The 144,179-nt window shown below is 45.2% G+C and overlaps 4 protein-coding genes across 6 annotated transcripts in view; 3 read left to right on the top strand and 1 right to left on the bottom strand.

Annotated features, from left to right (window-relative positions):
- The window catches only part of LOC141046770 (deoxyribonuclease-1-like), a 20,465-nt gene extending 1,768 nt beyond the window's left edge, over nucleotides 1-18,697 (bottom strand). The window contains exons 1-9 of the mRNA XM_073541406.1: nucleotides 18,576-18,697; nucleotides 17,845-17,987; nucleotides 16,373-16,461; nucleotides 13,868-13,951; nucleotides 13,355-13,470; nucleotides 8,264-8,376; nucleotides 4,642-4,799; nucleotides 1,582-1,678; nucleotides 1,428-1,479 (exon numbers count right to left, since the gene is read on the bottom strand). Of these exons, the coding sequence (XP_073397507.1) occupies nucleotides 1,428-1,479; nucleotides 1,582-1,678; nucleotides 4,642-4,799; nucleotides 8,264-8,376; nucleotides 13,355-13,470; nucleotides 13,868-13,951; nucleotides 16,373-16,461; nucleotides 17,845-17,982 (847 nt within the window). The 5' untranslated portion in view covers nucleotides 17,983-17,987; nucleotides 18,576-18,697. The remainder of the gene's footprint in view (nucleotides 1-1,427; nucleotides 1,480-1,581; nucleotides 1,679-4,641; nucleotides 4,800-8,263; nucleotides 8,377-13,354; nucleotides 13,471-13,867; nucleotides 13,952-16,372; nucleotides 16,462-17,844; nucleotides 17,988-18,575) is intronic.
- A 4,837-nt stretch (nucleotides 18,698-23,534) lies between these two features.
- HAUS7 (HAUS augmin like complex subunit 7) lies at nucleotides 23,535-54,477 on the top strand. The gene is made up of 10 exons (XM_073590898.1): nucleotides 23,535-23,690; nucleotides 27,084-27,199; nucleotides 27,579-27,646; nucleotides 29,353-29,414; nucleotides 40,557-40,630; nucleotides 40,799-40,954; nucleotides 44,002-44,092; nucleotides 44,508-44,717; nucleotides 48,715-48,826; nucleotides 54,146-54,477. The coding sequence occupies exons 1-10, from the start codon at nucleotides 23,586-23,588 to the stop codon at nucleotides 54,187-54,189; spliced, it is 1,038 nt and encodes a 345-aa protein (XP_073446999.1). The 5' UTR covers nucleotides 23,535-23,585; the 3' UTR covers nucleotides 54,190-54,477.
- TREX2 (three prime repair exonuclease 2) lies at nucleotides 54,260-82,734 on the top strand. 2 transcript variants are annotated; one of them, XM_073590902.1, is made up of 2 exons: nucleotides 54,260-54,399; nucleotides 81,902-82,734. In XM_073590902.1, the coding sequence occupies exon 2, from the start codon at nucleotides 81,926-81,928 to the stop codon at nucleotides 82,583-82,585; it is 660 nt and encodes a 219-aa protein (XP_073447003.1). In that variant the 5' UTR covers nucleotides 54,260-54,399; nucleotides 81,902-81,925; the 3' UTR covers nucleotides 82,586-82,734. The 2 variants fall into 2 exon arrangements, with proteins under 2 accessions (XP_073447003.1, XP_073447002.1); XM_073590901.1 differs by lacking the exon at nucleotides 54,260-54,399 and adding an exon at nucleotides 68,521-68,626.
- Nucleotides 68,582-127,504, top strand: LOC141101665 (5-aminolevulinate synthase, erythroid-specific, mitochondrial-like). 2 transcript variants are annotated; one of them, XM_073590896.1, is made up of 12 exons: nucleotides 68,612-68,626; nucleotides 109,942-110,055; nucleotides 117,697-117,892; nucleotides 118,041-118,208; nucleotides 118,928-119,062; nucleotides 119,142-119,364; nucleotides 119,589-119,773; nucleotides 122,392-122,571; nucleotides 123,026-123,190; nucleotides 125,142-125,410; nucleotides 125,497-125,659; nucleotides 126,624-127,504. In XM_073590896.1, exons 3-12 carry the CDS (start codon nucleotides 117,715-117,717, stop codon nucleotides 126,785-126,787), a joined length of 1,830 nt encoding a protein of 609 aa, XP_073446997.1. In that variant the 5' UTR covers nucleotides 68,612-68,626; nucleotides 109,942-110,055; nucleotides 117,697-117,714; the 3' UTR covers nucleotides 126,788-127,504. The 2 variants fall into 2 exon arrangements, with proteins under 2 accessions (XP_073446998.1, XP_073446997.1); XM_073590897.1 differs by lacking the exon at nucleotides 109,942-110,055 and having other exon boundaries at nucleotides 68,582-68,626.
- Nucleotides 127,505-144,179: the final 16,675 nt, after the last annotated feature.

Raw genomic sequence — 144,179 nt, 5'->3', positions numbered from 1 at the left:
TGTTTTGATGTGATTTAGATTTTTCTTTTGTTCATTCACATTGCATTTTCTTAATTACAAAAAATAAACTATTAAAGAGGTTTTCCTGTATTGGAGTTCAAGTCTGCAGTCACTGTATGTGACTGCAGACTTGTGATTCCTCACAGCGCGCACAGTGCAAGCTGTCAGGGCTCTGGAGCTAGCATCAGGAGTAGGCAATCGCGTGACAGAAGGTATGTGATTTGCAAACATGTAGTCACATGCCAACTAGACGTGGACCATCTAGTCAGAATGTGGCAGGAAGTATGCAAATAACATACTTGTTGTCAAATGATCACCCGCTCCCAGAGTTGTGAGGATCCACATGTCTGCAGTTACATAGAGTGACTGCAGACTTGAACCCCAAGCCTGGATAACCCCTTTAACATTTATATTCTTTTAAAGCATTCTGACTTTTGCAGCATTTTTACCACACCTGCCTAAAACATCTGCACAGTTGTTGACTGTGTAAAAAAAGTATGGGACCAAGAAAATTGAGTACTTATATGGAGGAGGCTATAAGTCTTGACACCACTATTTATAAGTCTTGAGGGAATGCAAATTAGCTCTCATCCAGGAGAGAGAAATCTGTTGGAGGTATCTAACCTATAACTACTTAGGACATTTTGCCGGATCAAAATTTTCTCCAAAAGCAAAATGCACCCATCAGAAAAGAGCAGGAAACTGGTTGACTGGGTGAGAGATCTAGATCTGACAAAGGTCTATTACCGCTTCTCCTTCTGGAGACCGCCAACTGGTCAGGCAATGCTCCCTGGCATTAGGATTAGGATAGCCTCACCTATTGGAAGTCATGATCCTGACAAAAAAAGGTTAGAATAACCTCATATGCACAGCAGATTGTGGGACAAGTTGTAGGGCTTCCACTATATTTTGGCTTTCTTGGTAATCAGGATATAAGGTTTACTTTGCATAGAAGGTCTCATAATTGGATCCAGCTCAAAGTATTGGCAAAACTCCTTCCAGGGGACATCTAAGGCAAGGGCAAAGATCTTTGGTTTGGTGTTGACATAAGGTTAAAGGGGGTGCATAGGGCTGCAATATTGATGGCTCATCAAATCCAGGTCAGTTGGGGTCCGACAGCCAGCATCCCCAGCTCTTAGGATATCTCATGGTTCCCAGATGTACACATTGTAATGGCAGGAAAATCAGAGCTCTGTACACCATGTAGTGGTCGTTCTTGCTTACTGCAGCTCAGCTCCTAATAAAGTAAATAGGACTGAGCTGCAATACCACAATCAACCTATGGACAGGTGTGGCGCTGTTATTTTTACTATTGCTGGACAACTTGGAATATGATGCCAGTGCCCTGATCGTCATCTTCACTTCTTTTCTACAATGTGCGGGAATTCTAAATGGAACCCTAAAAGCTTCCATGATTTGCTACTCACGGTCATCGCGTAACTCCATCTCCAACGGGTAGTGATCTGAGACGGCTTTAGCCTAAATTGTAAAGATGAGAAATAGTGCAACCAATTTAGTAGATATTTGTAGATTACACATCTAAACTAAGCAATGCCAGACATCATTGGGTGAAAGCCTCACCATCTCATATGTGAGATCATAAGCGACGTGGTAGTTGAACGCCTTTGCCGTGTCTGGTACAACCGCATTATGGAAGCGGGCTCCGCCAATCACAAACCTGGAACCAAAAATATACACTGGGTGAAACCCAAATGTTCACCTCATCACTGCCGGACAGTGTCTATAAATATGGCTGCAAACCTTTTAACAGCAGCTTGTAAAAAAAAGGGTCCTATCATTTCATGCAGGCAGCTCCTATGCAGATCTATGTGTCTCTAAAGTGACAGACTGTGAAGGACAAAGTACAATTCTCTCCACTCTTGAAATGTGCCCCCACCTTGGCATCCCCCAAGGCCATAAAAAGCCATGCAGTGTTTATCTTTAATTAAAAAGCTAGGAACAAGACCTTTGAAGCTTTTGACACAATGGTGTGAAATCTTCTGCAGCTGCAAGCCAACTGGCCCCTTTGTGTGATTAAGCACATGGAACAACAAGTCGCAGCAGACTCTGAGGTATTGAATCTGGAAAATGACCTATAATAACAGAATGCAATATCTCTGAGCCTAGCCGAGCACATCATCCGAATCGGCGTTCCTTCCCCCACAACCAGTGCCTGGCAGCCAATGGTAGCACTCTGCGCTAGGGAGTTATAAAGCTTAGCCACCCGGAATTACATACGGGATGCATATTTGGACTTTATGCCCAGATAAAATCCAGCCAAATCCAGTGGCACTGCTGCCATTCCATTCAGAGCTTCGAGATGAAATTTGTGGGCCATTCACGGTTCTGGACTGGAAATCATACTCTCAGAGATGGGAGGAGAGAGGCTGCACAAGCCCAGGGATGGGCACAGAGTGTGGGAGGAGCAGCCAAGGAGATCAGTGTCGGCTCCTTATTTGGTGCCCAGTTTTCTTTTGGTTGGAGGACCCATTATCAGACAGAGCCTGGAAAGCATGTAACTTAAGGCCCCGTTACACATAACGATGTCCCAGCAATCCCACTAACGATACCATCGTGCGCTGATATCTAGGGTAAACAGCGGGTATCCAAGAGCCGCGAGGCTCTTAGTTACTCGATATTTACGTTGGAAACCTGCGTCCAGCGTCGCTGATCGCTGGTCTCTTGCTGCCACATGCAGCAATGCGTGCTGGCCAGCGGGAGACCAATGATCAAAAAATGGCCCAGGACGATCCTGCACGATCAGCGATACCCGACAGGGGGGCCAGTCGCTGATCCGTCACACACAGCGATATCGCTGGAGAGATCGCTGATGCATCACAAAATCAGCGATCTCGCTAGCGATCTCGTTGTGTGTGACGGGCCCTAAGATTTGGACCTGTGATCCATCAACAGCTCCCTGTGGTCACATGCTACATAACACAGTAATTGCAACTTATCTATACCTTATCCTTTGTACTACACCCCTGACTGCATACTTGTATATTGTTCTGTAAATATATGCTTGTATATTCCTAGTGCGCCTTTCATGTGATTAAATAGAAAATTAATCTTGGACTGATCTTTTATCTCGATCCACGAATCCCCACGTCCGCATGCTCTCCTGGTTATTTGATACGTTACAGGGTTGGTTCCTGGCCCGATATAAGCCTGTTGTCGGACGGGGCTTATTTCAAATGAGGAACTGGTGGCAGAATACTGTATTGTTTTAGTGAGGAACTCTGGGAGCGTCTCATTAACTCGTACCTATAAGGGAAGCCTTTCCGGCGACTATTTGCCCTCGGTGCAGTTCCCTGATTGACCTGGGGCAAGTGGTGGCGCCAGAGACCCGACCCCTGCTAGGTCCTTCTCTCCTCTCCCCCCGAAGTGAGCAAAGTCAACACCCCCTTCCCCTGTGAGATCCCTCACACAGACTACAAAAAAATCCTTGGTAAACTGCCCCCACGGTAATGTTATACCTTCTATCCTCTATTCCTGCTAAGCTACACAGTAGATGGAAGCGCATATCACTTATAAGGGGTTGTCCGGTGAAATCAAGGTATCACCCATTCATGGGTCATGTGCTAATTTGCTGATGGGTGGCTCTCCCACCACTAGGACCCTCACTGATCCATAGAATGGGGAACTTTTATCCTTGATGGGGAACTTTTATCCCCATTAAAAGATGGCAAACCTTAGCTCCAGAGGCTGTAGGGAGTCATTCACCCAGGTAGGCATTAGGTAGCGTTCACAAAGGGAATGCAATTTGGTCCCAACAGGTGCAGTTTTCATTGCTTTCATATAACTCCAAGGGATTCAAAAAACAAAACAGCCTCTTCTTTGTACAAAGGTATCACAGCAAATAAACAGTTCCTTTAGTGGTCCCATATATGTCAGTACGGGCTCATCCTAACAGATTACAGTCCTTTCTCTCCTGGAGCAAACTTCTTACACAGAAGCGTTATGGTCCCGCCAGTCTCGGTATAACCTGCAGCCTGAACTCCACTGGCTTCCAGGCCAAACAGAACTGTTCAACTCTGTGTACACTTCACACTGCAGCTTCCACATATTACTCTGCAGCTCCAACACACAGACTGCTCATCTTTCCAAGCTGACCTGTGCAGTCTCCATTCGGAGAGAAACTGTGGCTTGTCTCTCTCCCAGCTACAGCTCACATTTTGGCTGGTCACTCACCAACAGCCCACTTGACTCTGCTCCATCCAGCAAACTGACACACCTAGTGAACACAGGCCTTGGTTCTAGTAAAAAGCTAGGCAGGTGCATCAAATCAAATACTGCAGAGCTATGATTTAACCCTGTTCTTTGTGGATTTGCTACAGTGGGTAACTACAATAGGAGCAAGGAGTGCAATCGAATCTGGGCCCTGGAGCCTAAGTGGCCAAAAAGTAACTTTGTCCTATATGAAAAGATGAATACTATTAAAGACTTGAAATAACTGGGGGCCCCGCTGAGCACTTGGCACCCCCATAGGGAGTCAATGAAGTGCATGCTATATGGGATAAAAATGTCCCATTCTGGCACCAAGAGTTGGACCGTCATTGATCAACAAGTCCAGGGGATAGGTGATAACTTGCATAAACTAGGCTCCTCCTTTAACTAGTTGGCACACCTTCGACCCCTCACCTATCGTATGGACAGTGTGTGTTGGTGCTCACAGTGGTGTCCTCAGAATCTCCAATCAACCACCGGAGGCTGGCGTCCTGGCGGAGTCGAATATTAGGCCAATGGGAAGTCTTCACATAACTGCAGCCTGCGTTGTAATCTCCCAAGATCAGGATATCCTGCGGAAGAAGAACACTCAGAACATCTTTGCTGAAAATGCAAAACTTTTATTCAGGATGATGATGGCGATACCAGACTTTTGCAGTTTTTATATTTAGTACTTATTAAAAAAAATAGTTTCACCAGATTTTTTTACATTTTTTTTTCATGGATGGAGCTTGGTTTTTGCAAGGTGAACTTATCTATTTATTCTTATTATTTATTATTATACTTTTTATTAGCATTATTTTAGGTTACATGTTACATTTTGATGGCTTTTTATTGCACTTGTTCAGTGAATTACGGTGCCTGAAAAACTGCAATTCTGGTATTTTGATTAATTTTGTTCTTCCTATCTATTGTTTATACAGTTGTGGCCTAAAGTATTGACACCCCTTCAATTTTGTCAGATAATACTCAGTTTCTTCCTGAAAATTATTGCAAACACAAATTCTTTGGTATTATTATCTTCATTTAATTTGTCTTAAATGAAAAAACACAAAAAGAATTGTCCTAAAGCCAAATTGGATATAATTCCACACCAAACATAACAAAGAGGGTGGACAAAAGTATTGGCACTGTTCGAAAAATCATGTGATGCTTCTATAATTTGTGTAATTAACAGCACCTGTAACTTACCTGTGGCACCTAACAGGTGTTGGCAATAACTAAATCACACTTGCAGCCAGTTGACATGGATTAAAGCTGACTCAACCTCTGTCCTGTGTCCTTGTGTGTACCACATTGAGCATGGAGAAAAGAAAGAAGACCAAAGAACTGTCTGAGGACTTGAGAAACCAAATTGTGAGGAAGCATGAGCAATATCAAGGCTACAAGTCCATCTCCAAAGACCTGAATGTTCCTGTGTCTACAGTGCGCAGTGTCATCAAGAAGTTTAAAGCCCATGGCACTGTGGCTAACCTCCCTAGATGTGGACGGAAAAGAAAAATTGACAAGAGATTTCAATGCAAGATTGTGCGGATGTTGGATAAAGAACCTCGGCTAACATCCAAACAAGTTCAAGCTGCCCTGCAGTCCGAGGGTGCAACAGTGTCAACCCGTACTATCCGTCAGCGTCTGAATGAAAAGGGACTGTATGGTAGGAGACCCAGGAAGACCCCACTTCTTACCCCGAGACATAAAAAAGCCAGGCTGGAGTTTGCCAAAACTTACCTGAAAAAGCCTAAAACATTTTGGAAGAATGTTCTCTGGTCAGATGAGACAAATATCGGAGCCATATATACAGGGGAGGGAGAGTGGGAGGGGAGCCATATATACAGGGGAGGGAGGGTGGGAGCGGAGCCATATATACAGGGGAGGGAGGGTGGGAGCGGAGCCATATATACAGGGGAGGGAGAGTGGGAGCGGAGCCATATATACAAGGGAGGGAGAGTAGGAGGGGAGCCATGTATACAGGATGGGAGAGTGGGAGCAGAGCCATGCATACAGGATGGGAGAGTGGGAGCGTAGCCATGTATGCAAGGATGGGACAGGGGAGCCATGCATACAACAGGGGGAGCCACACAGAACTGGACAGGACGGGGGGAACCACACATACATTTTCTGATGATTAGAAAATAATCAGCATGTACAGTACTCCAGTACAATCTTTCTTAAGTGCTCAATGCTCCATTTCCTTGTAGGTTCCAATCATCATTAGCAGTGACGGTCATCAGTAGAAGTAGCCCAGTGCTCCCACTGAAACAGAGAAACAAGCCAGGTGCTCCCACTCATTCAAAACCTATGGTGAGTTGAGTCACATTATAAATGTTATAATTAAATGATAAGTATGCACTGCTAAACTACAACCGCGTCCATAGCCCCGCCCCCTTATGACCAAAGCCCCGCCCCTGTCACACCTCCATCCTCGCCCTGCCGGGCCATGGAAGAATGGTCTTGCTTGAAGCTGGTCCCTGGTGCAAAAAAGGTTGGGGACCACTGGTCTAAAATTCCAGCCGAGCATTGTAAGAAACTCATTGACGGTTACCAGAAGCGGTTGGTCGCAGTTATTTTGGCTAAAGGTTGTGCAACCAAGTATTAGGCTGAGGGTGCCAATACTTTTGTCCGTCCCATTTTTGGAGTTTTGTGTGAAATGATCAATGTTTTGCTTTTTGCTTTTCTCTTTTGTGTTTTTTCATTTAAGACAAATTAAATGAAGATAATAATACCAAAGAATTTGTGTTTGCAATCATTTTCAGGAAGAAACTGAGTATTAGCTGACAAAATTGCAGGGGTGTCAATACTTTTGGCCACAACTGTATTATGGGATAATAGTTTTTATATTTTGACAGATTGGACGTTTACAGATGCAACAATACCCAAGAAGCGTTTTTTTCATCTAGAATAAGGGTGTAATTTAAACTTGTTTTTTTAGAATTTTTTAAAAACATTTGTAACTATTTTTTACAAACATTTTAGTCGCCCTAGCGGACTTGAATCTGTGATTGTTTAATCACGTGGGCTATATAAAGCAATGCTTAATTATTATATCATTAATGGGTTAATGACAACCAGAAAAAGAAGTGGTCATTAAGGACTTAAAGTTTCAGAAAACCCCTGTCCCCCAGTTGCAAACAAGCAAACTTCCCTTTACTCACCCTCCCTGGGTCCGGTGCTTAGTCTCTGCCGCTCCACACAGTGGTTTGTTATTGTCTAAAGTGCTGTCATCACACTAACAGTGCAGCAGCCAATTGCTGAGCTCAGTGCCTTTGCCCGAGTTGACAGCACAAGCCGTTCAGAGCTGCTGAAATCACTGATCGACTGCAGCCAATAACAGACACTGGGAGCATCCGTGGGGACCCAATGCTGGACTCAGGGAGGGTGAGTTGCAGCCGGAGGACAGCTGTTTTCCAAAACCCGGAAAACCCTTTAAAATTCTAGCTACCAATAGCCACCACTAGGGAGAACTCACCGCATTGGTTTTAATATGGAGTCCAATGTATAAGCAGTATGCAGTAAGCTCCTATGCTCCCCCTAGTGGTGGCAGCAAGAATCCAGAATTCTCTTTATGCAGAGGATTTGGAGCTCTGTATTACAAAAAACATAGCACCCTAAAGATATAATAAGAAAAGAAGCAGCACCTAATTTTGCACACTTTGAGATACTATGCGGTTGGACACAGAAGAGTTGCTTTGCACAATTCAGCAGAGTCATAGAAAGACTACAGGAAACATTACAAGGAGGCCCAGAGGTTACTCATGCAGGGCAGCACAGACACAAGAACAAACTCTAAATTAAGTCAAAGGCAGAAACATCCTGATGCACAGTAGCTTGCTCCTTTGTGGCCCTGCTCCCCTGAATAGAAAAAAAAGCAGTAATTTTCTCTTTATCTTCCTCCCCTCTAGCCGGGATGGTTTCCTGATCGTGCAGAGCTATTATGTTCAATGTAACGTGTCTGTCACTGTCAATCATCCCACCCCACTGATGCTGAGATGTGGAGGACGTAGGAGCCTCATAAATAAAAGATAATAATAAATAGAGGAACCTCCAGGAGCAGGCGCTGCTTGGCGTCTTCCCACACGTCATACAGACCGTCCACCTCCCGCACAGCGTAATCTGGGCTGGTGTGAATGGAGGCCAGGGCAAAGTCCTTCAGCTCTAAGGGGGAAACAGGACAAGAAAAAGTTTATGCACAGGCAAGGACATACTGTACATGCCAGAGTTTGTGGAGAGAGGAGGACCACCGTGGTGGGTGCCATCAACTACAGTATGAGGTGGTGAGAACCCGCATTGTTAGCAAACACGGGGGTAAGGAATTGGCCCAAGGGTCCTGATCCAGGGGTGTCACCTGCATACAGCTGACCTAATTAAGATCTATTCCTACACCTCCAAAAATCATTCTTATTCGGAGTCCATGTTGAGAGGATGGTCGGCTTCTTAACCTTCACAATACAATTCCATTCAGCAAAATCTTGGTGTATTGGACAGACTCCAAGTCTCACACGAGCGTTATGCCCCTGTCATGAGCCGATTATCGAACCCACTATAGTTCTGATATGGCTGACTTATCTTAAGAACAGGTCAATGATATCGTGATTCTGAAAAAGCTCTTTAAAGGGAACCTGTCAGCTGTTTTGGCTGCTATAAGATGTGGCCACCACCTTTCAGGGCTTATCTACAGCATTCTATAATGCTGTAGATAAGCTCCTGGTCCAACCTGCAAGATAAGAAAAAATAAGATTTATTATACTCACCCAGGGGGCGGTCCGGTCCGATGGATGTTGCAGGTCCGAGTCCGGCGCCTCCCATCTTCTTATGATCACCGCCCTCCTGCTTGCTTCCTAGCTCCCAGCATCACGCTCCTGCGCAGGCGCACTTATCTGCAAAGTACTGCAGTGCGCAGGCGCCGGGAAAGGTCAGAGAGGCCTAGCGCCTGCGTACTGCAGTACTTTGCTCTGCCCTCAACAGGGCAGATAAGTACGCCTGTGCAGAAGCGCGATGTCGGACAGCGTCGAAGTAAACAGGAGGGTGGCGTCGCAAGAAGATGGGAGGCGCCGGACCTGCGACACCCATCAGACCAAACTGCATCGGACCGCCCCCCCAGTGAGTATAATAAAACTTATATTTCTTATCTTTCAGGTCGGATCGGGGGCTTATCTACAGCATTATAGAATGTTGTAGATAAGCCCTGAAAGGCGGTGTCTGCATTTTATAGCGGCCAAAAGAGGTAACAGGTTCCCTTTAAGTTCTAAGATATTAGGGAAGAAAGTTAAATAATAAACTACTGGACACAGGGGATTATGCCCTCATACACCTTACACGACTATTGGGTGAAAAATGGGGCAGTCAACTATTACTCTCCCTCGCACTCCTCCATTCTCTATGACATTTCTGGTGGCAACTTATCTCTTGAAGAACTAAAAGATAAGAAGTCTGAAATTGGACATGCCTGTTATGCACCTGTCTCGGTTTAGAATGGCTCTGCCTCCTTCCTCTATGGCCGCTGCTCTATGCTGTGCTCCACGTTGGGTTTTAAAAGTGGCCCAACGTGCCTCCATGACATCATCTCCTTAGGCCTTTTTGAGGCCTGTTTGAACACTCCCCTGTGTCTGAATGTTACAAAAGAACTGTGTCCTACAGACTTGTGTTTTCATCTCTGTCTTTATACAAGTCCTCAGTCCCTGTTGTGTCCTCCTGCTTCTGAGGCCTCCATCCAGAGCTCCATTGCCTACCTATTTGTCTGCTGTTTACATTGCCAGTTTTTCAAGTCCTCTTTGTTCCAAGTGCCCGGGATCCACATGTCAACCCTGACCTAAGGCTTAGTGGATCCACCTCACAAGTGAGCCTAGCAATGCCGGATCCTTATGTTCTCCAACAATCAAGTGTCAGGGACCCCATCCACATTAGACTGTTGGCCAAATCCATTGATAGTATGTTTGGCCGACGTTAGTCTAAAGTGTATAATGGGCTTTAGACGCAGACACTAAATCAAGAAAGATCTGAGACATTACGGGCAAGAAGTAGGACAAGAAGAAAACACAGAAGGCAGAGACTTCAAGAACTAAACCAATGGAAATCATGGACTGAGACACAAATGCAATGGACCCAACTTCTGGATATCAGGGACAAGGACTTTAACACAACACCAATGAGCATAAGGGACTGAGGTGCCAAAACTGGTAACTGAAACCCAACCAATGGCCATCAGCAGGTGTGTAACTATAACAGATGCAAGGGTTGGAATTGCACCCGGGCCCTGGAAACTAGAGGGGCCCCAAAAGGTCCCTTTGCGTCATATGGAAAGACTATTACTATTAAAGACCTGCGTTGTGTTATTTGAGAGCCCAGTTGGAGATTTTGCATTGGGGGCTTCAAGTTACGCCACTGTACAGTAGGGAAAAAGACTTTTAGTGCTTTTTCCGGGCTATTAAGGGCTAAAACACAAAACCAATGGAAATTAGAGACTATGACTACAACAAAAAACAATGAAATCAGTGATTAAGACACAAAACCAATGGAGATCAGGGCCTGGAGCACAAACAATGGACATTAGAGGAAGCAGAGTCTCAGGCTCGGACTGGCCCACAGGGAAGCAGGGGAATCTCCCGGTGGGCCCCTCTGCAGGAGTGGGCACCCTTCATGAGCAGTCCTTGGCACAGTATATTTGATGTACTATACACAGACAGTGTGAACATATATCCGTAAAACTGAAGACTCTGGGATCTTCACTTATCAGGAGGATGGGGGGTCCACCAATTTTACCCCACTGCACCCTCAATGGAGATTCTGATGCACGCACACCGCAGCCATATTTCCATTCAAATATATGGAGAATGTGTTGGCTAGAAATGTGCAAATAAGGGTCTTTTTTGCCACATTGTGCATCTGGGGGGGACAATAAAGCAAGAATGAAATAACACATTTTATTAGCCTGGAGAGAGGGGGTCCATATTGTCCGTGATGTTATAGATGTTACATAAACAGTCATTACAGAAGGAAATAATTGCTGATAAGTTGATAGCAATGTGATAAAAAGTAATAAAAATAGATGCGCAGACATTATATTCAACTTTTAACCTTTGTCACACGTCACGAAGCCCCCACTCGCCTCCCACCACATGCGCTTCTTTGCTCCGAGTTCTTCATCACCATAAAATCCCATTATACTGTCACAATCTTGCATTCTCTCTGTGCTGTGATTAAGCAGCGCGACTGTGCAGCAATCTAATGCAATACAGATGGGGGAGCCCCGTCCGTTAGATTAAAGCCCCACCTAGTGGACACTTGTATCACTGCAGCAACGAGACATAACGTCAAAAAACACCTCTTAAAATTCCTGCATGCAAAAAGTACTTAGCAACAAGCGAAATATTTATGTATATAATGATGGACGAGCTATGAGATGCATGTATACTGCAAACATGTGTCAGGATGATGGATTTCTGAGGAAATGTACTATATGTTCATGGACAGTGCACACATCTGTGAAGAGATGACCCCTTTAAGTGGCAGAGAAGACTTAGGGTCCCGTTACACTAAACGACGCACCAGCGATTCCGACAACGATACGACCTGGTCAGGATCGCTGGTGCGTTGCTACTTGATCGCTGGTGAGCTCTCAAACAGGCAGATCTCAGCAGCGATCAGGACCAGCAAGGACGCAGGTAACCAGGGTAAATAGTGGGTAACTAAGCGCGCGCGTCCCTTAGTTACCCGCTGTGTACCCAGGATACCAGCGTGCTCGCGCTGGCATTCAAGGTAAACAGCGGGTAATTAAGCGAGCACGGCGCTCAGTTACCCGCTGTTTACCTTGGATGCCAGCTCCCAGCGCGAGCACGCTGATATCCAGGGTACACAGCGGGTAACTAAGGGACGCGCGCGCTTAGTTACCCACTATTTACCCTGGTTACCAGCTCCCAACGTCTGCTTACAGCGCTGGGAGCTCGCTGATCGTTGCTCTCCCGCTGCCACACGCAGAGATGCATGCTGGCCAGCGGGAGACCAACAATCAAAAAATGTCCTGGACATTAGAGCACGATCAGCGATACCCGACGGGGGTGGGGCGGTCGCTGATGGGTGTCACACACAGCAAGATCTCGTTAGCGATCTCGCTTAGTGTGAAGTACCCCTTAAAGAGGATAATCCAACTTTCATAGACAGGTATTGTTGGATAGGGCTTGTAATTAAGAGCAATTTTGCAATTTAGTGTCAGTTAAAATTTTCTGTCATTCTTGAGATATAATTTTCTTTTGCTTACAGCTGGGCGCCTTGGAGATCGACCACCGCTGCTTGGACCCGTAGAAGCGAGTAATCGCGAAACAGCCATTGTCCGGCACCTCCCTCCCCTAGCATTCCTCTAACGTCCTGCATGTCCACACGTTTGATGGAATTTATGTGAAATAAAGACACACAGTTTTTCAGCTATATCAGTGAGTGCTGCATATTTCTTCTTTTTAGATGGGAAACTATGCAGAATGCTTACAAGCTGTTTTCTATTGAGGTTGTAAGCACTGCTTTGAAGTTGGCCAGGATTGCTGGAGTTCGCTTTTACCTCCTAATCAGAGCACAATGCTTATAAGCAAGACGTCAGCGGTGGTCGGTCTCCTAGGAAACAGGTTGTAAACAAAGGAATATGTTAATATCTCACGAACATCAGTAAATTGCAAAAGTGATTATTTTTACATGCTCTATCCAATGATATATCAATTTAGGAAGGCATGACTAACCACTTAAAGACTTATTTATGGCCATCAATATTAGATTCATTGGAGTCAGACTCCTGGCACTCTCACAGTTTGGGTAACGAGAGCTGCGGCAGTTCCAGGCATTGCGATTCATATTCAGACCTTCATTAATTACCAGGCTCTGCTAATTTTGCAGAGGTTGTGCCTGGGACTGGTTTTGCGTGGGACTGACAATAAGCAAAATCAGGCATTGCCTCTACAAAACACACAGATCTGTGCCCGGTGAAAAATGGAGGGCACACGGAGAGCTGGTGCCAATACGTGGAGAACCCAGGTACGTGCTGGGGCCCATGGAGCCTGGGGGCCCCATTCTGCCCAGATTTCGGCTTACAATGTCGACTATACATCTCATACGGACGATGTATATCTCTCCTTTATGGCACCCCATATACCTGTCGTAGGTGAGGAAAACCGGGCGACAAAGGGTTCGCGAATGAAGACGTCCGTGCCGCAGTTTTCGCAGCCATCGTCGTAATGATACCACTCCGTCGGCTTCAGGATGTCCTCTCTGTGGAGTTAAAAATAAAAGGCGAGCGTGAACCATTAATAGCTCATTAACCCTGCTCCATCTGGCTGGCGGTTTTTAATGGGACCACACAATCTGCCCTTCACTTTTGGGCATCTTTCATATCTATCATGGTCCAAGGTGCTGCCAAGACAGGTGTGCCGATGCCTCCAACCCTGGAGAATTCTGCTGTCACGTGTAACTGCACTCGAAGCAAAATCCGGCTGACTAATTAAGGAGCTAATTTTCTCAATTTGGGTCACACATCTTATGAGCAGGGTGTCTGAAGACTGCTTCTGTACAAAGAGACACCTCCTCCTAATCTGGGTGACAGCATACAGAATAGGCTGCAGTCACCGAGGCCAATATATCAATATATAACATGTCCGTAGTCTCTTACCTGTATACATATACGTATTTCTCCCGGTAGGAACTGCGACCCAGGTGGTCAGAAATCAGCAAATTGTAGTTTAGACCCGTGGCCCTGGTATGAAAGAGACAAAAATATATACCTTAAAGGAGCTTTCCAAATAAAACTGATACCTTGTATTATACCTAGTTCCGGTTCTGCGGGGGCGGGGTATAATAATAGATATTTTCATCTATGTGTCATGCTCTTCACCCTCAAGTATGTATGAACTTGGACTGAAGTACTGTTTGAATTAATTTAGTCTAAAGGTTAATTCACAGTAGGGATGAGCGAGTATACTCATTAGGATTCGGTACTCGGCGAGTAATGCGGTACTCGAATCCTGGCGAGTATTTCACTACTCGCCTCGCAATATTCAGGTGACCGCACAGTCCCTGCACAGCCCAGCACAGTCCCCGCACAGCCAAGCACAGTCCCCGCATAGCCCAGCACAGTCCCGCACAGTACCTGCACAGCCCAGCACAGTCCCACACAGCCCGGCATAGTTCCCGCACACTACCTGCAAAGCCCAGCACAGTCCCGCACAGTACCTGCACAGCCCAGCACAGTCCCGCACAGTCCAGTACAGTCCCACACAAGCCACTGGCATAGTCACCGCACAGTACCTGCACAGTCCCGCACAGTACCTGCAAAGCCCAGCACAGTCCCGCACAGCCCAGCACAGTCCCGCACAGCCCAGCACAGTCCCACACAGCCCGGCATAGTCCCCGCACAGTACCTGCAAAGCCCAGCACAGTCCCGCACAGTACCTGCACAGCCCAGCACAGTCCCACACAGCCCAGCACAGTCCCACACAACCCAGCATAGTCCCCGTACAGTAGCTGCACAGCCCAGCACAGTCCCGTACAGTATCTGCAAAGCCCAGCACAGTCCCGCACAGTACCTGCAAAGCCCAGCACAGTCCCGCACAGCCCAGCACAGTCCCACACAGGCCAGCACAGTCCCACACAGCCCGGCATAGTCCCCGCACAGTACCTGCACAGCCCAACACAGTCCCGCACAGTACCTGCAAAGCCCAGCACAGTCCCGCACAGTACCTGCAAAGCCCAGCACAGTCCCGCACAGCCCAGCACAGTCCCACACAGGCCAGCACAGTCCCACACAGCCCGGCATAGTCCCTGCACAGTACCTGCACAGCCCAGCACAGTCCCGCACAGTACCTGCAAAGCCCAGCACAGTCCCGCACAGCCCAGCACAGTCCCACACAGGCCAGCACAGTCCCGGCATAGTCCCCGCACAGTACCTGCACAGCCCAACATAGTCCCGCACAGTACCTGCAAAGTCCAGCACAGTCCCGCACAGCCCAGCACAGCCCAGCACAGTCCCACACAGTCCGGCATAGTCCCCGCACAGTACATGCAAAGCCCAGCACAGTCCCGCACAGCCCGGCACAGGCTAGCACAATCCCGCACAGCTCGGCACAGTCTTCACACAGGCCAGCACAGTCCCGCACAGTCTTCACACAGGCCATCACAGTCCCGCACAGCCTGGCACAGTCTTCGTACAGTCCCCGCCAAGCCCAGCACACACACACAGCCCATTAATCGCATTTCCCATAGACTTACATTGGACTCGTTACGAGTACCCGAGTATTAGGAGGTACTCGTAATGAGTACAGCGAGTCCGAATACTTCACTACTCGCTCATCCCTAATTCACAGATAATTTCTGGATGTTTTTTATGCTGAAAAATCGAAATAAAAAACGATTCTAAAAAAAAAAAGGCACATGGTTTTTACAGTGTTTTGCTGCAGTTTTTCAGTGTGGCTTTTGATATTTTTTTTTTTTAACTATTGCATAGGGTGTGGCAATAAGGGGTGTTTTTCTTCAATTTCCACAGCAAAAAAATTGTTAAACAAAAATGCATAAAAAACACAATAAAAATGTGCTTTTTGTCACAATTCAAGCGCCAAAGAATGGGAACGATACGTTTTACTCCAAAATGTGGAAAAAAAAACGTAATAGGAAGCAGATTTGCGGCATTTTATTACGAGGATTTTGTTGCAAACTCTGTGCAAAAAAATGTAAAAATATCAAAAACGTCATGTAAAAATACCATATAATTCGCAGCATACTCAATGTTTTGATGATTTTATGAAGATGATTTTGAAATTTTCCCCATTTGTTTCCATGGAGAAGTCCAAAGCCATAATAAGTGCATTGCTCTGCTGCAGAATATCCAGGTTTCCACGGCCAAATCCGCAATTGCAGATTTAAAAATCATTTAGTTATTTTCTTAAAGAGGTTTTCTGAATGTAATTTTTTTTTTAATTGCAGGTCATGTTAGGTATACTCTATACTATTCTTCCAAAATGATGATGTCTTGTTCTTTGGTCACCTGTCATTGGCTGAGGTGATCAGGTGATTATGACTGGATGTCATCAGATGTGCCGTGGATGACCTCCCCCACCAATCACCTGACTAAATCTGCAGCACCTGAGGACAGATCGGACATACATTATGCGGCTTTACTCACGAGTTGAGCTCCTGGACGAGTCTTATAATCGCTGTGTCGTCTTTGCTCATGACTTCCTGAACTGCGATCAGTTCATATCTCCTGAGGATCTGCAATAATGAGGAGAACACAAGGGCCAATCACATGAAGGAACAGGCTGGGTCCATTGGTCATTCTAGATATTGACCTGAGATGATTCCCCCCCCCCCGAGCAAGCCACCATAAGTGGCGAAACGCATGGGTATTCTCCTGCTTCTCCCTGTCTATTCCCATTTTACAGGGTTGTTACTATCATTTTAATTTAGGACGTCTCCTCTTCTGTCTTGTACAACTTTGTAATTTTGCTACTAGGTTCTAGATTTGTATATGCCTAGTGGTCCTTCTGGATATTGGCTTGACTTAATTTTACCTGAGGAAGCCACCATGAATGAAATGTGCATTGAAATACCCCTACTTCCCCCATTCTATCAACATATTACAGAGTTATTGCTATCATACACTACAGGGCTATGGTATCCTCACTGTCTTGGCTGTCTTACTATTTTTGCTATTGTTTTCTAGATTCATATAGGTTCAGTGGTCATTCTGGATATTGCCCTTACTTGATTACCCCTGAAGAAGCCACCATGAGTGGTGAAACGCACGAGAATACTCCTTCTTCTCCCACTCTATCTGCATTTTGCTCTCATCTACTACAAGGACTGTTATGTTCTGTTACATCTGTGTTCTATATAGGTCCATTGGTTATTTGAGGTATTTACCTGTCTTGATGCAGCAATTTGATTGCTGAGCAACTTATTTGCTACATTTGGCTCTTTAACTGCATATTTTATGTTTGATATTACTCATATCTGCTTTTTGCTGCTTGTTTAGGGTTGTCTTTATGTAGCCACCCCCTTCTTTTCAAGACAATGTCCCTTCTACTTTTATTCTCCGCCACTCCACACCTGAATATCCACTTCTCTAAGATGCCAAGGTATAAAAAATTCTTCTGGTACAGCGTAAATCTTCAACATTTTCAGCTGGGTCTAGCAAGTCGTCCTTTTATCTGGGAATCTCCTGGACATTACAGAAGACTTGGCCACCATGGACAACCCAATAGGGACCCTGCGGCTATGGCTACCAGAATCATCTATTTTCTTAGAATGCTACTGGGAGTTAATAAAATTAGAAACCTGATCTTTTTTCAGTTATCGCGCCATTTTTATGCTTTGTTAGTTTCTGGTATTGCAGCTATTCAAGTGAATGAGTTAAAGCTGTTGTACCGTTCACGGCCAAAGCACAGTAAGGGCGCTGTTTTTGGGAATAATAAAAACAGACCTAATTTTGTAAACTAATACATAGCATACCGACAGATCAGGCAGCTTCTATGAGGTCAAGGAAGTAAGTGGAACCACTCCTTATTGATTCCACTCCTTTTGCTACTTACATATATGTTGCAAACTATCCAAAGTTATCAACCCTGTGTACATGATCACTACAGATATTCTTACCTGGATAAGAAGGTTTAGGATGTCGGGGTCTTCAACCTTATTAATCCCAAACCTTTCAATGTTAAAGGAGGCAATTTTAAGAGTAAAGCTGGCCTGTAGGAAGCAGGCCGCCAGCGCCACCAGGAAAGCCCACTTCATTCTTCCTTCAGATGAGGAAAGTAAAATCATTAAAGAAGACTATTGTCAAAGGGAAAAGTAGGCATTAACTAGAGGGTAAGAATGCAGGGGCAGATGCCAGAGGTACTATAGGGTTACAGAGGAGTCGATCTCTGCTGCAGCACAGACCAAACTCTTGGAAACTGGAATCCTGGGATCAGGATTTACCCTAAAAAACTCCATTTCCATAATCGGTTAATAGAGGGGGTTCCATAAGTGACCCATGGTGGTCGCAGCTACAAAGAGCACCTTTGAGTCTGGAGGACCTACGAGCACTGCCATCCATTATACAAAGCACGTATCCAATGTAATGCTTCATTTTGCCTGCGGAGGAGCTGCAGAGAAATTGAACCCTGGATTACAGATGATCACAAGAGGTCAAAGCTGCAGGAGACCCTGAGATAGCCTTATCGTGTACTATCTAGCAAAAAGGGGATCTGAATTGGGTTGGAAAAGGGGGGTAGGTGGCCAATGATACCAATTTTGGGCACAGCATGTCAATGTAGCGAATGTATTTATTAGCACTATATGGCACATGGGGCCAAAAACAACATCAAAATGGAAAAACACTTCACCTGCTCCACTGAGATCCTGTCCGGGCAGTGAAATCCACAGGAACGGCAGCAACTACCTAGGACATATTTTAGTCGGTGCCTTATATACACTATCGATTGTGAGAAAAATAAGGCACCGTCCCAGCTGATGCGTTTTCCTATTTGATATCTGTAAACAAGTATATTAATCAATAGGATGGAGGTCAGAAATGTTTTCAGACATTAGACCTGTAGTCTGCAGCTGGACCTCTGCCAAGATCCAATATTTCCTGCTATCTTTTTAACTTAGGGGGTAATTTCTTATTATACGCCTCTGGATGTTCCCGTCTGCCCCCCCTATGCACCTACCAGGTACAGACAGACCGATCAGGCATTGGATGACATTGCTTATGGTGGCCCTCTGGCTGTCATATTGAGATGTGGCCAATAAGCGCCATGGTGACACATACAGTTGTGTAAAAAAGTGTTTGCCCCCTACAGGGCCCTGTGTGAAAAAGTGATTGCCCCCACCACTTAAACCATAAATTAACTGTGGTTTATCACATCTTTGGGAAGCTGAGTTCACTTTCCTTAGTCACACGCAGGCCTGAATACTGCCACACCTGTTTTCAATCAAGAAATCACTTAAATAGGACCTTTCTGACAAAGTGAAGTCGACCAAAAGATCCTCAAAAGATAGACATCAAGCCGCGATCCAAAGAAATGCTGGAACAAATGAGAAACAAAATAATTGAGATATATCACTCTGGAAAAGATTATAAAGTCATTTCTCAAGCTTTGGGACTCCAACGAACCACGGTGAGAGCCATGATCCACAAATGGCGAAAACATGGAACAGTGGTGAACCTTCCCAGGAGTGACCAGCCAACCAAAATTACCCCAAGACCCCACAACATCCAAAGAACTCCAGGCCTCACTTGCCTCAGTAGCTAAGGTCAGTGTTCATGACTCCGTCATAAGAATCGACTGGACTAAAATGGCCTGCATGGCAGAGTTCCAAGATGAAAACCACTGCTGAGTAATAAGAACATAAAGACTCGTCTCAATGTTGCCAGAAAAAACATCTTGATGATCCTCTAACAACCCTGCTGGCGTCACTGCATGGCCTCCCATCCCCCACACACCAACTTACTCACTGCTCCAGGCCATGCTGTGACTTCTGTCTGCTGCCGGCTCCATGCTGTGTGCCTCTTGCTTCCTGCCTGCTCTCTGCATGCTTCCTGGCTGTATGCATAGAGGGGCGGCGCCAGAACTCTCTGGTTCTTATGCAATCAGGGTGCACCTGTCTAATGTGTCCTTGGTCAATTACCAAGAGGCCTCTTGGATTTAGGGCAGCTCCACCCGGTGGTAGCGGCCTGTGCAATGTCTTAACTCAGTGTCATGATCTGCTTACTTCATGGGATTAGGTAGTTCAGAGGTTAATCTTGATGGCCTCACTCTGAGATTCTGGGAGGCTTTTTATAGCCTCATTGTGGACTCATTCCTCGTCGCTTATACTCAGATCCTTTGCCAAGTGTTTGTGACCCTGGTGTGCTTTGTGACTGTGATACTTTATGCTTGTTTGGTTTTCACCCGGTTCTGTCTCTGTTACGAGTTCTGACTGTTCCTTTTGTACAGCTCTGCTACTCCCGTGTATGACTCTTTTGCCTTGGACCTGACTACTCTCTGACTGCCTCCCTTGTACTGCGTTGCTATCTCTGTGTATGACTCATGGCTTACGTTCTGACTATTCTCTGCTTGCTCCTCTGGTACCACTCTGCCCTCTCTGTGTATGACCCCCCCCGCTTGTCTGACCTGAGTTCCCCTAATCTTCACTCCAGGATTCCTGTAATAGAATCCTACAGTCATCTACTGCAGCAGGACGCTAAGCCACGCCCCCTCTGGTCACATGATCGTAGGTCCTGGTACTCTATACTACCTCTTTAGTGTCGCAGGTCCTGTGCTCAGAATTTTCCCTGCAGTTTTGGACCCCGGGCCCTCCCGTAGTCTGGGTGAGTGACCCTGCTCAGCCGCGGCAGTCCGCCGGCGCTGACAGGATCCTGATATTCAGTTAGTGTCTTGCTGCTGAGTTGCCAGGTCTTGTCCTGTGTTTCGCCTTCTCTGGAGGCTTGATTCCTAGTCCTGTGCCTGTCTTGCTGTCCTCCAGGAGGCAGAATAACCTGGTCTCTGTGTCCTTGTTCCTAGCCTTGCCTTGTACCTGTCTGTCCACCCTCCAGGAGGCAGAATATCCTGGTCCCTGTGCTATTGCTCCTTGCTTTGTCTCATACCTGTCCTCTCAGCCCTCCAGGAGGCACTATATCCGAGTCTCTGTGTCTTTGTCCCAGTACCTTGTCTTGCACCATTACCTTGTCTGAACTCAGTCCTACCTCTGTCTCTCGGTCTCTTTGTCTGTGGCTCCTTTCCCTGCTGTGTCTTTCCTTGTGTCCCCTCCGTCTGCCTGTGCTCCGCACTCTTGCGGCTCTGCCTGTGCTCCGCACTCTTGCGGCTCTGCCTGCTCCGTACTCTTGCGACTCTGCCAGTGTTCCGCATTCTTGCGGCTCTGCCTGTGCTCCGTACTCTTGCGACTCTGCCTGCTCCGCACTCTTGAGGCTCTGCTTATGCTCCGCACTCTTGCGGCTCTGCTTTTGCACCGCACTCTTGCGGCTCTGCTTATGCTCCACACTCTTGCGGCTCTGCCTGTGCTCTGTACTCTTGCGGCTCTGCCTGCTCTGCACTCTTGCGGCTCTGCTTATGCGCCGCACTCTTGAGGCTCTGCTTATGCTCCGCACTCTTGCGGCTCTGCTTTTGCACCGCACTCTTGCGTAGTGCCGATGTCAGTGAGTAGTGCCGATGTCATGGCGTAGTGCCAATGTCCTTGCGTAGTGCTGATATCATTGCGTAGTGCCGATGTCATTGCGTAGTGCTGATGTCATTGCGTAGTGCCGATGTCATTGCGTAGTGCTGATGTCATTGCGTAGTGCCGATGTCATTGCGTAGTGCTGATGTCATTGCGTAGTGCTGATGTCATTGCGTAGTGCTGATGTCATGGCATAGTGCCGATGTCATGGCATAGTGCCGATGTCATTGCGTAGTGCTGATGTCAGTGAGTAGTGCCGATGTCAGTGAGTAGTGCCGATGTCATGGCGTAGTGCCGATGTCATTGCATAGTGCTGATGTCAGTGAGTAGTGCCGATGTCAGTGAGTAGTGCCGATGTCATGGCGTAGTGCCGATGTCATTGCGTAGTGCTGATGTCATTGCGTAGTGCCGATGTCACGGCATAGTACCGATGTCGTTGCGTAGTGCCGATGTCATTGAGTAGTGCCGATGGAATGTTGAAGCCTATTGATCCAAGTCTACTCTCTTTATGCACCTATCAGACCCTGCAATAGGCAGACCCTAATAGGACGATTCTGTCCTGTAGATGAACTGTACGGCTACCAACCTCATAGACAGTCAAGTCGATTAGTTTTTTGTTTGATAAAGTTAAGTAAAATATTTCCAGGGGGAGCAGCCTGGATGCTGATAGTGCAGGCTGCACAGTCAGGGGGCTGTTCTAGTTATTTTCTAAGCAGCAAAAAGCATTAGTGAACATCAGAAGTGTCTTAGACTTCTTACCAGCTCCAAGACCACCCGAGGGAGGTCAAGAAAAAAAATTCCCCGTCTAAGATGTGTGAATTTTTCATCCACAGCGGCCTCTAATACCAACATGGCTCCTTACTCTCCTACTCGGACCCCGGCCTCCTTGAGCTGCAGAACCTCAAACCTCCCTGCATCAAAAGATAGAGGTCAGAAGAGTGAACTCCGGCTCACCAAACCAAGAGTGCAAAAAAACGTTTAATTCTCTCCACGTCACTTATACTGAGCACTTTGTCATCTCAGTTGCTGCCTATGCAGAATGCAATAGTCGAGATAAGTTTATTGGCTGCTGCACACTGCATAGGCAGAAATTGAGTCATTTCAGTCGCTTACTATGCAGAGTGCAGCAGTATTGATGAGCTTATTGCCAGGCAGCAGCTAAGATGACAAAGCTTGCTTTACTTATACTTAGAACTTTGTTATCACACTCTCTGCTTATGCAGAGCACATAAATTCAGATAAGTTTAACATTAGCATTTAGCATCAATAGAGTTAACAAAGTTCACTTAACTAAAAACGTCATCTCAGTCGCTGTGCACAGTGCAGTAGTCAAGATGAGTTTGTTAATGGCTGCTGAGGTCTGAATAGGCAGTGACCAATTTGACAGAGCTCACATTATTTATACTGAGAACTTTGTCAAATCATTTGCAGCCTATGAAGAGCGTAGTAGTATAGATGAGTTTGTTATGGTCTGCTGCGCTCTGCATAGCCAACAATCAAGGTGACAAAGCTCACTTCACTTTTACAAAGAACTTTCTTATCTCAGCTGCTGCCTATGAAGAGCGCAGCAGCAAATAATCTGATCTCGACTGCTGCTCTCTGAATTGGCAAAGCTGGTGCAAGCAACTAACGCGCTGCTCCGGATGGAAGCCGAGCTTGTCATTCGACAGCGGGAGCAGGAGGGGAGACATTTTGCTCCACACTCCCGTGCTATTATTGCATCACCCCCTCTCCCATCGCTTCTTTTCCTCCCTCCAATGAAAAAAAATAAAAAATTATCACTTATGGAACGTGAGGATGAAATAAATGGGTTAAAAATGCTGTGTCCTTAAAGGGTTAAAGGGTGAGTTTTTGTTCCCTGTAATTTATTCCTAACATCTGCTGCAATGTTTAAAATATTACATATGAATAGAAAAAAATGTTCTTAAAATCACTCTCTAAAAAAAAAAAGCCTTTTTCTCTCCTCCTTTTCCTTAAGCGGTGACTCCAACGTTTCATCACAGTGAACTGCAGGGCGCAGAGAGAACAGGTCACAGGAAGACTCTTCTACCAATTGAAAGAGGTCGGGAGGGCGGGGAAATCTTAAACAACCAATCAGCGGCTAATGAAAGAGGCAGGTCAGTTGTAAATATTCCAACAGCCAATAAGAGCAGTTTTCGTTGTATTGTTTTTTTCCCACCAATCAGAGAGCTGCGATGAAGCGCTTTAGCCAATCAGCGCTATTCGTGTGGGAACAGTCAGTGAAGATGGCGGGAGGATTGGAGCTGGAGAAGGCGGCAGAGCTGTACGAGCGGCTCCAGGTGAGCGCAGAGGAAGAGCAGCCTCGGCGGCTGGAGGTCTCGTTATGTTTTGTCTCTGTGGTACTGCTGGGAGTTGTAGTGTTACAGCAGCCTGCGAGTCGCCGACCATCACTATAGACTTTTTTTTTTTTTACCCTTGCACTGCCAGTTTTTTCTAGTTCCCAGACGTCATGCTGTGACTTGTAGTTGTGTGGTGGGGTGCAGTGACAGACAACAATTCAGGCCTTTTTTTGTGTGTGTTGTAAAGAACAAAAGGGGCAATTCCAATATTTTATTTTTTGTTACATTTTTATTAAGCTTTTCTTTATATTTTGCTGCAAGTTCTCAAACAACACACGTGTTTTTTTTTGTTTTTTTTTGTTAAAGCCAAACCCTGCCTTTTTGGCAGTAAAAGCGTTGTGTTTGTGCGCTGTCCGCAGGACGTGTGTAATAATAAAGTTAGTTTTATTCACTAATAAATGCTGTTTGAGGCTTTCGGGTTTGTTGTGTGTGTGTGTGTGTGAATGAGATTGCTGACATTTCTTGGTTTGTGCTGTAAAAAGCAACATTTAATTTGCATTTAAAAAAAAGTTTGCATGTGAACGGAGAATTCCAGATCTCCATAGAACTTTATAAGCACAAACTGTCATCTCTTATCTCAGTAACACCGTTCCGTGCATGGTAAAATTGATAAGGCGGTTTTATTCTTCGGGTCAGTACGATTACAGCAATACCTCATTTATATTGTTTTTTATGTTTCGGCGCTTTTACACAAAACTTTTATATAATTATCCTCACAAGCATAAAGTGATCAGCACTGCCGTTAACACCTCCTGTGTTTAACACAAATGGAATCCACAAGAGACTGCAGGATATCATGCCCCAATCTTCGGGTGCTCACCCAAGAAAAACAGGATTGCATGTCCCTATGTAGAAAATGAAGAGTTAAATCCAACATTTATTCGGCACCTTTTAAGGCTGTGTGCACACGCTGCGGATTAGGTGCGGTTTTGCCCTGCGGTTTTTCATCTCCTCAATGGAGGAGATGGCAAACCGCAGCAGAATCCGCAGAAAGAATTGACATGTCAATTCTTTCTGCGGATTGAAAACCGCACATAATCCGCGCGGAAAATTCCGCACCGTCTGCACTGCGGTTTTTGATTCCCATAGGGAATCATGCTACTGTACACCGCAGTAGAAACTGCTGCAGGTCCGCAGCGGCCAGAACCGCAGCAAAATCCGCAGCGTGTGCACACAGCCTAAAAATCTCTTCAGCAGGACAGTGAACAATGAAGTGTGAGGACTACGGCCGTTTTGCGCTCTTCTAAGGCTGGTTTTACTCTTACCGTATTTTTGCAGGCTGATTTTGCGGCCCCAGTGCATTTCTATGGGGCTGCAAAATCAACCCATAAAAATTCAATGGTGTGCTGTACAGCCGAGAAAAAAATATCGTGCTTGCTCGATATTTCTCACGGCGTACCGGCACAGCTCCCATTTAAATCAACGGGGCCACAAAAACAAAAGGGAAGTTTTTACGGCGCGCTGTCACTTCCAGTTTCGCGGAACGCCGTTTTTTTTTTTTTTACTCCAATATTATTTCCATAGTATTGGGGGCGGGAAAAACGGCGATCCGCAAACCTTTTATACGGCACGTTATTGCGGTACACCACGAAAAATGTGGCGATACGGGCCGCAATAACGGACCACAAAAAATGCGATAAGTGTAAAACCACCCTAAGGCTAAGTGCACACGTACCTGAACTCTCGCGGAAATTACCGCGAGAGTTCCGGAATTCCTGTCCGCGGGAAAATCACATTTTAAATTCCCGCGATTTTCCCTCGGAAAAACTAGCATTTTGCAAGCGTATTTAGCTTGCAGAATGCTAGCGTTTTCCAAGCGGTCTGTAGCATCGCTTGGAGAACTGATTGACAGGTTGGTCACACTCGTCAAACATAGTGTTTGACGAGTGTGACCAACTTTTTACTACTAAGGCCGCCTATGCAGCATCAATAGTAAAAGATAGAATGTAAAAAAAAATAAAGAATGGTGTTATTCTTACCTTCCGACGTCCCGCGCAGCCGTTCCCAGTAATCCTTTGCGAAAATGCCCGCGATGACGTCAGTTCTCGCGGTAATTCGCGATGATGTCGCACGAAAGACCGCGAGACTTCGCGATCCCGCGAGAACGGACTCCATCGCGGGCATTTTCGCAAAGGACTACTTGGAACGGGAGCGTGAAGAGAAGCGGGAAGGCTGCGCGGGACGTCGGAGGGTGAGCATAACAATATTTTTTATTTTAAATTCTATTTTTTTACAGGGATATGGTACCCAAAGCCTGGAGGACAGTCTCCTCTCCTCCGGACCGTGGGTACCATCCGCAATTGTTCTGCTTACTTTCCACATGGTGTGCACAGCCACATGCGGGAAGTAAGCGGAACAATGCATTCCTATGGGTGCGGGATCGCCGCGATTCCGCAAATTAATGAGCATGCTGCGGTTTTTACCGCGAAGCGATTCCGCCGCGGTAAAAACCGCAGCATTAGCACAGCATTGCAGAATCCCATAGGAATGCATGGGATGCTTATTTTTCGCGGCAAAATCGCGCGGTTAAAACCGCCGCGGAAACGCGAAAAAAACGCCACTTGTGAACTCAGCCTAAGGGTCACACACGGGTGACCCATAGATTCACAAGAGCGCAAAACGGCCGTCACTCACACTCCATTGTTCACTGTCCTGCTGAAGATGTTTTAAAAGGTGCCAAATAAATGTTGGATTTCATATAATTATTTTAGCATCGCTTTATCCTGAGAGCTGTAACTTTATTATTTTTCCGCTTATGACGCTGTTTGGCAGCTTGTTTTTTTTTGTGGGACAGGATGATGTTTTCAGTGATCCCATGTGTATTTGTAGCCATCTTTTTTTTTTATCGCGTTTTATTGAATCTTTTGTTCGGCGGTATGATGATAAAGCATTGGTTTTTTTTTACGTTGTTTGCTAAAGGGGTTAACTAATGGGACAGTTTTATAAGGCGTGTCGTTCTGGATGCGGCGATACCAAACGTGTACTTTGTTTTTTCATTAAATTATTTATTGGTGCAATATATTTTTATTTTGTGATTTATTTATTTTTTTATTACTTTGTCCCATTATGGGGCTTTCACTTTTTGCCGTCTGATTGCTTAGAAAGCATAAGAGTGGAGGAGCTCTGCTATGCTTTACAAACTGTCAGAGCTGCACTGACAACACCATGATCTGAACATGGTGTAGCTAGTTTGCAGGCTCTGGTGACACAGTGATGTGGAGTGACAGGCTTGCTGACTGTTTCCAATAGAAACCAAAATCCTTTTGATCCTGACATGCATGTTGATGGTTTCCCCTGCTAATATGTCATTATTGATGCTTTCTTTTCTTACAGAGGTTGAAGTGCCCATGTTTAGAAGGAGTGTATGTGACCGAACCCCAGAGTATCCATGAGCTCTTGTTTACCCCGTCTGTTCATCGGTTGGACATCCTGGAATGGATATGTACAAGGTGACATCCGCCATACATGTCGGGCGCTCGTATACGGAGCGGGCTCCATAGCTGAGACTGCACCATAGACTTCGAGTTCCAGCTGCGTTATACAGCTAGCACCTGCTTCAAACAGAAGCAACTGGAGCTGCCTCCGGTCGCTGTTCTTTAACAACAAAAAGTAGTGCAATCTCAGTGGGGTATCCTTTCGGTCACCCATCTTCCTCGTGACGCAATGACAGCTGAGGGCCTACTGAAGACCCCCCCCCCCACCGTCTGCACCATCTTTGTTGTCCTTTTTCATAAGACATAAACGTAACTCTATACTGTAACTGAGAAATATCACAGTGTATGTGCATGTGCACCATGTGACAGTATTATGTGGTCTCTCCCTCTGCAGGGTCCACCCTCCTCTCCAGGAGCAGTTCTTCACTTTGAAGGAGTCTCAGGCAGAAGTAAAGGTGAAAGGTAATGTCTTCACATTTCGTTCTGAGTACAGTGATATTATATCACTGATTCTGCTTCTCTGCTGGAACTTGTTGTGAAGTTCTACCTTGTAATGAAGGGAATGATATTTTGGGCATTATGGAGCATGCACTGTATGGACCAAATATGGTGGGCATGTAACATATAGGAGCATGTTCACACTGGCCATATAACAGACAAAACTGACGCGCAAAACAAAATGAGCACATACCCTGCAGTCAGTAAATGCAAGGCAACAGTGCCCATAACTAACAATGGGGGTCGCAGATGGAGAAGTGTGATCCGTCACTGCACAGAACTCATCTCCTCTGCTCTGCAGGTCTCCTATTATTACCCCGCTTAGTAGTAGTTTAGACACCTTTTGGCGTCTGATCAACAAACTCCATGACCGGGAGCTAAATATGGTGGACTGGATAAAGTGTGATAATGTTGTGAGAAACGTCGCTTTACCTGCCGCGCTGAAAATAAATATCACCTGCGCTCCTCATATTTGTAGTGAAGTAAAAATAGTTTTTTTCCCATCACCATCTATGTCAGAAGTTCCAGAGGTTTTTTTTTTTCCATCTTCCAAAAGAAAATCAATAAAATTTGTGCAGACAGTGTGGAAATAAGTATTTGATAAACTGCAGATTTTGCAAGTTTTCCACCTAAAAAGAATGGAGAGATCTGTAATTTTTATCATAAATACACTTCAACTGTGATAGACAGAATCTAACAATAAAAAAAGTATAATCACATTGTATGATTTCTACATAATTAATTTGCTTTTTATTGCATGAAATAAGTATTTGATAGAATAGAAAAACAGAGCATAACCCCTTCCTTACCGATGAAGTAATAGTACATCATCGGTAAGGTCCCCCGCTTTGTGGTGGGCTCCGGCGGTGAGCCCACCTCAAAGCCGCGACATGTCAGCTGTTATGAATGGAATCGCCATCCCGCTGTCAAAGCTGACAGTAGGCATTTAAATAGCACTACTGGCCGCCGGGCCGGAAGTGAGCTCATCGCCGACCCCCGTCACGTGATCGGGGGTTGGCGTCACGTTGCCTGGACAACCACAGGTCTCATAGAGACCTCTATGGTTGTTGCAGGCAGATCGCTTTGAGCGCCGCCCGGTGGTCGGCGCTCAAAGTACAGCAGTAAATCTGCTACATATGGGCGATCTGCTCATCGCCCATATGTAGCAGAGCCGATCGGGTTGTGCATGCTTCAAGCCTCCTATGGAGGCTATTGAAGCATGCCAAGAGTAAAAAAAATAAAATGTTTAAAATAAAAAAAAGCCTAAAAGTTCAAGTCGCCCTCCTTTCGCCCCAATCAAAATAAAACAGTAAAAAAAATCCCACATTCACATATTAGGTATCGCCGCGTTCAGAATCACCCGATCTATCAATAAAAAAAAAAGCATTAACCCGATCGCTAAACGGCGTAGCGAGAAAAAAATTCAAAACGCCAGAATTACGTTTTTTTGGTCGCCGCGACATTGCATTAAAATGCAATAACGGGCGATCAAAAGAACGTATCTGCACAAAAGTGGTATCATTAAAAACGACAGCCCGGCACGCAAAAAATAAGCCCTCACCCGACCACAGATCACGAAAAATGGAGACGCTATAGGTCTCGGAAAATTGCGCCAATACATATTTGAATCCATTTGGTTATTGTATTTAATTCCTGCTTATCTTTTACAGAGATGGCAAAACTTGGCTTTGATCTGATGTTGTGTAGCGCAGAAGATGTGGACCTCATAAAGGTATAGGTCTGACACCCTGACTGGCACCCCCTCTCCTGACCACCTCATATAGGGTTCCCTTAGTGCTCTTGAATTTTAGCCTGTTTAATCCTCCAAGTTGAGCGGCATCAGGTGTGTATTGCTGAAACTTCTCCCCTTCCAAAAAATAAATACAGTTTATTCGGACTCCCATGACAGCACCACGAGAGAGGGGATCCGCCCTATAGGAACAGGAAACCTACAGATACAAAAGGGCGGCACCTCTCCCACGCATCAGTTGGTTTCCTGTTCCTGAGGGGACGGGATCCTACAGAAGATTTGGATCCCAGGCCGGCCAGCCGACACCGGTAGCGAGGGGGTCTCCTACCTCGGCCTGGTTCGGATTTCCTGGAAGACGCCACGGTGGCCCAGGATGGGTGTCACGGCGGTGGCGTGGACAGCAGGGAGCGGCGTCCGGAGGATGGCCGTCTCCAGGAAATTAGCCGCCGCCGGTAAGTATACCCCCCCCCGGGGATTTCCGGCTCCGGCGGCGCACATGGGTGGCAGCGCTGTGCAGGGGGCTGGCTGCGACCGGCGCTGCTCCGAAGCTCCCGGGCGTCCCGCGGGGCTTCCGGCGTTTCCGGGGTAGCGGTGACGTCAGGGGGCGGGCGGAGGAGGCGCTTCCGGGTCAGCGCGCCACTGCGCATGCGCGGCAATTCCAAGATGGCGGCGCCCATCGGAAACACCGATGGCGCGAGTTCGGGCGCCAGCTGGGGTAGGGAGCTCCGTTAAGGGGGGGGAGGGGCGCGGCATGGATACTGCTGACCGGAGGAGGGGGTATTTAGGCGGGACCCGGGCAGGGTTCCTTGCCTTGGCCACATTACTACATGCAGCAGTGTGCAGCAGCAGCAGTGGTAATGGAAAGCGATCGAGAGCAGCAGCAGCAGCGGCAGAAGCAAGGGCAGCAGCGGCAAACATCACTGCCGCCCCTGGATGACCTTCGGCAGGTCAAACAGAAAAAGAAAGGGTCCCGTGACAGTAATGCGGGACGAAGTGACCAGTCCACTCGTAAGAGCTCCTCCAGGCAGACAGGAGCATCGACCGAAAGAAATCCCCCTCGTTCTCCGGTACTTGATTGTGGCACTGGTAAGTGATCTTCGTGAAAGTTCACTCAGTGACGGGACCCCCCTTCTGTGTTTTTTCTTTTCTAGGGAAAGAAAGCTACAACTAAAAATAAGCATAGGGAATGCGCACTCTGTGCATGCCCATTACCGGATGCATGCCTCAAAAGATTGTGCCACCCTTGTATTCAGCAGACGGTGGCAGATGAGTCGCCTGCAGTAGCGGCGAGTTTGAGAGACATTGTCAGGGTAGAAATGAGGGAAACCCTAAAGTCCTTGTCTCAGCCGCAAAGTCTAAGGGGCGAGGTCCCGGCGGAATCTGATTCCTCGATAGAGTGGAGAAAAAGCAGAGACTCCCAGGCTTCATCTCCCTCGTCCTCCTCAGGAGAAGAGGACTCGGGGCGATTTTGTCTGCCTCTTGACCGGGTAGATAAGCTGGTCAAAGCAGTCAGAGGGACAATGGAGGTAGAGGAGCCTAAGCCCCATTTATCCATGCAGGATGTCATGTTCGGTGGGCTGGAACAGAGGAAGCGGAGAGTCTTTCCGTTGAATCAAAAAATACAGGATCTGATCCACAGAGAGTGGAAAAAACCGGACAAAAGAGGGTCGCTACCACCCGCCCTCAAAAGGAGATACCCCTTCGACGATCCGGCAGTAAGTTCTTGGGACAGAGCCCCCAAATTAGACGCTGCCATTGCGAAGGCATCAAAAAAATCCTCGCTCCCATTTGAGGACATGGGAGCCCTTAAAGATCCCTTAGATAGGAAAGCTGATACTTTCCTAAAAAACACCTGGGAGATGGCGGCCGGGTCCTTAAGACCAGCAGTGGCTTCAACGTGCACGGCCAGGTCCATGATGGTCTGGTTGGACCAGTTGGAGTCACAACTAAAGCAGGGTACATCAAGACAGACAATTCTTGGGGCCCTACCGACCATCCAAGAGGGAGCAGCCTTCCTGGCAGACGCCTCAGCGGATGCAGTGAAAATGGCCGCCAGAGCAGCAGGTCTTTCTAACGCAGCTCGCAGAGCCCTGTGGCTAAAGTGCTGGCAGGGAGACATCCAGTCCAGAGCAAAGCTCTGTGCGATTCCATGTGAGGGCGAATATTTGTTTGGGACTGTCCTAGACGAGCTGCTTGAAAAGGCGGGGGACGACAAGAAAAAGTTTCCAAACCTTTCATCAGCGTCCTACCGTCGCCCATTTGGTAGAAGGAGATTTGGCCAGGGGAGAAGGCGCAACTCTTCGCCTGTTAGAGATCGACCCAGATGGGAAGACAGAAGGAGACGAGGTACGGGCTATATGTTTACACGCTCGTCGAGAGATCAAAAGAAGCCAAACCAATGACTAGCGGTTCCCGTAGGGGGTAGACTGTCATCCTTCTTCCCGGCATGGTCACAGATTACGAATAGTGACTGGGCGCGTAAGGTAATATCCACCGGGCTTAGGTTGGAGTTTACCCAGATCCCGCGGAACACCTTTAAACTGACCCCCTTAAGATCTTCTCATCTCGAACAAGCGGCTTTAGAAGCGGAAGTCTTGAGCCTATGTCAGAAAAATGTTCTGGTAGAGGTTCCAGAGGCTGAAAGAGGAAGAGGGTTTTACTCTCCCCTGTTTCTAATCCAGAAGCCTGATAACACATTCAGAACGATTATAAACCTTCGTTCCCTTAACGAGTTTTTGATTAATCATAAATTCAAAATGGAGTCCATTAATACAACAATAAAAATATTGTTTAAAGGTTGTTTTATGGCAGTCATAGATTTGAAAGACGCGTACTATCATGTACCTATCCATACAGACTTCCAGCAGTTCCTGAGGGTGGCAGTTTCAGTAGAGGGCACAGTACGTCATTTTCAGTATAGAGCCCTTCCCTTTGGTCTCTCAGCAGCACCCAGGGTTTTTACAAAGTTAGTGGCCGAAGTTATGGCTCACTTACGGGAGGTGGACGTCTTAATCATTCCATATTTAGACGATTTCTTGATTGTAGGAAAATCGGTGGGTCATTGTAAATCCCAGATAGAAAAAGCTAAATCCAGGTTAGAAAACCTGGGATGGATTTTAAACTACGAAAAATCCCGACTCCAACCCTTAAAGATACAGAAATTTTTAGGGTTGATACTAAATTCAGACACTCAGCGGTGCCTGCTACCACTAGATAAAATACAAAAGATACAGGAGCAGGTCCTTCGGGCAATGGATAATCCATCTATGACCCTTAGACAGGCCATGTCCCTGTTAGGTTCTCTAACTTCATGCATCCCAGCAGTAAGGTGGGCACAGTTCCATACCAGAACCCTTCAAAACGACGTCTTGTTTAATAGCAGGGCCCTTGGAGGCTCCTTACAAGGTCGGATGTGTCTAAGCCCCTCAACTGTTACATCACTGAGATGGTGGCTTGAGAGCGAGAACCTAGCGTCAGGGGTGCCCTGGATAACACAGATAACCCGTATTATAACCACAGACGCAAGTTCCTTCGGTTGGGGAGCCCATATGGGGGACATAGTGGTACAGGGCCAGTGGGATTCTAATTCTGAAATCTCATCCAACCAGAGAGAACTATTGGCGATAGAGCGGGCAGTCAAGAAACTCATTATCTACCTGCAGGGCCATCATGTGAGGATACACTCGGACAACCAGGTAGCGGTAGCATATGTCAACCACCAAGGTGGAACCCGCTCCAGCGCTCTGATGCAGATAACAGAACGGCTCCTCCAGATAGCAGAGGAAAATTGTCTATCTTTGACCGCGCTCCACATCAGCGGAAAAGACAATGTAAGAGCAGACTTTTTAAGCCGCAAGGCTCTAAGACAAGGAGAATGGGCCTTGAACAAAAATATTTACCGCCAGATTGTCCGCAGATGGGGCCAGCCAGAGGTAGACCTCTTTGCCACCAGGAAAAACAGAAAAGAAAGATTGTTCTGCTCTCTGAACCCCAGGGAAAATCCCCTGGCGGTGGATGCCCTACTGATAAGATGGGATTTTTCTCTGGCATACGCCTTCCCACCATTGAATCTTCTTCCTCTGGTAGTCAGGAAGATCAGAGAGGATCAGGCAAGAGTCATACTGATTGCCCCCTTTTGGCCCAGGAGGACCTGGTTCGCATGGTTGAGGACCATGTCGATAGGCGATCCCTGGGTATTGCCGAACCTTCCGGATCTCCTCTACCAGGGGCCAGTCAGCCACCCACAAGTAGCGGGACTTCATTTGACGGCGTGGTATTTGAAAGGTCACTGTTAAAAAATAGAGGGTTCTCCAAGAACTTAATTGACACCCTCCTAAGAAGCAGAAAATTAACCACCACTAATATCTATGCTAGGACCTGGAAACGCTTCCTGTCCACCTTTCACTTTGACATCAGAGATGGAATTCCCACGAAACAGATTCTGGAATTTCTCCAGAAAGGTTTCGAATTGGGTCTCTCCACAAGCACGCTAAAAGTACAAGTTTCAGCCTTAGGGGCCCTGTTTGCAGCTGATATTGCAAAAGATTATTGGGTAGCAAGGTTCATCAGAGCAGCGGCCAGATCGAGACCTATACACAAAGACAGATGCGTACCGTGGGACTTAAACTTAGTCCTTACAGCCATGACAGAAAGTCCGTTTGAACCTTTAGATTCCGCCTCACTAAAGATTATATCTCTTAAGACCGCATTCCTGGTAGCAATAACATCCGCACGTAGGGTGAGCGACATACAGGCACTCTCCAGATTGCCTCCTTACACAGAGTTCTTACAGGATAGAGTGATCCTAAGGCCAGATCCAGCATACCTTCCCAAGGTAGCAACACAATTCCACAGGACACAGGAGATAGTTCTGCCTTCCTTCCTCCCTAACCCAACCAACCCTAAAGAGCAGAAACTCCAGACGTTAGATATTAGAAGATGCTTACTGACATATTTAGCAGCCACGGATCCTTGGAAGAAGGAGAACGCATTATTCCTATCCTTCCAAGGTTCCAGGAAAGGATACAGAGTATCAAAACGCACATTAGCAAGGTGGATTAGGGAGGCTATCTCTCTTGCCTACACAGCAGGTGGTGGTCCGGCTCCACAGAACCTGAGGGCACATTCCACTCGGGCCATGGCATCATCCTGGGCGGAGAGATCTGGAGTATCAATTGATCAAATATGTAAGGCGGCCACCTGGTCATCTCCTTCCACCTTTTTTAACCACTATCGGTTAGACATGGGTGCCTCCTCAGACCTCACCTTCGGGCTAAGGGTGCTGCAGGCTGTAGTCCCTCCCTAAGTTAGTTTACATCTCTGTAATTCTCTCGTGGTGCTGTCATGGGAGTCCGAATAAAGTATTAAGTTACGTACCGGTAACGGTATTTTTCGGAAGCCCATGACAGCACCCTTAGTTCCCTCCCTTGTTCACGTATAGAGGTGCACTCCTTTAGAAGATTGTTTATAGAATCACCATAGGTGGGAGATGGTATGAAATAATTCGGTTAAATAGGGTAGATAGGTTGTATATATCATATGTTGTGTACTAACCATGGTAGCCTCTCAAGCTCTGTAATCCAACTGATGCGTGGGAGAGGTGCCGCCCTTTTGTATCTGTAGGTTTCCTGTTCCTATAGGGCGGATCCCCTCTCTCGTGGTGCTGTCATGGGCTTCCGAAAAATACCGTTACCGGTACGTAACTTAATATTTTTTGACGTTTTAAAGCTGGCGGTCAGCTTGCACCCATCTCTCGTCTACGGTCAGATTTAGTTATCCACTTATTGTACCATTGTGGCTACAGCCGCTCCACATGCTCGGACTTTCATATCTTTCATTACACATTGTATTCTGTATAGATGAAAGGTCGCACTCAACGGGATAGTGAAATGCTGCTTTATTATAACATGTTAATACATGTCAGGTCGGAATTATTTAGCGAGTGCGTGAAGTCTGACAACGGCCGTTTCGCGCTATTCAAGAGCTTCTACGGGTCTACAAGCAGGAGGAAATGACGTATTAATATGCTAAACGCATCCTGCCGTCTCTCCTCCTACCACAGCTGTTGTCTAAATGACAAGTGATATAAAAAACATGTGAAGATACATACAATAAAATATTCATGCATAGCACATACATAATTTGCATTACTTTAGCTAGAGAGATTTTTTTTAATTGCCTGGAAAAATTAATATCCATTACTCTATTCACTACCTGTATTTTTAAATACATATATGCCACTGGACTAATTTCTTATCTAACCTTAACGGGTCATCATTAAAGATTTATATTAACCCCTTTCTGACATCAGATGTACAGTGGGGAAAAAAAGTATTTAGTCAGTCAGCAATAGTGCAAGTTCCACCACTTAAAAAGATGAGAGGCGTCTGTAATTTACATCATAGGTAGACCTCAACTATGGGAGACAAACTGAGAAAAAAAAATCCAGAAAATCACATTGTCTGTTTTTTTTCATTTTATTTGCATATTATGGTGGAAAATAAGTATTTGGTCAGAAACAAAATTTCATCTCAATACTTTGTGATATATCCTTTGTTGGCAATGACAGAGGTCAAACGTTTTCTGTAAGTCTTCACAAGGTTGCCACACACTGTTGTTGGTATGTTGGCCCATTCCTCCATGCAGATCTCCTCTAGAGCAGTGATGTTTTTGGCTTTTCGCTTGGCAACACCGACTTTCAACTCCCTCCAAAGGTTTTCTATAGGGTTGAGATCTGGAGACTGGCTAGGCCACTCCAGGACCTTGAAATGCTTCTTACGAAGCCACTCCTTCGTTGCCCTGGTGGTGTGCTTTGGATCATTGTCATGTTGAAAGACCCAGCCACGTTTCATCTTCAATGCCCTTGCTGATGGAAGGAGGTTTGCACTCAAAATCTCACGATACATGGCCCCATTCATTCTTTCATGTACCCGGATCAGTCGTCCTGGCCCCTTTGCAGAGAAACAGCCCCAAAGCATGATGTTTCCACCACCATGCTTTACAGTAGGTATGGTGTTTGATGGATGCAACTCAGTATACTTTTTCCTCCAAACACGACAAGTTGTGTTTCTACCAAACAGTTCCAGTTTGGTTTCATCAGACCATAGGACATTCTCCCAAAACTCCTCTGGATCATCCAAATGCTCTCTAGCAAACTTCAGATGGGCCCGGACATGTACAGGCTTAAGCAGTGGGACACGTCTGGCACTGCAGGATCTGAGTCCATGGTGGCGTAGTGTGTTACTTATGGTAGGCCTTGTTACATTGGTCCCAGCTCTCTGCAGTTCATTCACTAGGTCCCCCCGCGTGGTTCTGGGATTTTTGCTCACCGTTCTTGTGATCATTCTGACCCCACGGGGTGGGATTTTGCGTGGAGCACCAGATCGAGGGAGATTATCAGTGGTCTTGTATGTCTTCCATATTCTAATTATTGCTCCCACAGTTGATTTCTTCACTCCAAGCTGGTTGGCTATTGCAGATTCAGTCTTCCCAGCCTGGTGCAGGGCTACAATTTTGTTTCTGGTGTCCTTTGACAGCTCTTTGGTCTTCACCATAGTGGAGTTTGGAGTCAGACTGTTTGAGGGTGTGCACAGGTGTCTTTTTATACTGATAACAAGTTTAAACAGGTGCCATTACTACAGGTAATGAGTGGAGGAAAGAGGAAACTCTTAAAGAAGAAGTTACAGGTCTGTGAGAGCCAGAAATCTTGATTGCTTGTTTCTGACCAAATACTTATTTTCCACCATAATATGCAAATTAAATGAAAAAAAAACAGACAATGTGATTTTCTGGATTTTTTTTTCTCAGTTTGTCTCCCATAGTTGAGGTCTACCTATGATGTAAATTACAGACGCCTCTCATCTTTTTAAGTGGTGGAACTTGCACTATTGCTGACTGACTAAATACTTTTTTTCCCCACTGTACTATCCCGTCCATGGCACCCTGGCTCCTATGCCCATGGACGGGATAGTACGTCTAGAGCGATCGGCGGCGCCCACGTGGTGAGCACCGCTGATCGCAGCCGGGTGTCAGCTGATTGTCACAGCTGACACCCGGCACAATGTGTTAGGGGCGGTCACGGACCGCCCCCGACACATTAACCCCTTGCACACCGCAATCAAACATGATCGCGGTGTACCAGGGTTAAAGGGAAGCATCGGCAGGGAGGGGGCTCCCTCCGTGCTTCCCTGAGCCCCCCACGGCAGCGCAATGTGCAGCGCTGCTGCGGGGGGCTCCTTCCCTGCAGGCCCCCGAATCCAAGATGGCGACGGGGGCCTGCAGGGAGCTGACTTCCTCAGTGCCTGCAAAGCGCAGGCATGAGGAAGTCTGCAGCAGTGCCTGTGACAGATCGCTGATCTGTCACAGTGATCTGTGATGTTGACAGATCAGCGATCTGTCACAGGACAGTGATGTCCCACCTGGGACTATGTAATAAAGTTTAAAAAAAAAAAAGTGTTAAAATAATTTTTAAAAAAATCGCCAAATAAATTAGAAAAAAAAAATTCCCCCAATAAATCCATTTTTTGGAAATAAAACAAAAACCAATAAAAGTACACATATTTGGTATCGCCGCATCCGTAACGACCCGCCCTATAAAACTGTCCCATTAGTTAACCCTTTTAGCGAACCTCTTAAAAAATAAAAATAAAAAGCGAAGCAAAAAATTATGATTTATTATCATACCGCCAAATAAAAAGTATAATAACGCGCGATCGAAAAGACGCATATAAATATCCATGGTACCGCTGAAAACGTCATCTTGTCCCGCAAAAAACGAGTCGCCATACAGCATCTTCAGCGAAAAAATAAAAAAAATTATAGCTCGCAGAATAAAGCGATGCAAAAATAATTATTTTTATATAAAATAGTTTTCATTGCATAAAACCGACAAAACCTAAAAAAAGACCTAATTGAGGTATCGCTGTAACCGTACTGACCCGAAGAATAAAACCGCTTTATCAATTTTACCGCACGCGGAACGGTGTAAACACACCCCCCAAAAGAAATTCATGAAACGCTGGTTTTTGTTCATTCTGCGTCCCAAAAATCGGAATAAAAAGCGGTCAAAAAATGTCACGTGCCCGAAAATGGTACCAATAAAAACGTCAACTCGTCCCGCAAAAAATAACACCTCACATGACTCGGTGGGTCAAAATATGGAAAAATTATAGCTCTCAATATGTGGTGATGCAAAAACTATTTTTACAATAAAAAGCGTCTTTTAGGCTGTGTGCCCACGATGCGATTTTTAAGCGTTTTTTTGCCGCGATTTTCGGCGCGAAAACGTTTAAAAATCGTGTACAGAACGCCCCCCCAATGCATTCCTATGGCATTCCGCACATGCTGTGCTAATGCTGCGCTTTTTTTCGCAGCATGCTCATTCTTTTGTGCGGAATCGCAAAGAAATGCCGCGATTCCGCACCCATAGGAATGCATGAGAATCGCTTACTTCCCGCATGTGGCTATGCCCACCATGCGGGAAGTTAAGGGTCTCATGTGCGGTTGGTACCCACGGTGTGGAGGAGAGGAGACTGTCCTCCAGGCCCTGGGTACCATACGCCTGTAAAAAAAAATCGGGGTATATTTACCTTCCGACGTCCCGCGCTGCATTCCCGGGCCTCAGCGTTCCCAGTAATGCCTTGCGGCACGGTCCTGTGATGACGTAGTCTCGCGTGACTCTAGCGGTCTCGCGAGATCTCTATAGTAACGCGAGACCAACATCATCACAGGTCTCGCAAGGCATCGCTGGGAACGCTGAGGCCCGGGATGGCAGCGCGGGACGTCGGAAGGTAAATATACCCCGATTTTTTTTTTTTTTTTTTTTTTTTTTTTTTAACATTCTATCTTCCTTGGGGGGGTCTAGTTTCCAAAATGGGGTCACTTGTGGGGGGTTTCCACTGTTTAGGTACATCAGGGGCTCTCCAAACGTGACATGGCGTCCGATCTGAATTCCAGCCAATTTTGCATTGAAAAGTCAAACGGCGCTCCTTCCCTTCTGAGCCCTGCCATGCGCTGAAACAGTGGTTCCCCCCCACATATCAGGTATCAGTGTACTCGGGACAAATTGCACAATAACTTTTGCAGTCCAATTTCTCCTGTTACCCTTGGTAAAATAAAAAAATTGAACCTGAAGTATTTTTTTTTGTGAAAAAGTTAGATGTTCATTATTTTTTTTTTTTTTTTTTTTTTTTTTTAATATTCAAAAAATTCCTGTGAAGCACCTGAAGGGTTAATAAACTTCTTGAATGTGGTTTTGAGCACCCTAAGGGGTGCAGTTTTTAGAATGGTGTCACTTTTGGGTATTTTCTATCATATAGACCCCTCAAAGTGGCTTCAAATGTGATGTGGTCCGTAAAAATAAAATGGTGTTGCAAAAATGAGAAATCTCTGGTCAATTTTTAACCCTTATAACTTCCTAACAAAAAAAAAAATTTTAGTTCCAAAATTGTGCTGATGTAACGTAAACATGTGGGAAATGTTACTTATCAAGTTTTTTGTGTGCCGTATCGCTGTGATTTAAGGGCATAAAAATTCAAAGTTGGAAAATTGCGAAATTTTCCCTAAATTTCCATTTTTTTTTTCACAAATAAACGCAAGTTATTTGAATGAAATTTTACCACTATCATGAAGTACAATATGTCACAAGAAAACAATGTCAGAATCACCGGGATCCATGGAAGTGTTCCAGAGTTATGACCTCATAAAGGGACAGTGGTCAGAATTGTAAAAATTGGCCCGGTCATGAACGTGCAAACCACCCTTGGGGGTTAAGGGGTTAATCTATGAAGACTTTCATCAAAATCACTTACTTCTTTTGAACAATACTTCCTATATTTCTTAACTATTTCTTAATACAATAGTAGGCATAATCACGTTAAGAAATATAGGAAGTATTTATAACTATCTATGGTTTGATTTCTGTGTCTAGCAAACAGACAATCCCTGCATATGTTGCGGCTGTCGAACAGCCGTGGGAACTCGAACATATTTTTCGAGCACGACGAAGACCCTCAGTTAGCACCCGAGCATGCTCAGATAACACCTTATCTAAGAACGTTTGGTCATCACTAGTTATGAATTTCAGGCAAACCTTCCATGATATCATTCCTTTTCTATGCTCTGCAGGGGAATGTCAGTCCGGATCGACAGCTGTCCTTCATGAGCCAGTTACTGGACATCATTCAGACTTGTGATGAAGCGTAAGGCGATGATTTTATCTACACTGATGTCTTTTAAATCTGTGGGGAGGACCCTGTTGCACTCCAGACCCCCGGGAGTTCTGCGCTGAAATACCAGAGACACGTGGACTTGTTCCCAATATCTGTGTAATAATGCCACGTCTCCCTCTTCCCCCCCCCCCATTACAGCGGTGACAAGAACCTCCTAACCTGCGCTCGTGAGAATGAGGATCTTCTAAAGGAACTATTCTCAAGTCCTCACTTCCAAGCAACCCTGACGCCGGAGTGCAATCCCTGGCCGACGGACCTGAAACCTCTCCTAGTCCCAGAGGAACTGCTGAAAAGGTAGTAAATGTGAAATTCCAGCTGCAAACATGACAATCTGTAGGAGCGGTTTTTTTTTTTTTATACCAAGTCTCAACACTGTCAGGAATTAATAAAAAGTCTTTTTAAATTTGTAGTGCCACTATGGTCTACAGGATGTACCTGGTATTGCTGCGTATCTTTTTATGTGGGCTGCAATACCAGACCCTACCTGGGCTAAATGGATCTTTTTTGTTTGCGCAGTTTAGTCAGAGGCGATCTAGGCTTTCTGGCACCCGGGGCAAGAATTTGGTTCGGCGCCCCACCACCACCACCAAGTACATATGCGACTTGCACACTTAGCCATGTACCCATGAGCTGCTCTCCCTAATGCTCTCAATGTTCAGTAAAAAAAACTGAAAGCCGGAAGATAAGCTCGTTGTCACAGGACCATAACTATGAAAATCGCATATGAGTGAAGTGTCCATGTCATGACACTGGAACCTGCAGAGCTGAATCCGGACATTGCAGCTTCTGAATTCTCACAACTAATGCACTGCACACTTTTAGGATTCTCCCTTGCCGATGTACAGTAATGTCAGCACAAGTATGTGATTTATATACTTCTGGCCACATTCCGACTAGACGTGCCCGGCCTCGCTCTGTTCATTTTCATTGAGTGAGGCCACACATGTCTAGTCAGCATGTGACCGCATGTATGTAAATTACCGGCACGAGAGAATCCTAACAGCGTTCAGTGAGCACTGTGAGAATTCAGAAGTCTGCAGTCACATAAAATGACTGCAGACTCAATACAAACCTGGACAACCCCTTTTTGATGTTCCTAACAAATAAAAACATTTGTGATCCTGACTAATTCTCATAACACTTACATCCAGGTACCTTTTTAGATGACGTCTCTGGAGTTGTTCTCCTTATCTTCTTCTTGTCCAGACCCCATGATGAGTTTTCTTCTCCACAGCCGTCTCTGCAGACATCCATCTTCTCCGGTCTTTTGCAACAAATCTCCACACGATCCCCTTAAAGATAGAAGTGTCATTATAATGCCCCTAAATACAAATATCTGCAATATACTGTCGCCTCACACTATTCCCCTCCCTCCTCATACTGTCTCCTCTAACATCCTCCTGTTCACCATACTGTCTCCTCATTTATTTACCCCCTCACTCTCTATACTGTCTGCTCACACATACCCAACTCCCCATACTGTGTCTGCACACATCCCTTCACCCTCACTCCCCATACTGTGTCCACATACATTAACCCGTTCACTCCCCATACTGTCTGCACCCATCCCCCATACTGTTTCCTCATACATACTGTGTCCTCAAATCTCCCCCCACACATTAAATAACCCTCCATCCCCACTCCAAATCCCTCACACACATTAAATAACCCCCATCCACGCTCCAAATCCCTCACACACATTAAATAACCCCCATTCCCGCTCCAAATCCCTCACATTAAATAACCCCCTCACACACATTAAATAACCCCCATCCACACTCCAAATCCCTCACACACATTAAATAACCCCCATTCCCACTCCAAATCCCTCACACACATTAAATAACCCCCCTTCCCTACTCCCAAATCCCCCCTCCACACATTATGTACCCCCACTCGAAATCACCCACACATTAACCCCATCCCCACTCCAAATCCCCCCCCCACACATTAACCCCCACACACATTAATTCCATCCCCACTCATTAACCCCCATCCCCACACATTAACCCCCCCCCCCCACATTAATTCCATCCCCACTCATTAACCCCCATCCCCACTCATTAACACCACCCCATCTTCGGTGGTTCTTCAGCTCCACATTGGAGCGTACTTACCACCAGCGCTGAGCGTTCGCTCTGGGCGCCGGGGAGTGACGTCAGCAGCGTGATCACATGCCCTGATCACGCTGCTGACGTCGCTCTGGCCCGACGGTCAGAGCTGCAATTGTACTGGCGTCTGTATAGACGCCAGTACAATTGCTCCCTGGGAGCCGGCATGTGCGGTACCTTCTCTGCGCCATCTGTCAGCTTGACAGCTGACAGAGAACCGCCGACTCTCAGGCTGTGGGGGGGCGGCAGAACGCAGCCGCCAGGGAGGACACTGCGGACCGCTGCATTAGGCGACCCGGACTGCGCCCCCTGCCGGCTGCCCCCCCCCAGATACGCCCCTGAGTTTAGTAACATGTTGAAAGAGGTGCTTGTTCTCCAGAGGTGCAATCGTAGTCACCCATTTTATATGATCGCTTTAGTCTTTTGGACCCTTTCCTTCTGACAAGTTTAAAAAAAAAAAATATATGGATCTAAAAACTACTACTTTTCTCCTGCTATTGTAGCCAGAGGACATTATCTGTTCTGTGTTCTGGTCATTACCATCGTAGTAGTGGAATTAACCTTTTAGGCTACTTTCACACTTGCGTTTTTTTGCGCTGCGTTTTTGAGCATACATGCGCATACGTTTTGTTTTTTTTTCCTATACTTAACATGGGTGCGCATTGTGATGCGTTTGTACGCGTTTGTACGTGCATGCGTTTTTTTGTAGTGTGCACCCGGGCGCACAAAATGCATCCTGTTGCATTTTTTTGTGCGTCCGACCTGTCTCAAAAAAATGCATGCGCACGCAATGCGCACAAAATTCACCCAAAACCCATTAAAGTCTATGGGAGCGCTGACATGCGCATGGTCATGCGCACGTCATCGCAAAAAAAGCATGCTTTTTTTTTTGCAAAAACCATGCGCAAAAAAACCCCCAAGAAAACACATTAAAAAAACGCATGATGCGTTTTTATGCGCGTTTGCACTGTGCACGCAGTGCAAAAAAACGCAAGTGTGAAAGTAGCCTAAGAATAACATATCTATCTTGGGACTCGTCCATATGTGGCATGAGGTCTCCTGTTTTATCCCCTCTTTGACAATGCTGATGTTTCACATCCAATCAACCAGTTCAGCTCCTTATTTTCCATTTCTTACTTCCGCTTTGTAGCAGCGCTACCATGATCCTTTACATATAGAAGTGTTATCTTTTGGATGTATTTTCCTGTAATTTTCTCATTATTCACCCAGGACGCTGCCAAGCAGAAAGGATGACCTCCTCAGTGACCACGTCCAAGAGCTACAGAAACTCTCATTGAGCTTTGAAGATCTTAAACAAGAGGTATTGTATGTGCACAAAGCGGGCGCTGACTTTACTGATTGTGGGTGGAAGTGGGCACAGTCCTGTTCAGTCGTATAGCTAAAACTATAGGCGTGTCTTGCCATGCTGTAATTTAAGAGATCTGTCTGTCCGAGAGACAGCGCAGATCCACGTACAGATTTCACAATATAAATTGCACATATTAAATAGCTTTAAGCCTGGTGAGGCTGTTGTTTTTATTGTTAAAAAAAAATTGGAATTATTGTGTAATCCTTTTTTTGAAAGTCTGCATCCCTGGTATTCAAATATACATTTTAATGTTAGGTTTGTACAGCTATTCAGCCATGGATATTCACAGTACATACACCAACTCATCAGGTCCAAGAAATCTGGCATGCCATGGTGTATTTTTTTTTTTTTTTTTTTTCTTTCTCAGTGCAAGTTCCTCTGCAGCTCTGTCCCAAGGGAGGACACTGATATCCAGAAGCTGAGCTTGGCCCTGACAGACTTCCACCAGCTCATTACGGCTTTCACTCAGGTGTATGAGAATGAATTTCAAGAGCACTGCGGCCACCCGGCGCCTCAGATTAGCCCCTCGGGCCCACTCTTCCAATTAGCTCACCAGTTGCTGACTACATGCTGCAAGGTACTCCACATCCGTTTCTAATTTATGTTCTTTATGTTCCTTAGTTTAAAGGCAGTTTGTTATCTGAAAATTACTTTTTTTTCCACTTTTATTATAGACTAGCTGAAGAGCCCGGCATCACCCGGGCATAGTAACTAACTGTGGTTAGTTATAACAAGTTATAATGATTATATTGCACATAAAAACATTTCACATCATATATTCAACATTACAGATTTGCAACACAAATTAACTAAATGATTACACAAGTATTGATAGTATTTTATGTTCAACTCATTCAAGAGCCTTTTGATAAACAACATTAATGGTTTTTTTCCTTTTGGTGCAAAGATTAACAGATTTTTCGCAGTTCCAACTCTTGAACGGGCCAAGTAAAGTTGACGATGAGAATAGCATGGAGATTGCAAATCAATCTCTACTACTTTAAAGGACTGTCCCTGCGCATTAATGGACATTGCAAATGCCAGTTGAACTGAAAATTAACGGGCGTTTAAAATCAAAAGGCAAATCAGATGAAATGAGTGGAATTCTTGGAATGAAAGTGTCCTCTCCTTTGGCACATCCTGTTGCTGAGCTGTGTATCTAATCCTATCCTGTGTGATACTGTCTGCTGAGCCATGTATCTAATCCTATCCTGTGTGATACTGGGCTCTCCCTGCAGTCTGTGTCAGAGGGTGGTCTGTGTCAGCACGGTAATAAATTGTGATATTTCCAGCTTTGCAGAAGGACGATAACACCATAGAAATAATAAGAATAATAGGCCTCAGTTACCACAACTGTCTAAAAGGAAAACTGTTGCTCATAGCAACCAATCACAGCTCAGCTTTCATCTTTTAAAGGGAATCTGTCACCCTTTTTTTCCCCTATTAGCTGCCGGCATAGACATCGGGGGCTTAGCTACAGCATTCTGTAATGCTGTAGCTAAGCCTCCGATGTAACCTGAAAGAGAAGAAAAACACGTTATATTATACTCACGGAGGTGGGCGGTCCGGTCCGGCGCCTCCCTTCTTCGTGCGATGACATCCTCTTCTCCCATCCTGAAATGGCTCCGGCGCAGGCGCATTGCTCTGCCCTGTTGAGGGCAGAGCAGAATTCTGCAGTGCGCAGGCGCCAGACCTCTCCCGACAACTGCGCACTGCAGGACTCTGCTCTGCCCTCAACAGGGCAGAGAAGTGCGCCGGAGCCATTACAGGACGGGAGAAGAGGACGTCCTCCCATGAAGAAGGGGAGGCGCTGGATGGGACGGCGACACCCATCGGACCGGACCGCCCACCTCTGTGAGTATAATATATAACGTGTTTTTCTTCTCTTTCAGGTTACATTGGAGGCTTATCTACAGCATTACAGAATGCTGTAGATAAGCCCCCGATGTCTATGCCGGCAGCTGCAAGCCGAAAAAAAGGGTGACAGATTCCCTTTAAACAGCTCTGGTGAAATGAAAGATGCTTAGTGATTGGTTGCTATGTGGAGTGGGCGTGGCTTGATACATGCATACACTCAGATATATATTTAATAAAATTAGAAATCTTGCCATTCTCACACTAAACTCACATCCTATTCTGTACAGATACTTTTCAACAGTCTCATTATGATCGCAGAATAGATTACAATGCCTGATAACCTCTATACACAGCTGATAACACAGGATCCACCATTCACAATAGGTGTTGTCACAGCTCACTTCCTCCCCTTCCTGTACACAATGACCTTTGCCTGGATATGAGCATGCCCAGAAAATACTTCTCTACAAGTTGCAGTCAGTCTATTTATTGATTTTTTTATATACAGTGGGGAAAACAAGGATTTTTGGTACTCACCGTAAAATCTTTCTTGAGCCTTCATTGGGGGGGGGGGACAGGTAACCATGGGTGAAAAAACGCCTTCCTGTGGGGGAGGAAAATTCGATCTTGTAGTCTGAGGTCACCATCTCTGTGACCCAGGCGTTGACGACCACAGATAGCCATGCGTCCCAGAAGAGTAGAAGACAGCCAAAGAAATAAGTATTTGATACACTGTCAGTTTTACAAGTTTTCCCACCTACAAAGAATGGAGAGAAAAAATCTAACAAACAGAAAATCGCATTGTATGATTTCTACACAATTTGCATTTTATTGCATGAAATATGTATTTGATACAATAGAAAAACCGGTTTCTGTTAAGTTCTTTGTTTGCAATTACAGAGGTCGGACGTTTCTTGTAGTTCTGGACCAAGTTTGCACACACTGCAGCAGGGATTTTTCACCCACTCCTCCATACAGATCTTCTCCAGATCTTTGTTTTCGGGGCTGTCGCTGGGCAACATTGAGTTTCAGCCCCTTCCAAAGTTTTTTTTTTTTTTTTTTTATTGGGTTCATGTCTGGTGACATGCTAGGTCACTATAGGACCTTGAAATACTTCTTACGGAGCCACTCCTTAGTTGCCATGGCTGTGTGTTTCGGGTCATTGTCATGCTGGAAAAACCAGCCACGACCCATCTTCACTGCTCTTACTGAGGGAAGGAGGTTGTAGGCCAAAATCTTGTGATACATGATCCCATCCATCTTCCCTTCAATAATGTGCAGTCGTCCTATCCCCCTTTCAGAAAAGCACGCCCAAAGTATGATGTTTCCCCCACCACACTTGACGGTTGGGATGGTGTTCTTTGGATTGTACTCGTCCTTCTTGTTCCTCCAAATACAGCGAGTGGAGTTGATGCCAGAGTTATATTTTGATCTCATCCGACCATATGACCTTCTCCCGTGCTTCCTCTGGATCATTCCGATGGTCATTGGCGAACTTCAAACAGGCCTGGACATGTGCTGGCGTGAGCAGGGGGGACCTTGTCTGCCCTTCAGGATTTTAATCCATGATGGTGTAGTGTGTTACTTATGGTAATGTGTAAGGCTACTTTCACACTTGCGTTTTTTTGCGCTGCGCACCGTGCGCAGTGCAAACGCATCATGTGTTTTTTTTGCGGTTTTGTGTTCTTTTTTTTTTTTTTTAAAAAACATGGTTTTTTTGCGCTGACGTGCGCATTACCATGCGCTCGTCAGCGCACCCATAGACTGTAATGGGTGGTTGGGTGAAAAAAAAACCGCATTGCGTGCACATGCATTTTTTTGGGGCAAGTCGGACGCTCAAAAAATGCAACAGAGTGCATTTTGTGCGCCCGAGCACACACTACAAAAAAACACATGTGCATACAAATGCGTACGAACGCATGTGTATGCGCACCCATGTGGAGAATAGGGGAAAAAAAAGCATGCGTTTTTTTGCTCGAAAAAACAGCGCAAAAAAGCGCAAGTGTGAAACCAGCCTAAGACTGTGGTCCCAGCTCTCTTCAGATCATTGACTAGGTCCTCCCATGTAGTTCTGGGCTGATTCCCCTAACATTTCTCAGAATCGTCCTTGACCCAGGAGGCGAGATCTTGCATGGAGCCCCAGACTGTGGAAGATTGACAGTCATGTTGTGTTTCATCCATGTTCTAATAATTGTGCCAACAGTTGTTTCCTTCTCACCAAGCTGCTTGTCCTGTAGCCTATTCCAGCCTTCTGCAGGTCTTCAATTTTGTCCCTGGTGTCCTTAGACAGCTCTTTGGTCTTGGCCATGGTGGTGAGGTTGGAGTGTGATTGAGTGTGTGGACAGGTGTCTTTTATACAGGTAACGAGTTCAAACAGTGCAGGTAATGAGTGCAGAGTAGGAGGGCTTCTTATAGAAAATCTAACAGGTCTGTGAGAGCCAGAATTTTTGCTGGTTGGTCGGTGATCAAATACTTATGCAATAAAATCCATATTAATTATGTATAAATCATACAATGTGATTTTCTGTTTTATAATTTTTAGTTTCTGTCTCTCACAGTTGGTGTACCTATGATAAAAATTACAGACCTCCGTTCTTTGTAGGTGGGAAAACTTATCAAATACTTATTTTCCCCACTGTAAGTTCCTTTTGCCTGAATTTTCCACTACGATATATTTTATAACATCGTTCGCCTGTTTGTTATTTCCATCTCCTCAGGAGCTAGAAGCGATTGCCCAGTTCACAGAGACTTCCAGTACGATAGAAGAACTGGTGAATTATCAAGAGCAAGCGAGAGAATACTGGGGAGAAGGCAGCATGGTCACCATGAGTAAGTAACTCTAGTAGGGCGATACAAAGAGCACCTAGCCTGGGAAGGTCGTGTGTGCACACACTGCACTATCTTGACACCATTTACATACACTTTTCTCTCCGAAGATTCCTGACCCTTAATAATGGCCCATCACTTGCCATAAACATGTAATTATTTTACCTGGTGTAAATGTCGCCATTCTCCTGAATCCGCAATGTTTTTCTTTTGTTCCTGGAATACATGTATAAATAATGGTGCACTACTAGTAGGCTAAACAAAAGGGTGCTGCATCAAGCATGAAATGTACATTTGGCACAAAGGACAAGAAAAAGAATCCTGTATAATTGATGCACACACCTATATATGTAGTATTAAAAATAACAACTTTATTAGCACCTCCTGACACACCATTAAAAACAAGTTAAAACAACAAAAAAAACACTGAACATTGAAGTACATAACACTCCTGGATAATCCAAACCAGATATGCAATAGTACAATATATTTGAGCTTTGTCAATTCAAACAGAAGTAAACACAGTCAGATAAGTCATGCTGTTATTGTATAGGATTATAAACCATACTGAAAAACAAACACAATAGTTGTCCGTCATAAGTCTGTAAATACATGTATGGATGGGCGTCACCAAGATCCTAAACAAAGAAAACCATGTGACTCAGATGGAAAATGGCATGTTGTGTAGACCACATACAGTGTGTAGGATAGGCAAACCTCCTGAATAGTATATGTGTGTGTGTGGGGATCTACTTTGTACAGCCCATAAGATGGGGCAGAGATAAAGCACCTAAACATGAATCGGATATGAGCAGAAATAGAACAAGATACATAGGACTTAATGCAATACAACTAGTGTGAAGTGCATGCAATGGAATTTAACCCCTTCACGTCCAGTGGCAGGCAGAGTCTGTCATTGGACACCTCCCCCTGCATCGGCGGAGCCCGCACCTTTTTACGGCACATGACAGCTGATCTGATCAGCTGACATGTGCCCTGAACAGCTGCAGGTGAAATCTTGATTCACCCACAGCTGTTAACATGTTAAACGCCGCTGTCAAACTCTGACAGCTGCATTTAACATGCTCGTGCAGGAAGCGCGTCATTACCTCCTCCCATTGTCTCTCATAGCAAGTGAGCATAACTGGTGCATAGAGCAGGGCTGTAGCCCTGCTCTATATAGCACAAGCGATCGGATGATTGCAGCTTCTAGTCACCCATGGAGACTATTGAAGCAAGCAAAAAAAAAAAATAATCCAAAAATAAAAATTCAAATTGCCCCCCTTTTGCTATGTAATATGCACATGGAGTAAAAAAAAAGTGAGCTTTAATGCCCAATGGCGTGGCAACGTTTTGGATGTGAAATCCTTTTTCAAGTATAAATATATATGCTTTCAAGCCGTTTTCTTGATAGAGATATATATATTCACTAGCTGAAGAGCCCAGCGTTGCCTGGGCATAGTAACCAACTGTGGTTAGTTATAACAAATTATAATGATTATATTGCACATAAAAACATTTCACATCATATATTCAACACTACAGGTTTGTAACACATATTACCGTATTTTTCGGACCATAAGACGCACTTTTTTCCCCCAAAATTTTTAACCATGGCAGGTTAGTGTACTTTGTTCCTAACCTACTCTATTTGACCACCGGGTATCACACCAGGAGCGCCCCCTCCTCTCTCCTATTGTGTATCTAACCCTATCCTGTGTGATACTGACTGCTGAGCCGTGTGTCTAATCCTCTCCTGTGTGATACTGACTGCTGAGCTGTGTATCTATTCCTATCCTGTGTGATACTGACTGCTGAGCCATGTATCTAATCCTATCCTGTGTGATACTGGGCTCCCCCTGCAGTCTGTGTCAGAGGGTGGTCTGTGTTGGCACGGTAATAAATTGTGTTATTTCCAGCTTTACAGAAGGACGATAACACCATAGAAATAAGAATAATAGGCAAAATTGTTTGGTGAATTGAAACGCACGGGGTTAAAATTTCGCCTCACAGCACAGCCTATGACGCTCTCGGGGTCCAGACGTGTGACTGTGCAAAATTTTGTGGCTGTAGCTGCGACGGTGCAGATGCCAATCCCAGACATACACACATACATATACACACACATTGAGATAGATATATTCTCTCTCTCTCGAGGGCCACGCCCATTCCGCATAGCCACAGGGAAAGAGCCCCTGGTCCAAGGACACCCGACAACAGTTGTGACATACAGCTTGGCCTCACATACATTGCACACGTAGCTTCGCTGCAGGGACTCTTTGATCCCATGTATACGGGGTTACTATACTTCCCCCAGTGATGTGATATAAGACCCTGCTCTGTGACACAAGCTGACACTTCTACTCCAGCCCAGCCCTGTGTCTGACTCCTCCTCCCAAACACATGTCACATGGTCGTGACATCATCACAGGTCCTTTAGCTGTCCAGGATCTTGCAGCAGACACTGCCTACCACTGTGTGTATTTAAAAGCTGTGCTGCAGAAAAATGCTGTGTATAAAGGAGGAGTGCGAGGTGCAGGAGGAGGCTGTGTAAAAAGGAGCATGAGGTGCAGGAGGAATAAGGCCCCCTAACTGTTGCCATTATATGTTATACTTCACTAACCACAGCTAGTTACTATGCCCGGGAAACGCTGGGCTCTACAGCTAGTTTCGCGCTAAGCATAACTGGGACCGGAAGATGCCGGGAGCGTGGTGAGAGGAGAGAAAGAGTCCGGGGGCCGCCGGGAGGTGAGTATATCACTATTTTTTATTTTAACAGAGACTCTAGAATACCCGATGCGATAGAATAGGACCACCATCTAGTGTGTGTGTGTGTGTGTATGTGTGTATGTATATATATATATATATATATATATATATATATATATATATATATATATATATATATATGTGTGTGTATGTGTATATACATATATTATACAAACTTTGGATTTTTTTTTTCACCACTTAAATAAAAAAGAACCTAGACATATTTGGTGTCTGTGAACTCGTAATGGCAGGTCAGTTTTAAGGGCATTTAGTGAACCTAGTAAAAAATAATCCAAAATACAGTTGTGGAATTGCACTTTTTTTTTTTTTTTTTTGCAATTTCACATTTGGATTTTTTTTTCCTGTTTTCCAGTACATAAGATAAAATCAATGGTGCCATTCAAAAGTGCAACTCGTCCTGCAGAAAAACAGGCCCTCACATGGCCATATTGAAGGAAAAATAAAAAAGTTATGGCTTTTGGAAGAAGGGGAGCAAAAAATGGAAACGCAAAAACGGAAATACCCATGGTCCTTAAGGGGTTAAGGCACCAATAAAAAAGAATCCATGTAATACAAGGTGCTTGGAAAAAGTATCTACCTCCAACAATGAATATTGCAACATGATGGAAAATGCATCTAAGATTTAGATGCTGAAATAATGCACGAAGCTCAAGGTGGAATCGTCTAGAAAGTGCATGGTTACCGAACTAGGGGTAAAGAACCAACACAAAGCGTGTCGCTGCTCATGCAGCTTTGTCAGGGAAAGTGCACCTCTCCATTCCTGAGATATAGCCCCCTGTTCCCTGTGTGTCTACTCTTCTTAGTCAAGTGGGTGTGATCATCAGCTTTTGTGTGAATCTTTTAGAGCACCACACCCAGTTGGCTAAGAAAGACTAGCTTTATACACAGGAAAGAGGAGGCCATACATCAGGAATTGAGAGGCACAGGAACAAAAGGAAAACAACGCCAGATTCAGGAGAATAGCGGCATTTAGACCATGTACAAAATTACCGATTTATGGCAAGTGACAGGAAAAATTGTTAGTCATTAAAGAAAACCAATTATGTTTTGTTTTTTTTCCACATATACCTTTGTAAAAAGTAACCAGAAAATCAGCTGTCATTAAGGAGTTAAAAGGAACTCTTCCCAAACTCCTAGCACATAATACACTATATATGAATTTAAGGGACACTTCTTCCCAGCGGGTGGTGCGCTGCTAATGGTTGAAAGTTTGGGTGGTGTCGGGTTTACAGCACTAGTCTGAATCTTGCACGCTCCCATAATGCTATATGAGACCGCTTTTCATCTGCAGCATCGGAGGAGAATACTACAATTGAAACATAAGGTTTGTTGGCTATGCATTGAAAAGTCTAGAAAGTAAAGCAAAATATAAATAAAATCAGGATACCCGTCCAAGGTGCATCCAAGACCCCTTTGAAGGAGAAGGTGTGAAAAATATAGTGGGAAACTGCACCCGGCCTAGCCGCAGCGGTCCGCACCCTAAATATGCAAGTAGTGCCCCTGCTTAACAATGGCTGGCCCTAATTAAACCCCAATAGGCCCTGTTACTAACCACAAAGAATCCCACCTTGGGCATAACACATGTGGCTTCTATTCCCCTTTTATGTAACAAATCACCACGGATAAATTTGGTTGTGACCAAGAACAACCACAATGGGGTGTTCAGATAACCTCATGTGGTGGGAGAACGTAATAACAAGCGTCTCACATCCTCTTAGGGATATATGTTTATTGCTCAGAATCCCACACTCTCTAGTGGATAGATATTCAATACTGGAAACTGCTATTAACTGCACTTGTCTAACAGATCGGCCACCACTGATGGACTGCAGGGGAGGACGGTAACTTAGGCAATGAGCTGTACACAATATTATTAAAAACCTGCCTGTTCTTGAGAAAAGAGGACTGTTAATAACAAATAAATTGCAAAGTTCTTTGTTTTCTCAAAGCATTTGGTAGCTTTCGCTATACAAGATGGGGAGACAATCCTTTTACCCCAAGGGTGGTTTGCACGTTAATGACCAGGCCAATTTCTGCCCACTGTCCCTTTATGTAGTAATAACTCTGGAACACTTACATGGATCTTTCTACATTTGTATGTGAAAAAAAGAGAGTAGATGGCACTCACTGTCTTAGAATTCCAATGCTTTATTCGGACATCTTAAAATAGTAGAGGCAGGAGAGTTATTGTGCTGGATACAAAATCAGGACGACAGCTGTTTCGCGCGAGTGTGCGCTCCTACAGGTCCTCGACCACTTCTAGACAGCATCGGTGGCCGTTCCCCTGTAGACAATAACATAGTGATAGGGAAACTGGGACACATTTTAATACAAGCACTTTGCGCAAGATGTGAATAAACTTTAAGTGCCTCTTACCGGGAACCCAAAATCTGTTCCATCTACTGATAAAACAAGTGTCGGTAGATGGAACGTGTATGGCACATTTGTTTTTTTTTTATTGTTTTATTATGATGTGAAAGCTAAAGAACGGCGTTTGCTGCTACTAATTTTCCCTTTTATTTTGCTGCCTAGATGAGAAAATCAAGCAACTAAAGAAAAGTTACGAGTTATTTTAAGAGTTTGTTCCAAGTTTGAGAAAACTGGTGACACGTGGTCCTGACACAAGTCAAGGTTCGAGGTGTAGTCATCAGCTTCATGTTAGGACATAGACTTTGCCCATCTTGTTATATTGCCGGCCGTGACAACCTCGTGCAGATCCTGTATGGTGAAGAGTCCAGGCTTTCCTTGGCTTGGAGGGTGCAGTGGTGTCTTCTATCCATACATAGGTAATGTAGCAAGGATACAGACCAGATCCCGTATGCATAAGCCTGGTATATTTGTAATAAAGGGAATGTTTTCATGTATTGATCATTTACTGATTTTTAATATATCTATTCCAAAAGTAGCCTTGCTGCGGAAAATAAACAGTCTACATGCAGCATATTACCTTTGACTGTATCCGCAAACGTCACTGCGGTAAGTCCACACGAGATGGAATCGATCTGGATTCTATGCTCAGATTTGTACAAGTATAATCCACAGAAGAATACAGTATCAGGCAATTACCTGAGATATTACAATTCTCATCCATGCACTGCAGAAGTTTTTTTGGCACGCCTGGAAGTTTTGGCTTGTGAAATCTTCAGCATCGTTTATTCCTGTTTGTAGATTTTCACCGCAGATTTAACTTTGGGAGAAATCCACAGTGATTACCGCAGAAAGCTCTGCCATGTATGGGCCTTTCCTAAGGATGTCCGACGTCAAATAGTAGGAAAGGCCATTAGTTGTGATTGCTGGGGACTCTCCAGTCAGTTGACCTGGGGACATCCACGTCACACGCTGCATAACAATTTCCTACCCGAGTAGGGAGCGATCCATCTTTTATTGACTTAGCTGTGTCATCATTGCCTACACCGCCAGATAAGGGTTCACTTATCTAATCTGACAGGGTCTAAAGGCCCCGTTACACATAACGTTGTCCCAGCGATCCCACCAACGATCCGACATGATGGGATCGCTGGGACATCGTTAGGCTGATCGCTGGTGAGCTGTCACAAGACAGCCCCTCCAGCGATCAGGACCAGCGACTCTGGTTTCTAATGTCAAAATCGGGTATCCAGGAGCCGCGGCTCTTGGATACCCACTGTTTACCTTGGAAACCGGCATACACGCTGGTTTCCAAGGTAAATATCGGGTATTGAAGAGCCGCGCGACTCCTGGATACCCACTGTTTACATTAGAAACCAGCGTCGCTTGTCTCTCGCTGACACACGCGATGCGTGCTGGCCAGCGGGAGACCAGCGATTGAAAAACGGCCCAGGCCGATCGAGCACGATCAGCGATACCTGGCAGGGGGGCCGGTCGCTGATCCCCGTCACAAAATCAGCGATCTCGCTGTGTGTGACGGAGCCTTTACTGTAAATGAACCTGCCATGTGGCATTATAGGGAATGCATGAGAAATACAGAGAGTTTTCACATCCTAATAAAGGTATGGATAAACCTCAAGCTTATATCTAAATATTAATAGAATCCAAGCAAAGAAAAATAAGGATGGCACTCACCGTTCATAAAATCCACCTTTATTGCATATATAAAATCTTCGGCAGGAGAGCAATGTGCATGTCCTCTTACCGTGCACATTGCTCCCCTGCCAAAGATTTTATATATGCAATAAAGGTGGATTTCTCCTACGCCTCATTGGGGGGGGGCACAGAGACAGTGGGTGTTATGCTGCTTTCCACTAGGAGGACACTAAGTAAACACAGAAAAAAGTTAACTCCTCCCCTGCAGTATACACCCTCTTGCTGGCTGGGAATTCCCCAGTTCTTGCTTAGTGTCTGCAGGAGGCACTTGGGTCTGGCTTCAGACCCCACCGTTTTTATTTTATTTTTGGATTTTTGCAATTCGAGAAGAACACTTCTAGTTCGTTGTCTTGCCCTTTGGTCTCGCCACCGCCCCCAGGGCCTATACCAAGGACATGGCGGATGTCATGGCCATTCTCAACGCTCGGGGAGTGGTAGTGCTGCCGTATCTGGACAACCTGTTAATCAAGGGTCCATCCCTTCAAGCCTGCGAGAACTCCGTGGATATCACAGTAAATACACTTTCTCACCTGGGTCTGAAGATAAACTTCGAAAAGTCTTCCCCCAACACCGGTACAGCAGATTTCCCTTTTGAGAATGGTCTTGGACACTTCCCGCGGGTTGGTCATTCTCCCTCCAGAGAAGGCCCGAGCTTTGCAACAGGCAGCGCGGACTCTTTCCCGTCCAGTCTCTCATTCTATTCTTTTCAGCATGAGAGTTCTCGGAAAGGTGGTGGCAGCAATGGAAGCGGTGCCATTCGCACAATTCCATTTTTGCAACAAGCCTTGCTGTTGACTTGGGACAAGAACCCGTCTTCCCTGGACCGTCGGTGCCTTCTGTCCCTGCGGATCAGACAAGCCCTCAAGTGGTGGACATTGAAATCCTCCCTGAGTCAAGGGAGGTCTTTTCTCCAAGTACGACGGTTGGTGGTGTCCACCGACGCAAGTCTTCTGGGGTGCAGTGTTTTGTCACCACACGGCACAGGGTCGTTGGTCAATTCAGGAGGCACGTCTCCCCATCAACGTCTTGGAGCTACGAGCGATCAAATTAGCCCTATTGAGTTTCCACTTTCTCCTCGCGGGTCTCCCCATCAGGATCCAATCCGACAACGCCACAGCTGTAGCGTATATCAACCGTCAAGGGGGTACTCGGAGCAGGATGGCCATGCACGAAGTGAGTCACATCCTCCATTGGGCCTAGACCAACCGTTCGCCCATCTCAGCAATCCTCATCCCGGACATAGAGAATTGGGCGGCAGACTTTCTCAGTCGCCAAGCCCTTGCCTCGGGAGAGTTGTCTCTTCATCCGGGAGGTTTTCAGCAGATTTGCCGTTGTTGGGGCACTCTGGATGTGGATCTCATGGCTACAAGCCTAATCAACAAGATTCCTCGATTCGTTGCCCGATCGCCATCGGAGCGGACGCCCTAGATCTGCCATGGCACCAGTTCCGGCTACCGTACATCTCTCCCCTTGCTCCCGTACATCTCTCCCCTTGCTCCCGAGGGTCATCAAGAAGATCAGAGCAGAGGACGTATCAGTGATCCTAGTCGCGCCAGATTGGCTGGGTATGGTATGCAGAACTAGTAGCCGACATCCCTTGGCGACTTCCAGATCGCATGCATCTACTCTCTCAGGGTCCGATTTACCACTGGAACTCTGGGGCCCTGTCTTTGATGGCGTGGCCGTTGAATCCTGGATTTTAGCACAGGCTGGATTTTATCAAGACGTGATTTCCACCATGATTAGTGCTCGGAAGTTCGAGTCCATGCGCATTTATCACCGCACCTGGAAAACCTTTTCGTGGTGCAAGGATCATGGTCGATCTCCTCTAGTGATTTCCATCCGTGCCATATTGGAATCCCTTCAGTCAGATTTAAGGTCAGGCCTCGCGCTTAGCTCGCTCAAGGGCAAAATTTCAGCCTTGTCAGTGCTATTCCAACGCAAAGTTGCCACAAAACTTCAAGTCAAGACATTCATTCAGGGAGTTGCTTACGTAGCGCCTCCCTATAAAGGGCCATTCGAATCATGGGACCTTAACTTGGTTCTCAGGGCCTACAGGAGGATCCTTTCGAACCGTTGCAGGACGTACCACTACCTATTCTCTCTTGGAAGTGGTCTTTCTAGTGGCAAGTACGTCAATCAGACGAGTTTCAGAATTGGCGGCCCTGTCCTGCCGTCATCAGTTCCTGAAGTTTCATCAGCACAAGGCAGTTCTCAGGATGTCCCTGTCCGTCCTGCCCAAAGTTGTATCCTCTTTCCATCTCTATCTGGAAATTGTTTTGCCCTCCTTTTGTCCGGCACTGGTCTATCGCATTGAGAAGGCCCTCCACACCCTCGATGTGGTTAGGGCTCTGAGACGGTACATCTCGCGGACGGCTCCCTTCCGCAAGTCGGATGCCCTGTTCATACTTCCAGAGGGGCATAGGAAGGGTCTAGCCGCTTCAACAAAAAAAAAAAATGCTAGCCAGGTGGATTTGCTTGGCTATTCAGGAATCCTACCCTGTCTGGGACACACCTGTCCCAGCAAGGATTAAGGCGCATTCTATCCGCTCAGTGGGCGCCTCTTAGGCCATTCGACTCCAGGCGTCGGCAGAACAGGTGTTCAACGCTGCAACTTAGTCCAGCCCACATGCCTTTTCGAAACCTTTCCAAATTCATTCTCAGGCCTGTCCGCAAGGCTGCGATTTGGTCCAGCCTGCATACCTTTACAAACATTGACTAATTTCATTCTCAGGCCTCTGCAGATGCAGCTCTTGGCAGACGCATCCTGCAATCGGCAGTACCACAGTGTTGACTCGGTGGTACATGGGGTATTAGCAGATGTATGCTCTCCACCCAGGGACTGCTTTGGGACGTCCCACTGTCTGTGTCCCCCAATGAGGCGTAGGAGAAGTAGCCATTTTTGTGTACTCACCGTAAAATCCTTTTCTCCGAGCCAATCATTGGGGACACAGCACCTACCCTGTTTGGCCTATTGGCTCGCTGTAGCTTTCTTAGGTTTTGACAGAGTTATGATTATTGTCATTCGTTTAATGCTCCTACTGCTTTTTTTTTCACCGAACTGGGGAATTCCCAGCCAGCGAGAGGGTGTATACTGCAGGGGAGGAGTTAACTTTTTTTCTGTGTTTACTTAGTGTCCTCCTAGTGGCAAGCAGCATAACCCCCACTGTCTGTGTCCCCCAATGATTGGCTCGGAGAAAAGGATTTTACGGTGAGTACACAAAAATGCCTATTTTATGAACGGTGAGTGCCTGCCTATTTTTCTTTGCTTGGATTCTGAAATTGACTGTTTCATGGATAGAGCACCCGTTCTCAGTGTGTTTTTATTGCGAGGAATTAATTGGCGATATAACGGTGCCGGTGCTTTGCTTCTTTCTTTGGGCTAATTATTAATAGTCCAAAACTTGTCATGTAAAATTACTAAATATCTTTATTGATCAAAAATATTACACACACACAAACAAAATAGTGCAGACCATAAACTAAATCCATACTGTGGAAGTCAGTTTATACTGAAAGACAGACAGGCAGCAATGTAACTATGGGTACTATGACCCGCTCGGGTCTTAATGAAAAGATGAGTTTCTCTATAACTTCATTGGGGGACACAGGAAACCATGGGTGTACGCTATGCTGCCACTAGGAGGCTGACACTATGTAGAAAAAAAATGTAGCTGCTCCTCCACAGTGTACACCCCCCTCCAGCAGGAACTAGGATATTCAGTTGAAAGGGCCTTTTACACATAGCGAGATCGCTAGTGATATCGCTAAACCGTCACCGATTTTGTGACGCAACAGCGATATCGCTACATGTGACACCGCCCCCCTCGCTGGATATCAATGATCTCGCTGGAATGTCCTGGGCTATTTTCTCCTCATTGGCGTCCCACTGGCGTCAAGTAGCGACGCATGGACACAGGTGGAAGTCGTCATCATCGCTGCCGTGTGACAGGTAAGAGCGACTGCCGAGCATCGCTGGATCGTTGCTGCGTCGCTGCACCAGCGATCCTGACCAGGTCGTATCATCGGGATCGCCGGTGCATCGCTAAATGTAACGGGACCCTAACTTGGTGTCAGTAGGAGGTGGACATGGGTCTCTGTTTGCCTCTTGGGCAACTTTCAACATCCTGTTCTTAAGTGTCCCATTTAGTCTTTCTACTTTCCCGCTACTTTGGGGATGGTAAGGTGTGTGTAGACCTAAATCTGACCCTATTGCTGACCAGATTTCTCGTGTTAGTTTTGCTGTGAATGCGGGTCCCTGATCATTCTCTATCACTTCTGGAACCCCATATCTGCACACTATTTCTGAAAGCAGTTTCTTTCCAGTAGACTTTGCCGATTGGTTCCTCACTGGGAAAGCTTCTGGCCATCCTGAGAACACATCTACGACCACAAGGGCATATTCAAATCCTTCACTTTTTCGGCATCTGGATGTGGTCTATCTGGATCCTCTGGAAGGGGTACAGTGGCTTGGCCAGATGATGTGGGGGAACTTTCTCCACTCATCCAGGGTTACATTTGCCGCAGGTCAAACAGCTGCTTGTAAATTTGACTGTTGGGGTGGAAATCCCTGGAGCGAACCAGTAAGCACCGATCAGATCATTCATCTTGAACCACCATAGGGTACATAACTGAAATCAGTTGCTTCCTAAAACATCAAGCTTCCCCTGTATCCTTCCCCTGAAAAGCTATGTTGAATAATCTTTGTTTTCAGATCATTTGAGAGTTGCCACTCTTCATAGGAGAATCAAATAGGAGAACTACTTGCAAGTGGCCACCTTAAATACCTTTTCTCATGATTTGATACACCTGGCTATGAAGTTCAAAGATCAATGAGGTTACAAAACCAATTTAGTGCTTCAGGAAGTCAGTAAAAAGTAGATAGGAGTGTTCAAATCAAGAAAATGATAAGGGTGCCCATACTTTTGCACCGGTCAAATTTTGTTAAAAGGCAGATTGCACATTTTCTGTTAGTACAATAAACCTCATTTGAATCCAGAAATATAACTGAGTCCATCAGTTATTAGATATATGAAACTGAAATAGCTGTTGCAAAAACCAAAATTGTTATAAAGAAAAAAGGTTAACATTAATAGGGGTGCCCAAACTTTTACATATGACTGTATATACAAGGATCAGGTAATGATGGCTACAGAGGTCACCTATCAGAAATACATAATGTGCTAAAGTGCCAGAAGTATATGCATACAGGGATAGTATACAATACTCTAATCCAGCAAAGTCATTTGCATGTGCATAAATATATTTATGCACATGCAAATGACTTTGCTGGTTTAGAGTATTGTATACTATCCCTGTATGAGTATACTTCTGGCACTTTATGTGTTTCTGATAGATGACCTCTGTAGCCATCATTACCTGATCCTTGTATATATGTATTGTCATTTACGATATGTTCAATAAATTTATATTTTTATAAATATGGACTTTATACTCCTATGTGGTCTTTTTGTTTTCATAGTTGAAGAGGCAGCAATAAGTCCAGATCTAAATCCCATAGAACACCTGTGGAGAGATCTTAAAATTGCTGTTGGGAGAAGGCACCGTCAGATATGAGAGACCTGGAGCAGTGATAGTTCACGCTGACACTGATGCACCCTGAGCCTGCAGGACAGCTTGAATTTCTTTGGACTTTGATTGGAGCTGCTTATCAACCTTTCATCAATTTTTTTTCTGCTGTGCAGGTCCAGGGAGATTAGTAGCAGTGCCATGGGTTGTAAACTTCTTGATTAGGTTGTGTACCGTGGACAAGGGAACTTCAAAATCTCTGGAGAAGGACTTGAAATCTTGAGATTGTTGGTATTGTTCAACAATTTTGGTTCTCAAGTCCTCAGACTGGTCTCTTGCCCTCTATCTATTATCCTTGCTTGGTGTGGCACATACAGACACACAATGCAAAGATTGAGTCAACTTCTCCCCTTTTTTTTTTATCTTGGTTCAGGTGTGATTTTCATATTACATTATTCATATAACAGGCCCACACCTGTTACTTGTCGCAGGTGATTTTGAACGAGCATCACATGCTTGAAAGAAAGTTGCTTACCCCCAATTTTGTAAAGGTGCCAACAATTTTGTCTGCCCAGTTTGGAGTTTTGAGTGAAATTATGTCCAATTTGCCTTTTTTTTTTTTTTCCAATACACATAAAGGAAATAAGCGTGTGTATAATAAAACAAGTGTAATTGCAGTAATTTTCTGGGAGAAATACTTCATTTTTTGGAACAATTTCAGGGGTGCCAACACTTTAAGCCACGCTGGTATATGTGTCTATTTTCAAATTTGGAAGTTATCTCTTTTCCCTGGGTTAGATGATAATGTCCAGATCGCTGGGGCTCGCAATGATCTTGAGAACCGTGAGAATGGAGCTGTGATCGATCATTTGCACTGCCGCTCAGTTCATTCTAATGTGAGTGCTGAAGATCAGCCGAGTGCAGTCCTCTGCTATCCTTGGCAGTCTCATTAAGAATGAATCGGGCACATGATCAACCACCAGTCCATTCACAAGGTTCTCTGGATCGATGGGAATCCCAGCGATCAGTACGTCATATCCTATCTTATCCGTTTAAGGGACAAGATTATTTAGATTCATTGCCCTATAAAGATTTATGTAACCTAAATACAGAATTAATTACCATATAATTACCGGTATATTATTATTGCTGTCTTCCTCTTTCTCCGGCGGTGCGCCTGTCAATGATTCATGCTTATAGGTGGGTCTGGGAGACGCCCTAATGCCATCATTATACTGATATGTCATGACTGCACATTTTACTACATCAGGTGAGTAAAAACTAATAGCTTTGTCATCGTTATTTCCCACATTTAATCATCTGGCATTGCTGACTCATGGCTGAAGATATGGGGTTTCTGAGGCGAAGTGCATGGATTGCAATCAGGGGTTAAGAGACTAGGCAGGGTCCTGATATCATAGTATAGGATCCTGCTCCGGGGTGAGGCACCATTGCAGTAATAGGTTCCACCGGTTCAGCTGAATATGACTTTGGAGACAATTTGGTCTGTTTTCAATCAAGGTCCTGACAAATAACTTATTAGGCCCAATGGTTATAGTGAAATATAAAAGCAGACAAACATTGTGTTTAGGTGGAGACTGTTTACAAATGGCTATTATTTGGTTTTGTCTCCTTGATTTTTAGGGGTTTTAAAATGTTCACCTGCCACAAGAGTGAATAACAAGTGCAGCTATTGTGTGTGTGTGTGTGTGTGTATACAATGTAATTAAGATTACCTATTTGCAGCCTATCCTTAAGCCCCCGTTACACACAGCGAGATCGCTAGCAATATCGCTGAAACGTCACTGGTTTTGTGACGCAGCAGCGCTATGTCTGATACTTACCTGCGACCGGCTCCCCCGCTGGTTATCGCTGATCGCGCGAGAAGGTCCTGGACCATTTCTCGTCGGGCGCTTCCTGTGGCGCCGACGAGCGACGCGTGGACGCGGGCGGGAGGACGTCGGGATCGCCGCGTCTGACAGGTAAGTAGCGACCCCCGACCACTGCTATGTCGCTGGTGAGATCTGCCTGTGTAGCAGCTCACTAGCGACCACTTAGCGATGCACCAGAGATCCATATCGTTGTCGGGATCGCTGGTGCATCGCTTAGTGTAACGGTACCCCAAGACTTAAAAGTTCAAGATGATCCACATATGACTCTGAAGTGACATTTTACAGCATCATGGCAGCAGTAGGCAGATCTTGGAGCTGCAGGAGCGAAGAGATGTTCAGTCTTCCAAAAGTGAAGGCAGATAAGGTTTATCACCATCTCTGCCTTCCTGATTGCTGTATACACGGCACTGAAAGAGTGCTTTATTTACAGTATAGGAAGCTGTGACGACACAGCGTTATATTCTGGCCACTTGTGTGGGGGTGAATTATTCTTAAAGGGAATCTGTCACCATTTTTATGTCACACCAGCTAACACTATGACCTTACTAAGCGTTTGCTATGCATTCTGTAAATACTTATGCAAACCACTGACTCTACCTGTATAGCCCTGAAAAACCCTTTTTTTATTTCTCCCGCACTGTTTTCTAATCGAGTCCGTCCGGTCTGATGGGTGTGGCTTTGAGCAACTCCACCCCTTCCCCCCAGCAGCTGCTCGGCTTCCTGGATGTTGGTGACGCCTCCTGCATCATCCTCTTCACCATGAGAAATTTTACACCTGTGCAGACAAACTGCAGGCAAAGCCGAAAAGCAGAAATGCGCATGCGCCGACACACATATTCCCAGCTTATGGGAGCCCGTCTTTCTTCTCAAGCCAGGTTGATTCCCGCCCCCTTCCAGAGCATCAACCAATCGGCACTCAAGGACTCCCGCGCACGCTTTCCCTCCTAGGGGGGCACTGCTTTTTTTTTTTTTTTTTATCCGTCCCCTTTGCTCTGACTTCATCGCCAGAGTTGCTTCATCCCCTCCTTTGCCCGCACAACATTGTTACTCCTGCTGGACCGATCTCTATAAAACGGATAGGCTCTGTCCAGGTTTTTTTTTCCTGTCCAAATAGGCTTAGCCCTCCTTAGTATCCCCTCTCAGCTCCAGGGTGTCCCATACTGTATGTTACATATGCATATGTTACATATGCATAGACCCAGGGAGTCTCACTCCTGTCCCTCCCACACTACTATTCACTACGCCTGTGCCCTCTGCAAAAATAAGTGTCCCACAGGTCAGGCCTCGGCCTTCTGCCAAGACTGCAGCCTTTCTACCATGGAAACCTCAGAGGAAGCCTCCCACCGCCCTGGATGAGAGCACACCCCCTCCTCCAGAGTGGGCTGTTACTATGGCTCAAGCAGTATCTGACCTAAGAATGGTATCCCAGTACCTGATACAGGTCCTTGAACATTTACCTAACTTTATTCCACCTCCAGCACTCCGATAATTTCTCAGAGCAAATTGCAAGCTCCCATCTGCCACCCTCAGCATGGTAGTTCAAGGGTAAGGTCCAAGAAGCGGGCACACTCCAGTTCCCCTTCTCCCTCCAAATCCTCCAGGATGCCTTCAGTTTCACGCTTCTCATCCCCAGAGGGGACCCAGGAGACTGATCTCAATTCAAAGTCTGAAAATCTGAATCTGGTCAGTGTCAAGGTCAATCTTCCAAACTCTAGGATATGATACAGTCTTATATTGGTCGTCAATCAGACCCTCAATTAAGGATGAGGAGAGTCCCCCTCTGGATCTCTTAAGCCCCCGTTACACACTGCGATATCGCTAGCAATCTCGCTGTAAAGTCACCGATTTTGTGACATTGCAGCGATATTGCTAGCGATATCACTGCATGTGATACTTACCTCCGACCGGCTCCCCCGCTGCTCATCGTTGGTCGCGCGAGAACGTCCTGGATCATTTCTCGTCGGCCACTTCCTGCTGCGCTTCCTGTGGCGCCGACGAGCGAGGCATGGACGCGGGCGGGAGGACGTCAGGATTGCCGCGTCTGACAGGTAAGTAGCGATCCCCGTCCCCAGCGATGTCGCTGGTGAGATCTGCCTGTGTGGCAGCTCACTAGCGACCACTTAGCGATGCACCAGCGATCCATATCGTCGGGATCGCTGCTGCATCGCTAAGTGTAACGGTACCCTTAGTCTCAAAAAAGGCTAAACCCCCTCCCTGGGTTTTTGCCAATAGCAAGGACTTTGAGGCAATCTTCACCAAACAGTGGGAGCACTCAGAAAAGCACTTCACAGGCAGAAAGTAGTTGGATGTTTTATTTCCCTTCGGTCCCAATTTCCTCAGTAAATGAGCAGACTCCCTGTCTCTGGATCCCCCTAGTCTCTTGCCTGTTTGCTAAGATGGTCTTCTCACTCCCTGCCGGTTCTTCCCTCAAGACTTCATGGACAGACAGATCGAAGCCCTAGCTAGGTCCAACTTTGAGGCTGCTGGCTCTTATCTTTTCCCTGCCTTCGCTTCCACCTGGGTAGCCAAGTTGGTTTCAGCATGTGCAAAACTTCTTCGGCTGGGCATTTTATCAATGGCATCTCCAGATGAGCTAGCCGATCTTACAGAGCAGATCCCTCATGCAGGTAAATATATGCTTGTCGCGTCCATTGACACCACCAGCTGTTCTGTCCGTGTTACCAGCAATATTGTAGCCATACACAGAATTCTCTGGGTCAAAGCCTGGAATGCAGACTCTGTCCAAAAAGTCCCTTACCATTTTTCCTTTTCAGGGCTCACGTCTTTTTGAGTCTAAGCTAGATCAGCTAATTTTGGATGCAGCTGGGGGTAAGAGTACCTCCCTTCCCCAGCCTAAACCCAAACGTCCTTTTACAAGGCGATGTTCTCTTCAGTAGAGATGAGCGATCATCGTTGGCTACCTGCTTATTCGGCAAGCTACAGCGCTTACCGAAAAAGCTGCATCAAGAACCCGGATACCTGGAGCGCTCCTGATGATCAGCTGTTCGGGGCTGCAGCTGCATGTGTCGCGGCTGTGTGACAGTCACAATACATGCATGGAGCGCCTGTGTGTTGTAACTAACCAAATACAGTATTCTGGAGGCTTATAGTGTCAAAGACAGACCACTCCCTCTGGGTCTGAGGGCTCACTCCATTCGGGCGGTGGGGACCTCCTGTTTGCCACCAGGCTTCTGCAACCCAGATTTGCAAGGCCGCTACCTGGTCATGTCTTCATACATTTGCAAGCTTCTATAGGGTACATACTTGTCTCAGCTGATGCTGGCCTAGATAGAAAGAAAGGTGCTGCAAGTGGCAGTCACCCATCGCCTGGCCTGATTAGAGCAAGATATCCTGTTCCCTCTCATGGGACTGCTTTAGGGCGTCCTATGACTGCCTGTGTTCTCCAATTAAGTGATAAAGAAGAATTTTTGGTACTCGCCTTAAAGGGGTTGTCCGGGCTTTTCACATAATCTCAGTACATATCTGGGCTGCAGAATTATGACAATAAGTAATTTACTTTCTGTCACTAGTTTGCACGGTTTTCTAGATATTCTGAACAGAACGTCCAAGGGGGGGTGTTATGGCATTGAAATGAGAACTAGTCATAACCTCCTACTCTACTCCAAACATGCCCTCTATAGCAACAACCCCACCCTCCATAGCTACAGGCCCTCCCCGTCCACATGAAGCAGCCCTCATCACACAGAAACAAATTCTCCCCCTCCAGCAGCCTCAGTGCAGAGAGCTGCTCCTCCCCCAGACACACGCTGAACAGTTATCTATGCAAAGTGAGACTAGTGAGGAGGGAAAATCGTCCTGTATTCTGGGCCACTCCATGATTACAATACATAACTCATTATCAGTAATTCCTTCCCTCACTGTCCCAGGCTGCTGGCAGCAGTGAGAACAGACTGTGTGATGGCCAGTGATGGGGTCTGCAGCTTCTAATCTGCACAGGGGATGGCAGTCACTGATGTAATCTGTTCTGTGACAAAGCCTCTGCTGTGTGAATGAGACAGCTCTGTGTCACTGATGTCTTCACACAGCAGCAGATTTGGTGCAGTGTATGTGTGAGCACTGTGTCTCTAATGACACAAATACTGATGGGAGCAGCCTGTCCCAGAATACAGGACGATTTTCCCTCCTCACTAGTTTCACTTTCCATAGATCACTGTTCAGCGTGTGTCTGGGGGAGGAGCAGCTGGGTGGTCTGCTCTCTGCAGTGAGGCTGCTAGAGGGGGAGCATTTGTTACTGTGTGATGAGGGCTTCTTCATGTGGACGGGGAGGGCCTGTAGCTGTGGAGGGTGGGGTTGTTGTTATAGAGTTCTCATTTCAATGCCATAACACCCCCCCCCCCCCCCTTGGACGTTCTGTTCAGAATATCTAGAAAACCGTGCAAACTAGTGACAGAAAGTAAATTACTTATTGTCATAATTCTGCAGCCCAGATATGTACTGAGATTATGTGAAAAGCCCGGACAACCCCTGGCTCCAAAAAAGAAACTTTACGGTGAGTACCAAAAATCCTTCTTTCCCCTTTTTATTTTTTCCCCAGCTATTCGCAAAATACGACTATAATAATTACATAAAATTAGCCCACCAAGTATCGGGTGGTAGTGAGGGGGAAGACCAAAATTTTTTGAATAGTGAAAGATAAAACATTTTAGAGCTCTTAAAAAGAAACAAAAAAAAACGCATGAACAAAAAAAAAAAAATATTACACAATGATGTCATCTCTGGCAGCGGTGATGTCACAGAAAGTGGACCAATCACACTAAACACAGAGCTGGGTTTCCGAGCATATGCATTATTGTGGGAAATGGTTTGATATGTCCTATTATTGAATTGCTGAATATTTGTCCTGGGGGATATTGGTTAATTTACTGTAAATAATGTACTCCCCGATTCAAATAAATAAGCCTGCAATACCAGACACAACCAATACACAAGGGTGGCGCTATTCCTGGAAGTAAGCAGACATGCCTTTTCTCATACAAGCACGTCAGTGAGGCTTCTCCTTTGCTCTATCAGTGTACAGTATTTGTATACACAGCACATCCTGATGTCAGGACCTGAGGATTATACAGAGATGAGCAGCGCCACATGTCCTGCTCTTCTCTCTTTATGCAATCTGTTGCAGATCACTTGTGGAGAAGCATTCTAATGAATGACAAGCATAACTTTATAGTAAAAAAGAGGTTTTACAGCAGCTGCAGTTTGTGACTAGGAGCCACCCGTCTGTTTGCATTGCACAGCTTCTTCCTCTCTCTGATCGCTTCTCTGAGCGAAAATGAAACTTCAGAAGAAGCTACTAGGAAGTCGACAGTATCCATTCTGACTGGTTCCTCATCACAGTGACACATGCTGGAGGGTGTGTGCACAGAGCTCTATGGGTGACACCCAGTCCTATAGTCCTGGGAGGGGACCACACACTACATAAATCTGCCCGAACTTGTCCTTACAAACACATCAAGCGTAGCAGCGAAACTGGGACTGTCATCGAGATCAGGTAAGATCCCGAATATACCCTGTAGTCGTATACTTGTGACTTATCGGCATCTAGATAAGTTTGGAGCAACTTTAAAAATAGCAGACAATCGCATACATAGACGTTCCCTAATTAAACAGCTGTAGCGGACTATCGCATTCAGTGGGGAAAATAAGTATTTGATACACTGACAATTTTTCAAGATTTCCCACCTACAAGGAATGGAGAGGTCTGTAATTTGTATTGTGGGTACACTTCAACTGTGAGAGACAGACTCTAACAAAATCAAGACAGTCACATTGTATTATTTTTACTTGATTAAACTGCAATTTATTGCATGAAATAAGTATTTGATCATCGACCAACCAGTAAGAATTCTGGCTCTCACAGACCTGTTAGTTTTTTTTTTTTAAAGAACCCTCCTACTCTGCACTCATTACCTGTATTAATTGCACCTGTTTGAACTCCTTACCTATATAAAAGACACCTATCCACACACTCAATCACATTCCAACCTCTCCGCCATGGCGAAGACGAAAGAGCTGTCTAAGGATACCAGGGACAAAATTGATACCCTGCACAAACCTGGGATGGACTACAGGACAATAGACAAGCAGCTTGGTGAGAAGGCAACCACTGTTGGCACAATTATTAGAACATGAAAGAAACACAAGATGACTGTCAATCTTCCTCGATATGGTGCTCCATGCAAGATCTCGCCTCACGGGGAAAGGATGATTCTGAGAAAGGTCAGGAATCCGCTCAGAACTACACGGGAGGACATTGTCAATTACCTGAAGAGAGCTGGGAATACAGTCTCACACATTATCGTTAGTTATTGCAAAAAAAAGGGGGAGACAAAAAAAGCGCAATAGGGTCTTATCCACGTTACAAGAGACAGTATATCATGAAATATGCTCACCTGGTTACGATGAGATAAGAGCGTGTAGGTAGCGGCTGCTGCAGATCCACAGGTCTTCAGCGACCAAAGAAATCATGAATCCAAAGGGAGTTTGTAGCTATATTCCGCGCTGCCGCTTTAGACAAATTCCAGGAGAGTGCTGTATGATTGCAGTGGTTTTATTCTACGCGTTTCAGGGGTGGTATTTCCTGATGAAGGGGGCATGAGACCCCTGAAACGCGTAGAATAAAACCACTGCAATCATACAGCATTCTCCTGGAATTTGTCTAAAGCGGCAGCGCGGAATATAGCTACAAACTCCCTTTGGATTCACATTATCGTTAGTAACACACTACACCGCAATGGATTAAAATCATGCAAGGTCCCCCTGCTCACACCAGCGCATGTCCAGGCTTGTTTGAATCATAAAGTCATTAGTGAATTTCAGAGGAAGTGTGGGAGAAGGTCATGTGGTTAGATAAGACCAAAATAGAACTTTCTGATATCAACTCCACTCACCGTGTGTGGAGGAACAAGAAAGATGAGTACAACCCCAAGAACACCATACCAAATGTGAAGTATAGTGGGGGAAACATCATACACTGCTTAAAAAAATAAAGGGAACACTAAGATACCACATCGTAGATATTACTGAATGAAATATCGCAGCTGCAAATCTTTATTCATTACATAGTGGCTTTCGTTGAGAACAAGAAACCATAAAAACGATCAATGTAAATCAAAATTGATATCCCATGGAGGTCTGGATTTGGGAGGATACTCAAAATCAAAGTGGAAAATCAAATTACAGGCTGATCCAACTTCAGTGGAAATGCCTCAAGACAAGGAAATGATGCTCAGTAGTGTGTGACCTCCACGTGCCTGTTTGACCTCCCTGCGACACCTGGGCATGCTCCTGATGAGTCGGCGGATGTTGTCATGAGGGATCTCCCAGAACTGGACTAAAGCATCCGCCAACTCCTGGACAGTCTGTGGTGCAACGTGACGTTGGTGGATGGAGCGAAACATGATGTCCCAGATGTGTTCTATCGGATTCAGGTTTAGGGAACAGGTGGGCCAGTCCATAGCTTCAATGCCTTCATCTTGCAGGAACTGTTGGCACACTCCAGCCACATGAGGTCTGGCATTGTACTGTATTAGGAGGAACCCAGGGCCAACCACACCTCAGTACCTCATCTCCGTACCTAATGGCAGTCAGGCTACCTCTGGCTAGCACATAGAGGGCTGTGCGGCCCTCCAAAGAAATGCCACCCCACAGCATTACTGACCCACTGCCAAAGCAGTCATGCTGAAGGATGTTGCAGGCAGCAGATCGCTCTCCACGGCGTCTCCAGACTGTCACGTCTGTCACGTGCTCAGTGTGAACCTGCTTTCATCTGTGAAGAGCACACAGTGGTGAATTTGCCAATCCTGGTGTTCTGTGGCAAATGCCAAGCATCCTGCACCATGTTGGGCTGTAAGCACAACCCCCATCTGTGGACGTCGGGCACTCAGACCATCCTCATGGAGTCGGTTTCTAACTGTGCAGACACATGCACATTTGTGGCCTGCTGGAGGTCATTTTGCAGGGCTCTGGCAGTGCTCCTCCTGTTCCTCCTTGCACAAAGGCTGAGGTAGCAGTCCTGCTGCTGAGTTCTTGCCCTCCTACAGCCCCCTCCACGTCTCCTGGTGTACTGGCCTGTCTCCTGGAAGTGCCTCTGGACTCTACGCTGAGGGCTATGGGGTACTCGGTACCGGGCCGGTGTCAGGGGAATGTGTCACAGCAGCGGTGACCCGGTCCGTGGCCCTGGTCACCCAAGTAATGGGGGAATGTAGTTAATGGAATGGAATAGTTCGTGACGCCACCTGTGGTGCTCGGCAAGGGAGATGTTACGCCGACGCTGCAGACAGATCCGCTGGGACTGATGGTATGGTGCAGCAAAGATGTAATAGCTCCCCACAGATGAAGCTATAGTCCCAGGGCAGTGTAGATGTGGTTGGCACGGGGATGTAGCAGTGCCGGAAAGGTAGGAAGCAGACAAGACAGTGGGATGCAATTTCTGTACCTTTACTTGATAACTGCAGTCCAGGGTCCTGATTACAGATGGTAACGGAGCAGGCTAGCCTGGAAGCAACTCAGGGATCCTCTCTCAGCAGATGGACTGTGCAGTCTCCTTCCTAATGCTGGTTTGAATGAAGCACTCCAGTACTAAGTTACTCTGAAGTTCCTCCTGTCAGATGTTCCCAAGAACCGTACTTGCACGGCAGACAGCTGTAGCCTCTCTCGGGGACTCCTATCTCTGAGTCCTGGCTCTCTATCCACGTTGCTGTTGTGCCTCAAGTCTTAGATTGGAGTAGGGCATTTACAGCCTCCTACTCCTCTGGTATCTGTTGTAAGACCGTTAGTATCCGTACAACCGTGGAGACCAGGCTCCAGTTCGTGCGCTCTCAAGCTGAGGGAGCTCTCCTTCCTAGCTCAACCTCCAGATTCTCTCTACGCATCTGCACACTTCACCCTCCGCAGACAAACTAACTAACTAATTCCCCTTCCTCCTGGCCCTCAGAGAGCACTCCTCTCCTTAATCCTGGTTCAGAGTTCCCCCTGCTGGCCTGGAGTGGAACTGTGTTGCATGTATGGATTGACTGCGAGAGAGACCCATCATTGCCTCCAAGCCTGGCATTACCGTCCCCTGGAGGAAGGCAAAGCCACTGTGGCGACCATACTCCTGGGGGCGCCACACTACCATGAGTGTGAAAGCATAACCAACATTCAAAAGTGACCAAAATATCAGCCAGAAAGCATTGGTAGTGAGTTGTGGTCCCCACCTGCAGAACCACTCCTTTATTGAGGGTGTCTTGATAATTGCCAATAATTTCCATCTGTTGTCTATTCCATTTGCACAACAGCATGTGAAATTGATTGTCAATCAGTGTTGCTTCCTAAGTGGACAGTTTGATTTCACAGAAGTTTGATTTACTTGGAGTTATAGTCTGGGAATCTGTCACCTCATTTTTGGCCTATAAGCTGCGGCCACCGCCATCAGGGTCTTATCTACAGCATTCTGTAATGCTGTATATAAGCCCCCGATGTATCCTGAAAGATAAGAAAAACGAGTTGGATTATACTCACCTGGGGGTCCGGTCCGATGGGTGTCGCGGTCCTGTCCGGCGCCTCCCATCTTCTAGTGATGATGTCCTCCTTCTGCCGTGGCTCCTCAGCAGGCGTACTTTATCTGCCCTGTTGAGGGCAGAGTAAAGTACTGCAGTGCACAGGCGCAAGACCTCTCTGACCTTTCCCGGCATCTGCGCACTGCAGTACTTTACTCTGCCCTCAATAGGGCAGATAAAGTACGCCTGCGCAGGAGCCGCAGCAGAAGTAAGAAGGAGGACGTCATCGCTAGAAGATGGGAGGTACCGGACTGCGACGCCCACCGCACCCGACTGCACCCCCCGGTAAGTATAATCTAGCGTGTTTTTCTTATCTTTCAGGTTAGATCGGGGGCTCATCTACAGCATTACAGAATACTGTAGATAAGCCCCTGATAGCTGTGGCCGCAGCTCATAGGCCAAAAATGGGGTGACAGATTCCCTTTAAGTGTTCCCTTTATTTCTTTGAGCAGTGTAATTTGGGGGTGCTTTTCTGCCAAGGGGACAATACGACTGCACCGTATTGAAGGGAGGATGGATGGGGTCATGTATCAAGAGATTTTGGCCTACAACTTCCTTTCCTCAGTAAGCGCATTGAAGATGGGTTTTGGCTGGGTCTTCCAGCATGAGAATGACCCAAAACACACAGCCATGGCAACTAAGCAGTGGCTCCGTAAGAAGCATTCCAAGGTCCTGGAGTGGCCTAGGCAGTCTCCAGACCTTGACCCAATAGAAATTCTTTGGAGGCAACTGAAACTCAATGTTGCCCAGCGACAGCCCCGAAACCTGAAAGATCTGGAGAAGATCTGTATGGAGGAGTGGGCAAAATCCCTGCTGCTGACCTCTGTAATTGCAAACAAAGGTTTCTATACAAATATTAAGTTCTGTTTTTTTATTATATCAATGGATTTGCATTTTATTGCATGAAATATGTAAAAATCATACAATGTGATTTTCTGTTTTTTTTAATTTTAAGATTCTATCTCTTACAGGTGAAGTGTACCTACGATAAAAATTACAAACCTCTCCATTCTCTGTAGGTGGGAAAACTCAGAAAATTGGCAGTGTATCAAATACTTATTTTTCCCACCGTATATATGTAATGCAGGTGTCTGGATGCAACAACAGAGATCATGAAGCAGAAATGATCGAGGATTGATATATACAGCATGAACTTTAACCCCTTAATGACCAGGCCAATCTTTACAATTCTGACCACTGTCACTTTATGTGGTAATAACTCTGGAACGCTTCAATGGATCCCGGTGAATCTGAGAGAGTTTTTTGTGACATACTGTATTTGATATGACTTGCGTTATTTTGTAAAAAAAAAAAAAAATTGTCAAATGTAGCAATTTTCAAGCTTTTCATTTTTATGCCCTTAAATCAGAGTGATATGTTACAAAATAGTTAAGAAATAACATTTCCCACATGTCTACTTTATATCAGCACAACTTTTGAAACATAATTTTTTTTTTTGTTAGGGCATTAACCCCTTCCTGCCATCCGACATACTATCCCGTCCATGGGACCTGGGCCCCTATGCCCATGGACGGGATAGTACGTCTACTGCGATCAGCGGCGCCCACGTGGTGAGCGCCGCTGATCGCGGCCGGGTGTCAGCTGATTATCACAGCTGACACCCGGCACAATGTGTCAGGGGCGGTCACGGACCGCCCCCGACACGTTAACCCGTTGCACACCGCGATCAAACATGATCGCGGTGTACCGGGGGTTAAAGGGAAGCATCGGCAGGGAGGGGGCTCCCTCCGTGCTTCCCTGAGCCCCCCACGGCAGCGCAATGTGCAGCGCTGCTGCGGGAGGCTCCTTTCCTGCAGGCCCCCGAATCCAAGATGGCGACGGGGGCCTTCGGGAGCCTGCAGGAAGCTGGCTTCCTCAGTGCCTGCAAAGCGCAGGCATGAGGAAGCCTTCTGCACTGCCTGTGACAGATCGCTGATCTGTCACAGTGATCTGTGATGTGACAGATCAGCGATCTGTCACAGGACAGTGATGTCCCACCTGGGACTATTTAATAAAGTTAAAAAAAAATAAAAAAAAGTGTTAGAATAATTTTAAAAAAATCGCCAAATAAATTAGAAAAAAATATATATATATATTCCCCCAATAAATCCATTTTTTGGAAATAAAAAAAAACAAACCAATAAAAGTACACATATTAGGTATCGCTTAGGTAGCGCCGCGTCCATAACAACCCGCCCTATAAAACTGTCCCATTAGTTAACCCTTTTAGCGAACCCCTTAAAAAATAAAAATAAAAAAAGAAGCAAAAAATAATGATTTATTATCATACCGCCAAACAAAAAGTGTAATAACGCGCGATCAAAAAGACGCATATAAATATCCATAGTACCGCTGAAAACGTCATCTTGTCCCGCAAAAAACGAGCTGCCATACAGCATCATCAGCGAAAAAATAAAAAAGTTATAGCTCGCAGAATAAAGCGATGCAAAAATAATTATTTTTTATATAAAATAGTTTTCATTGCATAAAACCGACAAAACATAAAAAACGACCTAAATGAGGTATCGCTGTAACCGTACTGACCCGAAGAATAAAACCGCTTTATCAATTTTACCGCACGCGGAACGGTGTAAACGCACCCCCCCAAAAGAAATTCATGAAACGCTGGTTTTTGTTCATTCTGCGTCCCAAAAATCAGAATAAAAAGCGATCAAAAAATGTCACGTGCCCGAAAATGGTACCAATAAAAACATCAACTCGTCCCGCAAAGAATAAGACCTCACATGACTCAGTGGGTCAAAATACGGAAAAATTATAGCTCTCAATATGTGGTGATGCAAAAACTATTTTTACAATAAAAAGCGTCTTTTAGCGTGCGACAGCTGTCAAACATAAAAACCGCCATAAATAGTAAATCAAACCCCCCGTTATCACCCCCTAAGTTAGGGAAAAATAATAAAATAAAAAAAATGTATTTATTTCCATTTTTCCATTAGGGCTAGGGTTAGGGTTAAGGTAGGGTTAGGGTTAGGATTAGGGTTAGGACTGAGATTAGGGTTAGGGGTGTGTTGGGGTTCGGGTTGGAGTTAGAATTGGGGGTTTCCACTGTTTGGACACATCAGGGGCTCTCCAAATGCAACATGGCGTCTGATCTCAATTCCAGCCAATTCTGAGTTGAAAAAGTCAAATGGTGCTCCTTCCCTTCCAAGCTCTGCCATGCGCCCAAACAGTGTTTTACCCCCACATGTAGGGTATCAGCCTACTCAGGACAAATTGCAAAACAATTTTTGGGGTCCAATTTCTCCTGTTACCCTTAGGAAAATAAAAAATTGGGGGCAAAAATATCATTTTTGTGGAAAAAAATGATTTTTTTATTTTCACGTCCGAGTGTTATAAACTTCTGTGAAGCACTTGGGGGTTCAAAGTGCTCACCACACATCTAGATAAGTTCCGTGGGGGGTCTAGTGTCCAAAATGGGGTCACTTGTGGGGAGTTTCAATAGTTTAGGTACATCAGGGGCTCTCCAAACGCACATGACACCCGCAGACCATTCCATCAAAGTCTGCATTCCAAAACGTCACTGCTTCCCTTCCGAGCCCCGACGTGTGTCCATACAGTAGTTTTCTCCCACATATGGGGTGTCAGCGTACTCAGGCCAAATTGGACAACAACTTTTGGGGTCCAATTTCTCCTGTTACCCTTGGGAAAATGAAAAAAATGGGGACTAATTGATCATGTTTGTGGAAAAAATACGATTTTTTTATTTTCATGCCCGGGCATTATAAACTTCTGTGAAGCCCTTGGGGGTTCAAAGTGCTCACCTCACATCTAGATAAGTTCCTTAGGGGGTCTAGTTTTCAAAATGGGGTCATTTGTGGGGGGTTTCCACTGTTTAGGTACATTAGGGGCTCTCCAAAGGCAACATGACACCCGCAGACCATTCCATCAAAGTCTGCATTCCAAAACGTCACTACTTCCCTTCCGAGCCCCGACGTGTGCCCATACAGTAGTTTTCTCCCACATATGGGGTATCAGCATACTCAGGACAAATTGGACAACAACGTTTGGGGTCCAATTTCTCCTGGTACCCTTGGGAAAATAAAAAATGGTGACTAAAAGATCATGTTTGTGGAAAAAATACGAATTTTTTATTTTCACGCCCGGGTGTTATAAACTTCTGTGAAGCACTGGGGGGTTCAAAGTGCTCACCACACATCTAGATAAGTTCCTTGGGGGGTCTAGTTTACAAAATGGTGTCATTTGTGGGGGGGTTCCACTGTTTAGGTACATCAGGGGTTTTCCAGTCGCGACATGGTGTCCGATCTCAATTCCAGCCAAAAACGTCAAATGGCGCTGCTTCCCTTCCAAGCTCTGCCATGCGCCCAAATAGTGGTTTACCCCCACATGTGGGGTATCAGCGTACTCAGGACAAATTGCACAATAACTTTTAGGGTCCTGTTACCCTTGGAAAAATAAGAATTGAGGGTGAAAAGATCATTTTTGTGGAAAAAATATGATTTTTTAATTGTACGGCTGTATGTTATAAACTTCTGTGAAGCCCTTGGGGGTTCAAAGTTCTCACCACACATCTAGATAAGTTCCTTAGGGGGTCTAGTTTCCAAAATGGTGTCATTTGTGGGGGCTTCCCTTCCGAGCTCATAAAATGGTGTTGTAAAAATGAGAAATCGCTGGTCAACTTTTAACCCTTATAACTTCCTAACAAAAAAAAAGTTTGGTTCCAAAATTGTGCTGATGTAAAGTAAACATGTGGGAAATGTTAGTTATCAAGTTTTTTGTGTGCCGTATCTCTGTGATTTAAGGGCATAAAAATTCAAAGTTGGAAAATTGCGAAATTTTCAAAATTTTCGCCAAATTTCCATTTTTCTCACAAATAAACGCAAGTTATTTGAATGAAATTTTACCACTAACATGAAGTACAATATGTCACGAGAAAACAATGTCAGAATCACCAGGATCCATGGAAGCGTTCCAGAGTTATGACCTCATACAGGGACAGTGGTCGGAATTGTAAAAATTGGCCCGGTCATGAACGTGCAAACCACCATTGGGGGTGAAGAGGTTAAAAGTTGACCAGCGATTTCTCATTTTTCCAACAAAATTTACAAAAAACATTTTTTAGAGGCCACATACATTTGAAGTGACTTTAAGTGGTTTATATGACAGAACATACCCAAAAGTGACACCATTCTAAAAATTGCACTCAAGCAGCTCAAAACGAAATTCAAGAAGTTTATTAACCCTTAAGGTGCATCACAGGAATTAATGGGATGTGGATGAAAAAAAATGAACTTTTTAATTTTTTTCACAAAAAATTTACTTTAAGCCCCAAACTTTCTTTCCACAAGGTTAACTGGAAAAAATAGGCTACAAAATTTGTTGCGCAATTTCTCCTGAGCATGTCCATACCCCATATTTGGGGGAAAACTACTCTTTGGGCGCACAGCAGGGCTTGGAAGGGAAGGAGCGCCATTTGACTTTTTCAAAGTAAAATTTTCTTGAATAATTAGCAAATGCTATGTCTCGTTTGGAGAGCCCCTAATGTGCCTAAACAGTGTAAACTCCCCACAAGTGACCCCATTTTGGAAACCACACCCCTCAAGGATTGTATCCAGGAGTATAGTGAGCATTTTGAACCCACAGGTACAACAACGAATTTGATAAAATTAAGTTGTCATAATGAATATGTCATCAATAGTGTAGAGTGCTCACTTCTCCAGTTTCCATCGGGTGCTTGGGTATGCACCAAATATAGCGAATGCTTGAGTCCCTCGACTCACATGCTTTGCTGCTGTTTGCTGACACACAAAAAAATGTGTGGGGGTCCCCGAATCTCTGTGCATACCCAGGCACCCAATGCAAACTCAAGTAGCGAGCACTTGTGCTCAGCACTGGCCGTCATATCGTCATCATTTTTTTTTTTTTTTACTTTTGAAAAAAAAACTCAATTTTAACCCCAACACAACCCTAACTTCAACGAAAGTAAAAAAATATTTGTTTATTTTATAATTTTTATCTAACTAAGGGGGTGACAAAGAGGGTTTTGATTTTCCATTTTTTTTATTTTGATTATAGGGTCTATTACAGTGATCAAAAGGAACTAATAGGAAAAATTTCATATTATTGCTGGGTACCGGCCGGCAGATCTCGACGGGTGCACTGCGCATGCACTCGCCATTTTTTTTCCAGGAAGAGTTGTGGGCCGGGAGTCGGATCAGGAGGACCCGGGGAGGGCAGAGATACCAGGGGGCTTGTGGGGGCACCATTTCTCTCTCTTCCAACATGTATATCATGTCAGAGGAGAGAGAAATCATTGTGACAGAGGGCTCTTTTTTCACTGAATAATGCGATCACGTGATCAAGGACAGGAAAATCCGGTCCTTATCATATTCTCTGGGGTCTCAGCTACCCTCGGTAGGCCGCAAATCTCTTCCTGACATAGTCAATCAATGCTCGTTGAGCCTCCCACGCACCAACCAGCACCTTCCCAACCTGTAATCCTAGTCCCAGCCGACCCCAGTGCCGTAGGTGATGGCTGAAAGCGACAACCCTGCTCTCGCACATTCCCTCCGAATCGCAGGCATGCCTCTCCTGTCAGTCTCCGCATGGCTATTCTCGGCTTGACCATTGGTGGAAGTCTCAGGCTCGGGGCGGAGAGGACTGGGCCTCAGCTCTTCACAGTCATCGTCGGACCTTGAAGGCTTGACTAGCGTACACGGTACTTGGAGATCTCCTCCGGAGAATTCAGACTTTGCCAGGCTTGGATTGTGGCCATGCAGGTCATAGCAGTCTGTAGTTTCCTTTATGCGAGCGTTATGCCATTAAATATCTTATAGGTGCAGGTCTAATATCTGGGACTTTCATTCACGCCGGGTACAGACCACCATATTTCGGCTGTTAATCGGCATGACACCAGTAGTCCCACCCTGTCAATAGGAAGAGAAATTGCTGGTCTGTTGACAAGGAGTAGCTGAATCTGGCAGGACCAGTTACCAATGCTGGGTACAACAGGCAGGTAGTTGCCTCTGTTAGCATCTACATGCCTTTTTTCCTAAAGTCCTGGATTTCATCTTTGAATACGGTCATCTAAACCCAAGCTCAAATAGAGAAATGGGTCTGGTGCCCCCCACCCTCCATACGATTCAATGACAGTATGGCTGGGTTCACACGTAGCTTTTTTTGCGTTTTCGCGGAGATTTTAAACGCACGATTTTGCCGCGAAAACGCAAAAAAACAGCATCCCATGCAATCCTATGGGATTCCGCAATGCTGTGCTAATGTTGCGGATTTTCCCGCGGCGGAATCGCATCGCGGTAAAATACACAGCATGCTCATTAATTTTGCGGAATCGCGGTGATTCCGCCCACATCGGAATGCATTGTTCTGCTTACTTTCCACATGTGGCTGTGCCCACCATGCGAAAAGTAAGCCAAACATTTGCGGATGGTACCCACGGTCCGGAGGAGATGAGACTGTCCCTGTAAAAAATAGAATTAAAATAAAAAATATTGTTATTCTCCCCTTCCGACGGGCAGCGATCTTCTTCCCGCCTCTCTCCACTCTCCCGGCATCTTCCAGTCCCAGTAATCCTTTGCGAGAATGACCGCGATGACGTGGCGGTCTCGCGGGAATGCGACGTTTCGTGGTCATTCGTGATGACGTCACGGGAGCGCGACTTCTCGCAGTCATTCGCGCAAAGGATTACTGGGACCGGAAGATGCCGGGAGCGTGGAGAGAGGCGGGAAGGCTGCGTGGGACGCCGGAAGGTGAGAATAACAATATTTTTTATTATTTTTTACATCCTATCTTTTACTTCTGATGCCGCATAGGCAGCCTCAATAGTAAAAAGTTGGAAAACGCTAGCATTCTGCAAGCTAATTAGGCTTGCAAATCGCTAGTTTTTCCACGGGAAAATCGCGGGAATTTAAATGCGATTTTTCCCACGGAATGGATTTCCGGAATTCTCGCGGTAACTTCCGCGAGAATTCCGCTACGTGTGAACTTAGCCTTACAGAAAAGATCAAGCGGCCACCTCTCTAAGCTATATGGAGAGTTAAGAGAACAGAAGTTGGTGAACAGACGTAAATCAGTCAGGCATTACCATGCAAGTAGCCCTTTAAAGAGGTTGTTTCCACACCAGTATCAGCTTTAATACGAACAGTTGTCACCACAGTATCATAAAGAGGGGTCCTGAGTAGTGCTGAGCAAACATGCTGGGATAAGATGTTATCTGGTCATGCTGGGGCGTTATCCGCGTGTCTTCAACACGCTTGAAAAATATGTTCGAGTCCCCGCAGCTACATGTCTCGTAGCTGTAAGGCAACAAACAGGCAATCCCTGCAGCATGCTCGGATAACACCTTTTCCAAGCATGTTCGCGCATCACTATTCCTGAGTACTGGACCCCTTTTGTGATATCTCAATGCCCCAATAAAGCACAAGGGTGAGGAAAAAACCTTTAAAAAATATCCTCACCTCAGCATTGGCCCTCAGAGAAAGTTTGTAATAATTCATTGGTCTCTATTAGTTACATATTGTTTAATAAGCCCAATAATTTAGTCATAAAGATGTTGAGAAAACTGACATAAACTGATTTTTTTTTTATGGGATGCTCCACTTTAGGTATAAACATTATTCATCATTGTCTTTACGCCTGGCATAAAAATGGTTGTAATAGTGACTTTTCTTTATTTGTGTTTTTTTTTTTTTTTTTACTTGATTCATGCCTTTTTAAGATATTACTTGATTTTTAAAAAAAAAATTTCTGCACTATGGCCACATTTTTGGTAATCCAGAGGTTTCCGCCTAACTTGTTATTTGCAACGCTTCAAAATGTTACCACGTTTTTGCACAATTGTATCATTCATTGCCAGCACCAGTTTGAAGAATTTGGCTTAAAAAAAAGTCAGAAAATTCCACAAGGGAAAAAAAAAAAAGAAAAGTAGCTTTAAAAAATATTGCTTATGGTGGCTGGATATGGACTTTGTTTTTAAAGTTGATAATTTTATACTTAATTTTATGGATTCATATTTTGCTTGTAGTCAATCGTAAATCCCTTCTCTACTTTTCCAGAAACTTTAGCTGTAGTCACTGAAGTGGTCACATGAAGTTCCATCTGCTATACTGTAGACTGCCTCTTCACACTGCACTGACTTGTTTAGCTCTGTTCATCAGGAAGTCAAGGTTTATTAGAAACTGGTCTAGTAACTAGTAATATCAGTGGTGACATACATGTATTATTTTTTTCAGGATCTTCCATTACAGACCTCAGTTATGAGCGGAGAAGTGAAAACCTTTGTCTTTTTGGACCTGGAAGCTACGGGTCTAAATCGAGATCTACCAAAAATAACTGAGATCTGTCTGATTGCCATCCATGTGTCCTCTCTGGAGAACTCCGTAATTGATGAGTCTGGAGAAGTTCAACTTCCACGGGTCATGGACAAGCTTTGTCTTTGTGTGGATCCAGGGAAACCCCTCACTGAAGGAGCTTCCACCATCACTGGACTCAGCAACAAAAACCTCAATGACAGCGAGAAGCAAAAGTTCGACACAAATCTCATCAAGTCAATCAACCAGTTTGTCGATCGTCAGGCTAAACCCGTCTGCCTCGTTGCCCATAATGGATTTTTCTACGACTTTCCCCTTTTGAAGACTGAACTGCAGCAACAAAATGAAGACTTTCCCGGCACCATGTTGTGCCTGGATTCTCTCCAAGCTTTCCGAAACCTTGATGATCCCACTGCCAAATATGTCAAGGGAAGACACACCTTGTCTGAAATATATAAACGAAGTTTTGGAAAGGAACCAAATTATCCTCACTTTGCAGAGGGAGATGTGCTCACACTAATCGCGGTCTTCATTTGCCAAGCAAGGCAACTACTTGACATGTCCAGTTATAAGACCTGGGAGCAGATAAGACCGATGTACACATAAATGTTGTGGTCACACCAGAGACTTCTGGGGAAAGTTTTGGATGGGCACTCCTTCACTTTGTTTCTACCAATTAAATAACTGCTTAAAAATGTTTGCAATGTATTTAACAAGCATTAAATTGTAAGTTAATAAACTATTTAAGTTACTAATGTTTGGATGTTTTTAATATTTTTTTTATAAAAAATAAAACCTCATTTCCCATATTGTAACTTTACAGCGCATCTGCACTGTCAGTTTAGTTTTGTTTTGTTTTTTTTTTTAGAATAATCTTTTATGTGTCTGGCATTTTTCACCAGTTTTCCCTTCTGCAGCCTCTTCTTCTTATTTTCAGTTTTCTCTGAGCTAGTGGATCAAGAATAGCTGCTATGATGTTTTCCCACGCAAAGTTCACACAGACTTCTCCTGTCTCTATGTTGAAGAAAAGGATTCCAGCGTCAGGATCTTCTTAAAATCATCAAATTTATTAGGCAAGTGTAGAAATCTTAATATTGTATAGAGGTCACAACCCCATCTGGGAATTTATATAGCAAATGCGTTTCAGACAGAAAGGTCTATAATCATATGACCAGCAGTAAACCAATAATTGTACCAAGTGGTATAGATACAGTGCATGGAGAAATAAGCCTTAAAAATAAATCCAGTATTTATTGCTACCGATATCGCTACATGTGATACTTACCTCCGACCGGCTCCCCCGCTGCTCATCGCTGATCGCGCGAGAACGTCCTGGACCATTTCTAGCCGGGCGCTTCCTGCTGGGCTTCCTGTGGCGACGTGTGGACGCGGGCGGGAGGACGTCAGGATCGTCGCGTCTGACAGGTAAGTAGCGACCCCCGACCCCTGCATTGTCGCTGGTGAGATCTGCCTGTGTGGCGCTCACTAGCGACTACTTAGCGATGCACCAGCAATCCATATCGTTGTCGGGATCGCTGGTGCATCGCTAAGTGTAACGGTACCCTAAAGAAAAGAAGTCTCTTTTATACCCGAAGCAGGTTGTCCCTAGTGTCTTTCAGTCCACTCTCACAGCCTCTCCCTATCTATCTTCAAAGTCAATGAACTGGTTATAGAATACAATACACAATTAGCCTATGAGCACACAATAAACAAAGATAAGCACACTATGTACAAGTAACTATTACAGACTAAAGGTACTGTCACACTTAGCGATGTACCAGCGATCCCGACCAGCGATATGACGCTGTCAGGAGCGCTAGTACATCGCTAAGTGGTCGCTAGTGAGCTGCCACACAGGCAGATCTCACCAGCGACATCGCTGGGGACGGGGATCGCTACTTACCTGTCAGACGAGGCGATCCTGCGTCCTCCCGCCCGGCTCCACGTGTCGCTCGTCGTCACAGCAGGAAGCCCAGCAGGAAGCAGACGTCGAGAAACGGTCCAGGACTTTCTCGCGCGATCAGCGATATTCAGCGGGGGAGCGGGTTGTAGGTAAGTATCAGACACAGCGATATCGCTAGCAATATCGCTATAACGTCACAAGTTATAGCGATATTGCTAGCGATATCGCTTAGTGTGACAGGCCCTTTAAGTTACTGTCACACTTAGCGATGCTACCAGCGATCCCGACCAGCGATATGACGCGGTCAGGATCGCTGGTACATCGCTAAGTGGTCGCTGGTGAGCTGCCACACAGGCAGATCTCACCAGCGATATCGCTGGGGACGGGGGTCGCCACTTACCTGTCACACTAGGCGATCCTGACGTCCTCCCGCCTGCGTCCACGTGTCGCTCGTCTCTCCACAGGAAGCGCCGCAGGAAGCTGACGAGAAGCGGTCCAGGACGTTCTCGCGCGATCAGCGATAACCAGTGGGGGAGCCGGTCGGAGGTAAGTATCAGACACAGCGATATCGCTAGCAATATCGCTATAACGTCACAAGTTATAGCGATATTGCTAGCGATATCGCTTAGCGTGACAGTACCTTTACACAGAATGTTAATAGATAAACACTTAAATCCACAAGCCAATATACAGCTAAAAAGTCAATTCTTCTTGGTGCAAAAATATTGTTGTCTGGGAAATTAAGATACAATCTGGTTTCTTCACACCAGAGATTTCTCATTTTTCCAACAAAATTTACAAAACCATTGCTTGAGGGACCACCTCACATTTGAAGTGCGTTTATAACAGAAAATACACAAGTGACACCATTCTAAAACTGCACCCCTCAAGGTGCGCAAAACCACATTCAAGAAGTTTATTAACCCTTCAGGTGCTTCACGAGAACTAAAGAAATGTGGAAGGAAAAAAAATGAACATTTTACTTTTTTCACAAAAAAATTACTTTGGAACCAATTTTTTTTATTTTCACAAGGTTATCAGGAGAAAATGAACCACAAAATTTGTTGTGCAATTTCTTTTGAGTATGCTGATAACCCATATGTTGGGGTAAACGACTGTTTGGGCACACTTTTAGGCTTGGAAGGGAGGGAGCACCATTTGACTTTTTGAGCGCAAAATTGGCTGGAATCAATGGTGGCGCCATGTCGCTTTTGGAGACCCCCTGATGTACTTAAACAGTGGAACCCCCCAATTCTAACTCCAACCCTAACCATAAACCTAAGCACAACCCTAACCCCAACACACACCTATCCTAATCCTAACCATAACCCTAACCACAACACACCCCTAACCCTAATCCCAACTCTAACCGTAACCCAACCACAACCCTACCTTTAGCCCCAACCCTAACTTTAGCCCCAACCCTAAATTTAGCCCCAATTTAACTTTAGCCCAACCCTAACCTTACCTTTAGCCCAACTCACTTTAGCCCAACTCTAACCCTAATGGAAAAATGGAAATAAATACTTTTTTTATTGTATTACTTTTACCTAACTAAGGGGGTGATAAATGGGGGTTTGATTTACTTTTTTTTTTTTCTATTTTGATCATTGTGACAGACCTTATCACAGTGATCAAAATGAACCAATAGGAAAAATTTCTTATTGTTTCCGGATGGCAGATCTCGGCGGGCAAACTGCGCATGCGCCCACAATTTTCTCCCGGTAGAAGACGCCGGCGGCCCGAGGGACTTCACGGGGTTGCAGGGACACCAGAGATACCGGGTGGATCAGGGGGCACTATTTCTCTCTCCTCTGATGTGTGATCACATCAGAGGAGAAAGAAATTAAATGGAAAATCTGACTTTTTTTTGCGGTAACATTATACTGTTAATAACAATGATCGCAACACTGGGTTCGGTAAAAACCAACCCGAAACATGTTTTCTGGGGGACACTATACACTTATTTCTCAGCACCGTTAACAAGCAGCGCTGAGGCATAAGTAACCTTAACTGCTGCCGATAAAAGCCATATCGGCTGTCATTAAGGGGTTAAAAAATCCTTTTGTGTGTATCAATTCCCCAATCATATTTCCAAACAAGGGGCCAAAAGGATAAAGCTCATCCAAAAATAAATCATAAATACCCAAAAAAAGCAAGGAAAAATTAGACAAAAGAGCAAGTAATAAATAAATGTTAAAATTTTATTAATAAATATACAAAAAACAACAAATAAAAGTAAGACCTAAAAAGTTCTTATAATGACAAAGGGATAACGACACTTCAGTGCCACGTCCAATGAGGATGGCATACAGATCCATGACCAGGGTCAAAAAAGAATTTTTGTCTCCAAAGAAAGAAATAAAAAAAATTATACTCAACATCATAGAATAATAATAGTGCAAAATGAAATCAAAACCTTTTTCATTATATAAAAAACAGTAATCATGATATATAAAGTGAAAGTGCAGCAGCGTGGTCAAAACAGACCTATAAATAGATAGGAAGCGTATTTATAATTTAGAAAAAGGATTATTAAAGTCAAGTGCAAATCGGAGAAAGTCACATAGTTCTAAATACATATAAGACCCTTTATAAGTACAGTAAGACCATATGGTTAGCTAGGCATACATGTCATTCAAAGAACCAACCTGAGAGAGGACATGAGAAGAGGGACCCGAATGCGCGTTTCGCAATTGTGCTTCTTTGGGGGCATGGTCAGTTCCCCAATCAGCATGTTTTAATGGTTTGTTTTGGGTGACATGAATTTGCTAGTAAGGTAGAGTTAGTTGCTGAACTTTTTCTGTAGGGGATAACAGACACCTGCAGATTAATTACCGTAATGTCCAAGAAATCTATTTGAGTTTCCTGAACATTATATGTGAATTTAAGGTTCATGTTATTGTTTACATATTGTACATAATCAACAGCCATATATCTGGTGAAATCCCATATCAGGAGGAGGTGGTCTATGTAGCGACCATACCATCTGATATGGGAGAAGAAAGGGTTGGTGTCAGGGAATATGAATAATTCTTCCCATCTGGACATACAGATGTTTGCTATTGAAGGGGAGAATCCTGCCCTCATAGAAGCTCCTTGTTTCTGTAAATTAAAATCCCATTAAATGAAAAAATTATTGTGATAAAAAATCAACTACCATCAAAATGAATTCCTGAGTTTCAGGAGAATAACCACTATAAGTATGCAGGTTTCAGTGATGAAACCACCAATTCATGTGATATACATGGATACAGTCCTATAACATCATAAGATAACCATATGCAAGTTTTTGGCCATTGAGTACCTGCTAAGGAGGAAATAACATTTGTTTTTTGCCACGAACATAGCTGGGCAGATTCTTAACCAATGGTTGCAAATATAGATCCACCCAGGAGCTGAGCTTCTCTCCCAAGCCCTAATGGGTCATAATGGGGGAAAGAATTGTGTTGTGTGAATTTTTTGAAGTGAGATATATTTTACTAGGAGATATAGGGAAAGGATAAGATTAGAACATAGGTATAGGAATAAGATAAAGCAATAGATATAGGTTTAGACAGGAATAAGGAAGTGCAAAGGAGGGCACTTTGGAAGCAGGAAATAGATAAGTATAGCATAGGAATAGTTAAAGGGAATTTGTAAGGTCCCCCATGACTTCCAACCCAGCAGCATTCACTTATTTAAGAGTAAATTCCCTTCCTAACCAGTCCTGTATAATTTTTTTCTGTACAAATGAGGTTTAAAAAAAAGCATTTATATTGTCCTTGTTTGCTGTGCCAATGAGAGCTTTGACTAGTCGATGGGGCGTTAGTTTTCCCCAACTTATCAGCCCTTTTTCCATGTTAAAATTTGCACGAGTGGGGTCCTCTCCAGTCATTAAAATCTCACGCATGCAGTAAGCTAATTTCGACAGCATCACTTGATCTCTGAAGCTGGGTGTACCCTTCCCGGCTTCAGAGGCGTGCACTGTGCATGACCGGAAGCCATCTTCTAAACGTACACCTGGCTTTAGAGACGCAGTGATACTGTTGGAATGAGCAGCACGCATGCCCTAGATTTTTAGGGGTTGACAATAACGACACCTGCAAATTATCACACCCACAAGGCATGAAGACAGGGCTGACTAGTCTGGGACAACTATCACTGCATTGACTAGTAAAAACCCTCATTAGCATAGCAAACGGGGACAATATAAATGCTTCTTGTAAATCTCATTTGTACAAAAAAATGTTGTGCAGGGCTGGTTAGGCAGGGAATTTACTCATAATAAATAAGTGCATGCTGCTGGGTTGGAGGGCATGGGGGACCTGACTGGTTCCCTTAAAGTACAACCTCAGGTTGGGAGGGGAAAATGTAGTCATATGGGGAAACACTTCCTGGTTATAGTCAGATAGAGATGAAAAATTATATAGAAAGACTGACTTGGTGGAGTCTAAAGCCAAATGGCCAAAAAGAATAGGAAAGAACGATCTTTTGGGCAGCATGTGGATGACTGCCACCAACTTTAGCAGATTTCTGGGGCTTATGGCCCAAATTAGGTGCAGAATGCCTTATTTACCGTCCATAGGCGGAAGCCAGAAGGTGGAACCGTGTCGAAAAGTGGCGCCAGAACCCATGAAAGCTGCGGAGCTGGACTGAGTATCTCAGGGTCCAGGGATGTCAGACAAGAAAGGGATAAGTCAGGCTGAAAAAGATGTGACTGAAACATCGTATTGTGCTGTAGCTAAGATGGAATTTGCACTGTTCAGTAAAGTTCATTTGTTGAAAAAGGATCAACTGTCTCCTGTTCAATGTGCAGCTGATCCAGGATCCAGAGGTAGCAAACAGCAACAGCTTCTAGCCAAGCCATGAGTGTAATGGAAGTCATGCAATTCACAATGGAGATGGGACATTATCTAATTGTGGGATGCCAGGGTGTGGGAGAAGAACAGCCTCTCGTCCACGACTTCCGCCTTGCCACCTTTCACATGTAACATTCCACTGTTCATAGAGTCCCGCATTGAGTAACACAATAGCACCTCCCATGTCTGCTTGTCTGATAAGCACATCTTTATTATCTTTTAGTTCCATTAATCCTTCTCTTTCAGGTTGGGTGAGATTAGATAGAATATGTTGTGTTTTGCAGGATTTTTTTTATAAATGTAATTCCTCTTCAATCACTTCTTGGAATGAGTCCAGAATGGGAGAATGAGACTGAATGGATAATAAAAAGGGTTCTTTGTAACAAAAAATAACCAAAATCCAAAATATCATATGCACTCTCACTGGGCAATTTTCAACGTCTAAGATTGAACATTGTTCTTGAAACAATGTTTGATAATGAGCAGGGGAAATAGAGGGAAAGTCAGCTCACTGTTCTTTGTTCTTAAAAAGTTCCATCCCTGCTATTCTGTTGGTTACCACTATACACTTGTTATGTTCCGGTCATTTTTGACCGGACCTAATAAAGTCTTGATTTTTAGCTAATTTAAGTGTTTTAATTGAATAATTTTTGCAGTATATGGGTATGTGCACACGCTGCGGATTGGGGTGCAGATTTGGCTGCGCGGATTTTGTAAAATCTGCAGGTCAAAAGACCTGCGGTTTTACCTGCGGATTGGCCTGCGGTTTTGCCCTGCGGTTTTTCATCTCCTCAATGAAGGAGATGGCAAACCGCAGCGGAATCCGCAGAAAGAATTGACATGTCAATTCTTTCTGCGGTTTCAAAACCGCAGAAAAAACACGCGGAATAATCAGCACCGTCTGCACTGCGGTTTTGTATTCCCATAGGGAATAATGGTACTGTACACCGCAGCAAATACTGCTGCGGACCCGCAGTGGCCAAATCCGCTGCGGAACCGCAGCAGAATCCGCTGCATGTGCACACAGCCTTATATTGTATGTGAACCTGGTTGTTTATAAACAAATGAAAAATGGAAAAATTTTATTTTTTTTGTGTCAAAACATTTAACATGGCTTTATTGGAATATTTATGCATATTGCATATTTGCACATACAAAAATAGTTATTTATCCAACTGTAAACTATAACTAATAACAAACTAAATGTAATTATTATTTTCCAACCAAAAAAAACAAAAATGTGTGATGGGTAGTGTTGAGCGATACCATTCGATATTGAGAAATAACGGATCGGATTTGATCGGCCGATACCCAAAAAGTAACGGGTATCGCCGATTCCGATACCGGAAGTCCCATTCAAGTCAATGGGACAGAAATATCGGAATTAAAAAAAACCCTTTCTTTACATGCACATCCTGTTCGGGAGAGGGGAAGAGTGTGGGCAGTGCGTGGGAGGACACTGTGCGTGTCTGTGTGTGCGGGCGGGGTCTGTGCGGGCCTGCCGGGGGTCTGTGCGGGCCTGCCGGGGGTCTGTACGAGCCTGCCGGGGGTCTGTGCAGCCTGCCGGGGGTCTGTACGGGCCTGCCGGGGGTCTGTGCAGCCTGCCGGGGGTCTGTACGGGCCTGCCGGGGGTCTGTGCCGGCTGCCGGGGGTCTGTGCGGGCCTGCCGGGGGTCTGTGCGGGCCTGCCAGGGGTCTGTGCGGGCCTGCCGGGGGTCTGTGCGAGCCTGCCGGGGGTCTGTGCAGGCCTGCCGGGGGTCTGTGCCGGCTGCCGGGGGTCTGTGCGGGCCTGCCGGAGGTTGTGTGTGTGTGCAGGCATCGTCCGATGGGACTACAAGTCCCATCGGGCGATGCCTGCTACAATGACAGTGATTGACACATTAGCCAATGATGGGACAGTAGTAGTCCCATCATCCGGCTAATGTGTTGAATGTAAAAAAAAAACCCATACATACTACATCCATACAACATATATACATACTACATACATAATTCATATATACTACATTCATACAACATACATACATACATACTACATATATACTACATTCATACAGCATACATACTACATATATACAACATTCATACAACATACATGCATACTACATACATACTACATGCATACTACATATATACAACATTCATACAACATACTACATACATACTACATTCATACAGCATACATATATACAACATTCATACAACATACATACATACTACATATATACAACATTCATGCAACATACATATTACATATATACAACATTCATACAACATACATACTACATATATACAACATTCATACAACATGCATACATACTACATACATACTTCATATATACTACATTCCTACAACATACATTCATACAACATACATACATACTACATATATACAACATTCATACAACATACATACTACATACATACTACATTCATATAACATACATACAACATACATACTACATATATACTACATTCATACAACATACATACATACATACTACATACATATTACATATATACTACATTCATACAACATGCATGCATACTACATACTACATATATACTACATTCATACAACATACATACATACATAGTACATACTACATACATACATACAACATGCTACAGACATACAAAATACATACTACATACATACTACAGACATACAACATACATAATACATTCATACATTCATACAATACATATATATAGACATACAGTACATATAACAGAGTACATACTCACCATCACTTGTCACTTTGTTCCCCGAAGCCAGTGTCATCTATGAAAAATATGAAAATAACAAACAAGCTATATACTCCCTGATCCACAGAAATCCACGAGTGTCCCACGACGATCTCCTGCAGTGCATCACTGAGAGGTTACTATAGTTCACTGGTCTCACTTTATGGCAGCAAAGCAACCCCAAAACATCAGGGAACCTCCGCCATGTTTGACTGTAGGGACCGTGTTTTTTTCTTTGAATGCGTCTTTTTTCTCCTGTAAACTCTATGTTGATGCCTTTGCCCAAAAAGCTCTACTTTTGTCTCATCTGACCAGAGAACATTCTTCCAAAACGTTTTAGGCTTTTTCAGGTAAGTTTTGGCAAATTCCAGCCTGGCTTTTTTATGTCTCGGGGTAAGAAGTGGGGTCTTCCTGGGTCTCCTACCATACAGTCCCTTTTCATTCAAACGCTGACGGATAGTACGGGTTGACACTGCTGTACCCTCGAACTGCAGGGCAGCGTGAACTTGTTTTTTCAGTTTTACAATTGATTAATTTAAAGTTTGTTAAAACGACCATTTACATTTCTAGCAGACTGGGTGTTCCTCGCAACTCATTGATGTCACCTCCAGCTATCAAAAGTTGTTCAAACTGAACATTCTTTTTAAGATTCTAATTGTTTGTTCGCCACAGTCGTGTTTTTAATAACATTGTTCTGAAATATTTGTATTAGGCTAAGTGCACACGTAGCAGAAAATTTCTGCTGAAAAACCTGACTCCCTTCCCAGAAACCGCGTGTTTTTTCTGCGCGGTTTTTGCGCAGTAAACGCGCGGTTTGTATGCGTTTTTTTCTGCGCGTTTTCAAAACGCATAGAAATAGCCAGAAACGTGGAAAAATCCACGAAATTAATGAGCATGCTGCGTTTTTTTTTCGCGGTAAAATATGCATCAAAAAGTGCAAAATGCCTAGAAATGAATGGGAAGCTTATTTTTAGCGGTTTTATTGGAAATACCGCTAAAAATACCGCTAAAAAACCGCTGTGTGTGAACACAGCCTAAATCACATTTGTCTGTTATTGTGACCATTGGCACCACGCCCTGGGAGGGTTGCTTCACTTCCTGGAGGGACCGTTTGTTACTACTTGTGGGTTTTTTATGTCCGCAGTGTGCAGACACCAATGATTTATAATATACATTCAAAAACTGTGTAAATTACGTGTAACAAACAGGATTATAAAGAAACAAACATAACAACACAAAGTCTAATCCCATACATAACGATCTCCCATGAAGATTTTTCTGCATTATTATAGCAGTACCAACATGGCAGCTATAAGAGCTAGCTCCGATCACTGCTGTGAGAGGCAGCAACCTGCTTCTCTCCGGAGCTCGCATCATACATCCCCACCTAACATCTAATGTGCATGTGCAAAAGGAGCTACTGTTTCTTTAACCCTGACCAGCGGCAGTTAGTAGCTAATTCTTGACTGGTCGCCCAGCCCTACGGCCAAATTCCAGATGTTGTAATATACCCTATTAGAAAAATATTTTTTTTCTCCTGGACTGATCATTCATTCTCAAAATTGTCTATTCTAGAGTAAAAAATGTGTCTTCAGTGAATACAAATGTTGCCATTACTAAGATAGGAGATGACAGTTGGTGCTCATAAAGTTCTATGGAGAACTGCAACTGTCATTTCAGAACTTGAAGCAAAATGTCTGTGTCTGCCTTTAGCTTCTCCCTTTTCCCTTCTGCATAGAATTTTAAAAGTACTAACTGTCATATCAGTAGTGGGAAAGTCTGTATTCCCTGAATGCAGATTTTACCCTTGAATAGAGAATGAAATATCAGTCCAGGAGGAGAAAGAAACCGATTTCTCTGATGAGATATATCACAAAGTGGCTTATTTTTGCAGGCACTGTTGCTTTTATTAAATAAAACTACAAACGATTAGTGACTCTTTAAAACATTATTTCATGATGATACTTCTCTTTTTCTTCTGCAGCGTCCTTTCCAGAGTGTCTTTGCTGTACCTGAAGTTTTTTTTACGGAGTTTCGAAATTCTTGAAACGCTCAATATTTTCCGCCCTAGGACTTTAGCAATTTCCTGAATCTTCATTTCTGTATTTTCTTTTAAATTAATAATTTCAAAGCGATTTCAGAAAGTGATCTCCAACTTTACTGCAGAAGTAAAAAATAAAAAAAAGTGTAAGATACAAGGACCATCGCAAGGATCATAATATTAAAAGTGTAATTTTATTTTAGACAGATCTGGAAATGCCAAAGATTCCGGCCAATGTTCCAGTTCTGTACGTTATGTTCACGTAGATATTTTTTTTTTAATAGCCAATAGTTCAGATCTACATGTGTAAACGGTATTAAGATGCAACAAAGCGGAACTAAACTATGTATTCTCTTACCGTGGAAATGAAAGGATTCATTTTGCAAGGAGTCAATTATTCAAATACAGGATATTAACTAATTCAACGTTAGCAAAAGTGACTCTAAACTCACTTTAAGGGTCCCGTTACATTTAGCGATGCACCAGCGATCCCGACAACGATATGGATCGCTGGTGCATCGCTAAATGGTCGCTAGTGAGCTGCCACACAGGCAGATCTCACCAGCGACGCAGCAGCGATAAGCGATCTGTCGGGGGTTGCTGTTACCTGTCACACCACAGCGATTCTAGCGACTTCCGCCTGCGTCCATGAGTTCTAGTTGACGCCGAACACAGCTGGCCTGCGGGATGTCGATGATGAAAAAATGGTCCAGGACATTCGAGCATGATCAGCGATATCCAGCGGGGGGGCGGTCGCAGGTATGTGTCACACAAAGCGAGATCGCTGGTGCATCACAAAATCAGTGATGCTTAAGCGATCTCGCTATGTGAGAAAGGCCCTTAACAGTTGCAGTTTGGATTCTCTGTCCTGTCCATTTCCCAAGAGAAGCGACGCCCTAATGTCCCAAGCAGTAGCAAAACAGAAACACGCCATAGATACAGGGATCACCAAATATTGAAAATATCTATAGTGAACCAGACAATAGACAAAGGATAGTTAAAAACAATTATAAAGTAAAAAAATGACATATAGAAAACAATATTAACCCACAAAAGTCTAATTAGCCTATATGAATCTCAACCACCAACCTAAATTATTATACAGATCATAAACTATAAACAGATAGATCACCATGAAGCATTTGCATAAGTTGTCAACAATTTATGTATATAAAGCCAAAAATTGGAGCTTATAAAAATGTAATGAAGAAGATATCAACATCCTGTGCAGCGAATATATGTAAAATTCCCAAGTGTTCATTTGCTGAACCTATCCCACTAAGGGTGTGTGCAGACGCTGCGGAATCCGCTGCGGATTAATCCGCACGGATTTTGCAAAAACCGCAGATAAACCGCAGGTCAAAAGACCTGCGGATTATCTGCGGTTTTGCCTGCGGTTTGGTCCTGCGGATTCACCATCTCCACAATGGTGGAGATAGGAACCCGCAGCGGATTCCGCAGAAAGAATTGACATGTCACTTCTTTCTGCGGTTTCAAAACCGCAGCAAATCCGCGCGGATTTTTCCGCAATGTCTACACAGCGTTTTTTTTTTACCATTCATTTGAATGGTACTGTACACCGCAGCTAAAACTGCTGCGGGTCCGCAGCGGCCAAAACCACTGCGGAAACACAGCGGAATCCGCAGCGTGTGCACATACCCTAATAGTAGGTCTCATTGGGGGAGGGTTTGTGCTTTTGTGAATTTTAGGAGGAACGTGCGTAATTGGTGTAACAGGATCTTTTACATTATAAATAACCAAACTGTTTCTTATTTAATACACCCAGTGCCAAACCCTCCTGACGGAGATTCCTGGTTACATCAGAAAAATGAGTACCCTCTCTATATACGTCTATTCCTCAGATAGTTGCATTGGAGGCACTGCCGTGTCACTTCTCTAGATATAGCCAGTACCCCGCAGCTCTCCAAACATTTTTTATTCAAGTTACATCACATTTGATGAAACATAATTTTTTTTGTTTTTGCTAATAAATATTATCTCCAACACAGAGGAGTTTCCATGGGGGCCAAATTTTCACCGTTGCTGGCAAATCTCATTATGTCATATTGGGAGGAATGTTTTTTTTGTATACATCATGTAATCCTTTTTTTGACTCCATATTTTGGAATTGTACATTTTTGTTGATGATTTGTTTATTTGGAAAGGTGAGGTGACAATTATTCCCCATTGTATAGGTTATCTGAATAATAACAAATTTGATTTGAAATTCACTTTTTTATGCTTCCACCACTATTAATTTTCTGGATCTGCAGTTTACTGGCTTGTCGGGTTCCTATATTTCTTCTCCATGTACAGAAAACCCACAGCTGGAAATACTATCCTCTCTGAACATAGCAGTCACCCTAAGCATGTTATTAAATCAATCCAGGTAGGCGAATTTATCAGAGTGCACAGGAACTGCAGCGTCAATTCTGTTTGTTCCAAAGAATTAGCAGATTTGGAAACTAGACTTGTAGATAGGGGAAATCCAATTTGGGTGTTGTAGGTAGGGGATATTCAAGGTGGGTGTTGTAGGTAGGGGATAGCCAAGGTGGGTGTTGTAGGTAGGGGATAGCCAAGGTGGGTGTAGTAGGTAGGGGATAGCCAAGGTGGATGTTGTAGGTAGGGGATATCCAAGGTGGATGTTGTAGGTAGGGGATATCCAAGGTGGGTGTTGTAGGTAGGTGATATCCAAGGTGGGTGTTGTAGGTAGGGGATATGCAAGGTGGGTGTTGTAGGTAGGGGATATCCAAGGTGGGTGTTGTAGGTAGGGGATATCCAAAGTGGGTGTTGTAGGTAGGGGATATGCAAGGTGGGTGTTGTATTTGGTGATATTCACGGTGGATGTTGTAGTAGGGGATATCTAAGGTGGATGTTGTAGGTGTAGGAGGGAGAGTCCCCACTGTGTAACCGGACCGGAACCAAGTAGACTGTCATCAAGGTTCCTATGGAGACTGCTTCCGGGGGACATAATTAGAGGACGGACCAGAGACAGTTCTAGAAGGAGTGGGGGCAAAGCAGGTATAAAAGGAGCTGAGAATGCCAGCAGGGGGCACTCAACAGAGTGGGAGAGAAGGAACAGGAAGCCTAGGTGGCGCCAGAGAGCCAGAGCCAGAAGGAGTGAGCGACGACCAGAGAGACTGGAGAGAGACTCACCACGGTCAGGGAGGAGACAGTATCGAGCAGCCCAGCAATGGGCCACCGAACGACCGCGCTCCCGCTCCCGTCACTTCAGCCCGCGGTTGCAGCCTGCCTGCCGCCACCCATGGCCGCCACTGCTTGACTCCAGCCCGCAGTTGCGGGTTGCAGCCTGCCTGCCGCCACCCGTGACCGCCACTGCCCGACTCCAGCCCGCGACTGCGGCTTACCCGCTGCCGCCCGCGGCCGCCGCTGCCTGACTCCAGCCCACGGCTGGGACTACACGCCCTGGGCCCCAGCTATCGCCATCTCGCCTCCGCCGGGAGCCACAATGCAGAGGAACTCTTCAGAGGTCTGTTGTTCCCACGCTTCACCTGGGCGTAGGAACGCCAGAGGCTTGTGTCAACTCCTCGTCAGCTGGGCCCAGTGGCTGAGACGCCGACGAGACACCGACCACCACTCTGCCGGACGTTAGAGGAGGATAAGTGACACGTTATAGTTGATCAATCATAGTTCCAGGACCCGTAGCTGGCCATACCATGGCCTCATAGCTACCTGTTCCGACTGGGTAGTTATTGTCATGTTACCTGTGTATTACTGTTCTGATCCCTGCGAGGATAAATGTTGTTAGCTTGCTGGTCACTCAAGATATATTATATATATATATATATATATATATATATATATATATATAGGCTATTACATTCTAAGTTCACTCCGGCTCACGTCTCATCTCGTCACTTCATCCTGCGTACCTGCGATCACTACATTTGTTGTAGTCGGCAGGATGCAGTCTCCGAGCGCAAGCGGAGATGCTGTGGACCAGAACGGCGACGGCGGCACCCGGTCCAGTCTATTCTTGGGGGCTATGCTGAGTAACCTACCCAGGTTCTCCGGCAGCAATACTATGCTGTGGAGCTGGACGGAACAGGGGATGACCCCCCCTGACCTACAGGCAGAAGTGGCCCTAATAGCGTTGGACGGGGAGGCCCGGGATTCCGTGATGTTGAGGCCCCCAGGACAGCGAAACACCTTTATCAGGGTCTTACAGATCTTGGAGGAGAGTCATGGGGACCCGACGGACGTGGGAGAACTGAGATCCCGGTTGTTCAGTCGTATGCAAGGGGAAGGGGAGACGGTCACCCAATACATGAACGTCCTTCAAGAGTTATACAAGGCCATTGAGCGGAAGGACGGTGTAGGCGTAGGACCCATTGACATAATCCTATGAGACCTCTTAGGGTTAGGGGCTCCGAGACCCCCTGACCAAACAAGCATTGATGGAGCGAGTCCGGGTAAACTCGCGGATGGTTTTCTCTGAGGTCGGGACTCAGGCGCGCGCCTGGGAACAAGAACAAGGGTGTCATGATCCATGCTGGATCAGGACTGATAAAAAGCACAGGTAACCTTTGTTTTTCTTAAGCTGTACTTAAGTTTGGTTTTTGCCCCCGGTGGCCATTAGGATTATTGCACTGTGGTGTCATTTGTTCTAGTTTTCTCCCGATGGTGGTGAGCGTCATTGCACTCTGGTTTCTTTAGTTAAGTGCACATGATTATAATGCAGGTGTGATTGCTCTGGCTCTGCTATAATAGAGTCACAGGTGTTGCAATCAGTGTTGGTGATAGTGTTCATTTCAACCATCTTTGGTGGAAGAAGGAGCTGGAGAGCGTTCCTTGCAGCACTGTCTTAGCCCTGGTGTGGAAGGAGTCATAGGGGATTTCCTTGTAGCCCTGACAGAGCTTGGTGGCAGCGATTCAGGAGGAGAGCTGCATTCTGGTGGTGGACTCTGTTGCCAGGAGCAAGTGCAACAGAGTAAAGCTAAGTGGTGTTTCCCTCCACATAGAGAATAATGGAGCCTCCAGCACCGACCTCCACCCGCACGGCCTCTGATGGTGTCAGTTTCTCCGGCATACTCAGTACTTGGGCCACTTTACTCTTGGGTGAGAGCGTGAGATCATCCTCCCCTAGGTTAACACATCGCACCCGCACCACTACATTACCGTTGTGAACGGTGGTTAATGTCCGAGCAATGAGGAGTCCTGAAGGCAGTTGATCAAGTAGGGCGGGCTCTATCTAGACTTCCACTCTTTCGAGGGGTGTACAGGCTAGCATGGGCAGCATGAGCAGAGTCTGGCCAGGTGGTAAAACAAGCTTGGTAGTGGCCGGAATGACTACCTTCCCCTGGACTTTTCCTTCTCTCGACATTTCTTGTGCCTGGGCTACCCGCATCAGTTGCTGGAACACCTTTCTTTGGGGGGTACGGGGGCTCCATTGATTGAGAAAGGCATCTGGTGACTCATTGACTAGGATGGTCCTGAGTTCCTTCAGCACATTCATCCCTAGTGTCACTGTAGGGCCATTGCCAGGGTCTTCAGCGGTTAACACTACTCCGTTTCGGCCCACATCTTTGCCACACACAGTAAGTTGCATCCAGACCACACCTGCGACCGAGATAGGTAATAGGTTGGCCGCTGTCAACTTGATCACTGGGCATCTGAAATAAGTTTCTGACATGGTAGTCACTTGGGAACCGGTATCAACTAAGCAACGGACGGTTCGGACATCCATTTCAGCCCATACAAGGGGGCACAGGGAAACTAAACTTGTGGGACTTCCTCTCTCCTTTTTGGCTGCTCAGGCTCTGGGCGGCGTCCCCCAGCCATGGAGCCCACTAGTTTAGTGGACGACGGGCAAGTGGTCTCCCCCGCCATGCACATCCTCGAGCAATATGTCCAGTGTCTCTGCACCTAAAACAAATCGGCAGTCTCTCTTTGCACTCTTTGCAAGATTGTCCCGATTCCTGACAGGGCTCGGGGTCGGTTCTGCCTCTGGAGGGGTTCGGGATCCCTAGGGGTTTTTCTTTCTTAAGTCGGACCACTCTTCCTGCATGTCTTGAACTTCCTTCTTGATTTCTCTCAACCAACCTGGTTCAGCTGCGGGCGGAGCGGATATCTCCCCACTCCGGACTGTTATGAATGAGTCACCGTAGGAGGCAAAAACAGAAATACTAGCTAAGTCCAGAAAACCAGAGAAGTTGGCAGCTATCGGATTACAGACTCCTGAACCTATCAACAACAACTAGAAGTAGCCGTGGGGGGTTCCTACGGAGCCCTAGACCCCTCGATCACAGCCGGAGAACTACATAGGCCTAAAGACAGAAAGGGAAATCTAAACTGCCCCAGAGCAGACCCCAAAGCAATAGGCAGCCCCCAACATATAATGACGGTGAAGCAAGATGAAAAAACACTCACACAGATAGAAAGATAGGCTGAGCAAAAGATGGGGCCCAAGCTAACTACATAGGACAGGATAGAAAAGCTGCTGTCTGTAATCCGCCAAAACCCTATCAAAACAAGAGCCAACAGCTGATAGGGAAAATAGCCCTGAAGACGCTAGGCTTCAAAAAGATTATATCAGCACTCAAGTATCTTCTGAAGACATAGCAAAAAGGAATTCAGCACACCCCAGCAGGGAATGGCAGAAATCCAGAAAAACAAGGAAAAACAAAACCAAAACACAAATGCAAAAGGAAGAGCAGAAAACTTAGCTTATGAGGAGCAGGAATCAGACTGGTCTCCTAGAATCCCTCAGAGAGATCACCAGCAAGGCAGAAGGGCGTCGGCTGCCTTATATCCAGTCAGCAATTCCAGTCACCCAGTCATCATCATCCTGCCCAGATGCTTGGTAATCAGCCTCACTACCTTCCTTCACCAGAAGAGGGAGTTCATCAGACCTCAATGGTGAAGGGGAAAATGAACTCACAACACCGGACCTTCTCTGCCGAGGCTGCCATCCCCTGCTCTTGCTCGCGCACACGAGCTTCCGCCCCAACTTCTAGAAAAGACATACGTGGATTGACTCGCAAGTGTTCCCGCAGGGCTTGTTTGAGCAGCACATCCTTGAGGCCTGCCACTAGTTGGTCCCTCAAAATTACATCACGGGGCCCCACACCCACATGATCCTGTTTAGCAATCGCAATTCACCGATGTCTGTGGGGTCCCCATGCATCTCCTCCAAGATCTGTAACAATTTGGTGAAAGTGTTCCGCTCGTGTGGGGACTGGAACATGAACTTTGGGAGATTGCTGAGTATGGCCCCCAGCGGTAAGCTGGCCCTTGGGACACCCCACGACTGCTTGGTCTGCCTCCTCTGTGCTTGTGGACTGCGCGAAATGTAAGCAGGTAGCGGGATGCAGTGACAGGCAGGAGATATTCAACAAGATATTAACTCCTGGCAGGGAGGTTAATGGTTAAAGGAGGGATAATAGGAATAACAAATGTAAACAATAGCAGTCCAATGAAGGAACTTATCGTGTCCTGTATGCTCCTCTGCAGCAGATGATCCCGCAGGGGGGAAGTGGCGGAACTGGCAGATGGGGTCCTTTAAACGATTGTCCGTCTTCCAGTGGCAGCGGTCGGTCTCTGGTACCTTCCGCTGAGCCCCTAGTCCATAAACAAGTGCGACTGAAGCTAACAGGGCCAGAGCACTCACAGAGGCAGACAGAAATGGGTGTGAAGCAAGTGGCAGGGAAGGCCACAGGAATCTGTCTGGTATCCAGCTCTCGCTCCTTTGCAGGTGCGCAGTACTCACAGTCATTGAGCTCACCGTACCTCTCTCTCTCTTCAGTTACAGAGCGCATGGCACCTCTCTCTCCGTTATTTACAGAGCGCACGCCACCTCTCTCTCCGGCAGTTACAGAGTGCATGGCACCTCTCTGCGCAGCGGTTCCACTGCGGACGGCGGGTACCAAACAATGCGACCTGTCGTGGCGCCGGCACTTGGGGGATGGTGCGCACTGCTCACCTGGCTGCGTGCTGCTGCTGGTTGGCGCCAAACTGCCTGCTGCTGCGCACGCTTTTTCTTTTATCTCACCCTGCCTCCCTGGGTCATGAGATTGGTCCGGCTCCTCATTTCTTCCCCCAGGCAATAGAGAAGGCAGCCTCAACAGTTCCGGACCAGGCTTGGTACAGGTACCCGCAGCCCTGTCCTCTTCCTTAAGGCCCTGATACACATAACGATGTCCCAGCAATCCCACCAACGATCCGACATGGATGGGATCACTGGGACATCGTTAGGCTGATCGCTGGTGAGCTGTCACATAGACAGCCCCTCCAGCGATCTGGACGAGCGAGCAAGCTGGTTTCCAATGTAAATAGCTGGTATCGAAGAGCCACGCGGCTCTTGGATACCCGCTGTTTACCCTAGATACCAGCGTGCGCTGGTATCTAGGGTAAACAGCGGGTATCCAAGAGCCACGCGGCTCTTAGTTACCCAATGTTTATGTTGGAAACCAGCGTCGATGATCGCTGGTCTCTCGCTGCCACACGCGATTCGTGCTGGCCAGCGGGAGACCAACGATCAAAAAATGGCCCAGGACAATCGTGCACGATCAGCGATACCCGGCAGGGGGGCCGGTCGCTGATCCCCGTTACACACAACAATATCGCTGGAGAGATCGCTGATGCGTCACAAAATCAGCGATCTCGCTAGTGATCTCGCTGCGTGTGACGGGGCCCTTACACTTCACTGTGGGGTCAATCATTTAAATATATCTTTCCACCTGCTTGTTTTCCCTCAATTTCCAACCTGTCTTCTTTAATTGACAGCTCTGGCTTATAGAGCCAGGGAAGGGTGTAAATAGATGGAAACCATGCAGGTGGGAAGGTATATATAAATGATTGGCCCCGCCATGGTGCAATCGGTGCTTGTACTTAGTTTAAACAGTCATTCATGGGAAGCAACTGATCACATGGTATTTAACAGGAAGAAATGCAAGAGTCTACATCTGGGAAACAAAACAATCAAAAAGGACATCTAGAGAATCGGAGGAATATAACTATGCAACAGCACATGTGAAAAAGACTTGGGTATACTAATAGATCACAGACTGAACATGAGTCAATAGTGAGATGCAGCAGCAAAAATGGCAATCAGTTCTAGGATGTATTAAGACAAGCATAGAGTCTAGATCATGTGAAATAATTACACCCCTCTACTCCTCCTTGGTCAAGCCTCATCTGGAATACTGTGTCCAGTTCTGGGCACCACATTTTAAAAAAGACATTGAAAAACTGGAGCAAGTTCAGAGAAGATGAGCGACCTGTGTCCCCGTGCTGATTGGGACCTCCTCTCTCACTTCTGCTCCACACTGATGCCAAACTGCTGTTTCAGCAGCACTTCTGTTTCCTGGGCCCAGGATTGCTCCGGTCCTTAGCTTCCAAAGTTACAGAGCTATCCGTCATACTGACTACCAACAGGAAGACACTTTCCTCTTAACATGGCTAGCTCCTCCTAAGTAAACTATGTACACTAATGTGCCCCATCTAGTGTCCGATTTGGGGTGCTACACTCTCCCAATCTCTTCTTAAACACATAACAGCTTCTGTATCCCCTTACAGAGGGATCATCAATATTCTCGTTTGCACATGGAAACACGAGAAGCAATGGAATGAAACTGAAAGGGAGAAGATAAAGATTAGATATTAGAAAAAAAAAATTGACAATGAGGGTGATCAATGAGTGGAACAGGCTGTCACGAGAGGTGGCAAGTTCTCCTTCAATGGAGGCTGGACAGACATTTGTCTGAGATGGTTTACTGAATCCTGCATTGAGCAGGGGGTTGGACACAATGACTCTGGAGGTCCTTTCCTACTCAAACAGTCTATGATTCTATAATTCATTCTGTGCTCATAGTCCTTTTAAAAGAAGTGTGTTGGTCACCCACCCAGGGCTTGCGGGGGTTACTCAGTACCGGGCCCGATGAGCTTCAATGGGAGATGTCACGGCAGCTGGGACTCGGCCCGTGGCCCTGGGCGCCCATTGTATAAGGGGGGAAAGTTCAGTGTGCTTATGTGGATTAAAGCTTATGAATTGATTCGTGACGCCACCTGTGGTGTTCGGCAATGATGATGTTAAGCCGACGCTGCAGACAGATCCTCTGGGACAGATGGTGTGGTGCAGCAATGATGTTATAGCCCTCCACAGGCAGGGCTGTAGTCCCAGGGCAGTGTAGGTGAAGTGGGTGAAGTGACATGAAGATGGTGCAGTGTCAGGCGCAGGGGGATGCAGCAGTGCTGAGCAGGTTGATGCAGGAATAAGTGGAGGACACCAGGGCATGTAGTTCCAAAGCTTTACTCACAGTCTGTTGTGGTACCAGGGGCCCGCATCCGTGCCGTGTCCTCCGGGTCAGGAGCTCAGCCAACCTCCAGGCAAGATGAAGTTCTTCTTTCCAACACTCCGCCAACATGTGCCTTTGCTGAACGTCTCCCTTATTGCGCCTTTTGTGAAGTACTCACAGTACTGAGTTACACTGGAGTTCCTCCTGTTAGATGTTCCTATGAACTCTACTTGTACGGCAGACAGCTGTAGCCTGCTTCGGGGACTCCTTGCTACCTAGTCCCGGCTCACTCACGATGCTGTTGTGCTCCCAAGTCTGGTGTGGGAATAAAGTGGTAACAACTTCTATTCCTCCGGTGTCTGCTGCAGGACCATTAGTATCCATACAACCTCGGGGACCGGACCCCAGTCTTGCGCGTAGAACTTGTAAAGGGTTCTCCTCTAACCCTAATCCCTAGTTCTCTTCTTCTCCTCACGTTCTGTACTAATCCTTTCCTTCTTATAGAGAGTTAGGCTTTCTATCAAAGTTCCTTTCCTGTGCCAGCGGACCCAGGTCACTGAGGTCGGCTGCAGCACTTCCTTCCATCCATCCCACTCAGGGGATCTTCTCTCTCCGACTGACCTAGTCAGACTCCCCCCAATCCTACACTCTTCCCGCTGTTTTGGTGCAAGCTAAACTCCACCCGCCTCCCAGCACGCTTCATGTTCCAGGCAGGGAGCCACCAAAGGGTGCTTTGCTACACTACTATGTTGTGTGGGATGCAGGTGTTGGAGTGTGGTCAGGTGTCTCCACGTTACCTGGATGGTGGGGTACCACACCTCAGGAGGAGGTGCAGTACCTCTGTGGCGACTGAACCCTCAGGGGTGCCACATGTGCACTACCTCTACCCAGCACCCCATCAATATTGGTGTCTGGAGCCTTGACTCCACAGCTCCATCTTGTTAAGGCACGACCACTAATAAAGCAACAGAGTCCTTACAGCAATAGCACGTGGCCATACTAAGTAGCTGTGAACCTTGAGGACCTGCGGAGACCAAACTGTGCAGCCGCATGTCCTGAGCAGCTGAAAACTGTAACAAGCACCACAGAGAAGATGTGTCCTGATGGAGCATACAAGTACCTGTTGGACTGATAACTTTTTTAAAATCTTCCTGTGGCAGAATTTCTCCATATTTATACCCCTTAATAGTCACACCTTATTTTTAAGCCACTATATGTAAATCTGTGCGCAGGGAGTATTAGGTCGGGGTCACACTTGCGAGAAACTCGCACGAGTCTTGCATCTTAATACCCGGCACTGCAGCCACACACATAGAAATGCATGCAACCACACACCCCAGTTCCGAGTGTCGGCGGCAGTGCCGGGGATTGAGATGCGAGACTTGTGCGAGTTTCTAGCAAATGTGACCCCAGCTTTAAGTATAGTGTGACATCACTACGCCGTCTGTGCTGGGACACTGAAGCCGTGTTGGCATGCTGGCCAACAGCGGTGTTCAGGATCTTACTGTATTGGTATCTTTAGTTGTTCATGCAACCAGAAGTCCGCTAACCAGATGAGTCCTAGCGACGTCACTTTTTAAGGGTGCACAATATCAAATAAAAGCAAAATGTTGTGCTCCTAAGAATTCTGTATCCGCCACCATGGCCTCACATGTTACACAATTGCATGGTACGCAAGGTTTCCTTAATGGGAAGCCTTCATTTATGCTTTCAGGGATGCTCTTTTATGTCTGTGTTACTTCAAACTGAACATTTCTATTAACTATATCCAATTTATTCCTCTAGAGGGCACCAAAACTGCCATACAATTTCAAGTTCCCGTCTGTTCACACTTTGCACGTCAGATTTTTATGCCAGGAGTATTCTGCAACATAAAGACCAACTTCCCACTATGTCCCCATGCATAGAGTATGCTGAAAACAATGTCCTTTTGTTAAACGCCGGTCCGGTATGCGTCAGCATAACTATTTATTAACAGTATAGAGATGCGTTATCACTCTGCTTTTCCATACAATGGGCAAAGTAAGAAATGTCTACTGCAGAGTATATGTACAGGACCGCACTTTTATTAGTGAGGTTTTTACCACCAGCCATTACATCAGAAGACACAGTGGGTATGGAAAGTATTCAGACCCCTTTAAATTTTTCACTCTTTGTTTCATTGCAGCCATTTGGTACATTCAAAAAAGTTAATTTTTTTTCTCACTAATGTATGCTCTGCACCCCATGTTGACTAAAAAAAAGAACAGAAATGTAGAAATTTTGCATATTTATTAAAAAAGAAAAACTGAAATATCACATGGTCATAAGTATTCAGACCATTTGCTCAGTATTCAGTAGAAGCACCCTTTTGAGCTAGTGCAGCCATGAGTCTTCTTAGGAATGATGCAACAAGTTTTTCACACCTGGATTTGGGGATTCTCTGCCATTATTCCTTGCAGATCCTCTCCAGTTCCGTCAGGATGGATGGTGAACGTTGGTGGACAGCCATTTTCAGGTCTTTCCAGAGATGCTCAACTGGATTTGGGTCAGGGCTCTGGCTGGGCCAGTCAAGAATGTTCTGAAGTCACTCCTTTGTTATTTTAGCTGTGTGCTTAGGGTCATTGTCTTGTTGGAAGACATTTTCATCCAGGATATCTCTGTACTTGGCCACATTCATGTTTTCTTCAATTGCAACCAGTTGTCCTGTCCCTGCAGCTGAAAAACACCTCAATAGCATAATGCTGCCACCACCATGTTTCACTGTTGGGATTGTATTGGGTAGGTGATGAACAGTGCCTGGTTTTCTCCACACATACCGCTTAGAATTATCACCAAAAAGTTCTATTTTCGTCTCATCAGACCAGAGAATCTTATTTCTCATAGTCTGGAAGTCCTTCATGTGTTTTTTAGCAAACTCTGTGCAGGCTTTCATATGTCTGGAACTGAGGAGGCTTCCGTCGGGCCACTCTGCCATAAAGGCCCAACTGGTGGAGGATGGCAGTGATAGTTGATTTTGTGGAACTTTCTCCCATCTCCCTACTGCATCTGTGGAGCTCAGACACAGTGATCTTGGGGTTCTTCTTTACCTCTCTCAGCAAGGCTCTTCTCCCACGATTGCTCAATTTGGAAGACTTCTGGTGGTCCCAAACTTCTTCCACCTAAGGATTGTGGAGGCCACGGTGCTCTTAGGAACCTTGAGTACTGCAGAAATTCTTTTGTAACCTTGGCCAGATGTGTGCCTTGTCACAATTCTGTCTCTGAGCTCCTTGGCCAGTTCCTTTGACCTCATGATTCTCATTTGGTCTAACATGCACTGTGAGCTGTGAGGTCTTATATAGACAGGTGTGTTCCTTTCCAAATCAAGTCCTATCAGGATAATTAAATACAGCTTGACTAGAATGAATGAGTAGACCCATCTCAAGGAGGATCACAAGGAAATGGACAGCATGTGACTTAAATATGAGGGTCTGCGCAAAGGGTCTGAATACTTATGACCATGTGATATTTCAGTTTTTCTTTTTTAATAAATTTGCAAAAATTTCTACATTTCTGTTTTTTCAGTCAAGATGGGGTGCAGAGTGTACATTAATGAGAAAAAAAATGAACTTTTTTGAATTTACCAAATGGCTGCAATGAAACAAAGAGTGAAAAATTTAAAGGGCCTGAATACTTTCCGAACCCACTGTAAAAGTCCGAAAAATACCTTTTAAGGAATAATGTAAAATGCCAGCTTTGGATACAATCAGGACAGGTCACTCCAGCATCCCCCTACCCTGACGCGCCTTTCGCCTCAAGCTTCTTCCAGTGGCGAAAGGTATTTTTTGGGCTTATATCTTCTGATGTGGTCTTTTCTCACTGTTACTCTTATACATGTATGACTATTCCCACATCCAGAATAAATTAGGCAGTATATGGTTATTGTCATTTCTACAGACAATGCCCATTTCCTAAACTTTTGCTATAGGTTCCTTTTATATAGGCTGTCGTAGTTGTTTACACCTAAATTAGCTGAGTGTGTCAGTATATACTGTTTAAATTCTATTCCCCTGATTGGTCAACGTACACTAGAATAGTGGTCAGTCATTTCCATCTTTGACCGGTTACATTACTATTATCATGAGTTACCTTACTTTATGGACTCATTACCTCAGTATTTGGTATTTATGTCTGTATTTATTGGGCCAAGTACACAGTGGCCTCCCTCATATGAGGCACCTTGTGTTTTTTTATTAATTTTAATTGTCTACATTTTAATAAAGATGAATCAATGTTTTAAATTATGATTCTCTTAGTTTCTTTGGGCTTTTTACCATTAGCCTAAATGTGTGTATAGGAATTGCCATTAGTATGATTGTCTGGACTTTTTGAACTTTACTAACTGGGGGGCAATGGGTCCGGGTGAGAAAAAAATTCAGTGATCATGGCCAGATTCACACATCCATGTTTCGTGATCCGAGTACCAACAATGATGTGCAGACCAGACGTGGGTCTCCTTACCCCAACCTTGACAACCTTCCTGTCTGTCTGTGTCCTTCTTGGATAAAAAGCGTGTCCTAGAACTTCAACCTTTATTATATATATAATAGTTACGGTATCGGAAAATCCCAACAAACCCATTATGCCATATTCTCCACAGGTGCAAAGGTCTCACCGACACGACCAGCCTTGTGCCACCGACAACCATCCGGTATGGTGTTTCAATGTCTAGCGATATCTGTGGCAGCTAAAGGGAGAAGGACCAGAAGCAAAACTATAAATTATAACTCTAGGAAACCAGGTTGACATAGATCTTAGAGGGGTTCTCCGCCACATGGTAATTGTACTTTCAAATATGAGCCTGACTCCACCATGCTGAGTCTGGATCTTATATTGTAGATCCATTATTTGCTAACTCTGTCTATAAGTTAAGGGCCCGTTACACATATCGATATCGCTAGCAATATCGCTGTAACGTCACTGGCTTTGTGACGTAGCAGCGATTTTGCTAGATCGCTACATGTGATACTTACCTCCGACCGGCTCCCCCGCTGGCTATCGCTGATCGCGCGAGAACGTCCTGGACCATTTCTCGTCGGGCGCTTCCTGTTGGGCTTCCTGTGGCGCCGATGAGCGACACGTGGACGCGGGCGGGAGGACGTCTGGACGTCAGGATCGCCGCGTCTGACAGGTAAGTAGCGACCCCCGACCGCTGCTATGTCGCTGGTGAGATCTGCCTGTGTGGCAGCTCACTAGCCACAACTCAGCGATGCACCAGCGATCCATATCTGTTATGAGTTCATTTTCCCCTTCACTATTGATGTCTGATGAACTCCCTCTTCTGGTGAAGGAAGGTAGGGAGGCTGATTACCAAGCACCTGAGCTGGGAGAGGATGACTGGGCGACGGGGATCTCTGACTGGATATAAGGCAGCCGACGCCCTTCTGCCTCGCTGGTGATTTCTCTGTAGAATTCTAGGAGACCAGTCCTGCTCCTCAAAAGCTAAGTTTTCTGCTTTGCCTTTTTGCATTTGTGTTTTGGTTTTACTTTGCCTTGCTTTTCTGGATTCTGCCATTCCCTGCTGGGGTGAGCTGAATTCCTTTTTGTCGGTTTGCTCTGTCTTCAGAAAATACCTGAGTACTGACATAGTCTTTTTGAAGTGTAGCGTCTTCAGGGCCTTTTTCCCTGTCAGTCTGTTGGTTCTTATTTTGATAGGGTTTTTTGTGGATTGCAGACAGCAGCCTTCCTATCCTGTCCTATCTAGTTAGCTTGGGCCCCATCATTTGCTCAGTCTATCTTTCTATCTGTGTTAGTGTTTTTTCTTCTTGCTTCACCGTCATTATATGTTGGGGGCTGCCTATTGCTTTGGGGTCTGCTCTGGGGCAGTTTAGATTTCCCTTTCTGTCTTTAGGCTAGGCAGTTCTCCGGCTGTGATCGAGGGGTCTAGGGCATCGTAGGAACCCCCCACGGCTACTGCTAGTTGTTGTTGATAGGTTCAGGGGTCTGCAATCCGATAGCTGCCAACTTCTCTGGTTTTCTGGACTTAGCTAGCATTTTTGTTTTTGCCTCCTACGGTGACTCATTCATAACACATATCGTTGTCGGGATCGCTGGTGCATCGCTTAGTGTAACGGTACCCTTACTGTTCAGATGAGTCCCTCCACTCCGTCAGTTTACTAGGGTTTATCTTCCTTTTTTTTTTTCATTCCTCTAAAGTTTTGACATTCCCTGCACCAATGAGAAGTGACCGGGGTGTGATCATTCGTAGCCTTCACAATCTGCACCAGGCAGGATCAGCACTTCATGTTCGTCCTCAGTGCAGGGCAACAGGTAAGAAGTTTTATTACCATAGACCCTACATAGATGATCATCATAGACAAATTTATATAGTCAGCAGTCACTAAACTAATACTACGGCTAGAGATATTAGTGAGAACGTAATAATGTGATTATCTGTAGAATATACACTACTCTCCTTTTTTTCAATATTTTAGTTATTTTTACATTCTTCATTCTATTATTATTGTTATTTATTTTATTTCTATTATTTGTTTGTATTTTTAGGTTTTAATACTTGTCACTATTACTTTTCTTTTGATTGCTATTATTTTTCTTGTTTTTTAAACCATTTATTACTATTGTTTTTGTTGTTTGTTTTATCATTTATTACTATTATTTTATAACCTTTTCACCATTTATTACTTTTTTATATTTGGTATATTTAGTATTTTTATAATCTATTAGTATTCTCTTTTCATCTGTTTTAACTTTAACAACCAGTCCAACTTTTATTATTCATTTTTGCACTAGATTTTATTTTTTTTTGTGACGGTACTTTAAATCTATTTTCGGATCTATAAGTTTTAGAGCCTGATATATATTTCTATATTTCACTCTCTAGATATTACATTATAATCTATGATATGTGATACTATCAAAATGATGTAAAATAATTTGATATAAAAATGGTCTCAAATAATGTTATGATTATAAATTGACATTTCATTTTTTTATACAGTGTTAATGTTTAGGCTTTATTGATATTAGTGTCAGAGGCTCCATTTAGATGCCATCAGATTTTACTACCAAACTGCAGATGAAAGATGTGACAAATTTGGTGCATTTCATCAAAACTGGGGTACAAAATGACACCGGATGAATCTGGCCTCACTTCTTAACAAATGGGGTTTGCTGATTTCTATTACCACATTACTCCACACAAAACCTAAAAACTCAGATGACTGAGCATAGGGGAACCCAAGAGGCCTCTTTGGCCAATATGAGAAAAGCAATGGAGCACATGGAACACTTTGACCTCTTTCTATTGCATTTTTAGGGAAATGTGTGACACCCTAAAAACAGCAATTCTGAAGTTATGATTTTTTTTTTTCAATGTTTAACGTATGGTTTAAATAGTTGTTTTATTTTGATAGATTGGACTTGTTAAAGACATAATGATACCAAATATGTTTTTTTTTATCTTTTTTTACAGAGAAAAGAAAGGTGATTTAAATCTTTATGTATATATTTAAAAAAAATATATGATTTTTTTTATTATTATTTATTTATAAGTGCTGGACCTGTATAATGCAACACTGTAGCATAAAGAAAAATTTAAATTCTCCTGTAAAACTGAGACACAGTGATGGGCTCTATCGGAGTACCCAGATGGCAGAGAAGGGGGCCTCCAGTAGAACTTTGGCTGCCATGGCAATCCAAAGCTTACCCCATAACCAGTTTATGTTGGTGACAATGGGTACCAGCGGAGCACACCAGCAACTAGTCCATTTGTGTGCTGCTCTCAGTTATTAAAAGCCACACCAAACAGTCAGACAACAGTGATCAGAGCTCACTCCGATCGCTGCTGTGAATATCAAGTGCTAGCTGTATAGTACATATACAGCAGATGTCGAGTATGATGTAGACTCAGTTCCTGAGTCGGTATAATGCACTCAATGCACCACACACTATTACTGTGGGGAAAATAAGTATTTTATACATTGCTGATTTCGAAAGTTTTCTCACCTACATACAATGGAGAGGTCTGTAATTTTTATCGTAGGTACACTTAAACTGTGAGAGACGGAATCTAAATTAAACACAGAAAATCACATTGTATGATTTTTAAATAATTCAATTGCATTTTATTGCATGAAATAAGTATTTGATACAATAGAAAAACAGAACTTAATATTTGTATAGAAACCTTTGTTTGTCGTTACAGAGGTCAGACGTTTCTTGTAGTTATTGACCAAGCTTCTCCAGATCTTTCAGGTTTTGGGGCTGTTTCAGCTCCCTCCAAAGATTTTCTTTTGGATTCAGGTCTGGAGACTGGCTAGGTCACTACAGGACCTTGAAATGCTTCTTAGTTGCCCTGGCTTTGTGTTTCAGGTCAATGTCATGCTGTCATGCTGGAAGACGAAGCCACGACCCATCTTCAATGCTCTTACTGAGGGAAGGAGGTTGTTGGCCAAAATCTTGCAATACGTGACCCCATCCATCCTCCATTCAATACTGTGCAATTGTCCCGTCCCCTTTGAAGAAAAGCACCCTCAAAGTATGATGTTTCCCCCACCATGCTTCATGGTTGGCACGATGTTCTTGGGGTTGTACTCATCCTTCTTCTTCCTCCAAACACGGCGAGTGGAGTTGATACCAAAAAGGTATATTTTGGTCTCATCTGACCACATGACCTTCTCTCATGCCTCCTCTGGATCATCCAGATGGTCATTGGCAATCTTCAAACGGGCCTGGACATGTACTGGTGTGAGCATGGGGACCTTGCGGGAGTGAGGTTTTGGTGTTTGTGTCACACCTCTGGCTTTTTTTTTTTAAAAAAGAAAAATAAAATGGCTGAATTTTTCAACCAGAAAAACCACCCTCCACCACATGAAGCCCAGTTCAGCAAAATACAGTGTCGGGGTCTCCCTTAATACACTAAAATGCTGGAAACTGGCCTTGCATCAGTTATGTCACTACAGAATACTGCTATTAAAAAATACTGTCAGCAGTAGTCAATCTCACTAAAAGGGTGCCAAAGAACATTTTAGGCCTCAATTATCAAAACTGGCTTTATTGTCTATAGCAACCAATCACAGCACAGCTTTCATTTTACCAGAGCAGTTTAAGAAATAAAAGCTGAGTTCTGATTGGTTGCTAGTCCAGTATTATTAGAGTATTCTGTAGTGACATGGTTGAAATGGTGGTTTCAGGCGATCATAATACAGTCGCATTTTATTTTTAGTGTCCTTTTCTAAGTCATTTTTGACACATGACACCAGCAATCCCAAAGTGTATACATTGTGTGTGGTACAATAGGCCAACACGTCCTGGTGCTGGTGTCCGTCCCTTATAATATAGTAGAAATAATCACTAAATATATACAGTATATAGACATATATGGGTGGATCAGCCGGGCCGGGCCTCGTTCGGTGTTATCTCCAGCTCTGTACATAGGACGGTGTATTGATGTCACTGTCCTAGTCCATGTCTGGGTGGTGATGACATTAGCAGAATTTGTGACTCTTCGGTATCTCCTCTGGTGCAGGCCGTCTGTTATCATTCTCACCTCCCTTCCTGATAAAGATGCTTTTCTAAGTAAAAATGGCAAATCAGACCTGACCAGATACAAATTTTGCTAAGAGTTCAGGCCATCCTTCCCCCTTAATAACACAAGCAGGAGCCAATAGCGGAATGTAATAGGAGCCATATACAGGGGGGGAGCGTAATGGTGCCGGAGGGGTCCAAGGTCCCTTCAGTCTCATAAGACCTCAGTATTAGGCCACGTTCACATGTTCAGTATTTGGTCAGTATTTTCCATCAGTATTTGTAGCCAAAATCCGGAGAGGAACAATATGAGGAAAAGTATAATAGAAACACGTCACCAATTCTGGATTTATCACCCACGTCCTGGTTCTGGCTTACAAATACTGAGGTAAAATACTGACCAAATACTGATAGTGTGAACGTGGCCTTACAAGTAGCACATGATAGGTAGGGGGCTCTGTTACAGATTTTGCATTGTGGCCCTGGAGCTTAAATATGGCACAGTAATATATTCAGTACCTCTCCGTTCTTCAGCCTAGGCTAAAATACTTTTGCTACCTGCCATCGGGGCTTTTGTTCATTTTGAACCCATAAAAATACCCTGAGTCGCATCAAATATTGGAGTCCCACCTGCTATGTGTCATTTATAATGCTGATAGAAGAATGGTCCAAGTCTCAAGTACACTTTGGGTATTAATGCTTCAAAATCTTCAAAATGTCTGCTTGCTGTCAGTGAATGAAAACTAAAAATGTGCTTGTTCTTGCACAGAAGCAAAGCTCCTTTCTGTATATCGGAGCCAGCACTGGCAGACAAAGACCAAAAAGGGCCCCCATGCAAGAGCTGTATATGGGTCCTTTACTGTCCAAGAGCGCATCATAATGCAAAATGTCACCTGCTTTTTAGGTGAAAATGGGCCCGTTTACCTCTTGGGCCCCTGTGCGGCTGCACAAGTTGCACCAATGATATGTCCGCTCCTGGCAGCCAGTGGTGTGGATTGAAGCCTTGATGCAAAATCTGCATCTGGACCCCCATTTTTATGGCCCCTTTAAGTGACAGAACCCCAGTGTGACGCAAACTCTGCACCCAGGGTAACGGGACAGGATTTAACAATCTGAATGGACGCCAAATGTGAAAGTTTCTATGACTTCAAGCACAGATCTTGAAAACAGACGAGAAACTATCAATATTAGAAATTCACATGGCTTTTCAATATATAACCAATAAGCTTTATTTACAGCATTTTGTGCTGAGATTTTAAAATGTTCCAAAATCGCATTGCAAAAAAAGCGCATCTGAAGTGTTTTTTTCCGCGGCACAAAAATGCACATAAAACAAATTGGGTAAGATTTATTTATAAAGCTGAATTTACAAAATGGTGCAATTTTGCCATATTTTTCAAAATGTTGTTTATTTTAAAAAAACTCACAAAGAAAGTTAGACACATTTGTATTCTTTATGTGTGCAAGGAATGTACAGCAGTTGTGTAAAAAAAGAATAAACCACTGCAAAAATGATTCAAATTTGCTATTCAGTGCCCTGGGAAAGCTGGGTAACGAGCGCTTGTAGGAGCCGTAATGGTGGCCATAGTGGCTGTCACCCAGCTTTCCAAGAAATATCAGCTGAGTAGAGTCTTATTGACTTGTATCAACCTTTTGGTTGTTCTGTAATTTTTGTATAGTTTCTTGTACTTTCTGGCTCTCCTCCCCCCTCTGGCAGCCAACATTACATATGGGGAAAAGCCTCTTGCGTCATTGTAACTGGAAGTAAATTGTGGCTGCATTCCTCTTGAGCAAAGTACCGGATTAAACTACACACTCCACATGATTGTTGGTTCAGTCATTCACTGCCCAGTGATATTATATGGTCAGCAGCATCATTAACATTTACAAAAGTAAAAAAAAAAATAATTCAAATTTCTACTATTAAAGTTTTAAGGTAAGAGACAGGGAGGTGAGATCACCCGTTCCAGACCCTCATGTATTAGCCAGTGGTGAGTGGCTACAATCACCCTATCAAACTTAAAAAATATTTTTGGGTACATGTTGCCATTTTACAAGATCCGTAGCTTTTTTCATGTTTCCTACAATGGAGCCATGACAGGGGTTGTTTGTTGTTTTTTTTTTTGTATTGCCAAGTTGTAATTTTAATTAGTAACATTGCGGGGTACATTCAATGTTTTTATTTATTACGGTAATTTTAATTTAATTTTTGGAGGGAGATGCGCCTATCAAAAAACAGCAATTATGTGGTTTCAGTTTTTTTTTCTCTTTAATAATTTACCTCATGGGCTAAATCATTTTATATTTTGCTAGCTTCTTTATTTTTGGATGGTAAAAAAGAGTTTGGAATGTTTCTATTTATATATTTTTTAAAACTTTTTATTTTAGTTTGTATCACCACTAGAGGACTTGAACCTGCGATCGTTTGATTGCTTCTACCTTGCACTGCAGATTAAAGTCTAGAATAATTGTCATGGTCTCTTATAAAGCTCAGCCTGTGGTCAGGTTTCAAAGTATCACCAAGATTGCAGTAATGGGGGGTCTTCAGGAGACTCCCAGCTGCATAGACAACCCATTGGCACTCCGCAATGGTGTTGCGGGGAGTGCAATAAGCTCCTGAACAGATATTCCAGCATGATCACACCAAATAAATGGCACTGTCTAGCTGTGTATAATATAGCTGGCACCTGGCCAGCATGGCGTGGGCTCAATATACCCTCTCCATGACAGATATATGCATTATAGGACGTAAAAGGGTTAAAGGAACAGACCTGCAATTCTACTCATATCCTGTAGACAGATGTGGCGCTGTTTTTACCAACTATTAATTTTATGATCTAGGTTCTTAGAACCTATCTTTGATGGAAACGAGTGCTTGGTTTCAAGTATTACATCCGGCTCATCACTCTCTCATTAAGTAAAAATACTGAGAACTATTTCTTCTCCTCTCGTCACAGAGACGCTTGCACAGAACAGCCTGTGATCTGTTCCATGATCTGCTGGGTGTGACATGGTAGTGCCACAGATAACACACTCTCTTGGTGTTATCTCATATGAACACTCTCATCATCCCAGTGAAAACTGCTGCCTCTGGTACTAAGATAATCCCAGCCCAAAAAGCTATTGCCACCTGAATAGCACGAGAAAGCATTTTGTCATACAAATTGCTTACATGGTGAACTGAGAACAACATTGATTTTTTTTTTCTTTTTTGCTTCCATATGCCCCTTTTGGTGCTGCTGAAGATATACTCTGGACAGAATCGGTCTCCAACCCCTTCTGGCAGAAAACCATATAGTCCTAGCTCATTTCCTTTGCAGAAAGTGTTCTTAGCTATATTGCCATGCTACTCTAGAGGCTCTGCTCCTTCTCTGATAATCAGGACAGATGGTTGTATCTCTTGCCTACTCTGTAGTGAACAGAGTATCATTGTTTAAGTATCTGATTAGGCGGATAATGAGCATGTGTGACCAGCACTTGGCTCATTAGGTGGACGTGCACAAAGCTGAACACTTTACACAGTAGGTGGTGCTATACTATGTAAGTAAATGTCATAACTCCATAGTGAGTAAATCCATTACAGAGTGTTATGCAGCCCTCAACTGTGACTGATATACAGGATCTGACAATCGTTATTAAGTATCAATGTGCCCATAATCTTTGCACAAAACAATCTAATATATATATGGTGTCATAATTCAACACTGGCAGCAGTTGGGGGGAAGAATGATGGAGCATGTTGGATTTTAGCATACATATTCCATACTTGCTAAATTATAAAAATTGCCTAGTAATGCAGCCAAATTTTGGAGAGCTTTGGCTACCAGTGGCTTACCAGAGTAAGTGACGGAGCAGGGAGCTGATGGCTCTCTGCTCCACCACCCTTTCCAACTGTATCTGTGTCCGAGGATCCAGATACAGCTGAAAGATTTGACAAATACTTCAGGAGGAAATAGTCGGCAAGCATCGCTTAATCCTTTATACCAATAGGAAAAAAACTGCCTCTAGGAGACACCATTTTGATTAATTCAGAGAAGCAAAGGAGAATCTAGTCGCCAAAGTATACAAATCGTATAAATGCTGTCACGTGACCACCCAATCATGGAGTAAATACATTGCACATTGTCACCATTCTGCTGTCACAAACAGTGACTGCAAACATTTCTTTTCAGTCCAGAAAACCCCTTTAAAAAGACACTCTAAGCACAACCTAAACACTGTGCTATGCCCAATGCAGGACATTTCTAGGAGCCAAAATGTATAACCACAAGCTGCTATGGAGCAATGGAGGGATTTCCTCTGCTGTTTGTGTTTTCTCAATGGTTGTCATTTCAAAAAAACTCAAAACTATTACTCAAGGCAACACGTGCAAGATAGTAGAGGACTTTTTGTATTATCTAATGCTGTCACTGCTTCTTATTGCAGACACCGTAACGTGTGAACATGGCTTCTCTCATAAAACTCTGTCCCTTCTACACCCGGGACCCCTCGGTGTTCCTGCGGGTTGCTCAACCAATGATCCTGCGCAGTGCGGAGCGTTGTCCAGTCATGGTGACCCGTGCATTGGCTACTTCTGCCACTAACCAGCAGAAGGCCAAGGACACCACACTGTCCCCTGGAGGTAAGGCATCGATCTATGACAGTACTCTTATGATTTTCTTCAGTCCATTGACTCTACTTATGCCATTGTATTGTACTTTATTAACTAAAATGTATCCATCTAAATTTATACAGTCCATGATAGATTACATCAATTTTTAATGTTTCAGTCTCTTCCGGAGCCTCCAATCGGCGAACTCTGGCACAAGCGGCTCCTCAAGCTGCTACTGCCAATGCCAAGTGTCCATTCATCGAGACAGAGATGGAGAAAGAAGACAGTTTCGTCGTCCAGAAGGCCAGTCCTGAAGTTCAGGAGGATCTAAAGGCTTTCAAGACAGGTACAAAAATTGCAAATGGAGACTTGAAGGAAGACATAAAATGAGTTATGGCTAGGACAGAAAATATGGAAATACGGTAAACTGTTCAAGATATTTCGTATGGTAAGTTACCATGCCAAGATTCCACTGAGGCATGGAGATTAGCTGGTGCCAACTAATCTCTATAGTGTCAGGTTACATCAGGAACCATTCTTGGTGCCACCATGGTGGAATGAAGGTATAATTTTATTAGATTGACTTACTTTTTTTTTTAAGGGGGGCTTGTAAATTCTGAATCTTAGATTTCATTAGGCTATGACTCCAGATCTAGATCTACAAACACTATGTCAAATTGAGATGATACTGATTAACACAACTGTACCAGAGATAGATGGACTGGTCCACCAAATAAATTTGTGATAGGCCCAGTCTTTAATGCAAAGAACCAGCAGAAGACAACACCAATTGTAACTGACTTTAGAGCCAATCATTTTCCATCGTGGTGGAATCATAAATAATCTACTTCATGTCATCAATTGTACATGTTCTTTATAGAGGGTAGACCCTTAGATTTATTTCTCCTGGTGGGGCATGTCTGACACTGATCAAAATTATTTCCCTAACTGTAAAAATCTGATAATCAGGTGATCAAAAAGGTATAGTAATTGATAAAAGCATCAATAAAATGAGCCATACTTCGACAATCATGTCAAAACTTAGTTTATTTATCTATGCAACAGATGTTCTTAGTTCTCTCCTGTATGAAGTCAAGTCAAACTTGAAGAAGAAGTTCTATGGTGACTCCCCCAAAAAAGTGAACCTTGGAACTGGGGCCCCTCTCATCCCAACTCATCTGATTAAAGAAAACATGTCAGGTATATTACTAGTGTTCTCAAAAAAGTTGTCAGTAAATCAGAGTAAGTGAGTCTTGATGACCCTTCATTTGCTCATCAGGTGGAGCTGCCTTTGGCTACGATGAGTTCTTCAACCGGAGGATTGAGGAGAAGAAACAGGACTACACGTATCGGGTGTTCAAGACTGTGAACCGTAAGGCCAATGCCTACCCGTTTGCTGAGGATTTCTCTGACCTCCAGGGAAAAAAGAAGGAAGTGTCCGTTTGGTGCAGCAATGATTACCTGGGCATGAGCAGGCACCCTCAGGTGCTTAACGCTATTTCGTAAGTACAGAAAGGCATTAGCATTTTTCCAAGAGGACTGTACACAAAAAAAAAGAGTAGTCCATTCACACTTTTGCTTGACAAGCTTGTTGACAGATGGAAATACATGTCTGTTTTCATTAGAGCAGAGGCACTTGATTATTGTATGCCGTCTTGCTGGAAAACTAGTGATTGGTTCATTATAATAATTATAATATTATGAAATCTCATTGTTTTCTCACCAGGGAGACTCTTAAGGAGCACGGAGCTGGAGCAGGTGGAACTAGGAACATTTCTGGCACCAGCAAATACCATGTAGACCTGGAATGTGAATTAGCGGATCTGCACCACAAGGACGCAGCGCTGCTCTTCTCCTCCTGCTTTGTAGCCAATGACTCCACTCTGTTCACTTTGGCAAAGATGTTACCAGGTTGGTTAAGTGCGTCTGAAAACTTCACAACTATGAATGTTCCCTAGTCATCATATTATTGCTCAAGAGAAGGTAGTCCTTGCTGTGTGGCCAAAGGAAAGATTTTGGGGCAGTAATGTCTTATTTACAGCAATTTTCAAAATTAAAAATAGTAAACCCCAGTATGGTTAATTTACTATCTTATTGTTAGTAAGAAGTCATTAAAATAGAAACAGAGGAAAATGAAGAAGAATTGAGTAAAAAGCAGTCGGTAAGATAGAAGAAGGCAGATGAGAGAAGAGATGACAACAGAAGGGAGATGATAGAGAAAGGAGAAAACCAAAGATAAGGGATGTGTGGAAGAGAGGAGAACCAGGGGACAAGAAAGGGAAAAGAGGGAAGAAGTACTGAGGGAAGAGTAGATGGTAAGAGAAAAGGGAAACTGGAGAAGAGACAAGGAGAGAAGAGGAGAAGGGATGTGTGGAAAACCAGAGGGTAAGAAAGGGAAAAGAGGGAAGAATTGAGGGAAGAGTACATGGTAAGAGAGAATGCAGACAGGAGACGAGACCAGGAGAGAAGAGGAGAAGGGATGTGTGAAGAAGAGAGGAGAACCAGAGGATAAGAAAGGGAAAAGAAGGAAGAAGAATTGAGGGAAGAGTAGATAGAGAGAATGCAGATGAGAGATGAGACCAGGAGAGAAGAGGAGAAGATGTGTGGAGAACCAGAGGGTAAGAAAGGGAAAAGAGGGAAGAAGAATTGAGGGAAGAGTAGATGTTAAGAGAAAAGGGAAACTGGAGAAGAGACAAGGAGAGAAGAGGAGAAGGGATGTGTAGAGAAGAGGAGAGCAGAAGATAAGAAGATGAGAAGAGGGAGGAAGGATGAAGGGAATAGCAGAGAGTAAGAGAGGATAAATCAGATGAGAGAAGAGGAGAAGGGATGTGTGGAGAAGAGTGGAGAGCAGAAGACACAAAGGTGAGAAGAGGGAAGAAGGATGAAGGGAAGAGTAGAGAGTAAGAGAGGATAATTTAGATGAGAGAAGAGGAGAAGGGATGTGTGGAGAAGAGTGGAGAACCAAAGGATAAGAAAGGGAAAAGAGGAAAGAATAATTGAGTGAAGAGTAGATAGTAAGAGAAAAGAGAGACTAGAGAAGAGACAAGGAGAGAAGAGAAGAAGGGATGTGTGGAGAAGAGTGGAGAGCAGAGGATAAGATGGGGAAAAGAGGGAAGAAGTATGAAGGGAAGAGTAGAGAGTAATAGAGGACAAGTCAGATGAGAGAAGAGAAGAGGAGAAGGGATGTGTGGAGAAGAGTGGAGAGCAGAAGATAAGAAGGGGAGAAGAGGGAAGAAGGATTGAGGGAAGAGTAGAGAGTAAGAGAGGATTAGTCAGAAGAGAGAAGAGAAGAGGAGATGGAATGTTTGGAGAGCAGAAGATAAGGGGAGAAGATTGAAGAAGGATTGAGGGAAGAGTAGAGTGTAAGAGAGGATAAGCTAGATGAGAGAATAAAGGACAGCAGAAGGGAGAGGGGGTGAAAGGATGTGTGGATAAGAAAGGAGAACAGAGGATAAGTAGGGGAGAAGAGGGAAAAAGATTGAGGGAAGAGTAGAGAGTAGCAGAGGAGAAGGCTAACAAGAAAAAAGACAACAGCAGAAGGAGGAGAGAGGAGAGAAGAGGAGAAAGGATGTGTAGATAAAAAAGGAGAGCAAATGATGAGAAGTGGAGGCGAGGGAAGAAGAGGGATGAAGAGTTAAATAAGGAGTGAAGAAGAGAAATGGGAGAACAAGAGAGAAAAAAAGAAGAGAATGGAAGGAAGAAAACAATGGGAGGTAGATGAAAGGACAATGGAGAGGATATGGAGGATATGGGAAAAAGTGCATGAGGAAAGGAGAAGATAAATGAAATGAGGTAAAGGGCGAATGTAAAGTCAGGGGAGAGAAGAGAAAAGCGAAGAAGAGGGTTGTAGAGCAGAAGGGAATATAGGAGAGTGGGGAGGAAGAGAGAAGAATGGAAGGGAAAAGGGGAGTAAAAGAGGGAAGAAGAGAAAAAGAGAATGGAAAGGAGAAGAAAAGGGAAGGAAGAGAGATTGAGGAGTGAAGAGGGTCTGCCATTACCTTCAGAAAATTATAAGGCAGAAGTCCCACGCAGCAGTTCACTAGTGCAGATCTGAAATGATGTGACTGCTCCATAAAAGTCACAGGGCCTTCCACTGTATCATTAGATATTAGTTCCAAATTGCTTCCTCATTGTTAATAGCTAAACAAATCTGCAGAAATAGAGCAGCCATTACCAGTAAGTCAGCCATTTGTAATTCATTTCTAACAATACAGCCGGAGGACACTGCAACCTGTATGAAGCAGCCACATATTAGATGCGTGTGAGGCGCACGTCCACCTCTGCATAGAACCCCAGCCTCCAGGTGCTTCTGCTCACCCCAAACACAGGTGCAGTTGAAGGCTGCCCATATAATGTTAGTAATATATTCTATAAAGCCGCTAATATAATCCTGGAGCAATAACCAAATTCAGGTTACAGCACAAGAAGAAAGGAGACGACCGGCTATTAGTTTTTTTTTTGGGGGGGGGGTTTGTCCTTTTCCATTTTTGAGATTGTACTTCAAAAATTGTATTTGTCTTTCTTTTCAGGCTGTGAGATTTATTCTGATGCTGGAAACCATGCTTCTATGATTCAGGGCATCCGAAACAGTGGGGTGGCAAAATACGTCTTCCGCCATAATGACCCCGCGCATCTTGAAGAACTGCTCCGTAAATCTGACCCTAAAACACCCAAGATTGTCGCCTTTGAGACTGTCCACTCTATGGATGGTACGTTCTCCAACACAGCTGAATGGTCGTACCATGACAAGTTACGTTTTCTATGTCAGTTCCTGACTATTGCGAAAAATCTCTGCTTGCCGCCAGTGAATAATAATAATAATCTTTATTTTTATATAGCGCTAACATATTCCACAGCGCTTTACAGTTTTGCACACATTATCATAGAAACATATTTCTCATTTCTCAGGTATATCACTTATCCTGTGAACAAGAGATAATCATGAATTCCAGGAAATCCCTTTTAATTATTGCAATATCACAAAAGAGCAATATGGTCATATTTCTGCACCTCAACTACAGCAGCAGATCCCACACCACCGCTGGTCAGACCACCCAAAATAACATCATCAGATTTCTTTATGATGCCGTTAATCACTCTGTCGGACCAGGATTCGTAATAATCTATTTATTGTTCAACCATCATTTCTTACATGATTTACAGGAGCGATCTGCCCCCTAGAGGAGATGTGTGATGTAGCTCACAAATATGGCGCCTTGACATTTGTGGATGAAGTGCACGCGGTGGGGCTTTATGGGGTGCGGGGTGCAGGAGTAGGAGAAAGAGACGGCGTCATGCACAAGATGGACATCATCTCAGGAACATTGGGTAAGTTAAAAGATAATTCCTAAAGTATAAACTTACTGATTGCTGTGGGCCTGAACGCTGGGACCCCAAATGATCCTGAGATTGGGGCCCCAAAACCACGCTCTGAATCGCCCAGTCGTGAATGGAGTGGAGGTGCGCTAGCTCCATGTCTTTGCCATTCATTGTCTATAGGACTGTGGGAAATAGACTTTTCTCCAGCAGTCCCATAGATAACAAATAGATACAATTGCTTACAGTACTATTCCATACAGCTTATATACAGTCATATGTAAAAGTTTGGGCACCCCTATTAATGTTAACCTTTTTTCTTTATAACAAATTTGTTTTTTGCAACAGCTATTTCAGTTTCATATATCTAATAACTGATGGACTCACTTATATTTCTGGATTCAGATGAGGTTTATGGTACCTACAGAAAATGTGCAATCTGCATTTTAACAAAATTTGACCGGTGCAAAAGTATGGGCACCCTTATCATTTTCTTGATTTGAACACTCCTAACTACTTTTTACTGACTTCCTGAAGCACTAAATTGGTTTTGTAACCTCATTGAGCTTTGAACTTCATAGCCAGGTGTATCAAATCATGAGAAAAGGTATTTAAGGTGGCCACTTGCAAGTAGTTCTCCTATTTGATTCTTCTATGAAGAGTGGCATCATGGGCTCCTCAAAACAACTCTCAAATGATCTGAAAACAAAGATTATTCAACATAGCTTTTCAGGGGAAGGATACAAAAAGTTGTCTCAGAGATTTAACCTGTCAGTTTCCACTGTGAGGAACATGGTAAGGAAATGGAAGAACACAGGTACAGTTCTTGTTAAGCCCAGAAGTGGCAGGCCAAGAAAAATATCAGAAAGGTAGAGAAGAAGAATGGTGAGAACAGTCAAGGACAATCCACAGACCACCTCCAAAGACCTGCAGCCTCATCTTGCTGCAGATGGTGTCACTGTGCATCGGTCAACAATACAGCGCACTTTGCACAAGGAGAAGCTGTATGGGAGAGATGCGAAAGAAGCCGTTTCTGCAAGCACGCCACAAACAGAGTCGCCTGAGGTCTGCAAAAGCACATTTGGACAAGCCAGTTACATTTTGGAAGAAGGTCCTGTGGACTGATGAAACAAAGATTGAGTTGTTTGGTCATACAAAAAGGCGTTATGCATGGAGGCTAAAAAACACAGCATTCCAAGAAAAACACTTGCTACCCACAGTAAAATTTGGTGGAGTTTCCATCATGCTTTGGGGCTGTGTGGCCAATGCCGGCACCGGGAATCTTGTTAAAGTTGAGGGTCGCATGGATTCAACTCAGCATCAGCAGATTCTTGACAATAATGTGCAAGAATCAGTGACGAAGTTGAAGTTACGCAGGGGATGGATATTTCAGCAAGACAATGATCCAAAACACCGCTCCAAATCTACTCAGGCATTCATGCAGAGGAACAATTACAATGTTCTGGAATGGCCATCCCAGTCCCCAGACCTGAATATCATTGAACATCTGTGGGATGATTTGAAGCGGACTGTCCATGCTCGGCGACCATCAAACTTAACTGAACTGGAATTGTTTTGTAAACAGGAATGGTCACAAATACCTTCATCCAGGATCCAGGAACTCATTAATAGCTACAGGAAGCGACTAGAGGCTGTTATTTTTGCAAAAGGAGGATCTACGAAATATTAATGTCACTTTTATGTTGAGGTGCCCATACTTTTGCACCGGTCAAATTTTGTTAAAATGCAGATTGCACATTTTCTGTTAGTACAATAAACCTCATTTGAATCCAGAAATATAACATCAGTTATTAGATATATGAAACTGAAATAGCTGTTGCAAAAACCAAAATTGTTATAAAGAAAAAAGGTTAACATTAATAGGGGTGCCCAAACTTTTACATATGACTGTATCAATTTGACACTAGTTGCAACCACTAACCCTCTACTCTTCCTCCTCCAGGGAAAGCATTTGGCTGTGTCGGTGGCTATGTGGCTAGCACAGCTGCCCTCATAGATACAGTGCGCTCATATGCTGCCGGATTCATTTTTACCACCTCTCTACCCCCAATGGTGCTAGCTGGAGCTGTGGAATCTGTGCGCGTCCTGAAAAGTGAGGAGGGACAAGCTCTCCGTCGTGCCCACCAACGCAATGTCAAGCACATGCGGCAACTGCTCATGGATGCTGGGCTGCCTGTCATCAACTGCCCCAGCCACATCATCCCCATAAGGGTAAGAAGGGTCCCTCCAGGTACAGCTCTGTATGTCACTATCATACAGGGATCCGTAGATGGATAACTCATTCTGCTCCACACCAGGTTGGAAATGCCGCAGTGAACACCAGGATCTGTGACACCCTTCTGTCAGAGTACAACATTTACGTCCAGGCCATTAATTACCCAACCGTTCCCCGAGGAGAAGAATTGTTGAGGCTGGCTCCCTCCCCGCACCACACTCCTGACATGATGACGTATTTTGTGGGTAAGCAAATAGTCACCAACAGGATTGCAAAATCAGACTACACAGTTTGTTTGTAGTCTGTAACCATGGAAACTTATAAGTCTGCAGCTGTATAGTATACACAAAATGGTAGTTGTTGTTTTTTTTTTTTTTTAAATCAAGGCTATTTGTGCTCACACTGTTTAACCCTTTAAGGACCCAGACACTTTTAGTTTTTGCATCTTCATTTTTCCCTCCCCTTGTTCGGAAACTTTTAGAAAAATAAAAGTGTTTGTGTCTACATTTTCTGAGAACCAGAACGTTTGTATTTTTCCTTGATGAAACGAGGGGTTGGGTTTTGTTTTTGCATACTGAGCTGAAGATTTTACTGATACCATTTTTGGGGTATCAAAGAACAAATGGCGTGCTTAAAAACGGAACTTGTGTGGCCACACAGGCAATCAAATGTAAAAAAAAGGATTCTTGTTCCAGCTTCTTAAAATCCAAAATGTATTAGAAGATCTTTAAAGTTTGATTGCAGAAAAAAGGTTCACGCGGCAATGCGTTTCAGACACTCACAGGTGTCCTTTATCAATGCTAAACATAGTAGGCCCTATGGGATATTTATCCATTAGTACAACCAATGAGAACCCGACTTCATGTCACATGATTAAATAGGAACATCCATAAAAACAAATAAAGCCTACAACCCACGAAAAAACATGAATAAAATACAATATATGCACAACCATTTGAACATCAAAGTCCAACACATTTAGTAGTGAAACATTACTTCCTTGCGGGCATTTAAACCCCTGTTCCTGAGCCTTTACCATAAATCCCTTACAACCATATGACATAAATGTATGCTATTTGTACATTGATGGGTTATTGTTGTGCTGTCCAAATATCATCTGTGACAAAAGACCCTATAAACAGTAGATGTTAGTCCTGCAATAACCCCGATGTGCAAGGTGGCCTAAACTTTTTTGTTAATTTTCTACAGAGCGTCTCGTTGAAACTTGGAAGGAAGCCGGGATGCCACTGCAGTCACCATCTGCTGCCGAGTGCAACTTCTGCCACCGCCCCCTACACTTTGACCTGATGAGCGAGTGGGAACGTACATACTTTGGAAACATGGAGCCAAAATACATCACTATGTACGCATAAGCCTGCATGGAGAGTCTCTACACACCGGTACTAGCAGTCCGACCACAAAACTGCCCCCTACCTATGTATTCAGCCCTATTGGCTAATCACAAAATATTCAAATCTAAGATACTCAGCTGACTGACATGGCTATACTGTTGCTGCAACAGAAAATGTTAAGTGGCTTAAAGGGGACCTGTCACTTGCCATAAATATGTTTTTGTTCTTTACCTGGTGCAAATGCCGCTGTTCTCCTGAATCTGGAGCTGTTTTTCTTTTGTTCCTCCGCCTCTCCATTCCTGAGATATGGCCTCCTCTTTTCCTTATGGGTAGCACGGTGTCTCAGTGGATAGTACTGCAGCCTTGCAGCGCTGGAGTCCTGGGTTTGAATCCCACCAAGGACAACATCTGCAAGGAGTTTGTATGTTCTCCCCGTGTTTGTGTGGGTTTCCTCCGGGTACTCCGGTTTCCTCCCAAACTCCAAAGACATACTGATAGGGAATTGTGAGCCCCATCGGGGACAGTGATGATAATGTGCGCAAACTGTAAAGCGCTGCGGAATATGTTAGCGCTATATAAAGATTATTATTATGTAAATCTACTCTTGTTGGCTACATGGGCGTGGTTATCAACTATTCTCTGTGGGCGTTTTCCTGAGTGTCATGCCCACTTTACATGCATGGAAGAAGGGGCCACATTTCAAGAATGGAGAGTCGCAGGAACAAAAGAAAAACAACTCCAGATTCAGGAGAACAGCGGGATTCACATCAGGTTAAAAAATAAACATTTATAGCAAGTGAAAGATCCCCTTTAACACTTAATGGACTAGTTTAGTCTTACATAACTGCTACTTTTTTTTTTACACTCTATCACGACAAATACAAAAATAGTAATAGTAATATATTTGCATATAGTACAGTTGATTTATCAAAGCTCTATATTGCCCTTTGCAACCAATCACAGTGCAGCTTTCATTTTTACCAGCACAGTATACAAATTGAAAGTTGAGCTCTGATTGGTTACTATGGGCAATAGAGAAACAGTTTGTTTTTGACAGTTTTGATAAAAAATTTTTTTTTAATACGAATCAACTGCTTATAATAGATGGATCGCCATGTCTGGGTTGCTGGTGTGTTTGAGATGTTCACATGTCAACTGACAATAAAGTGTTCTGCAACATTATTGTGCTTGTATGTAATACAGGATTATTTAAAGGGAAACCCCTCTTATAAGTTATATCATTATAACATCCGTAGTGAAAAGGAACCCATAAGCAAGAATGTGCTGCCCTATCTTTGAGGGATTTGGAGTCACATGATCTTTTTATTCTGTGACCAGAACCCCAAGAGCAAACTAAACCCATCCATTACTATTTAACACTATATGGTGATATTATTGGTATTATTTTGGAACTGATGACAGTAATATGTGTGCTCTTTAAGGGATTATAATTTGGACCCATAAAATGTGAATATTAGATGTCGGTATTATGTGAACTTTATGTTTACTAGTATTTTTCTGAGTAGTAAATAGAGGAATTATATGGACTGTATATTTAGTATTATTTTCTTGGCATTAAATGGTGCTATTTCCTGAGCTGTATATTTAGTAGTATTGTCAAGGCACTAAGTGGCAGTATTTTGTGTGCTGTATATTAGCAGTATGTTCTTCACACTGATTACAATGAAATGTGTGCTCTTCACGGGAGTATTATTACCGTAGTATAAAATGTGGGCACTAATTGGCAATATTATGTTGGCTGTATATTTAGTAGGAGTTTTTTTTATCACAAAATGGCAGCATTATGTGAGCTGTATGTTTACTAGTATTGTTTTGATTTACTATTTATAGCTGGTTGTTTTTTGCGGGATGAGTTGATGTTTTTATTGGTACCATTTTCGGGCACATGACACTTTTTGATCACTTTTTATTCCGGTTTTTGGGAGGCAGAATGAACAAAAATCATCAATTCATGAATTTCTTTTGGGGGCCTTTATGCCATTCAGCGTGTGGTAAAATTGATAAAGCAGTTTTATTCTTTGGGTTAGTACGATTACAGCGACATCTCATTTATATCTTTTTTTATGTTTTGGCGCTTTTATACAATAAAAACTATTTTATATAAAAAATTATTATTTTTGCATCGCTTTATTCTGAGAACTATAACTTTTTTATTTTTCCGGTGATGTAGCTATATGGCAGCTTGCTTTTTTGCAGGACAAGATGACGTTTTCAGCGGTACCACGTTTATTTATATCCGTCTTTTTGATTGCTTGTTGTTCCACTTTTTGTTCGGCGGTATGATGATAAAGCATTGTTTTTTTGCCTTGTTTTTTTATGGTGCTCACTAAAGGGGTTAACTAGTGGGAAGTTTTATAGGTCGGGTCTTTACAGACTCGGCGATACTAAATATGTGTACTTTTATTGTTTAGATTTTTTTTATTTAAATATTTATTTATTGCTGGAATAAATATAGATTTTTTAATTATTATTTTTTAAAATATGTTTACAATTATTTAATTTTTTTTTTATTTAATTCTTACTTTTACAGCTTGTCTCACTATGAGACACTCATTTTGGGTCGCCCTCCCAGGGCTGTGGGGTACCGGGACGGTCTCTCAGAGGGGAATGTCACAGCAGCAGTGACCCGGTCCGTGGCCCTGGGCGCCCATGTAAAAGGGGTTGAGTGGTGGAAATAAAGTTTATGAGTGGATGATTTGTGACGCCACCTGTGGTGTTCGGCAAGGGAGGTGTTAAGCCGACGCTGCAGACAGATCCTCTGGGACAGATGGTGTAGTGCAGCAATGATGTTGTAACCCTCCACAAGCAGGGCTGTAGTCCCAGGGCAGTGAGGATAGGTGTTTAGGAAGAGGGTGCAGTGTTTGGCACAGAGATGTAGCAGTGCTGAAGAGGTTGCAGGAAGGAGGCAAGGACACAACAGGGTGCAGTTTCTTTACCTTTGCTTGGCAAATGCAGTCCAGGGTCCAGATTAAAGATGGCACAGGAGCTGATTAGCCTGGAAGCAACTTAGGTATCTCTGTATCAGATGGGTTGTGTAGTCTCCTCTCTAGCGCTTACTTGAGGTACATGCAGTACTGTGTTACACTGACGTTCCTCCTTCTTCCCTTTTGGATCTACCTCGTATGGCAGACAGCTGTAGCCTTCTATCTCCTTTGGCTCACACGTCGCTGTTGTGCCTCCGACTCTTAGATGGGAATAGAGCATTTACAGCTTCCTATTCCTCTGGTTTCTGTTGCAGGACTGTCAGTATCCATACAACCTTGGAGACCAGGCTCCAGATCATGTGCTGTCACTAGAAGTGAGCTCTCTACTTTCTGCTCAACTTCCAACTTCTCCCTTCACGTCTACACATGTTGCCCTCCTCACACGAACTAACTACTTTTTCCCCTTCCTGGCCCCCAGAGAGCAGCTCTTCCCCCAGTTTTGGTTCAGAGCTCCCTCTGCTGGCCTGGAGTGGGAACTGTGTTGTGTGTATGGATTAACTGCTAGAGAGACCCTTCATTGCTTCCAGGCATGACATCACACTCCCTAGGAGGAAGGTAATGCCACTGTGGCGACCATACTCCTGGGGGCACCACACTCCCCCCTAGTGCAATTCAGTACTCCTGGACTGAAGAGAGAAAAACAAGTAAAACATATAAACAATTAAACAATTATAAATGTGCAATATTTAAGAAAAAATATGAAAAATACAAAAACCACAGCTCAAAAAGAGTCCTATGACGATTAGTCCATGCGTCATTGTCCATGGTGCAATTCCTTGGCAAGTTGGCAACTATATACAAGATAGTTTTGGCCACACATAGTCCTATGGCCCAGTTGTCCATTGAAACAAAAATAAGATTGTTCAAAAATGGTTCTTACAGAGTCTCTGTAGGCACAAAACTTAAAACGTTATATATTTACAGGTTAGCACTTACATTATTTATTTAGATACGAAACCTGAGGGGTGGTATACCTTGGGTACTACAGACAGACCTGCGTAGCACTGGTGTGGTTGGGGACCTCACTGATTGCGTGGTGCTAACTACTGGTGTAGTGTGTGTTGTACTGGATACACTACTGGTGGTTCTGCGTAACACAGGGATACTAGACTTCCTAGGACCACTTCTATTCACTGTAGGTAAACTAGGTAGTAGCTGTCTGCGAACTCTTAGACTCACTAAGGGCATGACAGATTCACCACTGGCAGGGAGAGGATTCTCTAGCTCCACTACTGGTGTGGCATCTGCTACCTGAACTTCCTGATTTTCAGAGTTCTCTTGAGTCACTTCTTGTACTACCAGTTGGGGAAAGGTCAAAACTGGCATCACTATGGCATTATTTGCTCTAGTCCAATTTACAGGGAATTCTCCAAGTACAGTGCTGACCTTTTCTTCTTCTTCTATGGGTTCCATTCTTTCTTTTAACTGGTCAGGGCACAATTTCAAATGATTCCTTGATACTGCTGCTGAGGTTTCTCCCCCATCCTTACTGATAAGGCACACCTTGGTGTTATCGAAGTTTGATGGTAAGATGGTGTAGGGTTCAGCTTCCCATTGGTCATCTAATTTATGCATCCTCCTCTTCCTTTTTAGGACTTGTTCTCCTGGTAACAAGGGAACTGCAGGTGCATGGTGATTGTAGTGCCTTTCTTGTTTTTGTCTTGCCTGAGCTAGACTCTTTTCTACACACTCATGTACTCTTCGATACTGTTGCTGCCACTCTGTGTCCAAGTCATCATCTGGTGACGTCACCTCAGGTGTAAGGACTCCCATATCCAAATCAATAGGCAGCTTACCAGGCCTTGCTCTCATTAGGTAGGCTGGAGTGCAGTTGGTGGAATTCACAGGAATGTGGTTGTAGAGGTCTACCAGATCTGGCAACTTTTCTGGCCACAGATTCCTCTCTTCCAAAGGCAAGGTCTTCAGTAGGTCGATCACCACCTGGTTCATCTTTTCACACATGCCATTGGTCTGTGGATGGCACGGTGTTGTCCTGATCTTCTTGCAACCGTACAAGTTACAGAATTCCTGGAACACTTCCGCCTCAAAGGCTGGACCTTGATCTGTAAGCACTCGCTCGGGGTATCCGTTGTAGTGAAACCTCCACCAGGGGGAGCTGGTGAGGGAAGAGAGGTTATACACTAAGAGCAGCAACCCTGAGCAACAGCACAGGTGCCACAGGTAACGAGAGAGAATAGTCAGACGAACCGAGTCAGAAACTAACAGGAGCAGACGTACCAGAAGGAGCAGCAATACACGTAGTCAAAATACCAAAGCCGAGAGTCAGAAAGCCAGAACATGAGCACAGGGTCCAAAACGTGAGACGAAATACGTGGTCGGGGTACAAGCCAGGGAGTCAGATGCCAGAGAGGGAACGTAACAGCAGAAAAGAATACCAAGAGACGGGGTCAGAAATCAGTCCGGGTCATACACGTGAATATCAGTCCAAGGCAGGAGGATCACCAGGGTACAAGGGTCAGCGGCTCTAAACTGCAAGCTTGAGCTATCACTAACACTGGTCAGCAGGCTGTGAGGGATTGAAATAGCCCAGCTAGCTCCAGAACGAGGCTGAGGAGATTAACCCCCGCATGACCAGTCCAGAGTGAAGACAGCAGAAGATAAACTCCGGACTGGACCATGACAGTACCCCCCTCTCAATGGGGGGCCACTGGACCCCCAGGCTTCCCTGGATGACGAGCGTGAAAGGCCCGGACCAACCGATCCGCATGGACCGAACGCGCCGGCACCCATGACCGATCCTCAGGACCGTATCCTTTCCAATGGACCAAGTACTGAAGTGAACGACTGAGCATACGAGAATCCACCACCTGTTCCACCTCGTACTCGGTCTGCTCATCTACCATAACAGGCGGCGGGTGCGAGGGAGACTCATCAGAGGAAGGCACTGATGGCTTCAGAAGCGCTTTATAGAACACATTAGGAATCCGTAATGACGGAGGCAACCGCAGGCAAAAGACCACAGGATTAATCACCTCTAAAATCTCATACGGACCAATAAACTTGGGACCCAACTTAGCAGAGGGAATTCTCAGCCTTATGTTTTTGGTGGATAACCATACCTTATCCCCCACCTGATAAGTCGGCCCCACCGAGCGTCGTTTATCTGCAAAAAACTTATATTTGCCCTGAGCCTCCCCAATGTTTCTCTGAACTTCCCTCCAAACCTCCTCCAACCGCAAAAAGGCTGAATCAGCCCCTGGACACTCCGAATCTAGTCTGGAGAATTCACCAAAATGAGGGTGAAACCCATAGTTGCAGAAGAAAGGAGAAGTACCAGTAGACTGATTGACACGATTATTGAAGGCGAATTCCGCCATAGGTATCATAGACCACCAATCATCCTGTCTGGATGTGACAAGACACCGCAGGATCTGCTCTAAAGACTGATAGGTCCTTTCAGTCTGAACATTAGTCTCGGGATGGTAGGCCGATGAAAAGGTCAGACTGATGCCCAGCCTTTTACAAAAAGCTCTCCAGAATTTTGACACGAATTGCACCCCTCTATCAGACACCACACTGACAGGCACACAATGCAACCGAATCACATGCTCAATGAATAGCTTAGATAGAGTCTCAGCATTAGGAAGGCCCGTTAAGGGTACAAAATGTGCTTGTTTACTGAACCTATCCACAACTACCCAGATCACGGTTTTGCCATTAGAGGGTGGGAGATCGGTGATAAAATCCATGGACAGGTGAGTCCACGGTCTATCCGGAATTGGCAGTGGCACCAATTCCCCGGCCGGCCGGTTGTGGGAGGCTTTAGCGCGGGCACAAGTTTCACAGGAGGACACAAAACCAGTGACGTCAGAAGTCAACGAGGGCCACCAGAACAGCCTAGTGATGGCTTTACGAGTGGCCGATATTCCTGGATGCCCACACTCAGAGCCGAGTCGTGGAACTCCCGAAGCACCCTTAACCGATACTGGACAGGCACAAAGAGCTTATTTTCAGGTATGGATGGGGGAGCTAGAGATTGGGCCTCACGAATCTCCTGCTCCAATCTCTGGGACACCAAGGCCACCACCACCCCGCGCTGAAGAATGGAGGAAGGAGGCTCCGGAGGCGATACCGGATCTAGGCTGCGAGACAAGGCATCCGCCTTCACATTCTTGGAACCTGGTCTGAAAGTGATGGAAAACTGAAATCGGGAAAAAAAAAGTGACCACCTTGCCTGTCTCGGAGTCAGACGTTTGGCGGATTCGATGTAAGACAGATTCTTGTGATCTGTAATGACAGTGATACGATGGACAGCCCCCTCCAAAAAATGCCTCCATTCTTCAAAAGCCAATTTAATGGCCAACAACTCTCGGTTACCCACATCATAATTCCTTTCAGCAGAGGAAAATTTTTTAGAAAAGAAGGCACAGGGTCTTAAGTTAGTTAATGTGGTGGGCCCCTGGGACAACACAGCCCCCACTCCCACCTCAGAGGCATCCACTTCTACGATGAATGGTTTAGACAAGTCAGGTTGCACCAGTACCGAAGCAGTCATGAAACGTTCTTTTAACAAAGAAAACGCCGCCACAGCTGGAGCTGACCAGTTTTTAAGATCCACTCCCTTTTGGGTGAGATCAGTGAGGGGTTTGACCACTTGAGAGAACCCCTTGATGAATTTTCTGTAATAATTTGCGAAACCCAGAAATCGCTGAAGACCCTTGAGATCTCTGGGTTGCACCCAATCCACAATGGCCTGTACCTTCCTAGGGTCCATACGAAACCCCTCAGCGGACAGGATGACCCCTAGAAAGGACACTTCTTGAGTAAAAAATGAACACTTCTCCAATTTGGCAAAGAGTGAGTTCTCCCTGAGCCTCTGGAGAACCGCATGAAGATGACCCATATGACTTTGTCTATCAGAAGAATATATAAGTATATCGTCAAGATAAACAACTACAAAACGTCCAATAAAATCAGAAAAAACATGGTTAATGAAATTCTGGAATACCGCTGGTGCGGTAGTCAAACCGAAGGGCATAACCAAATTTTCAAACAGACCCTCAGAGGTGAGAAACGCAGTTTTCCTTTCATCCCCCTCCCGCATACGGATGAGATTGTATGCTCCCCTGAGGTCCAACTTAGAGAACCACCTGGCCCCCGACAATTGATTATACAAATCAGGTATCAGTGGGAGAGGATAAGCGTTTCTTATGGTTATTTTATTCAGTTCTCGAAAATCGAGGCATGGGCGTAAACCACCATCCTTCTTTTTTACAAAAAAGAACCCGGCTGCCACGGGAGAGACAGATGGCCGTATATGCCCTTTACGGAGGCTCTCAGATATATACTCCTTCATAGCAGCCCGCTCAGGGCCGGAGAGATTGTACAGCCGGGCTTTGGGCAATTTGGCACCAGGAACAAGATCCACGGCACAATCGAATGGGCGGTGTAGTGGTAGAACCTCAGCCTCTTTTTCGGAGAACACATCCTTAAAACCCTTTAGGTACTCCGGAATACCCTCCAGGTTGACGGATGACATAGACACAGTAGCAAGACAATTTTCAGAACACCCAGGTCCCCATTTAACAATATCCCGGGACCCCCAGTCAATAACTGGGTTATGCCGTTGCAACCAGGGAAACCCTAACACCAGGCCAGCAGGGAGGTTATCCAAAACAAAGCATGACATGCGCTCCTGGTGTAAGGCCCCCACCCTGAGGGTAAATTCTTTAGAACTGAAATGGAGACCATCCTTAGTGAGAGGTGTAGAATCAATAGCCACAATTTTTAAGGGAGTCTCCAACCTAACTGTCCCTAATCTACAGCGAGCAACCAGCTTAGAGTCAATCAGGTTCAGAGATGACCCAGTCTACAAAAGCCGAAGTATGGAAAAAGCCGTTCTCAACACCAAGTTCCACCTTTAGCAGTACTCTTGAAAAGGAAGAAAAAGGTACCTGAGAGTCTGGGTGACCTCCACGATTATCACCCAGACTCAGCCGCTTGTTAGTCGGAGGACAGGAGGGGCAGTCTTTTTTCCAATGTCCGGGATCTCCGCAGTAAAAACACAATTTTACATCACGTCGCCGTCTCCTCTCTTTCTCCTGGGGGTTGGTGGCTCCCACCTCCATAGGTTCAGATGGAAGCAAAACATCAGGGTTAGCAGGGAAAAACGGAACCCCTCGCTGAGTAACACCTCTCTCCCGCAGTCTCCGATCCATACGGATAGCCTGAGTCATAGCCTCCTCCAATGAACTGGGAGGTGGATGGAGAGCCAGAGCGTCCTTCAAGCAATCCGACAGTCCCTTCCTGAACAGACATCTCAGTGCAGAGTCGTCCCAGGACACCTCAGTGGACCATCGACGGAATTCGGAGCTGTACCATTCGGCTGAGTGCTTCCCTTTCCCCAGACCCAAAATAGTGTCCTCTGCCACCCTAAGGCTGGTTTCACATTAGCGCTTTTTAAGCGCACGCACGGTCGGGGGTAGCTCCGCCCCGAGCCGGCTCTCTGCCCGGCGTGCCCGCCCCTTGCTTGTAGCACCGCCTATTAGCGGACAGCGGCGCCTGCGATCGGCGCACCCTATCTTTAGCATAGGGTGCGCAGATCGTGCGCAGGCCGTGCGCTAGTTGCGCTTTGACCTGCGCTGCGCACTTTTGACGGTGCGCCGTGCGCGCCAAAATCGAACTTTTCGGTTCGTCATAGATAAGTCCTAGGGCCTCAAAGAACCTATCTACCGACATCCGTTCAGGGGCAGTAGGGGGCAATGAAAAAGCCCAGGATTGGGGACCCTCCCTAAGTAAGGAGATAACAATCCCTACCCGCTGAGTCTCATCCCCAGACGATCGGGGTCTAAGAGAAAACCATAATTTACAACTCTCCTTGAATATATGAAATTTATCTTTTTCGCCAGAAAATGTGTCAGGAAGTTTAACTGAGGGTTCAGGAGAGTGCAAAATAACATCTACAGAGTCACCTGGTGGACAAACAATATGAGAGGTGTTTCCCTGCATGGTCTTAATAGTCTCAGTCAGTTCTTTCTGTAAGTGGGTCTGAGACATGACAAGGGACTGATGATTCACAGAAAAATCCTGCGCTATCTGTGTCAAACTGGACACTTGATCTGCCAAGTTATGCAGCAGATCCATGGCCAGAGAAAAAAAAAAGCAAAATCCCGTTTAAATGTGTGGTTAGTGATAATGTAGTGAAACCTCCACCAGGGGGAGCTGGTGAGGGAAGAGAGGTTATACACTAAGAGCAGCAACCCTGAGCAACAGCACAGGTGCCACAGGTAACGAGAGAGAATAGTCAGACGAACCGAGTCAGAAACTAACAGGAGCAGACGTACCAGAAGGAGCAGCAATACACGTAGTCAAAATACCAAAGCCGAGAGTCAGAAAGCCAGAACATGAGCACAGGGTCCAAAACGTGAGACGAAATACGTGGTTGGGGTACAAGCCAGGGAGTCAGATGCCAGAGAGGAAACGTAACAGCAGAAAAGAATACCAAGAGACGGGGTCAGAAATCAGTCCGGGTCATACACGTGAATATCAGTCCAAGGCAGGAGGATCACCAGGGTACAAGGGTCAGCGGCTCTAAACTGCAAGCTTGAGCTATCACTAACACTGGTCAGCAGGCTGTGAGGGATTGAAATAGCCCAGCTAGCTCCAGAACGAGGCTGAGGAGATTAACCCCCGCATGACCAGTCCAGAGTGAAGACAGCAGATGATAAACTCCGGACTGGACCATGACATCCGTGTGGTCGACAAAAGTGCTGTTGGAAGGCTCTGGCTGCTGTCCTGGCTGTTTGATCCTTGACAGGCACAACTACCAAGAATCTGGAGTAGTGGTCAACGATGGTAAGAGCATAACTGTAGCCTGAACGGCTTGGGACCAGCTTCACATAGTCCAGGGCGACCAACTCATGTGGCTGTTTGGTTATTATTGGCTGCAAAGGAGCTCGCTGGCTGTTACGGTCCTTTCTGCGCAGGTTGCATTGTCCACACTCCCGGCACCAATTTTCAATGGCTTTCCTCATACTAGCCAGTAAAATCTCTCCTGGAGCAAGGCTTCCAACTTCTTCCATCCGAAGTGTCCAGCTCCATTATGGTATGCTTCCAAGACCATTGATACTTCTCTCTTTGGGACTACCACCTGCCAGACTAGCTCATGAGTGCGGGCATTGATACTCCTCCGACACAGCTTTCCTTCATAGATGAACAGCCGACCTCTTTCCTTCCAAAACTGTTGGGTTTCTTCAGGAGCATTCGACTCTGGGCATGAGTCAGCTTGTGACAGTAGCTCCTTCACCAGGCGGACTGCGGGGTCGCTATCCTGTGTTTCTGCCCAGTCATGATGAGGCAATGGATTTAGGATGGCCTCTTTCAAGCCAGACCGTCTGTTTCTCACTCCTTGGGCATGTTGGGCCGCAATTGGCCGGTGGAAGGCAGGTAACTCGATTTCTTCAAGTGCCTCAGGGTCTTCTCCTGCATCTGGCAGATTAGGCATTCTGGACAGTGCATCAGCATTGGCGTTCTTGTGCGCCACTCGGTACTTGATAGTGAATTCATAGTTAGACAGCCGAGCCATCCATCGCTGCTCCAGTGCACCTAGTTTTGCAGTTTCCAAGTGAGTTGTTGTCCGTGAAGATGGTAAACTTGGCTGAAGCTAGGTAATGCTTGAATCGTTCAGTCACAGCCCAGACTATGGCGAGTGTGATGAAGAAGCAGCCGCCATCTTGGATATGGGGCCTAATGCTTGCCTCATGTCTGAGCTTAGCCTGTCCATTTTGGTCTGAGTTCACAAGAATTACAGGGAGGTGTGATGAAGGAGTTAACTGCTCCTACCCCACCAGGGCCTGTACGCATATTGAAGAAAGCAGTATTTAGTGCCCAATGTTGAATAGCAAGGCCTTTTAGTATGATAATGAGATAAGATCCAAAACAGAACTTCAAAGCTTAAGCAGGAGCCACGCCAGCATGGGGCAGGAAGGGGCCTGGGGGCTTCAATTAGAATATACCTGTCAGCTAGACTCAGAAATGCACATCCATTGTCTCTCCCAGCCTCTCCGGCTCCATCCTAGGATCATGGATTATGAGCACATCTTTCGAGTTATGGATTTATGAAAAATATCCAAGTGACCCTGAGGAAATCGCGCATCTGGCAGTGCGCCTCCTGAGGCGGTGAGGGTTCTGGGGCCTGCGATACATAGATTGGCCCCCCACAGCGACCCAATAGGGCCATGTTTGCTCTCCATACGACAGGCAAAACAAACCGCCTGTCGTGTGGATGACATGATCACCTCTCATGTCCTGATCCGTTCATGCTGTTGAAAGTTACCCCCTTTCTTAGATATTGGGAAAGTTCTGCAGGGAGTTAAAGGGTGGAGATTATTAGCCCACCCTCTGACACAGGGGGAGGAACCTAGCGTGCTTAACTAGCAGCACATGGCAGAGAGTCTCACACACTCACAGAGGAACCAGACGATGATGATCTAAGAAGGAACTGGGGACAGATCTGCCAAGGGGAACAGCGCCTGCGCTTTGGGGTCTGTCCGGCAACTAAGATTTTTGTACCTGTGGACTGCAGAGCTCCCGGCACCCACATGCAACCTACAATCTGGTAAATTGACCTCCAGCTTAATATCTCTAAGTCTTGTACCCTTATTGTTATATTTTGCTCTGACTGCAAATCCATTGTAATTCCATTGTATAGCTTACTGTATATTTCTGTAATTATCTAGTGCGCCCTTAAGGCAATTAAACCATAAAATTAATCTTGGGCTGATGCTTTTACTCTGATTACGAAACTTAGAATACCCAGCGGGTAACAGGACATCCTCCCCGGCGGCCATTTGCTCTAGGTGCAGCTCCCTTACTGACCTGAGAGACAAAGGGGCGCCGGAGAGCTGTGCCTGTGTAGTTACGTCACATTGGTGACGTGGGAGGAACGGGTCCTGTTTCCTCCAAATTGGTGTCAGAAGTGGGATCAGAGTAATAGTGTGCGTGGGACCCCTACTCCCAGACACTAGAGACTACCAGCGGTAACTTTCACTGCTGGGGTCTTAAGGTCAGCCCAGCACTAGACGGTCAGAGTGTAAATATAATAAGTTGTGTGCGAGGTCAGGGTTGCAGCTGTGTCAGTAACCAGAGGTTCCCAAGATGGCGGAGGGCACCAGGAGTAAGGCAAAGGGGGAGGCCAATGCTATGGTCTATGAGGAGGTGTGGAGGACAATACCAATGAAGGCGAGGGTGAGCTCAGCCAGGGCTCCCCAAGGAGCCAGACCCCCGTGCTCAGTCCCGCAGTGGACTGTCCATCACCTGCCCGCCCCAGCCTGTTCAGATCGGAGGCCCTTTTCCAAGCGGCTATGGCACAGCTCGAGGCTGGTAATGATGACGCCCATGACAGACTCCTGGTGGAGGCAGAGAAAGCAGCGGAGCGTGAGCAAGCGGCGGCAGAGAAAGCAGCGGAGCGTGAGCAAGCGGCGGCAGAGCGTGAGCATGCAGAACGTGTGCTGCAGGCTGCAGAACGCCGTGAAGCTGCGGAGCACCGGCACTGACTGGAGATGGCTCAGCACGGGCTCCCGCTGGACGCTCCAGCCCCATCGGGGACCAAGGCTTCCAAGGTCCGGGAGGAGGACGTCCCCCTGCTTGAAAAGGATGGAGACCTGGATTCTTTTCTGCTGGCCTTTGAGAGAACCTGCCTCCAACACCATCTGGCCCTGGATCAGTGGGCAAGGTACCTGACTCCCCGTTTGAGAGGTAAGTCCCTGGAAGTTTTGGGGGACTTACCTGCCGGGGAGGAGCAGGACTACAACAGCATCAAGCGGGCCCTGATCCAGCAATACAACCTCACCCCGGAGTCGTACCGCAGGAGCCTGCAGCGGGGCTCAAAGGACACCAGAACCGACCACATGCGGGCACTGCTGAGAGCTGCGGAGCCCTGGACCTCGGGTCTAGAGCTCACCACCCGCCAGGAGGTCTAGGAACTGTTTGTCATGGAGCAGTTCTTGTGGAACTGCCCAGAGGACTTCCAGCAGTTCCTCCATGACCGGAAACCAAAAGGGCTTCTGCTACAGCCGCCCTGGCAGACGAGTATGCCAACAACAGGGCATCCGAGCCAAAGAAGACTGCCAGCAGCACCTGGAGAGGGGGTAAGCCCAGTCCTGCCCCTGTCCCCCCAGCCCCCAGAGTGCAAGGGGTGTACCCCCCTGCTGCCCTCTCCAGGCCAGGAGCAGAACCCAGACATTGTCATCATTGCAATCAGCCAGGACACTTTAAGGCTGCGTGTCCCCAGTGCCAGAAGGCCCCATCCCTGTCCTAGAAACCATCCACTGTTTTGTGTGTGGGAGGGGGTGGTGGGAGGGGGTGGTGGGAGGTCCCTGGACAATTACCAACCCGTCACCATCGGCCGCTCAGTGGTCATGGGATTGCGGGACACAGGCGCTGAACGAACCCTGGTACGTCCTGAGGTGGTGTCCCCTCAAGACTTTGTGCCCGGGAAAACCCTTTCCATCTTCGGAATTGGAGGTGTTGAACCGGCGCTGCCTGTCGCCAAGGTGTTTTTGGACTGGGGCGCCGGGAGGGGAATGCGGGAAGTGGGAGTAACGCCAAATATTCCTGCCAATGTGTTGCTTGGGACCAATTTGGGGCGGCTAGTGTCTCAGTATGTGGCCACTGAACCCCCAAGTCCGGCTCCCCAAGAATGTCATGACTCTACTGTGACTGCTAATGTTAATGTGTTGAATGTGCCTCCAACAGTGGAGGTGGGAGTAACGTCTAATATTCCTGCCAGTGTGTTGTTTGGGACCGATTTGGGGCGGCTAGTGTCTCAGTATGTGGCCACTGAACCCCCAAGTCCGGCTCCCCAAGAATGTCATGACTCTACTGTGAATGCTAATGTTAATGTGTTGAATGTGCCTCCAACAGTGGAGGAGGGAGTGAAACCTGATGGTAAGCCATGCACTGACACTACACACACAGGGCTCACAGTGAGGACAGGTGAGAAGACTGCAGGGGAGAGCTCAGAGGTGGAGGGAGGGGCTGCTATGGGCAGTGTAGGGCCCCTAAGTGAATCCAGCCTGCTGAGTCTAGGGCCTCTGCAGAAAGAGGAACAGGCCATGGGGGGAGGGGGTGTCCCGGGAGAGGAGCTACCAGGTAAGACCCCAGGGCAGGAGTTCCCCGCATCCTGGATGTCAGGGGGCCAGGGAAGTCCCCTAGCGCCCTCTAAAGCGGGGAGGTGTGATGAAGGAGCAGCCACCATCTTGGATATGGGGCCTAATGCTTGCCTCATATCTGAGCTTGGCCTGTCCATTTTGGTCTGAGTTCACAAGAATTACAGGGAGGTGTGATGAAGGAGTTAACTGCTCCTACCCCCCCATCTTTCGAGTTATGGACTTATGAAAAATATCCGAGTGACCCTGAGGAAATCACGCATCTGGCAGTGCGACTCCTGAGGCGGTGAGGGTTCTGGGGCCTGAGATACATAGATTGGCCCCCCACAGCGACCCAATGGGGCCATGTTTGCTCTCCACATGACAGGCAAAACAAACCACATTCACTGGTACCTCTCATGTCCTGATCCGATCATGCTGCTGAAAGTTACCCCCTTTCTTAGATATTGGGAATAAGTTCTGCAAGGAGTTAAAGGGTGGAGATTATTAGCCCACCCTCTGACACAGGGGGAGGAAGCTAGCGTGCTTAACTAGCAGCACATGGCAGAGAGTCTCACACACTCACAGAGGAACCAGACGATGATGATCTAAGAAGGAACTGGGGACAAATCTGCCAAGGGGAGCAGCGCCCACGCTTTGGGGTCTGTCCAGCAACTAAGATTTTTGTACCTGTGGACTGCAGAGCTCCCGGCACCCACATGCAACCTACAATCTGGCAAATTGACCTCCAGCTTAATATCTCTAAGTCTTGTACCCTTATTGTTATATTTTACTCTGACTGCAAATCCACTGTAATTCCATTGTATAGCTTACTGTATATTTCTGTAATTATCTAGTGCGCCCTTAAGGCAATTAAACCATAAAATTAATCTTGGGCTGATGCTTTTACTCTGATTACGAATCTTAAAATACCCAGCAGGTAACAGGACATCCTCCCCGGTGGCCATTTGCTCTAGGTGCAGCTCCCTTACTGACCTGAGAGACAAAGGGGGCGCCGGAGAGCTGTGCCTGTGTAGTTACGTCACATTGGTGATGTGGGAGGAGCGGGTCCTGTTTCCTCCACAGCGAGGAACTCCAGCTTGACGGAACTGTAGTTGTCAGGGTTCCTTTCGGTGGGACGAAGCTTCCTGCTGGCGTGGGAGATCACTCTTTCTTTGCCATTCTGTACCTGTGACAGTACTGCTCCCAGTCCCACGTTGCTAGCATCAGTATACAACACAAAGGGTTGGTCATAATCTGGGTAGGCCAGAACTTCATCTCCTGTGAGAGCCATCTTCAGTCGAGTGAAGGACCTCTCCAGCTCCTCATTCCATTCGGATGTAGGACTCTGCTTTCTGGCCTTCTTGGGCTGACCCATCAGAAGATTTTGCATAGGAATGGCTATCTCAGTGAAGCCTTTAATGAACCTTCGGTAGTAGCCTACCAGCCAGAGGAATTGACGTACTTCATGGAGGTTGCTGGGCTTCTGCCAGTCCCGGATGACTGTGACTTTGTCAGGATCCGGTGCCACACCTTCTGCATTCACTACATGACCAAGGTACTGAACCTTGGGCTTCAGGAGGTGGCATTTGGAAGGCTTCACCTTCAGGCCAAAGTTGGACAAGGCTTCAAACACCTCAGCGAGGTGCTTCAGATGGTCTTCATAAGTCTTGTAGAAAACAATGACATCATCAAGGTACAACAGGACAGTCTCGAAGTTCTTGTGTCCAAGACAGCACTCCATCAGTCGTTGGAATGTCCCAGGGGCGGTGCAGAGCCCGAATGGCATGCAGTTGAACTCACAGAGACCCATTGGGGTGGTAAACGCTGTTTTCTCCTTGTCTGCCTCTGCCACGGGAACCTGCCAATACCCACTATTGAGATGTAAGGTGGAAAAATAGTTAGCAGTTTTAAGTGCAGCTAATGACTCCTCAATTCTGGGTAATGGGTAGGCATCCTTATGTGTAATGCTGTTAATTTTTCTGTAATCAACATATATTCTCATGGTACCATCTTTCCTTTTCACAAAGACTATTGGAGCTGCTCAGGGGCTACAACTATCTCTGATCACCCCAGCCTCCTTCATTTCCCACAACATACTTTTGGCACATTGGTATTGTGTTGGGGGTATAGGCCGGTACCTTTCTCAAACAGTCTATAGCACACCACACAGTCTCTGGCACACAGGACCCAGGGACACCGGGCTCCGTAAATCCTGTTCGGGGACGCCAAAATGGGTCACCCTCCCAGGGCTGTGGGCTACTCGGTACCGGGCCAGTCTCTCAGAGGGGAATGTCACAG

The sequence above is a fragment of the Dendrobates tinctorius genome, unplaced genomic scaffold (assembly GCF_039654945.1).
Source record: "Dendrobates tinctorius isolate UK_male_01 unplaced genomic scaffold, ASM3965494v1 ptg000120l, whole genome shotgun sequence".
Lineage (NCBI taxonomy): Eukaryota > Metazoa > Chordata > Amphibia > Anura > Dendrobatidae > Dendrobates > Dendrobates tinctorius.
This window is presented reverse-complemented; position numbering and strand designations above follow the sequence as displayed.

Excerpts from the sequence above, each read along its gene's own strand:
- HAUS7 (XM_073590898.1), top strand. The coding sequence starts at position 23,586 with ATGAAGCGCTTTAGCCAATCAGCGCTATTCGTGTGGGAACAGTCAGTG. Across the intron at positions 27,647-29,352 it reads GGCAGAAGTAAAGGTGAAAG|AGATGGCAAAACTTGGCTTT; the intron begins GTAATGTCTTCA and ends TATCTTTTACAG. Across the intron at positions 44,093-44,507 it reads TTGAAGATCTTAAACAAGAG|TGCAAGTTCCTCTGCAGCTC; the intron begins GTATTGTATGTG and ends TTTCTTTCTCAG.
- TREX2 (XM_073590902.1), top strand. The coding sequence starts at position 81,926 with ATGAGCGGAGAAGTGAAAACCTTTGTCTTTTTGGACCTGGAAGCTACG.
- LOC141101665 (XM_073590897.1), top strand. The coding sequence starts at position 117,715 with ATGGCTTCTCTCATAAAACTCTGTCCCTTCTACACCCGGGACCCCTCG. Across the intron at positions 119,365-119,588 it reads CAGGTGCTTAACGCTATTTC|GGAGACTCTTAAGGAGCACG; the intron begins GTAAGTACAGAA and ends TTTTCTCACCAG. Across the intron at positions 125,660-126,623 it reads CATGATGACGTATTTTGTGG|AGCGTCTCGTTGAAACTTGG; the intron begins GTAAGCAAATAG and ends AATTTTCTACAG.